The sequence below is a fragment of the Motacilla alba genome, chromosome 1, assembly GCF_015832195.1.
Source record: "Motacilla alba alba isolate MOTALB_02 chromosome 1, Motacilla_alba_V1.0_pri, whole genome shotgun sequence".
NCBI lineage: Eukaryota > Metazoa > Chordata > Aves > Passeriformes > Motacillidae > Motacilla > Motacilla alba.
In genome coordinates, this window is record NC_052016.1 from 6,056,612 (window position 1) to 6,200,790 (window position 144,179).

A 144,179-nucleotide genomic window follows, 5' to 3' on the forward strand; every position below is an offset into this window, starting at 1 on the left:
GGAATTTATAACTTATATTTCATTAGGATAAATGAATTAAGATTTATGGGTGGGCTTGATCATGTTAAAGTTATTTTCCAACCAAAATTATTCTGTGATTCTAAGATAAAGGAGGCTGTTATCAAGTGGTACAAAACTGAAAAGCAGAATTTAATGACATTCGCAAACAAGAAAAAATACTCATAATTAAATTTTGTTAAACCTCACAGCAAACATTTTACAAAGAAAAGTGACAGAGGAAGGTTGAAGACAAGCAATACAAGCAAGTCATCCAAAACCTCACATGGAGATGGCAGGAGACACAAGGATGTGTGTTTGTTAACATCATAATTACAGGGAGGATTATCTTAATTTTAACATCATAGAATCATGGAATATCCTGAGTTGGAACGGACCCACAAGGATCATCAGGGTCCAGCTCCTGGCCCATCCACAAGAATCCAACCATGTGCCTGAGAGCGTTGTTCAAACACTTCTTGAGCTCTGTCAGGCTTGGAGCTGTGACCACAGCCCTGGGGAGCCTATTCCAGTGCCCAACCACCCTCTGTGGGAAGAACCTTTTCCTGACATGCAAACTAAAGCTCCCCTGACACAACTTCATGGCATTCCCTTGGGCCCTGTCCCTGGTCACCTCAGAGAAGAGATCAGTGCCTGGCCCTGCACTGCTCTTTGTCAGGAAGTCATGGCACTTCTTACTGCATTAATGGCTCAGGTTATTGCTCCACAACAGCCCTTGCCCAGGATCCTGATGGACTTAAAACCCAAATTCCTTCCGAGACATTTCTCTGCCATTTTCCAGCCAACTGAGCTTTGAATAACAAAATGTCCACTCAGTTTTTTAAAAAGGAATCATCCATTCGCTCCAGTACCTTTATTGCCAGGTTATTCTGACTGCATTTACGAGGTTAAGCCTGTGGAGAACACAAGTTTCACTCACAAGTAAGGCCTAGTGGGCACGGCTGGCAGTGTGTGTTGCCTTTAGTTTTTATAATTAATCATGCAAGATGGTAAAAAATTAAAGGATGTGTGTCCCAGTTTGGAATTCTGGTCAGCAACACAAAGAAGCTGCTAGGATTAGAATCACGTAGGCATTTGAAGATTGGGGGGGTTCTCTGCTTTTTGGGGTTTTTGGGGTTTTTGGTTTCTTAGTGTGGAGTTTTTTATTATTTGTAAGGTATGTGTGTGCCATGTATGTTCGTTTGCAAGCTGTGACAGCAAACCTGCTTGTCACAGGTACAAGGATAGAGGGTGGCTGCATAGCCTGAACTTGCAGGCAGTGCTTATAGAGCAAAGAGAGCAATATTTCTGTGCCATCCTTCTGATGATACAGGAAAACATTTTGTTCCTGAAGAACCTTTAATGGTGAAGCAAAAATGTGGCGTGACTTTAAATTGTCTACCTTTCCTTGGAAAGGAAAGAATCTGCCATGAATAGCTTGAAGGAGGCATCAGTGTGCAAGAGATTTGAATGGGCTTGGGGAATTTTATACATCACAGCGGGGCTGGTAAAAGCTCTCCCAGTTATTCTTGGTCTCTGGAGCCACAAGGTTTGCTGTCTCTGCACAGGGTATGGATTTTGCTGGAAGCAAGAACAATCCTGATGGCATTTGCTGGGCAAGCACCAAGCCAATCCCCCAGGCAGTGCCTGCAGATCCTGGGCAGCCACTGTGCTCATTCACAGCACCAGGAGCAGGCTGGGCTGAGCACCAGGGCTGGGAGCACCGCTGCATCCGACACAACTGGAACCCACTGGGAAATGTCTTGTGTTGGGCAAGGGGTGCACCCTGATCCCAGAACAGAGATACCTCAAGCCCAAAACCTGCCAAAAGGGCTTTCCCTGGGTCTTTCCTAAACTCCTTCCTTGCCACTTGCCACATCACCCTGACTTGGCATGAGGGGTGCAAAAGGAGGCAAACAGAAGTCGCATGTAGAACACAATGAAGCTTCTAATGTTAATCTTCTAAAAAGTGCTAATTATATAAACCTCCCTGTTCTGAAAGGAAATTAATATAATTGTTTGTACAGACTTGGGGAAAGTCATCTGAGAAGTGCTGCTATTTTTAACTGATCGTAGTTAAAAATAGGGAAGCCAAATATTAAGAATTCGAGCTACAAAAGGTACAAAAATAGCCAGGCTCACAAAACCTGAGCAAAACTTTCTGGTCACCTCCCTTACCTTACTGGGATCTTACTCCCATCTGACTGGGAGAAGTCAATAAACACTTTGTTACTGATTGGGAAGTGAATACCAAACCCACCAATTTTATGCTTAAACAAGAAAACTCCCAAGATGCACAGTGTTTGTCAAAATAAATCATAGGAAACAAATCTGTGCTCCATATAGGAACATATCTGTTGAAAAATCTTAGAGAAAGCAATATATCACTAGTTCTGCCTGGCATGCTGTCACCTGCTTATCACAATGGCAAATGTTTGTAATAAAAATAATTTAATAAGCAAACAACCGCTTTATACACTAATTTCAAGTTTTATATGCTAATTTCAGTTTCAGAGCAGACTAAAGGACCTTCTTGTGGAAGATACATTTTCCCCTTTTTTAATATGTCTGTAAAGGCTGGTGTAATTAAGGGGTTTAATTAAAATCCTAAATGCTTACTCTATAAAAATGGCCTTATGACACAGGGAAAAGTGGATTTTTTCCATTATAATTGCCTGTCTTGTGTATTGGCAGTGTAAGAGTCCAAGTGAGAAGCTGTAAACACTTTTAAATAATTTGTTTTCAATTTTATTATTTATAAATTATGTTCACTGATGCTTTCTTCATTCACATTGTGATAACGCTCCGGAAGGTGCACTTAACTGTGTCAGCCACCTCTATTTTAGGGCTGCACACAATTGAAAAAAAAGTAAGAAAATACAATTATGTGGCTTTTAGCCCATTGAAACCCCACCAATGCATTGAAGGAGGGAGCACACCAGCGCTCAAATTCAGTTTTTTCCAATGTTTCACAGCTCACATTGGCTTTAACCTTTGTACTTTGAGGGGCCTTGTGTTTGTTTTTTTCTGGTTATTAATTTTTATGGGGCTCATGGCACACAGCTGCTGTCCAGCCATGACTGCATGCTCTGTTCCTCACACACAGCTGGAGATACTGGGAAGGTTTTGGGGTTCTTATCCCCATCACTGGGATCAATGAGCCCCTCATGGCACAGGATTGAATATTTTGTGCGGTTTTGGCCACCACAATACAAGAAACACATTGAACTTTGGGTTGGGGAGAACCCAAAAGAGGGCATCGAAGATGGTGAAGGGCCTTGAGGGGAAGCTGTGTGAGGAGCGGCTGAGGGCACTTGGTCTGTTCGGCCTGGAGGAGACCGAGGGGAGACCTCTCTGCAGTTACAGCTTCCTTGGGAGGGGAACAGGAGGGACGGGCTCTACCTCTGCTCTGTGGTGACAGTGACAGGACTCGGGGAAATGGCCTGAAGCTGTGTCAGGTTTAGGTTGGGTATAAGGAAAAGGGTTCTTCCCTCAGAGGGTGGCTGGGCACTGAACCGGCCCCCCAGGGCAGTGCTCACAGCACCAGCCTGGCAGAGCTCAGGAAGCGTTGGGATAACTCTCAGGCACATGGCTGGATCCTGCGCAGGGCACGCAGCTGGACTCGATGATCCCGGCGGGTCCCTTCCAGCTCGGGACACCGCACGTTCCCCAAACGCACCGACTCCGCTCAGCTCCCCCCTCACGGACACCCCGGGGGGGGAAGGGGGTCGGGAGGCGCATGCGTGCAGCGGCCGCGAGGGGGCGGCACCGCGGCGGGGCGGGGCGCGAGCGGCCGCTGGGGGCGCAGCGGGGAGGCCGCTCGCCGCCTCGGCACCGGCCAACATGGCGGCGCGGCGGCCCCGCTCCGCCTCAGGTCAGTGCTGGCCCCTTCCTGACGGGAGCGGGGAGGAGGCGGCGCGGCGAGCGCCCTTCCTCCTCTCGGGGGCGGCGGGCAGCCCCCTCCAGCTGCCCGCGCTGCGTCCCGGGGGCGGGGAGGGAGGGCTTGGGCTCCGCGCCTCCCCGGTCCCTTGCGTGTCCCCCTTCAACGGCGCGGCCCGGCGCATCGGCCCCGGCGCCCCCGGCATCACCCGGGCTGAATCTCCTTCCCGGCTTTAATCACTGAAACCCCTTCTAGGCAGGCCCGCAGACAGAATGAGTGCTGGCCGAGCTCTCTCGGGGCGCGGGGCCGCGCAGCCGGAGGTGCCGGGGGGATGCGGGACGGGAAGCGGGAGCCTCCAGCCCCCATGGCCGCCGCATCCTTCACCGTGCGCGGCTTTCCGGGCATCGCCGTGGCCTCGTCTTGCGGCGCCTTTCGGCACTGGCACAGTTCGATGTGCTTGGGGAATGTCCAGAACATCATTTGCCGCATGCAGGGAGTGTTTTTCATCAGTAGAAAACGCTCTGGCAGTGTTGTTTGCCACAGAACGTGTTAGACTTGTGTACACGAGTTTTGGTTTAAATAATAATAATTTAAGGGCAGAATTAATGTAACTGTTCGTGACAGTGTTTCAGTATTCTCCATCTAAAGAAGTTAAATGTGTTGTCCTCAATACCTCAAAGAAAGAACATTCAATAACAATTTAACATTATGGATCTCGCTGTTTATTATTTAGTACTCAAGAACATGTGGTAATAAAGGGAAATAATGCACACCTACATGTGTACTTCTTGCAGTCTTTGAAGTTTTTACCCATACTGGTAGTACAAGTTAAAAAGCTGTCAAAATTCTAATAAAATGTTTATATTTATAGTCTTACTTTAATTCTAGGTAATAATTCTAGGTCATAATTGAACTGCTCCTATTTTCTGGAATGTCCAACCAGTATCGCTGAATTTAGATTTAACCTTAAATAAACATAGTGGACTTCAGTTCACGTGTGTATGACACAGAATGTAAAACACTTTTAAAATATGTTTCTTTAAAAATCTAGACCCATCTCTTTCCTCTGATGTTTGAGTATACACAGTATTGAGGATCTCTTAATTTGAAGTTGTAGGATGCCTGTTTTGAAAACATTGGCAGAATTGTCCTGTGAACATGGAACTTAACTGATGTGCCAGCTTTCACTTGTTGTGAAAAAGGAACAGAAGTCACAAATGCTGATGCCCGGTCCTCTGAGGAAAGCACTGGGCCAGAAGTTCTTCATCTTTCCAAGTGTTGGTCTGTCCCTTTGGTTTTTGTTGTTTCGGTTTTTTTTGTTTGTGTTGAACGAGCTGACTGGTCATTTCATCTGATGCCTCTTGGTTCCTGCTTGAACAGGTGGGGGATTCTTGTTCACCTTTATAGTGCCAGTCATGGATTTTATCGATTTTACCACAGCTGTAGCTTTGTACATCTTACCTTGGTGATGGCACAGAACCCCCAAATCCCCCAAATTCTGTGAGCTGCTGGACCACAGGTGGCTTGTACGCTACAATTTACACCTTTGGATTACCCACTTAATGTCCAGACTGGGTCTGGGCTTTTCACATAAATTGTTCATTTACTCTACAACTGAGAAAATAACTTTTTTAAAATTGCTTTTTCTTTTCCAGAGCACGACAGTGACGATGATTCCTACGAAGTGCTGGATCTAACAGAATATGCTCGGCGTCACCATTGGTGGAATCGTTTGTTTGGCCGCAATTCAGGACCAATTGTAGAAAAATACTCTGTAGCCACACAGATTGTGATGGGAGGTGTGACTGGCTGGTGAGGGAGCTTCCCTTTCCGTAACTGACCTAGACCTTTTACTTTGTTAGAAGGTCCATTTCCGAGGGTATTTGAAGCAGATAAATATATGTTTAATGGGATTTCCTTTAGCATCGATCAGGATTATTCATGTGTGAACAATTTTAGCTTGTTACTCTGACTCATCATTGTGAAGTGCTTTTTAATAGTGGTGAAACATCAGTTATCCAAGGGAACTCACACTAGTTACTGTGGAAAGGATTTGGGAAAATGTCAGAGCTCTGAAATGACAAGAAATAAATGGAAAACTGCTGCATGTAGCTTTTATTTTGTATGGAAAAGCTTATTTCCTTACTAGTCTAGATTTAGAAACTTAGTTATATTATGGCTGAGAAATATTTTACAGGTAAAAGAAATGAAAGGAAGAGAAAAGGTTGACAAAATATACATTTAATTAAGAGCCCCATTTCCTGGAGACTGTTTTTCCTTCTAAATTGAGCTGCAGCCATGTTGAGCAAATTCACAGTTTGCTCTGATGTTAACTGATACACAGCCTAGTTATACTAGGATAATTCATGGTGAAAGCTAGACAGTAAAGATGAGAATTTAAACTGGAAAATGTGGTCACAGCCTGAGCAGCAAAAATATTTTTTATTTTTCAGAGGTATTTGGATGGTATTTGTCCATTCCAGTACACAGAAAAACTGTAAATTCATTGAAAAACACCATTATGGTAACACAGTGACTTTTAAAGAGGGATTATGCAAGAACTGGAAGATGAAATACACTAAAAATGAGATTGTTGTACCCAGGCTCAGTACAGCTTTGTGAAGTGGGTTTAGCTTTCAGTCAGAGTTTATAATTTGCTTCTGTAGCCTTAAAATGATTTTTAAAAATTACATGTGTACATGTAAACTCAAAAGTTTCTAGGGAATAGTTCATCTGGCATCCATAAAAACTGGCTTATTGGATGATCTGGAAAATGCACATTTCAGTATCTGTAGATGCACATCTCTCTGGGTGCCTACTGATGTATATAAATAAGAATTCACTATTTACATGCAGGGGGAAAAATTCCCCTCTGTGTGTGGGCCAGTGTTTAGACACACTGGAATTGCCCAGGGAAGTTGTGGAACCATCAGCCTTGGAAACTCATGTCTGAGTCAGGGCTCCTGGCAGCCTGATGGAGCTTCGAGATTGGATTGGGCTCTGCAGCAGTTTTGGGAAGGGGACTGATCCTGGTCACCTTCCTGCCTTATCTTTGTTCTGTAATATCGGTGTCTGTGCTGTTCTCCATTTGGTGAGGGAGGGTTTGGAGGCTGGGAACAAGGTGATTTTCTGCTTGCCTTGATCCATTAAAAACAGACTTAACACCATGTCCCAGCAGAGTGCCCTCACTGAGTTCAACTCCTGTGATAGGATGTGCTGCTTTTACTGAGATCTTTCAGTTATGAGTTGTGTAGTTAATATAAATTATGGTATAATGTATTTACATTCCACTTGGGAACAGTTATAGTAGCACTGTTATGTAATTATGCTGTGCTTTATTAACATGCTACATTTAATAGCAGTAAGATCTAGAGATCTCAAGCGTACTTTAAAGGGGCCATCAGACAGTCAGGAGCAAGCAGCCATTACTCACATTGTCTTGTTTTAGACATTGTTAATTTAATATTGCTTGCATTAAATAGCCTTGATTTTTAAATTTGTAAATATGAAATGATACATCTGCTTTTTAAATGAAATAATGGTAATAGATGCAGTCAGGAATTGTGTAGTGTGGCATTGTTCAGCAGAAAACTTCATTAGACTGGGTTTTTTTTTTTGTTTTGTTCCCCTAAGGTGTGCGGGATTTTTGTTCCAGAAAGTTGGAAAGCTTGCAGCAACTGCAGTAGGTGGTGGCTTTCTTCTGCTTCAAGTATGTAGCATTTTATGCTTTATAAGTTGGCAAATGTTATTTACTAAACAATAGGAAAAACACAGCTGTTGGGTAACATTTAATTAGGAAGGCTTCTTATCTACTTCATCTTTTTAGTCTTATCAGTCAAAACCTTACATTTGAGCTGGAATACTGTGTACTAATGTACAAAAGAGATATTCCTGAAAATCAGTGGTAAATCAGAATCTACTCTGTCCTGTAAAATAGTCTGCTGTAAGGCAAGAGAACTTCTGTGCAGAAGCTGAGTTACTGTGTGTGATTCCATGTTGTCAGATGAGAGGAACTGCCTGTAAAGCTATGGTTAGGGAGAATTTAAAATGTGTTTGTTTTACATTGGTTTGAGAATTTTATCACAGCTTTAGGCTGCTTTGGCAGTTGCCTGGAAAGCTTGTTCTGGTCCCAGTATGAGCTGTGTTTTTCTGTTTTCTCCCCTTGCCATGTTTTATCTGTTGAATCTCTAAAGCCTGGTTGAATTTTGACAGCTTCATTACATTCCTCTCTCTGCTGGCTTTTGGGTTCAGAAGTTTCTAATTATGTTATCTGGTGTGATCATTTGCATTTTTCATCAGACACTGTGATCAGGGGAGGATATATTTCCAAAAAACCTTTAAATTAGATGAAACTTTAGGTGAAGAAGAATTTCACGTGTTCTTCTGTAAGATGCCAGGAATTTACTGGCATTTTTCATGCCTTAATACCTGTGAGCTTCTCATTTTTCCTCAGATTGTTCTAGGGGATGTAGATTGGTACCTCCTTAGGCTCAATGATACACAGTTTCTTGAGAGGGGAGGTTAATGATATATTTGTTCCTTTCATCATCATCGTGGAGGGTTTCTGAAAGGCATATCCTGCTTTTATTTCTTCGATTGTAGTGGCTGATGCAGTCAAGCACTGATCAGGAAGGGTGGGGTGGTAACTGCTGCTGTGTAAAACACTGCAATGTTGCTGTTGTCTGAAGTACACATAGGTCCTTCATAATCATGGTCCCCACTGGTTTGGGGCTAGTTTGGTTTTTTTTTCCTCTTCCCATGTTTTGTATGCCACTGGTCTTAATTCTATTAATGATAATTTTTCTATCAATATGACTGAAGAGCTGCCAGACAGAGGCACCCAGGGTGGAGGCAGCAGATTGCTGCAGGTACCTTCCTCAGTGCTCCTGACTACAGGAAGCTGAAAAATTAAAGCTGAGTCCTGTAGACAAAGGAGAATGGAAATTGAATAAAAGACATCACTTGTGCAGGATTTTTACTTGCTGAGCTGTGGAGTGTGGGGAGCTTTCCTGTACGTGTAATAGATTTGCCATGTGGTTGTGTGTCTGATTTCTTGGTTGATGTCATTTACACTGAATCCAAAAAGAAGTATTATCCAAGAGGAAATATGAGTTAAGTATTTTGATTGGATTGTCTATATCTTAAGTAAGATCAGATTCTCTTGAAAGGAAATGAAGTAAATGCCTTGGTCTCTCTTTTAATTCAAAACATTTTGCATTTTAAGGCTGAGTCATAAATTCTGTGGTGTAATTACATTTCTGTAGTCTTTAATTTTTTCATTTAAAGATCACACATCCTGATTCTATGAATATGTGTTCAGTGCTTCCCCTGAGTGGGCAGAAGAGTATTTCAGCATGTTACTAGAAAGTTCCTTTTTATCTGTAAATTTCTCTGAAGTTGCAGATTTCATTTCAAATGCTGATTGCAATATTGACATTATAATTACATGCTAGAACAAGAGTAATAAATACAGAAGGCAAGATTCTTGGCTAAAGCTCATTCAGTGAAACATTTCAGTCTTAAAATTTAAAAAATACATTTTTTTCTTCAGTGGGTGATGACTTCATCTCAAGAAATGTAGTAGGAAACTGAAAGCAATGCATTCTTCAGTGTCAGTTTGTACAGGAACCAAAAAATATTTTTCATGTTTTTGTAAGTGATCTAGAGCTTCAGTCTTAATACAGGTTATATGAAAAGTAGTTGTAGAAAAAGAATAAAAATTATGTGAAATTTGCACAGTTTTTCAAAATTATGATCTGTTATCACATCTTTGCAGTGAATATTTCCACACCTTAATTTGATTCATTCTTATTTGATTATTAACTATGCTCTTTTTTTTGTGAAATAGATGTAGCTCTTCAAATATGCTGGTATAAGAGCAATATCCAGGCACTATATTGAGGAAAATATAGTGCATATCTCATAACAAGTAAGGGGTTTTCCTTGTGTAAATTCTCATTTATACAGCACAGTTTGGTAAAATCCTGGAGTACTACATGTACTCTGGGTTCTACTATAATGAATTGGTTAAAAACAATTGTTCTTAATGAGCACCTAATAGCTCTTTATTTTTAAAATCCTACATCCCCAAGAGCAGTTTCATTGTCTTTTGCTCTGCAGTGAGCATACAAATTACAGCTTTTTCTGTTCTGTGTTGTCTATTATTTAATAATGAAATTGGATTTTTATTCAGTTACTTGTGCTTTCACTAACACATTTTTCCTTGGCCCATTAATATGCCATTGATGAATTAAACTGAATCCTTCATTAAATTATGTTCTAATTTAGGAAAGGTAAATATGTGAAAACAACACAAGAAACAGAATAAACTCTGAGATGTCCTTGGCTTTGTCTTGTACAAGGGGTTGTTGCTAGTGCACCATGATGATCAAGGAATCATAGCATGGGTTGGGTTGAAGGGACCTTAAGGACCATGTAATTCCAACGCAGTGTGGCATCCTAGTGACATTCCCAGGGAGAGACCAGCCTGCTTCTGGGGCTAGGGGCATAGTGAGGAAGAGTTGGATTCAGTTTTATGTTGAATGTCCCACTTTTCATTTGATGTGTGCACACTCAGAGGGAACATTCAATGGAACAGCCAGAGCAAATGGGAGTTGGGAGTTGGCCTGATAAAGGAGTGCCGAGTTTCTGGCAGGTTCTGCCATGGAGGGACAGAGTGTCTGTGCCTCTGTAACCTGCAGTGCTGGCAGTGGGACAGTGGAGCTGTGCCTGCAGATGGTGGCTGAGGGTACAACCTCTGCAGTCAACGCTCACACATTGTGTCGCTTCTCAGTCTCTCCTTGTCAGTGTGTGTTGAGCTTAGAGGCTTGTCAGATCTGTTGTGGAAACTGGGGGTTGTTCTCTTCCTGAACAGCAGAAAATGCCTCAAAGTGCCTGTGGGTTCTGTGCCCTGCAGTTGAGCTCTCCTGTGCCTTCTGGCCTTGCTTGGGCTCTTTTAGTGTGAGGCATTTTGCCTTGATGAAATTAAAATTCTTTTGTCCCATCTTGGTGTACCAATTTTTTCGCTCCAAAACATTTTTTCTGCTCATTATTCATGTTAGTGTTTCACAATAACAAAGTACCTTTGTGCCTCTCCAGTATCACACCCAAAATGAGGTCTGCCCTTGAAGATTCTGTTTTCCTTAATTAATGTCAAGAAAAATAACACATTTTTAGTGTTCCTGCACTGATGTATTTCTTCAATTGCCTTTTTGAAAAAATTTTGTTATTTTTTCAACACTTTTGGGAGGTCTTGAACGAATAATGAGCTATGAGATATATAGGTAAGTATATAATATATCTATTATTCCATCATCATGTATAGAGAAATTCCTGTATAACCCAAAATACACCCCCCTCTTTAATAACATGTTCAATTAATATGTATAGACCTATATGACTCCTTGATAATATGTGCAATTAATGTGTATAGACCTATATGACTCCTTAATATATCCAAGTATGGATATGATGATATGGATATGATAATGGGATATTGCTATTTTACTTGGTTGTTGTAGGGCCTGAGATTAAAAAATAGTAAATTTTGAGAATTTGCATTTATGTAAATTTACTGTTATAAGCAAGTAGTGTTTTATGATACATTGGAGTCTAAAAATTGAAGTCTGTTTTTTCAGCATTTGAGTTCAGGGGTCAGTAAATCATTATTTCTGCACTTATATATGAAATTATGTAATTAGTGGGGCTGCAGCCAAAGTAGATATGACACAGGTTCTGTCACTGCCAAAGTACAGAGTTTTTTTCTTCGCAGTTAAAAAATTTATATTCAAAACATTACCCTCTGTTGCTTATTTTATAAACACTCAATAAGTAGAATTTGGAATCTCTTGTTTCAGGGCCACAGAGTTCAGGGAGAAAAGATGTCTGGTTTTGATACAAGTGTAAGCTCTGCAGTAGTTACAAACAGATCTTAATTAAAAACTTCTGCCTCATCTTTGTGCTCTCTGGATAACTGAGCTAATTAAAGTTGTCTTAATGAAATGTTTCTTCCAAGAGGCATTTGCATTTTACAAGCAAGCAGATACATTAGCATTTCTTATATTGTGTTGGACTGAGTGGATCAGTCACATTTAATTTTCAGTTGTGTGAGTGAGAAGGCACCAATTCAATGCTGGGGCCTTTTTGAAATTCTTGTGGTCATGTTAAATTCCTAGAATAACAATTGCCACAATGTGCAGCTGTTTTTCTTTTCCTGGTATGTTATCCTGTGACTGGGTGTGCAACCAGTACCAGGTCTCCTGCTTTCATACTGTACAGACAGCCCTTAATGAGCTGTCCCTGCCTGCCACTAGTGCCCATGTGAATAAATGGCTTTACAGTAGACAGGCAAAGTCAATTAATTTGTTATTAATTACATTCGGAGACATGAAGTAAAAGAGAGTTTAAAATAAAGTGCATTTTGCATTTGTCCAGTGAATTTTTTTTTAATTATGCAAAGGTAGAAACTGAAGTTGACTTTCTTGCAGAGGTGATCTTTGTTTTGACTTCAGACAAAATCTGCGTGACACTTGTTTAATTTTATTTTTTTTCCTGGATTATGAAATCCTCAGTTTGTGGTGAAATAGGTTGCTTAGTTACTGTGGCAGTTGTAGAACAAGCTACATGGTCTAATTTCAGTTATTTGGTAGAAAGATCTATGTGAAAGTCAAACTTCAGAGCCTGTGAGTGATGTGAAACTAAACATAATGAACTATGTATTTAGGCTAAACCTAATAAATTGTATAAATACCTGTTCCACAAAATTTCATTAAATACCTGTTCCACAAATACCCGTTCCACAAAATTTCATTATCTGTGACTTATGTTTACCAACTGGACAGTTGGCATAGAAGGCTGTTAGGTAGATTGGGTGGATTTCCCACCCACCTCTCATGTGACCTTGAGAAGTACCTGAGAAATCTCACACTTTACAAAGAGTTTTTGGATAGCAGTCATTTACATATAAGTTTAGTGGTTTACAGCTATTTGTCCTAACAGTTAAAATAAGCAGTCATCCTTAATTTTTATTTTCTTTTCTTTTTTTCCCCCCAAATAATGAGTTGTTTAACTGTTTTCTAGAACATGCATCAATCAAATATTAGTAACAGAAATAAGGCAAAGGTTTGGGATGATCATTAGACAGGGTATAAAATTTGGAAGTTTGTGTGTAAATTGATATGAATCAGCGTCCTCAAACATATTCATTTTTGTAATTTTACAGAACTTGTGCTGTTCTCAAGCTGTGTTATTTTTCTACTTAATGGTTTTGTTTTGTAAGTAGGGTGAGAATTCTCTTGTAATGAGTACTTTTTTTTTTTTGTTGGACAGTTTAAATTTTGTAGGATAAAATAAAGAGTTTTCAGTGTTTCTAATGATGATCTTGATTAGCCCCGGATACTCTGTCGCAAATCAGAAGTCTACAATTCTGAAAGAAGCGAAAACAAAAGAGTTTCTTCATTGTTGTCCTATGAATGTATTTTTTTTACAAGTAAAGTTACAGTAAATGCTGAAGGAAAAACATTGCAAAGCTTTTATAACTAAAAAACAGAGAACTGGTAAAATTAACAAGAGTCTACTGAGCTTTGCCATTGCTTGTTCTAATTTGAACTGCTATCACTGAGGAAGGCTTTGAAGCAGAGAACCTGCTGAAATTGGAAGAATGTCTTTTCCTGTATCTGTAATAAGTAAAAATAAAAACTATTTTATAGGCACCAAGACAATGTATTTTGACTCATGAAATGTGAATTGCAGCTGTACTAACTGCCTTTATTTCCCTAGATTGCTAGTCATAGTGGATACGTACAAGTTGACTGGAAGAGAGTTGAAAAAGATGTAAACAAAGCAAAAAAACAGTTAAAAAAGCGTGCAAATAAGGCAGCTCCTGAAATCAACACTCTCATTGAAGAGGTGAGTCTAATGTGATAAACTCCTTTTTGCCAGTCAGATTTTCTTACCTTGCACTGCAGGTGATAATGAGTTGAAAATGCAGATGCAAAGCTGGAACACATCAAAAATACTTTGGCTTTATAATTTATTTAAAGATATCAGATTGTGCTGTCTTTTATTCATTCAGCTTTCAGTTTGGTCACTGTTAAAAATTACACACGAATTTGTTCTTGGCAGTTGACAAAGCCAGTAAGGTCATGACATGGTAAAAAGTTCAGGATGGTGTGGGTGAAACATGGTAACTACAAAGACAAAACCCAAATCTTCTTAGACTGCTGATAATAAAATTACTTGTCCGGTCAAGAATGGCTTTTTTGCAGAAAAGCTGTAGTTACTTTCTAACAGGAGTTGTGATTTTATCTCACTTTTTTAGACAATATCTGTCTGCAGAATCTACCAGTTGCCTATTTTGTTGAGAAGAGGTAGCTGTGATACTGATCAGTGTTACTGGGGCTGTTTCACCCTGTCATTTGAAGACTTCCATTTAATCAATTTTGTGGTTATTTGGGGTTTTTTAAAGCCTGTTTTTACATATTTTTCACGTTCCATACATGCAATCTAAGTTTCATTCTGAATAACTGAGAATCTTGACTGTGAATGTGCTATAGACAGCAGCCACACTGATGTTCTGTAATTAATGAGTTTTGACATCTCAGGTTTAACCTGTATGGAGTTGCATATAGATTGATAAAAAATTACCTTAAATTTTAATGTGAATATGAACTGAAAGTTCAATATTGAGGGTTTTCTTGCTGCTTCTGTACCTCAAATAGCTTAACCTCTCCTTCACTACTGCCCCGTAGAAATGGGTGGAATAGGATGGAGTTTTTGGTTTTCCATTGTGTTTTTTCCTCTCAGATTATATGACTTTCTTGTAACTGTGTGTTAGTTGCCAGTCTGGGGTGTTTGAAGCAGAGCATTTATGAAATGGCACATTTGACAAAATTATACTCTGTGCTGCTACTTCATGAAATACTCTACACCCATGTCATCATACATAAGTGTTTTTTTCTAGGATTAAGTTGTTTGGAAGCTGGCTCATAGTGGAGTGTATTTCTTTTCCAGTGATCTTCCAAAAAGCAGTATTTTTTCTTAAAAATTATCATGTGATAGCAATTGAAGTCATGGTGGTGCTCATGCTTTTTTTTTTTTTTTGACAAGGTAGTTTGTAAAACATGTCTTATTTTAATCAAAACAAGAGTGGTATTGACATGAAATTACTGTAACAATTCCTCTGTATTTTTAATTTCTAAAGGTTCACTGTATTTTAAAAATATTGTTAAAAACAGCTGAGAGTCAGTTTGCACTATATTGGTGCCAGCTATTTTTATATGGTTTTAGACACATCACATCCCCCTGCACCCTTCTCCCCAAGTTCAGTGTTCTTGTTTCCAGAAGTTGTGATAAGTATTAAATAATAACATCAGACACAATTAACTTTATGAATATTATTTTTCTTCTCAGTCAACAGAATTTATCAAACAGAACATTGTGGTGTCCAGTGGCTTTGTTGGAGGCTTTTTGTTGGGGCTGGCGTCGTGAGGACCCCAACGTCCCTTCCAGATGGGATCCGTGTCGGCCAAGATTGCGAGCAGTGTGGGTCACTGGGCCTGCCAGAGCAAGACAAGAGGACTAGCTAGGCAACTTGGGAGCTTTTACATTTCAGGCTTTTGCCTCTTGAAGCTTGGTAAAACTAGGATTTGCTGAAAAACTGTGCAGTGTGCTCATTATAGCATTTCTGGGCAAAACTGGTTCATCCTCATCATGTCTCTTTTTATCTATGGCCTTTCAAGATCTAGCATTTTTTAAAATGTTATTCTTGGAATATAGCTGTGTAACCATACTGTAAGAATGAAAGCTCCATTTCTGTGTTTTCAGTTAAATACTGTTTATTTAAAAAGTATTTTTCTTCATGCTGTAGTAGGTAGTATCAATGACTACATACTGTATATGATACTGTGGTTTCAGCCTCCTGGCTGTCCATCTTCTTTAGAAGTCACTGCAATAATCTGTAATACCTTTTTACAGAGTATTAAATAACAAAGAATCATGAGCTTATTAAAGGTGAAAATTAACTTTGGCTTTGTATACATAAAAAATAAGAAAGTCTCTCAGTTTTGGCCTGCGAGGACCTGGTACTAGTGTTTACCCGGGCAGATTTTTAAGGTGATTTTAGTGATTTGTTACCAAGTTATTCTAAAACAGCTGTTAATCTAAACAAACACTCTGCATTTTGACACATTTCAAACTTGAACCTCTCAGAAATTCCTACCCAAGGAAGAGTTTGCTCTGCCCTGGTTTCTCTGTTTTTTACTGTAGCAGCAGATGAATGTGAACTGGAATATCTCCCACGAGGGTTCTGTTGGGTTGCTGTTCCCTTCTCTGAACAGCAGTAGTGGTTCAGTAGCATTGGATGGATGGGTGGGTGTGAGCTTGGATGCACAGGACATGGGAGATTGGACATACTAACCTTCTAAATATTTAGATTTGTGCATCCCTAGGCTCCAGAGGTTTGTATTACATGTTGACCTCATGTTTGTGGTGTGCTTGAGGCCGTGGTGAGTAAGGTATGAAGCATGTCCTGCATACCTCTGAGCTTTAAGGGTTTCATCAAGCCTGGTTAAGACTTTGGAAAATAAATCTTAGCACACACACCCCCAAACCAAACCCCCAAACCTAAGGTACATGAGTGGCCATGAACCCTAAATATTTTGTTTTAAAGTGACTATCTGAAGTTATATTAGCCAAGTTGCAGTTTATTGGAAATGAGAAGCCCAAGGAGGAATGTGTCTGCTGGGTTATCTGGGATTTAGAGTAAAAGAAAGAAAGATGAAAATGTTAAAAAAAGAAAGCCTTTGCTGTGATGTTCAGCCCAAAGAATAATGGGAAGCTAACCAACCAGTCAGCTTTTTTCTGCTGATGAAGCTCATGGGTTTTTGGCTCATCCAAAGGGTACTGAAGCCAACTGACATGAGTCATCCACCCTGACTGGAATGAGCTGGGTATCCTGAAGGGCTTCGGGGATGTAGTGACCACCTCAGTACCATGAACGTGTAAATGTGCATTTTTGGTGTGCTTTGTGAAAGGATTTCAAAGGAGCATGCTTTAGTGAGCTTGCTAAAAAGGCTGCTCATGTGACCAAGGAATTTACTTCATTGTTAGAAGTAGAATTAAAACCAAAAGTATTAGTAGGATGCAAGATTTCTGCAGAGGAAAGTTGTTCTGCTGTTCTGTTGGCATCATCTTAGATTTTCAGTCAATGGATCAAGAATTCATTGAAATACATTTGAGGCTTCTATAGTTTTATTTTTTGAGTTAGATTTCATTTTTTTAAGCCTTAAGAGACATAATGTTGTACATGTAAAACTGTCTGAGGGACTAAAAAGGCAAGGAGAAATGGTGTTACTGAAAAGGTGAACGCTGGTGATTTGTGCTGGGATTGGCTTCATATCCTGGACTCCTGACTGGAAAAGAAGAAGGACTGCTGGCACAGCAGGACTTGCTGATGCAGTTCCTTGGGCTGGTGAGACAGAGGGGATGCTGCCAGCAGCTCCAGCCACAGCTGGCAAGGTGAGGTGGCGATGTAGTGGCAGCTGTGGGAAAGGACCGAGGTAAGTGCAGCTTTTTTTGCAAATACCTGAGATTTTTTTATGTGCCAGCTCAGATCAGTCTCACCTATGTGAGGGAATGCTTTGTAAAGGTACAGTCAAAAAATGCATGTTGATGGGGTTGGGAACAGAATGGAGTGTAGCTCCAGTGGGAATATGGGGTTTCTGGGGGTAAAGCCTTCTCTGGGATGGTTTCAGAGTTACTGTTGCCCTCTCTGACAAAGAATAATCCAGGCTGAGAAGATTCAGAGGAGAAAGGCTGGTGAGGCCTGGCACAGGTTGCCCAGAGAAGCTGTGGCTGCCCCATGCCTGGAAGTGTCCAAGGCCAGGTTGGACAAGACTTGGAGCAACCTGGGATAGTGGAAGGTGTCCCTGCTTAAGGCAGGGGAGTTGGAACTGGATGATCTCTAAGGTCTCTTCCAGCCTAAACCATTCTATGGTTCCATGATTCTAAAGGAAAAACATGGAATAAAATTTTTGGAAGAGTTTTTTCTTTTTTTTTGGGAAGGGGGGGATCAGTTTTAGAAAGCTGGTTAGAAATACTTAAATTAATGAAAGGCTGACCCAGCATTTCTGTGGTTTTTATTGTATAGCCGAAGAACTTAAAGGTAGAAAACATGGACCTAGCAGTGGGTGAGAAACAGCTTTCCATAATGCCCAGTGGGTCTGTAGAATTAATTTCTGTTGTGTGCTACTGAGACCAGGGAAGAGCCCTTCATTCAGAGAAAGGTGGGGCAACATTGCAAGAGTCTCAGTAATATCTAAAGGTGGGAGAAAAATCACTTTTCGTTTCTCTGGCCATAGTTAATATTGTTTGGTGCAGTTCATGATAAAATTCCAGTTGATCCTACTTTTTTCCTCTACAGGCCTGTGTAAATTTTTCCCGTCAAGTAGTTGTTAGCAGCTACTTTTCAAAGTTGAATGCTAAGATAATGATTGAGGAAGGCATGGCATATATCTCTCTAGTGAACAGCTTTTGAAAGCTTATTAAATAGTGCATTTGGGGAGAGATTGTTAATAAATCATCTATTTGTTTTCTGTTATCTTAATGGGATAATCTATTTCCTGAAATTGTTTATTTTTAGTTAAAGAAGCATTGGGCAGTACATTTTAATTTAAGGTGAGATACAAGCGTGATCTTATTACTGAATTTTAAGAGGACAGAATTTGGCTTAAACTTTGAAGGCTGTTTCTGCTTCAGCAGCCAGACTGAAAATTAAAATGTTGTTAAGACAGAGCTGTCTCCCAGATTCAAGTGCATTTGTCATGAGGGCTTAAGGGGGGGGAGGCAAACAGTAAAATGCAGGAGTCAGGACTGTAATTCAGTAATTCTGCCCGTGCAGACTCCATAAATTACAGTGAATTCAGTAATGTGAAAAAGCAGCAGTAATACTTCCCCCTAACCTTTTGAAAATTGTTGGAAATCTCAAAAGAATTACTTTAAAAATCAAATTTTTGTGGTACGCATCTCCCTGGGGTTTGTCAATGATAGTGGAAAAAGATAACATTCACCCAAACTAGAACAACATGACATTTTGGAAGAGTATGGACACAACAAAAAAAAAAAAGAAAAAAGAAAAAGAAGTTATATTCACCCTAGGACTGTGCATGGGCTGGCTTGGGTGGTGGGGGAGAACAAGAGTCAAATCTAGCAGGGGAAGGAGGTGCCATCCTGCCTTGTTGGATTGGGAAGCAAGTCTGATGCAGTGTGGTGACATCCCAGTACTGGGACATGTGGGAGAGCTGGTGTTATCTTGGAGCAGTTTGGGAAGTGAGTCAGCTGACATTCATCAGGACCTGTAAGACCAGAAGCCAATTTTAATTAAGATAATCATGGGGTGAGTGTGCACAAAACATCTGGTGCTGAACCCTTGGGTGTGTTTGGTCCCACATTGAAGCTCGGAGGCATTTAAATCTTGGAGTGCTGCAGGACGTGGCACAGAGGTGTAATATGGGATTTTGTGCTCACAGCCTGGGCTGGACACAGCACAGCAAGCTCCAGCACAACTGGTGCCAGGCTTGGACTAGGAAATCTTGCTGGACCTAGGCTGACTCCAACTTGCAGCTTGGGTAAACCAGTGCAGTGGCACAAATTTGCATAGTTCATGGATTCTGCACTCAGAGGTTTTCTGCCTCCCTCACCGTCTCCCCTTTTCACAGTTCCTCGAGCAGTGTTCCTGCCTCCCTGGTATAGTTTTGCCTGCCTTCTGTTTTTTCCCCACCTCCCAGGAACAGAGCAGCACATCATACACTGAGCTGTGAAAAAGAGGAAATGCAGTCCTTCAAAATGAGGGGAATTTGGGAATCAATGCCACAAGTCAGCTCAGCTGTGGAACTTCCCAACAGCTCGTGCCTCTGGCTTAGCTCAGGGAAGCTTGAGGCCACATTCCGTTACCTTTTCCTGGGAAACCTCTCCTTCTTCCTAGACCAGTGCCCTACCTTCCAAACCATAAAGTGTTTTGGCATGAGATAACCTTGGTCTCTGCTGCTGACACATTCTGAGGTGTGGATGTACCTCAGTGTTCGTGGAGCATGGACAGGAACTTGGGTCTGGTCACCTCAAAGTTTCCTGAAGTCATTTGTGAACAGTTGAATGAGCTGCTTGAGGTGGGAATCCTCCAACAGGAGGAAAGGGAAAGCAGGTTACAACCAGGATATTTTGCTGCCCATTTGGTAGGATGCTTACCTGGGAACTGGAATATATTGTTATACATTCAGTCCTTGATAAGGCCTTTGTCATTTCACCATCAAACCCCACAAATTCAAGTCCTCCTAGCCCTATCTGTTAAAAAACCCATTTCTGCACATATGGACTGTATATTTAAAAAAAAATACTTGATAGAAAATGTTAATCCACAAAGAGAGTTTAGTATTGAACTACATGATTCCCATTTAATATAGATAATCTGAACTTTTGTCACAACAAGAGGCACTCAAGGCCATACACACTCATGGGACCTGGAGAACTAGGACCTAGCATGATCTGTAATTGGACATCTTATTTTCTTGAAGTATTAAAGATGAAGTAGAGGTTATTCTGTTTTCTTGTGTGCTTAACAGACACCAAACTCATACTGCAGCCAAATTTCAGATTTTTATTTACAGATTTCAAATCCTCTCCAGTGAGGCAATCAAATGCCTTGATAGCCTACAGGTTGCTGAGACACAAATCTAAGCCAAAATGCATCTGAATTTATCTGTAAGTGTAAGAAACCCTACAGATGTATGAAAGGAATGTTTGAAAATCAAGAGTTGCCAAATAGTATTTGAAAATCCATTTGGGCCAATAAAGAGAAAGAAGGAAAATTAACAGCAATCAGGGAGTCTGTATTCTTAATGCTCTTACAACAGTGTATAATTGTTTAAAAACATTGAGAAGATGCCTTTCTACAACATAATATTTTTTTCTATTTAGGTGGAATAGAAATATATCATATGACATATGAGATCTAGTTTTCAAACTTAAAAGCTGAATTGCGTGCTGGCTTCATTAGGAGATTTGTTTTGAGGCTGTGTGTACAAGTACAGCCAGGCATGTGCTTGACTCACCTGTTTGTATGTGAAAGCCAAGGCAGAACAAACCAGGGAAGGGATGCACAGGTCTTTCCTCTTTTTATGTTATTACAGGAATCTCTGGTTAGGCTTTGAGACCCTTGGGTAGTCTGCACAGAGTCAGGAAACCAGGGAGTGCTCACGGTGGGGGAGTTAAGGGCAAGGCACAAGAAGAGGAATTTGTCTGTCAGAACCTGGGTGTCAAGCTGAGTGCCCTGGATCCTGCTTATGTCCATGTTCTGTGGCAAATCTGCCTTACTGGGAATCACAGACTCACAGAATGGTTGGGGTCAAGGGGATCTTAAAGATCATCTCATTCCAACCTCCTGCCATGGGCAGGGACACCTTCCACCAGACCAGGTTGCTCAGAGCTCCATCCAGCCTGGCCTTGGACACTTCCAGGGATGAGACATCCACAACTTCTCTGGGCAACCTGTGCCAGGGCCTCAGCACACTCACTGGGAAGAATCCTCCTAACCTCTGATCTAAATCTGCTCTCTGTCAGTTTGAAGCCATTCCCCCTTGTCCTGCCACTCCCTGCCCCTGCAAGCAGCCTCAGCCTTTTCCATAGGCCTCCTTCAGGTACTGGGAGGCCGCAATTGGGTCACCCCAAAACCTTCTCTTTCCCAAGCTGAACAATCCCAATTTTTCCTCGGTCCTTTTGAACCCCATAGGCAGAGGTCACAGGAGTAGCAGCTCTGCGGGGGAAGGCCTGGGGGTTATGATGGACCTGGAATTTGAAGGAACCCTGGAGGCACTGCACATGGCAGAAAACTCAGGCTGAGGTGCCTCAGGAGGAGCATGGTCACTTACGGAAATTTGTTACCTGCCTGTCTGTACTTCACCCTGGGGGACCTCACCTGGAATACCATGACTGCTTTTGGGCCCTCCAGTTCAAGAGAGGGGCTGAGCAAGAAGAAAGGGTCCAGAGAAAAACATCTAAGCTGCTGAGGAGTCTAAAGCATCAGGGCTGCCAGGGGAGCTGAGGTTGTTCAGCCTGGGCAAGGGAAGGCTGAGGGTGAATCTGTGGTAGCTACAGCCACCTGAAGGGGAGGCACAAAGGTGATGGAGCCAAACCCTTCCCAACAAGGGCCAGCAGCCACAAGAGTTGTGGCTTGGCAAAGTCACACTGGACATTAGGGAAAGATCTTCCAGCAGGAGGGTGGTGGTGCTGCAGTGGACAGCTCACCCAGGGAGGCTGTGGGTGTTCCCTCCTCAGAAATTTACAGGTTTTGGCTGAACAAAGCTGACCTGACACAGCCCTGGTTGCTGCCCAAGCATCCTGCTGAGAGCAGAGAACTCCAGCGCTTCCCTTCTGGGAACATCAGGTGTTTTTATCCCACTCGGCCCCTCCATCCTTCTCCTGGGTTTAGCCTTGTGCTCCTTCACATCTGAACATGCAACAGAAATGTTTTCTGTGGCTGCTTTCTTCTTATTGTTCACACAGAGCAGGAAAAATAGATGCTGAGGGGGTGTGGCACTGCAATTAATTCCAGGTTTTCACTTTAAAAAAAAAAAAAGAAAAGAAAAAAGCAAATTTATTTATTTTCTCAACATTGGAAAGGTTAGAGACCTGCCAGGTTATTTTTTGGGTGGCATTAATTTTGCTTTTATAAAATTAAGATTCTCTGGTAGCTGACACACAGGAATTTGTGCACGTGTGTGGTTTGCTTGGAGCTGTTGCAGCAAATTCTTAAATATGGAACAGCAGGAAAAAAAAAGTATTTCTTTCTTTTTTTTTTCAATAGGCACTCCTACACTAATTTAAAAATAGTAAACTGGGGCAAGGTAAGTATCACAGAGCCTGATGTGAAAAAAATACATCGATAGAAAATAAGGAATAGAATATGTGATGAAGATTGACACTGTAAGTGGAAAAAAAAAAGGAGAAGGAAAAAATAACACAGAATAATGGAAGATGCAAAGTGATTAGGGAGCACCAAGAGAGATGGGAATGGGAAGTTGGTGACAGATGAGGCTGATAAGGCAAAGGGCCTAAAGGAATTCCTCGCCCCAGTAATCACAAAGGGAGCAGAAGGCAATATCCCAGGAGCTGGGATTTGTTTTCCTCAGGGAAGGAAGGAAAATGTCAAAAGGTTTTACTCTCGCACTGGCGTGGATAATAAGGCAATTAGTACTATTAAAAAGTTCTCAGAGCACCCAGACTGGAGTTATAAATCACATCCTAGGATTGTAAAGGGAGTGGGAGGTGCTGGAAAGCTTCTGTGGGACAGTTGTGATAACTCGCTGGAATGGGAATTACTGAGGACTGGTGAGTGTTTAATGAAGTTTGGGCATTTACAGATCTCTAAGCTTGACTGCACTTGACCTCAGGAGAAACTAGACACTGGTGAGTCATGGCTGTGTAGAGTTGTAAGTGACAACATGAATATATTATTAAAAATACACCATTTTAACATACATGCCACAGGAGAAGTATATAATACAAATTATTTGGAGTCTGCTGCACAAAAGATTTATGCAAATAATCTCTATTAATAGGATTTCTCAGCGCAAATCCTTTCTTAACAATAGGAGAAGAGCAATGGTATGCTTATGATTTACTTTTGCAAAGGGTTTCTGATGTTTCTACAATTTCAAATGGTGTTTTTCCCTACATAAGGGATATTAGAGAGGGAGTAACTGGTAGCCTTTTGCAATGCTCTGTAAATATGTGAACTATGCATTTTCTCATCCATAGGTTGAATAAGAAGGGAGAGGAATACAAATCCTTCATATGCTACACCTACTACCCACACCTTCTTTTGGTCTCCACACCTTTAGATTGCTTGATGCATTTTAGAAAGAAACACAATTCCTTTATAATATGGTTTCACTGCTGCCAATAAAAATAAAATAAAATAAAAATAACAGGTGACTCTGCTTGATATTGTGGGCTGTTTGAACTCTGTGTTGCCCAGAGGAGCAAGATCTTGTTATCCTCATCCATCCCAGTGACTGGAGCTGTGGGGGCTGCCTGTGGTGGGGGTGACAGGGCATGGACTGACAGCCCAGGCTCATCCTAGTCCCAGCCTGGAGCAGCCTGAGATGAAAAAGGGCTGAAGGAATGAGAGCAGGCAGGAGGAAGGGCACAAGCTGTAAGGGTGTTTCATTTACCTTCTCCTACAGCTGCATTCAGTTCCTTCCTTGGGGAGCACTACAGGGACCTCTGTTCAAGGGGAAAATAAGGAAATGGGATGGAAAAATCTGAACCTTTTGAGTGGAGCAGCCTCTGCAGAAAGCGTTTGGATGAACCAGTCCCTCTCCAGCTGGCAGGAGGAATCAGCTGCCAGAAGATGCCAACAAAAGGGGTGGAAAAGATGCTTCCCAGAGTGCTTCCACAGTGCCCAGCACCAGCAGCACACCCCTGACTGGGCTGGCAGAGGAAACCAGAGAGGCAGGAGCTGTGGGAGCAACAGCCTGTGCAGAATAATCACCACTGGGAAAAGGAGGGCAGCGTTCAGGGACACAAAGGTCACCCCATCTGCAGCAGCCACCCTGCCCAGTGCACCGACACAGCACCTGCCTGAGGGGCTTCTTCTGCAGGGCTTGTGCAGAAGCGACCCACGGGTGTCAGTGGGACACGACCATCCCTGGAGGGGGGCTGACAGAGCCTCACGGATCCTGCAATCCTCCTGTGGTTCCCCAGGCTGGGGGACCCGATGGGACCAAAGTGCAGCTGCCCTGCAGAGGCCACAGAGCTGCCAAGGCCAGCCTTGACAGGTCACCTGGAGCTGGGACCTTGGGCAAGCCCTGCCCTGCTGCCATCTGAGGAGGAGCTTCCCTCCTCCCCAGCTCCCCATGGACACCAGCTCACCCTCCAACAACCCCTCTGCTCTGCCCAGCACCTGCTGTGCCAGTTTGGATGTCCAAGCTCATCTTTGGTTGAGTTTCAGCACTCAGGAAAATTAAAGGCATAGCTGAATCCAGCTGGAATTAACCTGCTGAGGGCCAGAAAATCTGGTAGGGAGCCAGGGAGTGGCCCTGTGTGTGTCCAAGCAGGAACCATACCCTGGGGTTTGTGCTCTGTGACCCACCTGAGTCCTGGCTTCACCTCGAGGTGTCAAGGTTAATTCCTGCTTCTCCACACCCTGGAACAAGGGCAAGACACAGCCATACCCCTGGTGTTTTGCAGCAGCTTCTCTCCATGTGTAGGACAGAACCCCTGAGGCTGGCAGGGACATCAGGAGCTCAGAGCTGATTTACCTCAAGGGACAACAGACATCCCAAAGAAGCTGGTTATGCAGTGGGAGGTAACACAAAAAACATGACTTGATCATCCCTAATTTCTGACCAGTCCCTAAACTGCCTCACCTTTTTTTCTGTTGTTGCTGTTGTTATTTTAAAGGATTCAATATGTTTCCCTGCAGGTGTTTTCCCTCTTGAATTCTTGAGCTCGACCCCAAATTGTTCTCATCTTTCCCACCTCTGTCTGTAACTGTACCTCTCTAATCTGTGCAGAGACTTTCTGGGGGTTTTTCAGAGCTCGACTCGAGGTTACACAGCTGTGCTGTGCCAGAGCTGGGCTTTGGGTCCTTGCCTTGTACACAGGCAGCTGAGCTCCCTGGAGAGGCTACAGAGACTGGGAGAGCAGCACTGCACTGCCTGTGTTATGCTGTGGGGATTTTGGGAGAGGCAACCAAGCCCTTAAAACCACGGTTTGCTCCTCAGATGGGCACTGCCCCGATTCCTATTGACTTGGGGGTGACAAGGCAATGCCCACAGCTGTTATCCATCATTTTTGCTACTCCTCAGGAGCTATATGACATGCAAAACTGGTGTTTGCTGAGGGAAATTTGAGCCCAAGTATTTCTTCAAATTGCTAAAAGCGATACCATTCCTGTGCATGTACTATTCTCAGTTTTGGGGCTGGGTTTCCTCCAGTCTGCTCAGCATTGGGAGACACACACAGTCTTGTTTTCTCCTTGCTTCTTCCTTGGTCCCTTTCAAGACAAAGAGCAGTGATGGACTTGATCTCCCCAGAGCCATCACCTAAATTGGAATGGTGGTGCCGGGCACCCACAGGCAGTGCACGGCTCTTCAAAGCCTCTCAGCCCTTCTCATTAATGAGCAGCAGCACTGACTGATCCTGGAAGTCAGAGAGGGCTCCTGTTCCTTGAAAAGCAGGCTCCATTCTTCAGAGAAGGCAAAAGGTGCTTTGTGCAAGAAGTTTCTTTCTGAAGAGAGGAGAAGACACACCCAGAGCCACACACACAGCTGAAGAGGCAGCTTCAGTCCCACCCCGATGAGAAAATGCTCCTGAGTGACTTCCAAAATCATTTTGGTTTTGTTGTTTATCTGCACTGCTTTTCCTAATTTCCAGCTTTGTATGAAGTAGGAAGTCTGTGGTGTTATTACTCAGATTACCTAATGTAACTTTCCTTGGCTCAGCAATCAGTGACTTAGGCCACTGCAAGTTCAATAGGGGATCAGAGGAGTCAGTTAGTCAACCAGTCAGTTAAAGGCTCCCAATATTTTTGTTTGAACAAAATTGCAAGCCTTTATCTCACTAAAAGACTTTACAGATTGCACATGACACTGGTAAATGAGAGTATCAATTTAATTTCTGACAGGTCACCTCCCAAAGGAGTAAACCTGTGTTGTAGAGGGATACAGATGGTTTTCAAATGGTCATTCCTGTCTCTTTCTTTTATGAAAACTGCCTTTTTTTTTTTTTTTTTTTTTGTGGTCAAGTGGCACAAAAGCAAAATAATTTGGAAGAGTTATTTTGAAGCTGAAATCAGGTTCTCAGAACATCTGTCTCTCAGTCTTCCAGTAGGTACAAGGTTGTTATAAAGAGGATTATCATCACTTGCTCATCATGTCCATCAAAACAAGAACAAGAACAAATCAGCTTTGAAGTAAAGAAGATTTAAAACAGCAAATACAGAAAACTTCCTAATGATGGGAATCGTGCAGCCCTGGAAGACATAACCCAGGAATGCCCTTATATACCCTTGACTAAAATCTGTATTGTTGCACAGAAGGATTTAAATCACTAAATCACAATGACATAAGAACCTTTAATCCTGGCATCTGCTATATTTGTAACTGGAATGTTTTTTTCAGTCTTTTTTATTTTATTTTTTTTATATCCTGTATTAGTATGCCAATGAATTGTATAAAACAATGAGTGGCATTTGCAGTATCTCACTGTGACCTACAAAAGAGGCGGGGAAGCAACATTTGAAGGTGACACAAAGTTATCTAGGTTAGGCTGAGCCAATGGAGAGAAAACAATTCCCAGAAGTTTTGTCCAGTCTGAGCATGAAGGCAGTGGGACAATAAAGCTGTGTTGGTTCTAATCCATGCAAAATCATGTCCAGCAGATGGAGTGACCTGAAGCCCTCTGCGCAGTGCTTGGTCCTAAATCACAGACAGAAAAGTCAGGGAAAGGCTGGGAAATTCACCTGGAAGCTCAGTGGTCAAATCACAAACAGGATGTTGGGGGATATTTGGGTGGAATAGAGACCAGGTTCACTATTATGACATTTCAGTGTCATTAGGGTTTAGTGATTCCCCTGGAATAGTGGATCTGGTTCTGGCCAGCCTAATGCTCTGCAGAGACCTGCTCAGAAGAGCTGATTTAGCTTAAGGAGCTTACTCAGATCTCTGCAGACAGGAAAGAGCTCTGGCTCTCTCCTAGGAGATATTTCAAGGATCTTAGGGTAGGTGACTGTTCTCCAGCACCCTTCAGAACAACCAGGTTTTCTCCTTAAAACAGAGGCAGCCCTTTCTCTATCAAGACACAGAAATGTAAGGCTTGATTCATGAAAATTGTGAGAGAATTTGGGAAAAAAACCCCACCAAATGAAAACTGAGGAAGCTGATTTACACAGGGAGCAATCAGAACTGTACAAGATAAGAAAACCAAGAGCAGGCAGACCTGGCACTTCTGACTTTTTAATAGTTAGAAAGCAAAACCCCCCAGTGACACAGAGGCAGGGGATGAGAAGAGAGGAAGGCTGTTCCACACAATGAGGGGATGAAGCTTCACTGCCTTGACAGCCTTGCAGGATTAAAGAAAATATCATCCTCTCCTCAGCTGATGGGACAACCAGCAGCTGTGCTGGAAGGGCTGGAGCAGCCCCAGGGCTTGGGCTGCTGCATGTCAGATCACAACTTCACTAAACGTTGAAGCTGGACTCTCTCCTTTACCCTTCTTTCACCAAGAAGCACTTTAATCACTGGGTACCTCCTCACACAGCTTCTGTGTTTCTCCCCACCATGTCTGGGCCAGCTACCTCCAGAGACAAAATATCCCACCCTCTGGATCAGTCCCTGTGATCTCCTCAGCCAGTTCTGAGTGAGAACACAGTTGCCAGCTGTACAGAAGGAAAAGGGGACACAGGGACAAGCCTGAATGTGCCCCTTGGTGCAAATGATGAGCCAGATTGCCATGAGTGAAAGGCCATCCATCCCCTCACCTTTCCAGGCTCCTGCCAGGCCATAACTGCAGAGACACGCCAAGATATCCTGGGTGAGAAACAATGCACACACTCATTTACAACATCCCACTGACCCTATTGCTTCTCATTCCCTGGCTTCACGATTCCCTGCTTCTTTTAACAGAAGCACTGGATTTGTCCCCTTCTAGTCTTCTTTAAAAAAAGGCACCAAGCTTTCTGAGCTTCTCAGCATCATCTGCTGATTTTCCTACCCATGGAGTAATTCTTCCCTTGTTTTCAATTGTTGTTACTAAAAAAATACCCTGAAAGTGCCTTATTAGTATAAGCAAAGAATAGGAAAAGTATTTTATTTTGTGCTTTAGACTTTCTGATTTTGTCTCTGTATGCTCATGCTGAGCTTTTTTTTTTTTTTAACATTCATTTTTAGATATTTGACCTAGTTTCTATGTTCTGTACTCTCCCTTCTTGCACTTGAGATCATAGAAGAGCTTGTGATTTCACAGATATCTCCTACTGCATTTCCTATCCTTTTCACACACTGGGATATTTTGTGATTCTGCTGCTACAGTATTTGTTTGTTTATTTATTTATTTACTTTTAATGAACCATCAACTCATTCTGGAACTCCTTTCTTCCATGGATTTGCTTCCCACAGGAATTTATCCTCTGTATTAAGTCTGCTGCCTTCAAGCCCTTTGCCTTGAGGTTGGTGTTATCCTCCCCGCATTCCCCGAGGCTTACAAATCCTGTAACTCTCACTGACATTGTCCTTCACTTTCACATTCCCAAGTTATTCCTCTCCCCTCCAGGACTCCACCTGGCAAGCTGCTTTCTGTGCTGCTGCCTGGCAAAATGCTGGTGACGCCCACCAAGGGCTGTGCCCTACTTTATCACGTCCCTCGGAACCACAAGGGTGGTTAAAGACCCCCTCAAACCAATTAGTTCTGTCTCTTTGTTGGGTTTTATTTTTTTTTTCAAATGACTCTGCTACCTGCTCAAGAGTGAGTCTCCCCTCTCTGAATTCCTTAGTTAGGGGTGAGAGGCAGAATGGAATGGATGTGATTTTTACTGCATTGTTTCCTGCTACCATTTAGAGATCAGGTTTATCACGCTCCACACTCTCTGTCTGAGAAGGGATGTCTGTGTCTTCTTTTCCCTCGCCAGTTCCTATTTCTCCAGTTCAGTTCACTGCTTTCCACTTCTCCCTGCTGCCCACAGCCTCATGCAGACCCTGCAGAGCATCCTGGCGGGAGGGGAGGGCAGAGCCCTGGCAGTCCCTGACCCTTCCCTGCTTTAGAGCAGTGAGTGCCTCTTCACAAAGCAAGATCTCTAAGGGAGAATACTTCACCCTTCCAAAAAGTCACATAAATTAGGCAGTAAAATTTTGCCCAAACCAGCAGCCATGACTGGACTATCAGGACCACTTTATTTCCCATTTCTTTAATAGGCAGCGTTTCTTCTTGAACATAGACGGCTCAAAATTTGATGCTGAGATCACTCAGTTCAGTCTGATTCGATCTTGTCATCTTCACTACGAACTGTCCCTACAATTTGAAACAGAAACATCACAGCTACATTAAATACCAATAAAATTATGTGCAAATACAAAGATTAACTCATTCTAACTTGATTTTTCACAGCATGATCCTGTCCTCCTCATCCACATAAAAATTATTCAGCCGCAAAAGGCCCTTGAGCATAGCATGACATTTACAGCATCTCTGAGTGTTTCTTGTTTGTTTCTCATAAATTTCCTTTGGTAAAAACTTAGTCACTCAGCAACACTCTACAGCACACACATACATTACATGATAATCTCATATTTTATACAACACACGTTAAAGTAATTAATTTTCCCTGGCAAATGTCATACCAGTTAGTTCATCGTTAGGAGCCAAATATTTGTGCAACCATTTGTTACAAATATATGCACAACCACAGAACACTTCAGCTCCCTGGTATTTATTAAGTGTAATTTAAAGGGACGCTGTCGAGGCTCCTACAGTCTCAACTTTAACAGTGGTTTTTGTTCCAGTTGAAATTCTCTCAAATATTGGACCTCTACTCATTTATTTATTTGTGGACTAACCTTGCTACAGCATTTAGCACACAAAATTAAATATGGTACAAAATTAAATATGGTCTTGCTGTGGTGTGGAATGTGCTAGTGACCAGCAAATGTCTGGCCTGGCAGAAGGGTTTCTTCTCTCTTCTTTATCCTTTCATTGACAGGATTTGGAGTTTGGCCCATGTGTAAGGTAAGAAACATAGCAAAATAGGTACCTTGTTCATCAAAAGAACTGATATCAATCACAAGCTCAAAATGAACTCCAGGTGAAGACATTTCTTTCTGTGCTATCACAGGTTACCTCTAAACAAAGAGACAAAACCCCACCAGGACAGCAGCTCTGATTTCAGTGGATGGAAGCCAAGTTAGCCATGAAGCATCAGGATCAGTTGCCTTGAAAAATGTATTATAAGGGCATGAAACCACCTCTGATATATAGTGAAGTCTGCTTCTCCCATCCCTGAAATTAGGTCTTACCCATACTCCTCACACACTGATACAAAAGCAAAGCCCTTCAAAGTGCATTTAGAGAGGGGAAGAGCAGCAGTGGAGCTGTGCAGAGAGAAATTGTGCTCAGAGGCTCAGCAGGCTGAGCCAGACGTCTCCATTCAAGCTAACAGCCCAATAAATCCTATTCCCTGCAGATCACTTATTCTTCAGCACGTTCAATCAACAGGTTTGGAAAGGAGGACCCGACACTTTTCTCACTTATTTTGGCCTTCTATGAGAAAAGCAGCAGTGAAGAAAAGAGGCAGAAGGAGTGGGAATGAGAAGGGCCAGGAGGAAGCACAAACCTAAGAAAGCAGGAAGGCAAGGGGAAAGAAATATTGAAAAGAAATATTGAAAAGAAATATTGAGAAGACATAGCAGAGGAAAGCAGAGATGAGAGTAACTGGAACAGTGCAGCACATTGGTGAGAGAGAGTTCTTTTAGGTTATTGTGCATTGCTGCTTTTTATTCAAGGAAGACAAACTCGGACTGGAGCATGCAGAGAAAAAAGCAGAGCTGGGAGTTCAGGAGAAACATGAACTATCACACAGGCAGCGTGCCAAAACGTCTGCTTCACTAAACTTGGCCTAAAGCTGAAGGGAGATGTGATTGCTATCTACCATTATGTAAGGAGAAGGCATTGGATGGAAAAAAAAAAAGATACATTATTCAAAAGACAATGCCAAAACAAGGATCAAAAGGATCTGTTTCCCAAGAGCGCCCTTAGGCTGGGAGTTAGAATAAAGTCCTAATCACAAAGGAATTAGGTTTGGGGTAAACCTCAGTTCCTAACCCATTCATAATTGACCGATGTCAGGCACTCTTGGGAAGCTGGTATTGACCAAGGCTTTTGATCCATACAGATGACCCAGCTACCATTAACATGGAGCTTGATTAAGAAACGATTTTTGGTGTGTTGCCTGCAATTGCCAATATCTTGGTCTCTGTGACAAAAGGGATTACTGTCACTCCTGTTCTGCTATTATCCTGGCAGGCTTCACCAATTTTGAGACCACTTCTTGGAAACCCGAAATCCACTTGCTGCTTTGATAACTTACACTGCCTTAATTTTTTTTCCTATGGACAATGAGCTATCATATCTGAAGGAGAATGGATGAATTCTCAAAGCAGCTTTGATCTGTCCTAGATCCTCAAAGAAGCTTGCAAGAATAGCTTGAAAGCTTTTTATTTAAAATAAGTGTCATTTCCTCCCCTCTCATTTTGATTGAAATAGATGATGAATGCAGGGCAAATTGTACTGTAAGCTTGATCGTGAAAGCAAGTGTAATTCTAAACCAGCCTTGATCAATAGCAGTTTCTGGTAATTGACTGTAATCTATCTATCTATCTATTTATTGCCATGGGAATTTTAAATATGGCTGATGGGGTTTTTTTTGTTCTTTTATCAATCAGCTACAAAGATGAAGCTTGAAAATGGTGGATGGGAGAAGAGGGAGGAATTGATCAGTCATGCAGCTCAGCTGATGGCGTATCCTCAAGGCAACTGGCAAGATCTGGGGAAATGCTGACAGAATTTTCCTAGGCAGAAGGGAGCAGACTGGTAAGTCTGGCTGAACAGAGCCAGGACTGGGGTTCCTCAGGGCTTGAAGTGCCTCCTTGGCTGGATGAGAGAGTTTTCTTAATGGAGAGTCAGGCTACTGGCAAGTTACACCCCTGGTGGAAAGGAGGGAAGGTGTATTAACACTTCTGCTGAGCCAAACCCCTCGTTTTTGTCAGAAATGCAGTGTGAGAGGAAAGCCAGGAAATGTTTGACCTGCATAAGTTCAGTCCCATCGACATCCCAAACAGGTCAGGAGTGAAGGAAGGAAAATAAGTCCAGCGAGGAGGGTAATAGCTGCCTCTCTCCTTCATTGTCCCCATGAGAGCAGCTCCCCATTCATTCTGCAGGGTGTGACAGGGGTCTGGGCGCTGCACTTGAGTGACAGCAGCATTTCCCTGACTTCCATGGGGCTGTCTGGGCTGTGAGAGTCACTGTGCCTCCCTGCCTCGGGGACTTTGTGCTCCCAAGTGATTTGTCCTCACCCTAGAAGTGAGTTATCTGGAGGGAGGAAGGCTGCTTGGCTCTTGCAGAGGTGACACACAACTGGGAGGCCTCAGCTGCACTTTGTGGTTACATTGCTGCCAAGCCCCACGTTCATACCTCATTCCCATCACTGTTAGGTGTCTCACTTACAAGTTTTTCCAACTCTTCCCATTTAATACTGCATGCTGTGTTAAATGCATGTCTATAGCTTAATTGAGAGAGAGAAAAAAAAAATCTGCATTCTGCTCTGAATTAAATTAGAGGCTTTTCTGTCAGGTTCATTCTACCAGTGTGCCTGCATCTCAAATCAGCCCACATAAGGAGGGTGAAGAGGAACTGATCAGCTACTCCCTGATGCAGATCTCACTGAATATATGCAGCGGGGGCAACACAAAGGTATCGAGCAGGCCCAGAATATTCCTCTTTTCCTGTACTTTCAGAAGTGTGGGGAACTTAGGGAAGTGGCCCCTAACAGTCTCCCTGACTTCCATGACACGGAAGTCAGGCTGATTGCAAATATCCCCTGAGAAGCTCACACCTTATGTAAAGGAGCTGGGTATCAGATGAGTAGGAACTTCAAAAAACTTCAAACATGCATAGCAAAGTGGAACTTGCCCACCGAGCTTGTTCTGTGAGACAGAGCACTTCTGTCAAGTTTCCAGGGGCTGAGGAGTTTGTGGGATGGGATGATGGGATGGGGACACAAGGACAGGAAAACCAGCCTGTGCAGGGCCCCTCATACCCAGGCAGTGCCAGGCACTGTGGGGATCCTGTGCCTCCATCCCTCATCCCTGCCCAAAACCTCTGTCCCCACAGGGCACGACACATCTCATTGAGTGGCTCCTGTGCAAATGTGCCTCGGTAGACCAGGCTGAGCTGGAGTAACTGCCCATGGAAAGGTCATTCCCGCTAAGGAAACCTTCCACTGAGACCCAAATGGCTGTAATTGTTTTTCTGGTCTCCTCTCCCCCATGGCATTGCCAGGAGGGATCCAGGCCATGAGATGTGGAAATTCACCCTTTTCACTTTGCCTTCCTGAGGCAGGAGGCAGCTGCAGGAATGATGCACCAAGTATCCCTGTGGTACGTGGCCAGCACAGATCCATGGCCACAAAGGTGCTGGATTTTCCCTGCGTGAGTTGCCTGGAGCACTCCACAGCTGTGATCTCAGCATTGTATTCTGGCCATGAAGAATTATCTGCATGGGCTACATGTTCACTGACTGGTAAAAACAAAATGAATGAGGTAATAGAAGGCACAGGAAAACAAAGAATCAGTATTTCTAGGGCTGTTCACTGAAGGTAGCAGCTGACCCCCAGCGCACCACAATGAACAGCCACACTGGGGTTTGCCCTCCTTCCCCCAGCACGAGCTGGCCACAGGCAGGGCAGTGTTTGATTCCCCTAATCCAATCCCCTCCATGACTTCTGCAATGCCTCTTGCAGCATTCAATATTTTTCTAAGACAGGCCTAAGGAAAAGGGTATTAATACGTAGTAATTTTCCATTCTTAATTTCTGGTACTTAATTAAGTGTATGCCACAGTTCAATTTTGGTTCAGGTTTTAGTGTGCTGTATGATGAACCATGTAGGGTCATAATTCACTTTAAGCTGGGAAGCCTGGGAACAATCTGATTTTGGGCAGCCCAGCCTCAACGTGGCCTGTAAAACCAGTCCCAGGAAGAGGATAAGTCACACATATGACAGAAGCAGAGACATGTTGTCACAGACAAGCAAAACTAAATTATGCTGATTTTAGTCTAACCTTCCTGGTTTCCTCTTATTTCTAAATTTTCCTGTTCTAAACTGACAGAACTTGGACAGACCTGGCCTTCCACCCAGACAAATGGACTAAGCCTGGAGCCTGCAGCATTTGGTCAGAGTGAAAGCCAATATATATTTTTTTTTAAAATCAAGCCTCTTTGGAAAGTTTTGGGTGGCTCACTTTACAATTTGTACTCCCCTACTCATTTCAAGTTTGCCAGTAAAATTCAATCTCAACACAAAGAGACAATAATAGCTGTCTTGTTATCACAAAGACAGCCTTTTCCATGTTTTCCCCAGCTTTAGCTTCCCTCCTGCTTTCTCTCTCCTTTGAACTGTGCAACTAATGCAGTCCTATGTACATCCACTATCATCTGCACAGTAGTCAGAACACATGGTTAATTTACTACTGCCAACTGCTTACTGTTGTCATTAACAATCTTCATTTAATAAAAAGCTTTTATCAAAATTGGTTTTCCTGGAGTACTTTCATTTTTTTCCTAGAAAAGGCATTAAAATTAATTTGTTTTCACTCAGTTTGTACTACTGAGTGAATACAGCAAGGAACAGAAAAGATAAACATGTGAGAGAAACCCCAAAGAGAAGGTAATGCAGAAAGATTCAATTGTGTTCTAAAGTAGATTATACTTTTTTTTAATTTTATTTGAAAGAAAACAAAGTGATTGAAGACTGGTAGAAAACATCAAATCGCAGTGGTGGTTTAGTGCACAAGGAAGATGCTCCCCTTCTCCCCAGCCCCCTGTGGCTTCTTTACTGGGGGAGGCAGAGGTGGAGAAAGATTTGACTTGAGGTTTTAGGGACAATTCACAAGATTTTCTGCTGGAAATGCACTGGACTCTACTGATACTCTGCATTTCACTGACCTTCCTTTGCATGCTTTTCACACGCAGCCTCCGCCCCTACTGCCTGAAACCTTGGAGCAACAGTTTATTCTTGATATCAGAGGGCATATTAAGACATCTCAACCACCCTGTTATGCAATGAGCCACAAAAACTAAACAGGAGATACCAATTCCTTCCTTCCTTCCTTCCTTCCTTCCTTCCTTCCTTCCTTCCTTCCTTCCTTCCTTCCTTCCTTCCTTCCTTCCTTCCTTCCTTCCTTCCTTCCTTCCTTCCTTCCTTCCTTCCTTCCTTCCTTCCTTCCTTCCTTCCTTCCTTCCTTCCTTCCTTCCTTCCTTCCTTCCTTCCTTCCTTCCTTCCTTCCTTCCTTCCTTCCTTCCTTCCTTCCTTCCTTCCTTCCTTCCTTCCTTCCTTCCTTCCTTCCTTCCTTCCTTCCTTCTGACACTTCCTTCCGTCTCAAACATCTGGCAAAAAAATCCCAAAACAACCCCAAAATAATTTCCCCATAAATGACAGTTTTGGAAATCAGAACATTTTTTGGCGAAATTCCAATTCAGAGAGTGAATTCTGCACAAATGCTCCCTGGGCACTGGATGGGGAGTCTCTCCCAGGCTTGCTCAGACTGAGCACATCTCCCACGCTGTTCCACGAGCCTCTGTTTGGGGGAGGAGGGATGACACATTATGGGAATTTCATGGTCTGATGCATCATAGAGTATGAAATATGGCAGGGGAGACCCACTCCATCCATGAGAATAAGGACATCAGCAGCTGAAGTACAGCTCCTCTGAGACAGGTGATGGCAGATCAGAAACGGAATATTTTGGTTTAAGCTATTTTATCCATAAACTAATTTTTCTGTAAAAATCAGTCTAATTTAAAAAAAACCATATTAATGAACACCTTTATGTAAAATGGAGGAACACAACATAGCATGGTTGCTGTTCTCTGAAACTGGCTTTGGAAGCGATCTGGAATGCATCTTCCCTTATTAACAAGGAAAATGTTACTTCCATTAAAGAAAAACAACCCTTCCCCCCACCAGCCATCCGTGAGAAACTCTCACTGTATTTTCTGTTTGAAATTTAAATTTTTGCATAATACCGCCCACTGTATGAAATGAATGTGATTAAAATGATGGTTTCTCTAATTTTCAATTAAAATATATTTTAAGTGTTTACCTTTCCACACTAAATGCAAATGCAGATGCATGGTACAGTGCTGGGAAACCAGAAGGTGGAAACCCACTGACCCAGTTTCCCTATCCCAGTGGACTAAAATGCAAAAAACCAAACAAAAAGCTGTAAAAACATCCCACCTCCCCCTCCCCCTAGCCTGACAGGGCCCCAGAGTAAAATGTGCTGTGTAAAAGTCACAAAACAAAAAAACATTAAAAATTAATTGGGGCAGAAAATGGCAAATGTAGTGGGATTTGTCCCATCTGTGACCCCAGTTCCAGAGGTATTTGGGGGGCTCCATGTCCAGTGAAGACACTGCTCATCGCCAGGTGAGGTAAATTTTCACAGAATCCTTTAAGTTGGAAAAGATTCCTGAGACTGAGTCTGACTTGTGACCAAACACCACCGTGTCACTCAGCCCATGGCCCTGGGTGCCACATCCAGCCTTTCCTTAAGCACTTCCAGGAATGGTGACTGCACCACCTCCCTGGGCAGCCCATTCCAGTGTCTTACCACCCTTGCCATGAAAAAATTCCTTCTGATGTCCAAGCTAAAGCTCCCCTGGCACAGCTGTAGACCATGTCCTCTCCTCCTGTCACTTGCTCCCTGAGAGAGGAGCCTGGCCCTGACCCCTTTTTAATCCTGAAAAACTGAAGAAATTGATTTAGTGTGTGCTACTGTTGGATTTAATATGTATTTAGCACTCAGTAATTAATGATGTGCAATAAATATGATATAAATATATGTTATATACTTTTAATATATTATTATACATTTATATATGATGTGTTTTATACTATAATAAAACCAATATAAATTACATATGCATACAATATTTTGATCTATTTCTATAATTATACACGTTAATTAATTATGTATATGAAAATAAGAATGGATTTATTTCTACTTTGTTGCTGCTGACTCTGAGCCCACCCTGAGGCACCCCCTGCACTTGGTGGGGCTTTTGTGGAGGAAAGCCGGGACCTGCCTGCATCCCCCCGGACCATATCCCGGGATGAGGGTTCAGGATGAGCGGTAAGGGATGGAGGGTTCAGGATGAGCAGTTAGGGATGAGGGTTTGGGATGTGCCGTTCTGGATGAGGGTTCAGGATGAGGGTTTGGGATAGAGTGGTTCAGGATGGAGCTGTTCGGGATGAGGATTCAGGATGACGGTTCCGGATGGAGTGGTTCGAGATGTGCGGGTCTGGATGAGGGTTCAGGATGAGGGTTTGGGATAGAGCGGTTCAGGATGGAGCTGTTTGGGATGAAGGTTCGGGATGAAGGTTCAGGAGGAGGGTTTGGGATGAGGGTTCGGGATGAGGGTTCGGGATGACGGTTCCGGATGGAGTGGTTCGGGATGTGCGGGGCTGGATGAGGGTTCGGGATGAGCATTCGGGATGAGAGTTTGGGACAGAGCGGTTCAGGATGGAGCTGTTTGGAATGAAGGTTCGGGATGAGGGTCCGGGATGACGGTTCAGGATGAGGGGTTTGGGATGAGGGTTCGGGATGAGGGCTCGGTATGACCTGTTCAGGATGCGGGCTCAGGATGAGGGCTCGGGGTGCGGGCTCGGGATGTGGGCTCGGGATGTGGGCTCGGGCTGCGGGTTCGCGGTAAAGGCTCAGGATGCAGGTTCGGGATGCGGGTTCGGAATGCGGGCTCGGGATGGGGGCTCAGGATGAGGGCTCAGGATGCGGGCTCGGGATGCGGGCTCGGGATGCGGGTTCGGAATGAGGGTTCGGGATGCGGGCTCGGGATGCGGGCTCGGGGTGCGGGCTCGGGATGCGTGCTCGCGATGAGGGCTCGGGATGTGGGTTCGGGATGCGGGCTCGGGAAGCGGGTTCGGGATGCGGGTTCGGGATGCGGGCTCGGGATGTGGGCTCGGGGTAAAGGCTCGGGATGCGGGCTCGGGATGAGGGTTCGGGATGCGGGCTCGGGATGCGGGTTCGGGAGGCGGGCTCAGGATGCGGGCTCGGGGTGAAGGCTCGGGATGAGGGCTCGGGATGCGGGTTCGGGATGCGGGCTCGGGATGCGGGCTCGGGGCAAAGGCTCGGGATGAGGGCTCGGGATGCGGGTTCGGGATGCGGGCTCGGGGTAAAGGCTCGGGATGCGGGTTCGGGATGAGGGCTCGGGATGCGGGCTCGGGAGGAGCCCCCGCGGTCGCCCCGCGCCTGTCCCCGCCCCGTGACGTCACGGCCGCATGACGTCAGCGCCGCGCGGTCTCCGCGCAGCGGCAGCGGTTGAGGGGCGGCCATGGCGCTGCCGCTGCTGCCCGGCTTCTCCCGCCGCCGCAACGTGAGTGCCCTGCCCTGGGCCGCCTCCTGCCCGCCCTCCTGTCCGCCCTCCTGCCCTGCCCCGGGCCGCGGGGGCCGTGCCGGAGGCGGTCCCGGGCGCGGCGGGGCCGTTCCTGCCGGCCCCGCAGGTGGAGGCGAGGCGCCCCTGGGTGCGCTGAGCTCCCCCGGCCCCAGCGGCGGGTGAGGGTGCTGAGGCCAGAGCTGCGCCAGGGCAGGTTTAGGCTGGGCACCAGGAGGAGTTTGTACACAGAAAGGCCGATTGGACAGCGGGGTGGGCTGCCCGGGAACGTGGTGCAGTCACCGTCCCTGGAGGTGTCTAAGGAAAGGCTGGATGTGGCACTCAGGACCATGGTCTGGGTGACACAGTGGTGATCCTGGATGTGGCACTCAGGGCCATGGTCTGGGTGACACGGTGGTGATCCTGGGTGTGGCACTCAGGGCCGTGGTCTGGGTGACACAGTGGTGATCCTGGATGTGGCACTCAGGGCCATGGTTTGGGTGACACGGTGGTGATCCTGGATGTGGCACTCAGGGCCATGGTTTGGGTGACACGGTGGTGATCGGTCACAGGTTGGACTCGATGATCTCAGATCTTTTCCAGCCTCGCTGGTTCTGTGATCTGGCCACTGCTTTTGGGGCAGTTTGAGCTTTTGGCGCAGCTCTAACAGAGCAAAACAGGGAGAAGACAGATGCCCTCTACATAAGTAACCACAAAGGCATTGCTAGAGAGGGGAGCGACAGAAATGCTGATGTGCTGTTTCAGGGTTGCCAATACTATTAATGCAGGCTAAATAGACGAGATGGTTATTTTATCACAGCAAACAAAAGAGAAGGCTGCTATCACTACCTCAAAATTTTTCATCAAGAATAGCTAGGAATTCGCTGAACACACTCTGATGTGAAGCAGTGCAGGGGTGGGGCAGAATTCGTGCACAGCAGTCTAGCTGGTGCCTTCAGGAGGCAAATGAAACAGTGTATTTTAATGTTCCTAATAGTGTTAAAATACCTGGAAGGGAATCTGTCGTTTTCACTCTATAAACGTGGCCAAGGTTGCCCATACAACGTGTCAATACCCTGTTGCTGGAAGTGTTCAAGGCCAGGTTGTGTGCAGCTCTGAGCAACCTGCTCCAGAGGAAGCTGTCCCTACCCATGAGCAGGGGGTTGGAGCTGAATGATCTCTAAGGTCTCTTACAACACAGGCCTTTCTATGATTCTGTGATAGACACAAGACAGGTAGACACGAAGCTGCCCAGCTACAGGGAGCGTGAAGTTGTGTAGACATTTGTGGACTCCCAGCCTCACTCTGTGTGTCAGCACTGCACGGGTGTGTGCAAACACAGGACCTCTTGCAAGCCCAGCCTAGAGACTGAGGATCTTTCAGGCATCTTCTTCCCTGGAAACAGCTGGATGCTGTTGTTTTGGAGGGGGTATAAAAAAAAAAAGGGTCTGGTGGTGAATACTCAGTCTCTTGCTGAATTGAGATTTGTTTTGTTAAGGGTTGGTTGTGTGTGTAACTCTTGAGGCGGCTGCTGAGTGGGAGTGTCAGCAGCACTGGAATAGGTGTGTGCCATTGGTACCTGCTGGCTGGAAGCAGAATAGCTCAGCTCAGGGATATCCGTGGCTTTATTGTTCTCCAGACTTCAATTTAACTTAATTGATTTAATTTAACTTCACGTGCTTGGGAAGAGTTACTAACAGAGAGTGTTGAACACTCCATGCTGAAGTGCATACAACGAGTACGTTATGAGAACTAATGGTGTGAAAGCTGTCACAAAGTGCCACAAGACAACATTATAAAACCATGTTAGACCCTTGTTAGGGCTCCAGATTGCTCTTTTTGTCAGTCCTTGAGACAGTGGAGTTAATAATGACAACTCCACAAATGAGAAGCTGAAAATAACATATTTAAAGGAGAAAAAAGGGTGTCACTGCTATAGATAAATTGGAAAGGAGGAGAGTGTTTCCACCTGTCAGGACTGTGAGCATCACCATCAATATTGCACAGAAACAACAGTGGCAAAGCGTTCCCTGAAGAAGGATGCACAGGGGACAGGGGATGGTTGTTCCTATCAGCCCTTGGTTTATAATTATGGGTATTAATTCCACTCATTACTGTTCAAGCTCCTAGTGAAATTCTCTGCTCTCTGCTCCTAATGCTTCCACCTGCCTTATCTAGACCCACAGAAGGCATGGGAGTACATGTGTGTTCTGTCTGCCTTGGATGTGCTTAATAAGGTGGCTGGGCTGCTTCCAGAAAATCAGAGCTTTAAGGTAGTGTTCAACATCAAAATTACAGTAGTTTGCATACACATAAGTCCATTCATCAAAACAAACCCCTCCACCTCTTTACAACAGAAGTCCAAAGATCAGCTGCTCATCAGCAGTGCCTGTGTTTTTTGTTTGTGGGCGATGAGGAGATCTAACAATACAGGTATTTTGAGCACATGGTGGAAACACAGCATATAAAAGGTTTGCTTTATTACTGCAAGAAAAAGTTTGTGCATTTGGAGCCTGGACGGTGTCAGGGATGGCACTGCTTACAACACAAGTACTCCCTTTATTAGTGTTCCTTGTCTGCCTCCTGTTCTCAAAATCAGCTGCTCCTTCTGATACTGGATTGATGTCCTTGCCTGTGTCAGCAGCGAAGGAGGAGGGTGACAAACAGGTATTCATATGGGGCAGATTTGCCAAGTGCTAGCTGACCAGTGTATTCTCTTGCCTGATGTTTGAAATCCCTCTCAGAGAGAGAATTCTATGCAACAGTTCTCCATGGCATTTCTTAGAGAATCGGACAATAAGCTTATGGATCTCAGGGGGAAACTACATCCTGTAAAAACTGCAAAAAATTCTGCTGCAAACTTTAGTGGCACAGCAGAAATTCCACATTTTCCTTGTTTATTGCAGCAGCCTGGAATTGCCCTCAACTGTGCTACTGTGGCTGTCTCTGTGTTTCCTGCCTGAAATATTTTCTGCTGCTCTGTAACCCACAAAACAGGACGTTAGTTTTTCTTGACCAAGAACATTTCCCAACCTCTTTATAAGTAAGCGTGTCTGCTGTCCTTTCTTCTTTTCCTGGCCATCTTTCCCTGAACCCCTTCCACTACCTCCTGCCCCTCAGCCCTGCTCCCCCAGATCTGTCTGTTCATGACCCCCAAACCTGAATCTTCCTGTAGCTTCCCCTTGTGGCTGCATTTTGGGCCCATACCTTTATCCACCTGTTTTCTTCTCCCAGGCAGTAAGAGCAGGCCAGAATCACAGAATGGTTTGGGTTGGAAGAGACCTTTGAAGGTCATCCAGGCCATGAGCAGAACACCTTCTGCTAGATCAGGTTACTCAGGGCAGCCTGGCCTTGAATATTTCCAGGAATGGGGCATCCACCACCTCTCTGGGCAGCCTGTCCCAGTGTATCACCACCCTCATTGTTAAAAATTTCTTCCTTATACCTAGCCTGCATCAGCTCTCTTTTCACTTAAAGCTATAACCCCCCTGTCCTGTTGCAAAGGCTCTGCTAAAAAGTCTGTCCCTTTTATTATCATAGTCCTCCTTAAAGAAAGGCCACAGTAAGGTCTCCCTGGATGCTTCTCTTCTCTGGGCTAAATAACCCCAACTCTCTCAGCTGTCCTTATGGGAGAGGTGCTCCAGCCTCTGCTAATTTTTGTGGAGCTCCTCTGGACCTGCTGCAACAGATCCATGCCTTTCCTGTACTGATCCACACTATTGGTGTTGATGCAGCTTGTTTTGTGATGCTTTTAGAGTGGCACCAGAGTTGCTGGCAACAGTGCCTTAGGGTGTTCCTCCTTTTCCATTAACCCCTGAACATCCTGAGACCTCTGCAGCAAGCAGGGGGTGATAAAAGAGTTGGAAATCAGTCACATTAATTAGGCTGGCACAGTGTGTAGCATTTGCATTTATTTCTGTCACTTAGCTGAAGCAGCCAGGAGACTTTATCAGCAGGCTAGAACAGTTCAGAAGTGCCACGGTTCCTCCTGATGCAGGGTTTGAGCAGGACATCCAGGGTGCAGCTGCTGTTCTCAAGGTGGGAATTACAGATGGATACTGGGTACAGAACTGTGCTGCCACTCCTGCCATAGCTCCCTGTGGGACCGAGTTGAAAAGGTGGCTTCTCAGATCTCACTGAGGGCTCTCCCATCACTCCAGCTGCTGTGCTGGAAGATTTCCAGCTGTGCTTGGTTCAGCTGGAATGTGCAGCTCCCTGGGGAGTTTGCAGTGACTATTCCAGAGCAAGATGCAGCGAGCACGAGGCAGCGTTCCCCGAGGACTGCAGGGGCTGAGCTTGCAGAGCCAAGAGCTGCAGTCAGAGAGCCCTGACCTTTGTATTAGTCACTATTGAGTGGATCCTCAATATTTTTCACGGGCTCACCACACAGAAAATGTCCAGCTTTGTTCAGCAGATCCACGGCCTGTTCAGTTGAGCTGCATTAGCACAGCAGACACATTCAAGCTCTTTCCCTGCTCTCTGAAAGCTTTCTGTTAGAAGTCGTTCAATGTGGAGGTAGCATGGTGTTCTGTCACTATTTTAGGCCAGGTGTGGTCTGAGTTCATTAGCTGAAGTTTCCCAAATGTGAGTTTTTCCCTTTTGTGGTCCTCAATTATAACTAATCTTTTTCTTAAACTTTCTATTTTTGTTGTTGTTGTTCTGGTTTTTTGTTTTTGTTGTTTTTAAGAAATAACTGTACAGATTTTGAGAAGAGGTTATTTTATCTGTGGACCTAGGTGCTTTTTGGAAGAAGGGGATAAGTAATTATGTGATTAGGAATCTAAAATAGTCTTTTTGTCAAACCCTAAAAAGTTACAGGAATGACACAAAAGATTCTTAACAGAATTGAAGCTGTTTCATCATGTATTTTTCATATAAAATTTTAAGGATGTTGTGATTTTAGCCCTAAATTCTGAAAATTCCAGCAGGATCATTCTTGGGTTATTTTGATGAGCACTTTGCCATACTTTTGCTGCTAAACCACAAAAACATATGAACAGCAAATGCTTCCAGAAGGAGTTTTGAGGACATGAAAAGCTTTCCTTTGCTCAGGAAAACTGCCACCCTCACTGTGCTTTGCTAACTGTGCCTTTTTCCCTAACACATGCTTTGGTAATAGAGGGAAAATAATTAAATACTTGCTGTGCCAGGAGGTGCATCTATTCTGCAACACCTTCAGTATAAATCAGATGTTTCTGCCTAGAAAATCCCCTTTTAAAATTCAACTTGACTTTAGTTATTGTGCATTTGGACTGATAAATGCAGAAAGCTCCCTTCCTTTCTGACTTCTCCCCAGCTCTTTCTCAGCTTACAGAGGAACAAAATTATTTTAAAAAGAAACACAAGAACAAAGGGAAGTTCAGTAGCATCCAAAGGTGAGAGAAGAAACCATCCCAAGTGCAGATGTGTTACAAAGCAGGTGCCAGCCCCTGTCAGTGCCTGGCTGTTCCAGATTCCAGGAGAGCACCTGTCCTCACTTCTTGTGGGAGAGGTGGGATGACCACATGAAGCTCTGCTCCTGATGCCTAAATGTCAGTGCTCACACTGAAGCATGGCATTGTATGTCACAGCTTACAAATCTGTGCTGATATAAAATATTTACTTTTGGGCATCATTCCTGCAAATGTAACTGGTTAAATTCCTGGCTTGAGCAATGCTCTGTGGTAGGGAGACCCATGAACTCCTAGTCTGCATACAAACCATTTCCTTTTATTGATTTTCTCTTTTATTCAGTAACTCTTGTTCTTGACTTATATCTTGAGGAGAAATTTTCTGTTTCCTTTGTACTACTCTTTAAATTATGATACTTTCTGCAGTCTCTTTTATTCACCTTTGTTCAAAACACTGCTTACCTTTAAAGAATCTTCTTTGGGGATGTGCTTCCATAGCTCTGATTGTTTCTGACCCCAGCTTGTGGACCTTATTCCTTTGCAATAACTGTTTCAAAGGGTACTGGCTAGCTCAGCTTTTTTTAACCTAAGCAAGGGTATAGCCATTGATTATCATGGTATTAAAAATAATGATTTGTAAAAATAGTAAGTATTCTTTTTCATACTGCTTTCTTTGCCAAAGTGGTGTGCAAAAGGATTTTAAGCAAGGCTAAGCTAAAGCAGTGATTGGGCTGTTCATGTCCGCATCTCTCTGGTTTGTGCCGTTGGATTTGGAGCACCTGGAGGCAGGTGAACAGTTCAGACTGTGACCCCAATGTGCAGGAGTTCCTGCGGACTGCTGTTGATAATTCTGTGCCATGAGGCTGGTTCCCTGCCTTTCAGATTCCTGACTCTTTCATACTGGCAGAATGAAATAACTGCTTGAGTACTTTCAGGTTTTGCAGCTTCACTGCTTTCACTTGTTCCCAGGACTGCTCTGCTGGGTGTGTGTTATGTTATCTTGGAGCACTTGAATGTTGCCATCATGAAAAAGGATTATTCGTACCATTTTTTGATCTATGATATTAACTTAGAACTGTCTACACCTTTTGAGGGAGTAGTGGTTTACACATATGCATGTGATAATCAGTGATGGCCAGTCTTCCAAAAGGAGTGGGGAGGCAATTTTGTCACCCTGGTACTTCACTGACATGCTGCTCTGGTGCTGCTGGGAAAAATTTTGCTGTCCAGCCTTTTCCTCTGCCTTTGCTTTTCTCAGCCATAGCATCAGTTCCCACTTCAGCCTCATCTTTCCTCGTGTTCCCCCAGCCCCAGGCCGAGGGAGGGCACAGTTCTGATGGCCTCTCCCTCCTCTTAATGGGCATGCCAGGGGGCAGTGGCCCCCCTCTGCCAGATAAGTGTTTTGAGGATTTGAGAGGTCAAGAAAGGGAAGAACAGCAGACTGAGAGGAGCTAACAAGTCAGGATTGCTGCTCATGGAAGGAAGTGGAGTTTTCTATTGGCATTTTCTATTTCCCTGTCCTCTTCTGCAAGACTGCTGTGTGGGGTCATTAGGGGATTGCTGCCCAAGCCCAGCTCACACCAGCTGCCTCTTGCCAGCAAAGCAGGCAGCTTATTAGGAGGGACATTCTCAGAGACAGGAGTGATATTTATGTGAGCCCAGAAGCTTTTCTGTGCCACTTGAAGACTGGCTCCAGCCCCAGCCAAGAAATTCAAGTGGCCAAGATGGTTTTCTTTGCTGTTGATTGTTCCTATATTTTTAAGCACTCCATCTTTTATTGCCTGAAAAATTAGTAATAATATAGAGGAATCACTACAGAGACCTTCTTTTGAAATACTCCCAGATGGAATGAATGTCTGCCTTTTGATTCAGGTCCAGCCTCCCAAAATTCAAGTGTATTCAGTAGTGCAGAGGAATTTATTTGCACTCAGGGATGCAAGTGTAAATAAGAGCTTTGACATGAATAAGGAGAGCAGGCTGTTCTCTGAGTGCTGCTGAACTGTTTCCATTTGTCCTCTGGAGAGCTGTAGGAAAGGCCTTTTCCCTTTACCTTTTACAGCAGTTCTCGAGGGTGATTTGATTCTTTCTCAACCACCTCAATCCTTATTGCAGGGAAGGAGTGTGGGGTTAAACATCTGGTTCCATCCAGTCTCTCAGCCTAGGTAAATTACTGGAATATTGTTCCATTTTTATCTGTATGACTGGCACATTGGCCAGTCTGGAGAATGTCACTTCACTTGCAGCATTCCAGCTGTTACAGGTTTTTAGAGTCTGTATTAAAAGTAAATATAAAAAAACTTTTGCATTATTAATCTTCCTTGCCTGGATGGTCAGCTACCATGGATTAAAAAACAAAAAACCACTAATTTTTTTTCTCTTTTTCCTCTGCACATTTGACAGATTGGGGGAGAAAAGTTCCACAGATCACAGATCTGCGCCTACAGCAATAATGTTCGGAGGCTATTTGAAGATAAACCTGGAATAGGAGGTGAACTGTTACCTGGTCAGACCCTGAAAATTACCAACAGTGTGTTTCCTGAAGCAGTAGGAAGTAGTCCTCCTTCTTGGATAGCATTTGACAAGCAGGTATGTAGAAATCTCTTTTTTTTTTGATTAATAGCTACAGTATGACAGAGTACAACAATGACATTCCATTAGATATTTCAGAAGATTATTTTGTGCATGCAAAAAAAAAGCTCCTCAATAGACAAAAAAGAGTGGTAGTGGATATTTTTTTCATTATATTAATGTATTGGACAATTCATATAACAACAATATATAAAATGTTTCTGTATTGCAATACATCTCTTACAGGATTTAACAAAAACAAGGGGATGGGAAGCACATTTCTTTTTAGTGAAAATGATGATAAGTGAGGGAATTATTTGGCAGCCTGGTGAGAACGAATGTAAGGTAAACCCCAGTCCAGGAGAAAGCGTGTCTGGGCACTTGGGTATCATTAAACTCAGTGGAGTGCTACATATTTGGGATTCACTCATGCCATCATACTTGTATGCTCAAAGTCTTGTTGACTTCTGGACTTTTGTATGATTTGTTATTGTATATTGTGTATGTGAAAATTTAAAATTTGGGTTTGTTTGTTTGTTTGTTTTTGTTTGGTTGGTTTTCAGTATTGTTTTTTTTGGTTTGGGGTTTTTTGCATAATTTAATGACACCTTTTAAGTTAGAGAGTTATCAAATAACTGTAACCTGTGATGACAGGAATTTTGTAGCACGTTGTTGCTTGCTATATTTAAATTCACATTAAAATCTACTCAGAGATGTTTTATTTCTAAAGGAAAAAGCCTACAATAAGGGAAGGAAAATGATCGAGAAAAAGGAATCGTTCAACAGATCACAGAAATGTTGTGTGACTAAATGATTATGGTATTTAAATATTGGGAAGAAAGGCAAATCTCATAATTTTTGCTTTAAAAGAGAAGCCATGTAATTGGAGTACAATTACACATTCATTTTTGGCAGAGCAGAACTATAACAAGAAAATGTTAGGTTTGAACAGCTCACGTGCCTTTGGTTGGCTTTCTCTCTGAGATCCCTGGAATTGCTCACAGAGCAGCGTGCTTGGGTATGACCTGGTCCAGTGTGCCCAGGTGTTAAAGCTTCAGCTAGACCTGGACTTGCTTTTCCTACTCCCTTCTTGGAACAAGGAGGGTGTATTGCCTCCTCAGGCCTTGGATCCAAGTCTATGGAATCAAAGGGGTTCAGTAGGAGGCAGAGGGACCTTCCAGGGAGCATCAGTTCCTGGCCTTGGCTGGTGAGAGGAGCTTGCTGGGCTTTGGCCATTCCTGGTCTAATCCATGTGTGCATCCACAGGAGTCTGCAGGTTCAGAATTGGCCTCTGGAGGGCTCATGTGTTTGTATTAATGGCAGTTTGTTACAGGGCACTCACTATCCAAGTAATTTAGCTTCCCCAGTTAAGAGCCTGGAATGCAGCTCTGTCCTCCTGTGCTGCAGTTTGGGACTCAGCAGAATGCACTTAATGAAAAAAGGTTTGAGTAGGTGTTTATCTTTTGAAATGTAAGCTGCTTTCTTACCACTTTGGCTGTTAACTTTCAGTAGTACCATAGCAACTGGAAGAAGGACAAGCATAAAACTTCATTATTAAGTAAGCAGAGAAGTAGTCTTTGTAGTTTCACTTGCATAATAGGAAGCAGGTGTAAATTTAATTTCTTCTATGATTAAGTACACACATAAGGCATCCTGGGCTTGGAATGATGTTTATAATTTGACTACCACAGGTGCCAGAGAAATTTTGTGGCACTTTGCAAAGTGCTACAGAGTTTATTCAATATTTGTTATTTTTGGTTTTCATAGGTAACATTTAATTTTTTAAGGGCTGGGATGGGAACTTTGTAGTGCTGTACTGCAGATGAGAGTCCAGTTAGGAAGTGTTAAATTTTGAGTATTTTTAAGACTAACTTTGCTCCAAAATGAAAAGTAAGTCATCTTCATTTCTGTTCCTTCCCCTTCTCACACTTCCCGAATCATCTGCTTTGATCTGCAAAATTTCAGTTGGTTGCTGCATATATTTCAGTCATACACTAGCTTGTTGAGAAGGGTGTAAAGAGAATAAAGTGTGAGTGCAAAAGAACCTTCACAAGCTCCTCAGATGGGATAAACCAGGGCATAGGTGTGTGCTCAGAGAAAGAAATAAATCCAGTGTATTAAGGATGTGATGGGGCTTGGAGCTCTGTGCAAACAGACTGCTTTGCCTCGCTCGTGTCTCTTGAGACAACTGTTCTCAGAAGAGATCACTGACAAAATTAAGAACAATTAGTGATGAAGCAGAGCTCTTGAAGAATATGTTCATCAAATGTCCCTATTCTAGTGGGACTGGCAGAATAGGGACAAGGGGGTGCAGAAGTTTCCATGTTTTAAGTGATTTCATGGGTTATCAGCAGCTGGGCGAGAAATAAAATTCTCATCCTTGTCAGCTGCAGCCCAGGATGTTCAGACTGGGATACAGTGGTTCTATCATAGCACCTTTTATGTCCCCTGGAGTGTACAAGATATTTATACAGGGCTCCTGGTCATTCCAGAACAGTAGCTGGAGGCCAGGAAGGATCATTTGGTCACCAAAAATGGCACTCTGCACCAGTGTTTAGACAAATGGAAAGAGGAAGAGATGTTACAGGTTGATAGTTTGTGTTGCCTCTGTTGTATGTCAGATGTTTTGTCCAGTGTTTTTGTGTTTGATGCATGAAACAGTGAAACCCACAGTTAAAAAATGTGGACAAGTACTAATTTTTAAATTTATTTTTAAATCTGTATGTTCAGAAACTTGCATGTTGTACTAATTAAACAAACTATAACCGAGTTTTCTAGATTCCTTTGTGTGAAGATCTAATGCCATCAGGTTTAACAGGTTATGTAATTTGAGTATAATTTAAATTTTATTTCTCTAGTGGTTGGAGGGTCACGGTGCAGGAGAGTTGATGCCAAAAATGTGTCTGTCATACTGTTCAATGGTTGCTGAAAATCAGTAGGATCTGAGCCTTAGAAATAATTTCTGGAAACAGAGTTACTCTCATCTTGCACTTAACCTGCCTCAGAGAAGGGAATGTGACTGAGAAGTCTGATCAGGACACAGGATGGCTGCTGTTGTGTGCCCCTGGGCAGGCTGCTACTTCTCTCTTCCCAGATGTAAAAAACAAGGTTTTTCTTGTCTATGAGGTGTTATAAAATCTCATGAGTATTCCATGAGTACTCATGGAGGTACTTTGAGATTCCTAAATGCACGTGCAAAAGGAGTGCAGACTATTAACCAGTGTGTTCTGTCATGCAGGGAGCTCAGCCAGCTTATAAGATTTCAAACATTTCCAACTCATGATCTGCTAGATGCTTGTTGAAACATAGGGAATGGCTAAACTGTCTTTTTTGCAATGCTTCAGGTTGTCTGATTAATCAAGAGTAAAGGTAATTGCATTCATTAAATATAACCAGTGTGGAAAATTAAGTATAAATTAACAATCATTTGACCCAAATATATTGGGGGGACAGCATGGAAGCCTGTTTTGATTAATGCCTTCCTGCATATACTTACCAAAGTGAGCATCCTGCTAGATAATGCCCCAGGAAGTAGATACATCTCTCATGTTCCCTTTACATTGGTGTTGGTGGTTAAAAACTGATACCAAGAAATGCAAGATTTGTGTAATGGTGTCTGAGTTGGAGCTGGGATCTCCAGGTATGAGGGCCAGTAAGCACCTACCCTGTGAAGGTGGGGTTGTTTTTGCATTACTGCTGTTACAAGAGACCATGAAGAGAAGTTGCTGCACTCTGTGTGATTTCCCCACTCACTGCAGAACCAGGGAAGTTTTGAAATGCCAACATTGCACAGCTGTAAATGCCTCTTGAAAAATGTCATTTTTCTCTGATAGTCTTCAGTACCATTCATTTGAACGCTTGCAGGATCTGCTTAAAAAGAACTCTTTCCACTTAGCTTGATGGTAAAGTCGTTGCTGTCATCATGCACTGTATTTTCTAGTAATTCATAGAATAACAGTCTAAAATTTGCTTCAGTACCTAGGCAGCTCATTGTGTTATCAGAAATGCTTTGTTTGGAAGATTTGCCCAGCAACCTGCTGATACTTTTGTATTTGATTTATTTCTTTACTTTAGAGTTCCATCTCTGCTTACATGTTGTGATAATAAAAGCGCCAAGCAAAGAATTTTATATTGATGTGCTTTAATGTGGATTCCTGTTCTTACCTTTCTGAGAAATAAATCTACCTCCTGAAATCCATACATTTAGTTACTTATGACCTTTACAAGTTTTTTTGACATATTTTGCAAAAGCATTGGAGATTTTGCTGCTTTATATTTATTCATTTTTTTTAATAGGTGTTGTGTTTTGATGCCTATTTTGAAGAAGAAGTGCCTGAAAAAAATCAAGAGCTGTATAGAATCAGACACTGTAAAATATATTTCTACCCTGAAGATGATACAATTCAAGTGACTGAGCCTGTAGTGAAAGATAGTGGCATAAATCAAGGTATCTGTTTTTATTGGCACCTTTTTTCATCCCCTTTATATCTCTCTTCTCTACAATCTTGGTCCATTCCAAAGGATATATAATGTGAGTTCTTTTAGCTAAAATGGGGTGCAAATGCACAGGTATAATTGTCTTTTCTTGTTACAGATCATGATGTGAATTTTTTTTATTGTCTTAGTTTCTCAAGATGTGGGTTTTCTAAGGCTGAATCCCCTCCCCTACTCAGACATACAATTTTTTCTCTAATATAGTAGTTTGAAATCATGGTGGTAAGGTCTTTGTCAGTGTTGTGTCAGTCCTGCAAAAACAATTTGTGTTCTAGATCTCCATTCCTGAGCCTGGCTCCTCCCATCTTGGCCCTGACGGGGAGTTCTGTGGCAGCAGCTCTGTAATTGCTCATGAGCTACTGCAGTGTCTCTGCCATTACTGAAGACAAGAGTCTTCTGTGCCTCTGGCTCTTGGTTCTTTTATGATTAAAGTGCCCTTGGCACAGTAATTCTTCCTTGATGCCTTTTAAGTTGAGGAGCTGCCTTGCCTCAGTGCCACAGCCCTGCTCTGGGACCAGCCTGAGGACTTCAGGAGGAGGGTTTGCTGTGCTGATTTACTGGGGTATTACTGGACTTGGTTTATATTAAGAAAATGTGATCTAGCAGTCAACATCCTGTTGCAGAGGGGGAACACAGCTGCTGCTTCTTGGTGTTTATGGGTCGCTGCCAGAATGAAAAGTTTTCAAGGGATATAATCCAGAGAAGCAGGATGTCTTGAGATGACTGCACCTCCCAGTCCCCAAAGATGTTTTGTACATTTTATGCATTCTTAGCACAGCAATTTTCAAAAATAAGTTAACCATTTAAATAGCCTCTTCTTTTCCCAGATCAGCAGATGGTATCAATTTCTCTGTCTACAGAATAAGATAATATTTAAAGGTGTTATGTGCATCATTACTGTCAGGACTGGGATAAAATTGCCTGTGAATCTCTTAAAATGGTATTTCAGGTGATGCTGTTCCTGTGCTGAGTAGTTCCTGCCAGAAGTTTTTTAGACTCGTCAGCAGGGACTGATTTGGAATGCAATGAAACCTTGTCCTACTCCTACCTGGGCAAGTGCTTTTTCTTGTGAAGAAAATCCTGCTGGGGCTCTTTCCCTTACCCCCAGCCTGCACCCAAATGTAAGATGTGGGAGACATCATCATTTCCTTGACTTGTGTGCCCCAAGAGTGGGAGCAGCTGCTTCTGGGGTTTGTGGCTTAGAGGAAATGTCCACTGACAAAGGAAGTACAGAGAGTCAGAGGTGATGCCTTTGAGAGAGAAGGTGGAAGCCAGATTCTTTAGAGCAGGATAAAGCAGATGCAAAGCTGATTCCTTTGAAGGAGTTATTTCCATTGTTTTTGTACTATGGGTTGTGCAGGCTGCCTCTTCAGCCCTAATGTTCCTGGCAGTCTAGTCTTGTTCTTTTGGTGACAGGAAGGCTACAATTTCCTCCTGTTTCCTTGGTTGTATCTTGTGTTAATGATTGTTGGAGTCACCTTTGATACTGGACCTAAAATTAACTGAATTGTATTAGAGAAAAACAAGAATTTTCTCAGTCTTCCATGCAAGGATGCTTTGAAAGTCTCTATGAGGTTGTCTGAGTACTTTATGTGGGACATATATATATATATATATATATATATATATATATATATATATATATATATATATATATATATATGCAACATATTTACCTGATGGATTAAAAATAAATGTTCCAGGATCTCCAAAGTGCACTTAATTTATTTGTCACTGGTACCTGGTCTGGTAAGGAAGCTCTGTGTATTGGTTGTGTTTAGGAAGAAAAAAACCTGTAGATTGAAAGGCCCAAGGACTATTTGGAATGTGTTTGGGATTCACAGTTGATGTATAGATACAGGGCCTATACTTTATCGTAAACATCCACATAAATATTCTTGTTGTTCTAGAAATTAATATGATGTGGAGTGAAAGAGGTGATGGAGACACCCATCAGAGATTCTCTACACACATGCACTTGGAGTTTGACCTCATGCTCCATAACTGAAGACCAATGACAAAGTTAATAAATTAAAGGCTCTAAATATTTGATGTTGAATACATGAAAAAGCAATATTTCTTAAAAATATATATTAAATCATTAACTTCTAATCTTACAATTTTCAATAAAAATTGTCCCATTTCCTCTTTTAATATAATTCTATCTATCTTACATTATTTAATTTTTTTATCCTAACTGGGAATTTTAAGCCCAACAACAACAGGAGTGGAACTGTCTGCACTGTGAAGCTGGTAAACTGAAGCACAGAGGAATTAAAATCTTATCCAGGATCATACAGAAAAGGTCATAACAGGGTGAGGAGCTGAACTGAAGTTCAGGATCTTGACCATTATGCTGCTCTCTGCACATCTGCTGAAATACAACTTTTCGGTTAATTAAAATTCCAGGGATTTGTAGAGGAGAGTTCAGCTGTAGGAGAGCTTGGGCTGCTAAAAGGCAAACTATGCTGAACAAAAGAGCACAGGTGCATGAAGAAAAATGTGTGAGGACATCAAGAGCAGGATGGGCTCAGTCTGTGTGAAGAATTGGAGAGTTGCAGTGCCAGGAAAGGGGTTGAGTAAAGGAAGAACAGCAAAAACCAGTTATGGGTAAAGTAGAATTGTACTGTTGAAGGCAGAAGGTGCTGGTTACACTAACTTGGATGTTTGCCCTGTCAAAAAAGATGTAAACCAGACAGCTGGGATGGCTGTTTTTGGGAGGCTTCTTGGAGAGAAGGTAGAGCTGTGACAGGGGAGATCAAGGGTATCTTGGCTGGTTGATGCCTTGAAGCCATGGGATTACCAATGCTTGTGCCATAACCCACAAATGAGACTTTGATGGTCTCAATGGGTGTCTGGGAATGGTAGAATTGGAGAAATGCAGTAGTTTCCCATTGTACTCATATAGTGCTTGTGGTTTTGTGGAAAGAAATTTGGACAGGCTTACAGACTGCAGGAAGATCTGGTGAAGGAACAGTGGTCAAAGAAGTTAGAAGAATTTCTAGATTGAATTATGCTTTTACAAAACTAAAACAAATTGGCTTCAGAGAAAAAAAAGCAAGAAAATGTGTTTTTACCATTGATCAAAATCTCAAACTAATTAAATAAATGATCTGTGGGAAATATTTCAGTGACTTTAAAAACTGCTTTATGAAACTGGCTGCTGTACTTGGACATGAATTTGGACTTACAAGGTTGCTACTAAATAGCTGAAATTTAAACTTCATTTAATTTTGGATGCTGCCTTGCTATTTGGCAAATATTAGAAACATTAGAAGAAGTCTGTACTGAGGAGGGAATGCAGAGACCTTGAACTTGAGAAACCAGACTCAAAGCAAGAAACAGCAGGACAATCACAGTACACAAGGCCCAAGTCAAGATAAGGAGAGAAGGACAGTAAACTTGACCACATAACAAACTCCAAATGCTTCTTCCACAGCCAGAATGATAATTACTCTTTCAGTATAAAAAAAACTTCTCCCACAGAGAGCCAGGCTACGTATGGCAGTTGCAAGTGTTTTGTACATATAATTCCCAGTTAACAGGACTGTGGCTGGCTGATACTGTCTTATCAAAAGGTCATTTCTGTTCCTGTGGGGATGACTGTAGCTTCCAGTGCAATCCAGACCCTGCAAGCCAGAGCAGAGTGGAGCAGCTGGCTGGTTTCCCCAAGGTCAGCCAGCTGAAAAAGAGAGTGGAGCCGCCTCCTGGCTGGGTTCCCAAGGCTGGCTGGCTGAAGAGGAAAGTACAAGTGGAAAAGTGAAGTTGCATCAGCTCCTCCAATATAACAGATTATCTAAGAGTTTAAGCCTCCCCCAAGGACTTGAAATAATTGTGATTTTGCCATATTTGATGGTGGCCAAATCATGACCTTGCTATGTTCTGGAAGGGTGAATAAGTGAATGTAAGAAGCCTCCTTGTTTATTGGGATTAATTCTTTGTGTTGCAAGAATAATAGTGGTGGCTTCTCCTCCTTTCTGTACAAGCAAAGTGTGTACAAACTCCAGGTATTACCCATTCCTCTCCTCTCTCTAATGCACTCTTGAGCTGTGCAGAGTCAGAGAGCTGTGCTGAGGCAACTCTGGATACCATTTAATATCTTCTGCAGAGAAGAGAAGCAGCAGACACCAAATCATTTTTTGCCCAGCTTCGTTGTCAAAATCTCTCTACTAGTGAGATCTCCTTAAGCAGCTTCTGGAGTTGCCAAATAACCCAAAGCCCCAAGAGCAAAGAAGATATGCCACAAATTATGGTGTGGGAGCTCAGTGCCACCACCACTGTCAGAGCAGAGCAGTACCTCAACTCCCTTTCCAACAGCACAGTAGAGTAGAGCCTTAGTCTGACCAGATGCAATTGTTTAAATCAATGCTTGGTGGTGAAGTAGCATGTCCTGCTCAATAAACTGACAACCAAAGAACCATCAGGAATAGCAATCCATCCTGAGCAACCTGAAAACTGCACAGTCAGATGCTCCTTTAACAGCTTGCAACAAACTTCTGGACAAAATGTATTATTTTCCAGAAGGAAGAACAATTTTAAAATGATGAGACCTAACCCCAGCTGATCAGGTTTTATTAAACTTCAAATTCAACATTATGAAATGTGCCCTCTACATGTGTACATCAGGCACAGTGATACCTAATAAAAGCAAAGGATTGCTGCAGATAATATCTTTACAAGACATTCTCCATTAGGAAAGAAATTCTCCCTCAGAACAAAATGGGTATGTGTGTTTCACCCTTAAAAATGATATGAAAAACAAGCAGAGGCTGATTCACCAAACCTGAAGTGAGTATAATCTCTGAAAACACCTTATATTAGAAAATCATCAACCATTACATTTTAGTTAGAGTGATGATTCAAGAGGATTTGCATGCTCTGACTTATCCCATTATCTGTTGATTGACCTAAGAATTAGCCAAAATCAGGTAAAATATTTTAAAGTATATGTTTTTTTTTCAACCTAATGCAATGCAGTTTTTCATCCCATTAAAATGTGCTGCATCCCACATTTTCTAACATCTTTCATGGGGATACATCCTAAATAGGTGTATAATGTGCTTAAGCAGATAGAGGTTCAAGTATATTTTACAGTCAAAGGTCAGCAACCAGAATGTTGGATTCAGTACATGCGAAACGTCAGGATGATGAATGGGTGTTAAACAATTATTTTAATGGGAACATAAAGTAAATCTGCTTTGCTGCTTTATTCCCCTGAAAAATTAAGGATATGTTTTCATTGTAGGAATTAGAACTTAACAAACAACTCTGATAATGTAGTAAAGAGAGGTATTTCGTACAAATTAGTCTGTAGGGAAATAAAGTGAACAATAAAGAATTTCCATGGACTAACCTAGGAACAAGGCCCTTCAAACACCAAAGCACACACTGGTAACTTTCTCTCTTCTGCTCTGTCTCCCTTTATCCCCTCTTTCCCCAGGACCCCTTAAGTTGGTTCTAAAATTCCTGTAAGTTATTTCTAAAATATTTGTGGTATCCCTAAATCACTGAGGTTGGAAGGGATACCTTAAGATTTTCTAGTCCATCCTCCTGCTCCAAGCAGAATCAGCTCGAGACAGATGCCCAGGGCCATGTCCTTTTGGGTTTCTCTGAGAATGGAGACTTTGCAACCCTTTTGGAGAGCCTGTTCCAGTATGTGATCACCCTCACGGTAAAAAAAAAGTGGGTTTGTGTGCTCAGCTGGAATTTTGTATCTTTTAATTTGCTGTCATCCTGCCAAATGGGCACCATGGAGAAGAGCCTGGCTCCATCTTCTTCATTCCCTCCCATCAGGTATCTGTAAACTTTGATATGTTTCCCCCACCTTGAGTCATCTCTGTTCCAGACTGAACAGACCCAGCTCTCTCAGCCTTTCCTCATTTGAAAGATGCTCCAGTCTCTTGCTCACAAGCAGTGAGTACTGTGGAAGCATCACCCAATTCACCAATGTATTTGAGAGTTTTCAGCTGATAGGCCAATAGCAGTTTCTTTGTATTTAATGTCTTTTAATCCTCAAAAGGTAATAAAATTCAGTGCTGTCAGGATAACAGTCCTTTCATTTAAAGACTATGAATAAGAAAATTTAGATATTTGATTACTTTGTCAAAGTTAAAATATCTCTCTTTTTTCTCTTCTCTCCTCTCCCTTTTTTCTCTTTTGGATAACGTTCCTGTGAGACTGTGGGTTGTGAGGTTGTGGCTCTGTATTTCCGAGATGGATTCTTTGCTTCAGACCAGCAATCAGCCCAACTCACCTCTCTTGTCTCTGCTTTCCATGTGCTTCTTAATGAAGCTCAGTTCAATGGCAGTTCAATGTCCCTTGATAAGTCATGCTTTTTTCCCTGCTAAGGCAGGTTTTTCTTCTCTAAACCTAGTTCTGTTGAGATCCTTAGAGCAAATATTGTTTACCTCATGAATTTACTCTGTTTTCTAGGAACTATTTTACGACGGGGCGCGATTCCACTTCCACCTCCTCATGAGGATCAGTTCTATACTATGTATCATTTCAATATCAACACAGAAATAACCCTTTATGGCCGAAAATACAAGATTATAGATTGTGACCTGTACACAAAAAATTTCCTGAGGAAGATAGGAATCAGACTAAATCCTCCTGCAAGCCGTCCAGACGACCCATACACCACAGAGCGGCAAAAGGTCAGGAGGGGCAGCAGTGGTGAAAACTTGATTTGAATAAAACTTGATTTCAATGCATATTACTTATATGCATTACATACATTATTTCTTTAATATCAAATAGAAAGTAGCTATTTCAACATAGTAAATCCCAAGAGAAAACTTGGATTTAAAAATTTTGGTATGTGGCTCATTGTAATATATAAATAGTTTTCTCTTGATGTGTATGCACACCTTTTAAAACAGAACAAAATTAATTAGGAAAAATAATATAAACCTTTCAGTATTAAACCGAAAAGAAAAAGTGTACGTATTACATGTTCTACTGTAATTTACATGTTCTACTTATGATTTTGCTTGAGCTAATCTAATGATAACAAACACTTTAAAAATGTTTAAAGGAAGATCTAATTGGAGTTGTGGTTCCAGCCTACCCATGGCTTCCTGCAGACTCCTTTCTTCTATTCATATGTTATCTTTCATCTCTACTCTAACATGTTTTTAACAGCTCTGTGTAAAGCAAATTCTTCTGCCATACAGAACCCAGTGTTCTGCAGTTTTAAGACTTGCAAGGTTTTATTTGCCTCCCTCTTTTCTAAGTGTATGGGATCACATATACACAAACACACACCTCCAGAAGTCTCACTCACAGCTCCTAGATTCTATGTGGATTCCCCTTTGCAGGGTTTGTTGCTTGTTTTCTTTTATTTTTTTCCCCTCTGGTAATAGTAATGGGCGTGATGTTTTCTGTTGGAAATAAAGACAAGTTCCTTTCAGTTCTGTTTTTCTTGATTAATATGAGTGCAAATGGCACTTGACCTGACTCTTAGGACTGTTGGCCCACCACAAGCAGCCTGTTGGACAGATCCAGCCTGGTCCTCTGGAAGCAGCAAATACGCCCTGTGTCTGTGGCATCCTCAGTGCTCCCAGTGAGAAAACTGCTGTGGGCCTCAGCAGCAGTAATGGAAAGTGACTGTGACTGAGATGTGTAGGACATTTTCCATGTCTCTGAGGCACTCTCAGGCCAACAAGTTGGTTTCTCTTCATTCATGCTGCTAGGCTTATGCAATCCCCCAGTGAAAATCAGCATTTGTAACACATCTGGTTCTGTGTTGTGGTGACTCAGCCTGGCCATGGGTTTCTTTTCCTTTACTCAGCCCCTGTAGGTAACAGCTGTGTATATAAACTCATGCTGAGTTGTCTTGATACTGTCACACTGTGTCAACATTATGTATGATACTGCATAACCCACTTAGGTTTTAATTTTTTTTTAACAACAAGCAAAACATTCAAGAATTGGGCATATCAGTCCCTAAAGAGAATGGAGAGGTGAAAAAGATTTGGGAAATATGAGCTTCAGAAGATAAAAATTACAAAAATCTATGTCTTCATGTTCTCAGTTGTTGAGAAATTCCAGAAAAGTTATTTAGCAGATTCTGGCTGCCTTATGCTTTCACTTTTCTTTGAAAAAATTGCCACCTAATGTGAGGAAGGTAATTTTTTTTTGATTGCTCTGGGCGACTTTGAGCAAAATTAAATTGGTTTTCACTGGACTTCTAGTACATGGCCAGAAAATGAAGATATGAAGGAAGGTAAGGAATGGGATGGGATAGAAAATGAGTCCAGTGGAAAGTGCAGTAAACCATTTAGACTAATATTTCACAGAATTACAGAACCATTTATGTTAGAAAAGACCTCTGAGATCAAGTCCAACCTGTGACTAGTCCCCACCTTGTCACCCAAACCAGAGCACTGAGTGTCACATCCATGTGTTCCTTGAACACCTCCAGGGATGGGGCCTCCACCACTTCCCTGGGCATCCCCTTCAGTGCTTAAGAACCCTTTCCATGAAGAAATTCCTCCTGTATTGTTGGAGATGGTATTCCATGGATGACGATGGTGTTACCTGGTTCTGGGGCTGTGTTTTGTTGCCTATTGCATCTTCAAGGGTCAGGAAGGAGAAAAGAGAGCACTGGGAAGGTAAATAACTTGGTTCTGCTCTCCTTATTTTAAGATTTGATTCTCTAAAAGAATGGGCCTTTTCCCTCACAGATTTTTAAGGCCAGAAGGTGTGTTAGTGGATAAAAAGGAATTTAGACAGCAATGTAAATTGTCCACAGTCAACATTGTTTTCTGTTCAGACAGTTCAGCTCACATTGTCTCATCAGTGTCTGTCACCATTCTTCTTTGGAAGCAATTTTGTAGATGAGAAGGATTATCTTGTCCCTTTTAATGCACTTTGGTCATGTGGATTTGGACTTAGGAAAAACTCTCTGTTCAGGTCACCATTTATAGATGTGAACTGACAGTATTCAAATGCAGTCCTTGGACTGGATCATCATCCTGGGACCCAGTGCCACTGGTTTTGCAGCAACCATGACTGCAGGAAGTGCCTTGTCACATGAGCTGGAAAGTATCTTTAGTTGAACATTTGCTGTTCCTTATCAGACCCATGGGTGTCTTTTGAGAGAAGAACAAACATACCCGGTACTTGCCAACTGTGTAGCATGAATCAAAAGTTAAAAATCTATGTTTTAAAGTTGAACGACAGAAAATACCAAAGGGAAAAGAATAAATTGATTCTTTACACCACATTATCTGTAAGAAATCATTTTTAAGGAAGTAAATCAGGAAGAGTGATGCTATTTGGCATTCTAGTCATCTGATGACCACAGGCAGTTTCTTGAAAATATGAGCTGTACTGTAAATAATTTAACAGTTCTCTGATCTAGAGGATGTTGTTGCAAAAAAAACAAGGGTTAAAACCAATCCAAAATTGTTTTCATGTTTTTTCTGAGGGTGCAGCAACCCTGTAAATACTTCTCTGATAATGGCATAAATCATATTTCATGTATTGTAATAGTGTGGATTTGAAAATCCTAAACCTGTGTTCTAAGGTTGGACAGCACCATGCAGTTGTGATCCTGTTTTTAGGAGTAAATAATTAAAAATACATTTCTTTTAATTTCTCCTTTACCAGAGACATCTGGAGAGCACGAATCCTTTTCACCCTTACGAGCGCTTTGACACTTTGAAGCAATTTCTGGAGTTTGATGGACAAGTTTTGGGGTTTTCTTGTGTGTGGAATGACCCGGAATTGCAGCTTTCTGACCCACGGGAACTTATTCTTCGTTATTATTTGTCTGATGATACTATTGATATAAGGGAAATTTTACCATCAAACTCAGGCCGGGATGTGGTTCCATTTTTCCTCAAAAGAGATAAGCTTCCAAAGGTGAGCAATGAAAAATTTCAAATTCTTCCACTAATTAAGAAATGTTGAATGCCTAGTTTTGAACATCCTGTATGGGGTTTGTAATGATATTTAGAAAGTGTTTTCAGAGTATTAATAATAATTGCGTGATTTAAGTTTTGCACACATACTTGTGTAGTAAATTAATAAGTGATGGAAGGATATCTTTAGGCTTGTCATGCTTAAACTAAAAGGAGTATTTAGTCACAGATGTCTTATGATTTTCTTTCTCCTATATTAATGTATTAAGGTAACTGTATTAATAAAACTCTGCAATAATGGAAGACATGAAAATTAATATTGATAAGCTTATGTAAAACCGAGGTGCGTTCAGATTTGATCTATGACTTACATTTGCAGCCTTTGGAAAAGTCAGTTTTAGTATTCTATAACATTACCTCTTCATAGCAAATCTGGTGTGATTTCTTAAAATTGAGTTTCTGGGTTCGGGACATTAAGCAAAGCAAATTAAAATCAATATGAATCCATCAATAAGCTTTCTTGGGCATTAATCATGAGAAAGGCTCCACTCAGAGAAATCTTCAAAGGGTTTGTATCCTCTGTAACCTGTTATGATTATAAAATTACTGATCTGGATACACTTCCGTATCACTCCTGACAGATCCTGATGATAAAATAACATCAGCCAACAGATGGAATAAAATCCTTTCCTTCTAACACTGATAATATATTTGTGATACCATAGATGTACATGAGATTTTGTAATAAAAACCTACCAGCAAAATGTTACACCTTTCTCACCTTGTAAGTCTTGTTCTGAGATGCTGATTTAGCAGTGGCTCTATGATATCAGACCCGTTCGACCACTGAGGTGCATGTTGCAATTTTAAGGACTGGATTTTTGCTCTAGAAATTTTGTGAAAGGCAGCAGAGGAATCAAAAGTTGAGGGGTCAGGAGAGGTGGTAAGACAAAGTAACTAATTTTGATTACCCTGCATCAGCAGTTTATTCATAATTTAAAAAAAAAGTGACATAAATATATATTAAGTTTGATATTACTAGGATAAATTACTTCTGTAATTTTAAAACTAACAATAGAAACAAAAACACATCTTTGCCAACAAAATCATGCTGACTTGAATCTCCTGTGTTTGTGTAGTGGATAGGACCAATCCTGGATGGTTCTTTGCATGTTTTTATAATTATTACCAATCAAAATAATATCCTTTAGTGCAGATGTTGACAATTATGTGGTACTTTGGGTATGCTGACCTTTGCTTTCTGTTTGCTTCCAAGAGAAAGGAGACTTTACCCTTGGAGAGAGAGTAAGATTCTGAATGCTGCTTCTGGCATATATACATTCTGGCTTTTTGAAGATACACTTTTGGCTTTTAGGTTTGGTAGTAGAATCTTAGAATTTACTAAAAAAATCTCCCAGAAAATACTACAATAACCTCCAGTGTAAAACAAACCTGCTGGTTCTAAGGTAACAGAGTTCTCTTTCTTCACTGTCACCCATATTTCTGAAGAGTTGGTCTCTTCCCTTGCAGAATGCTCCTGCTGCTCCATATCATCCAGGCACCATCACCAATTACACTCTGCTCAATGTGTTGGGAAAGCCAGAAAGAAACAAAGGCTATTACATTCGGGACGTTCTGCAGGTCAGAAATTATTGAGTGCCTCCTGCTGTTGAATATCTTTATCGTAGTTTTTGTAATTTCTATGGTTGTTATCCTCTGCAACAAAGAGAGTTATTTATGAAATTGTGTTGCCACTGGAGAGTAGCTGAAATGAGAGCTACTGAGATTTACTGTATGTAGATCCCACATTTGTAAAAGTGAAGGAGCTTAACATGGGGTGAAATACGCTTACCAATGGACTTCGAAGGTTGTTAAATCACACACACTAAATGACCTGGGTTTTAACAAAGGTTGTGCGATTCTGAGACTTATGGAACTGCTGTATAAATGTTCCTTTTTTTATTAGACAGGAGCAGTGCATCGGGAATTTTACAAAGACAGTGACTTGAAAATAGGGGCAGTAATTAATGTTTGGGGAAGGCAGATATTACTCTGTGATTGTGATGAATTCACTAAAGAACATTACAGGAAAAAGTATGGAATTGGTAAGTAGTGATCATTATCCTTTCCTTATGAGCATTTTTATACTTCCAAATTTAGCAGAGCTGTCTTCAAATTTTATTACTGACAAAACATGTTCATTAAAACCTTTAGCAATAACAATCTGTTGTAGGCTGTTAGCAGCAAAGCAGTAATTTTGCAGGTAATCCAGAAGGGCTTTCTTATACATTGCTCCCTTGAAAACTAGCATATAATGTATGTGTTCTGCTCCTAATGCCTCTATTTGAAAACTATAGTGACAAAATAGTCAAATGGATAGACTGGCATTTCTTCTTCTCTCCTTTCCCCTCCCCTTCCAATAGCTGTGTTTGCAGTCAGAAAATAATAAAGAGCATGTAGTAAGTGGGTGAGTAGAATGAGCTCAATTATTCCCCCTTATATTTCATTTTATATGGATGTCAGAATCCTCACATAATAAGATTTTCTGACATGACAGTTTTAATCTATCACATCATTGGTTTTTACAATGCAGTTTTGTGTATACTGGACCATTAGAGTGTGTATCTTGTGAAGTTTCAGTACTAAATTCTAGAAACATTTAGCAACTATGTCCATTATGGAAAAGCATTTTGGAAATGAATAACAGTAGGGGCTTTCATTTATCTGTCTTTGAATGTCTCCAGTCAGACTTGCTAATGGTTCCATCATGGACATCTTCCTGCAAAAATGACTTAGTTATTTTCTGGCAGTTTATTCATTCAATAAATACAGCTGAGCATCTGACTATTCAGAGATGGTTGGAAGAATCCTACTATGGCCTTTCCCCGCCACTGTGAAATAAAACACCTGAGCAGACTATTTCTGGTACCTTGTGATCAGATAGATGTGTGTGTATCAGAGCTTGTCTGCTGCACTGGGGGAATTAAATGGTGTAGCATTGCCATTCAAACACTAGATTTATTATTTGGAAAAATATTTCTCATTAGGACTTTTTCAATAATACCTTGGCATGTCTGTACCAAAGTAATCCTGATCTTGCCAGTGTGTGAGGAAGCCATATTCAATAACCATGGTATTACCTGCAATAATAGCAAATTTAACTCTAGAGGTCCAAAAGAGGGGGTTCTGCTCTGGGAATTTCTTCAGCCAAGACCACTGCTGCTTTTTGGCAGCAATATCCTCTGTCTGAGCAAATGATCCCAAACAGAGAATGGGGATTTCTTACTCAGGGCAAGCAATAAATGAAATACAGCTGACCATCCTGGATCAAACAAGCAGTGCAACCAAGTTATACACAAATGCAAAGGCCCTTCCCCTCCTCTAATGCTGGCTCAGTAATTACTACTTATGTCTCTGGATGATAAAAGTTAGGTGGTTTGCAAGTTAGGGGAATTCAGAAGTTGCTGATGTGCAGAATTCTACAAAACTGTAGGTGGTCTAGTCTGTTCCTGTTCTGCAGTAAAGGAGATTTCTTTGCCTCCTGAGGTATCTTGTCCTAACCTCATAGTTAAAAATGCTGCTTAAAAGCTACTCTGAAGCTGGTTTGTGTAAACTGAGAGAGTAAATTTTTTCTCTTATCTCTGTTGGACTTGGGGAACAGCTGCTCAGTATTCTCTTTTAATAACCTCGTACGTATCTGAACATGATTCCAGTACAAAACCCTACTGCCCTGCCCCCATCCCAGGCCATTTGCTGCTAAGGGAAAACCCTTCAGTCTTTCTCCATAGTCCATTTTTTTCTATCTGTGATAATTTTTCTCAGTGCTCTCTCCAGTTTCTCTGCCTCGTTGACACCAAACACACAAAGATGTGCTCCAGCTGAGACCTTTGGGAAACTGGGAAGTGTTTTACACATACCTTTAAGGATATATGATGGCAGAGACTCTGGCTGACATGGAATACCATCCATCTTGATGCAACCTGTCTTGTTCACAGACAACACTTTCTTAGAGCTAAGGGATTCACACGCTTGGCTGTAAAATTCTTTCCTGCTTTTCTCACAAGGATTAAAAAAATGTAGGTATGACTTTTTAACTGAAAGGGACCAGGAGTAGAATCAGGAGACCAGGGTAGGTTTTGGCTTAAAAGCAGGTTTTTAGAGAGAACTAGTGAGTGTTCACCTTTTACTCTTAGTGATTTACACATTTTGTGTGTGTCTGTGGATGTACAAGGTACTCTCAGTGGGCTCAGTCCCACAAAGTGCTCAGAATTCCACTCCCATCCAATTAAAACTGGAACGGACTTAATTGCAGCTCCAGTCCAGGGAGACCATTTACTTGAGCAAGAGTAAGCAAGTGGATAAATTAGTTCTTACATCAAGGCACAGTACTCAGCACCTCATGGCACCAATCCAGCTGTTTTTTAATTTTGTTTTTATATTACTCCCCTTCAATTTATACTCTTCTGCCAAAGCCATTAAAGAAGCTGACATTTATTTTTGAGTCTGCAGTTTCAGCACAAGTTGCTTGCCCACAGAATTTGCCTTTTAGGAGAATGAGGAGTAGTTTAGATTTCTCTTGAAGAACGTGATATATTTCTAATGTGGGGTTTCCCTAGTTTAATATGTTTGTGAGAAGCAGAGTTTCTCCATTGATGAATGCAGCTAATGCTCTCCAGTAGGAAGCTGATGGCATTACTGTCACCTAGAAGTACTATGAATGCAAGAGAAAATGCATTAATGTGTGAAGTAACCCGTCCAGACTTGCTAGTGCAGCCTCAGAGGAGGAGAAAAAGACTCTGTAGCCATGTATGTGTTGTGGTCACCCTGCTGAAAAGGGAAACGGGCTGATGTGCAGTGGGGGAAGCTGGTAATTGTCCTTCTCACTTAATATCTTAGCACAGAGTATAAAGTATTCTTTCTTAAATAACAGATTACTCAAGATGGAACAAAACCAGGAAAATCTGGTTTCCTACTGCTTTTTCTTCCCTGTCCCAGCACCTCCCAAGCCTGGCTGTTGAGGCTTTTCAGAGCACCCTGCAATCCCTCTCCTGTGCCTGCTCTCCACCCCTCCCACCCCCTCATTTCTCAGGCTCCGGCCCTGACCTGCTGCCGGGGCAGGGCTGTGTGCTGCTGGCCAGGCAGCTGCTCCTGGATAACGGGGATAACAGCTGACTCCTTGCTTTCCCCTCAGCGGGGCACTAAAGCCTGCTGCCAATTTTCACGAGGCTCGTCAGAGGTCAGTGTCTCTGGTGTTTAACCTCTCCACTACACGTGGTGGAGACTGAGCAGCAGCTTCTAAATGTACTTGTGCATATATAGATTCCTTTTTTGCCCAGGTAACTGTAATAATCATAAGGAAGTAAGACTGTAAATTAAGATTTTCTTTGAATCAGAATAAACACTGTCAGGTTTCAGCTGCATGGACAGTTCTGTAAGCACTAGGTTTTCTTTATTCCTGCATGTAAAAGATGGACATGGTATTTTTTGCCTTCTTACTTTACTTCTTACCTCAGTTGTGAATCAGACTATCACTAGAAGGTCTCGGCTGTTTGTCAAACATCTCCCCTGATGTATAGAGAGCACTATGCTTACTGCCATCTCCCCAGGTTATCACCACCTCCTTACATTATCCAAGTCTAGTGGGATTTCTCTTTCCTGTTTCTGGCTTTAATGCTCAGAGGTGCCTGTCCTCTTCCTCTGAAGGTAGAATTTCTTTCCTGCTTCTAAACCCTGATATTCAGTATAGTTATCATTTTAATCCAAAGTATGTAGCACTTGGCTTTTCCTTGAAATATGGTCTTATCTAACACATGAGGTTTTCCTGCAGTTCTTCAATGAGGGCAGAAGGTAATCTCACACTCTATACCAAAATCTCAGAATATATATTGAAATTGAAAGCTGACGAGCTCATTCAAGCTGGTTTAATGCTCCCTCTCTGGCAACAAATTCTTCATGAGGAATTTAGTTTTTCTTATTAAGAAGGCTTTGCTGTCTTCACATTGTTTATATGCTAAAGATGTGGCTGGAGCTCTTTTGTTTCTTGCTGTTCCCAGTGCTTGTTCCAATCTCACTCAGGTTTTGAAGTCGTGAGAAATCTACAAGTATTCAGAGGTCCATGTTTGATAAACGAGGTGAAATAAGCCCCCAAGTTACTGCAGTAACAAGGGATGAAAATATACGTGGCAAATATACGTGTGCTATTCTTTCTGGAAGTAGAAATTTGTAGTCCCAGATTTTCACTTTACTCTTTACCCACTGTAAATTTACACTGAAAATGTTACAGCCTGGAAGAAGTGAGAATTGATTCCTTTTCCAGACTGGACAGAAGTAATTTTCTTAAACACCAGTGATCACCTTGAGAAGAGTGCATTTTGTATATAAGTGCCAGCTGTCTGTCTGATTCTGCCCTAATGCTGTGTGGCAGAGAAAAGATGAAATGAGTTTTGAGCTCAGGTAACTGGCTCTTCACAAGTTCCAGAAATTAGTTTTTGACTAGTTTTGTAACCTGTATTTCTCCATGGCAATTTCTTTATGAATTTCATCTTTCACAGGAGAGAATATGAATATATAATCCTTTAAAATCCTGGAAAATATAGGTGACACAAGACTGGATGTTTGTATTTTTCTCTTTAGTGAACCTAGACAGGTGAGGGTCAGTCTCTTAGGTAACAAGTGACAGGACAATATGAAACAGCCTCAGAGGAGGTTTATATTGGATATTAGGAATCATTTATTGACTGAAAGGGTTGTCAAGCTAGAGCAGACTGTCCAGGAAAGTAGTGGAGTAGAGTCACCACCTCTGGAAGTCTTCAAAAAATGTGTAGATGTGACACTTAGGGACATGGTTTAGAGGTAGACCTGGCAGTGCTGGGTGATCTCAGAGGCCTTTTCTAAAATTAGTAATTCTATGATTCTGTGAATGACACAAGTTCATTTTACTTCAGGGATGAGATGGGAACCAAAGGGCTGAACTTCCCTTTGGATTTCGCTTACTCCAAGCTTCACTTGTGAGGGATTCAACACATCCCCCAGGGATAAAACATTATTCCTCTTAATTTACAATTTCCTTCCAGTTTTTAAATCTAATTTTAATCCACATGTGCTGAAGTTTACGAAAGGGGAAATGCTTTAGCATCTCTTAATGAATGCCTTATGTGTGGGTGTGAACGTGCAGACTGTGACCAGCCTGTGAACAGAGGAGCTTCTTGTCCTCTGCGGCCAGGGTCCCGCGCAGGTGCCCTGGCACCCCGAGCGCTTCTGGCAGGACCTGTGACACCTGAGCAAGCAGGCGGGGCTCGTGTCTCTGCCAAAATCCGCTGTTCCGTGACATCTAATTAAAAACGAGCGCTCGGCTCGGGCTGAGGAGCAGCGTCAGCCCCGCGCCGCCTCCGCCGCGCCGCCACCGGGTGGCGCTGTGGGAGCGCGGAATCGGGAATCCGGCGGGAAAGCCAGCGCGAATTCAGTGGGAATCCAGCCAGGAATCCAGCCGGGAATCCAGCGGGAAAGCCAGCGCGAATTCAGTGGGAATCCAGCCAGGAATCCAGCCGGGAATCCAGCGGGAAAGCCAGCGCGAATCCAGCCGGGAATCCAGCCGGGAATCCAGCGGGAAAGCCAGCGCGAATCCAGCCGGGAATCCAGCGGGAAAGCCCGCGCGAATCCAGCCGGGAATCCAGCCGGGAATCCAGCGGGAGAGCCAGCGTGAATTCAGTGGGAATCCAGTCGGGAATCCAGCCGAGAATCCAGCGGGAATCTTGCCGGGAATTGAATGGGAATTCAGCCGGGAATCCAGCGGGAAAGCCAGTGCGAATTCAGTGGGAATCCAGCCGGGAATCCAGCGGGAATCTTGCCGGGAATTGAATGGGAATTCAGCCGGGAATCCAGCGGGAAAGCCAGTGAGAATTCAGTGAGAATCCAGCCGGGAATCCAGCAGGAATCTCGCCAGGGATTCAATGGGAATCCAGCCGGGAATCCAGCGGGAATCTCGCCGGGGATTCAATGGGAATCCAGCTGGGAATCCAGTGGGAATCTCGCCAGGGATTCAATGGGAATCCAGCCGGGAATCCAGCGGGAATCTCGCCAGGAATTCAGTGGGAATCCAGTCAGGAATCCAGCGGGAAAGCCAGCGCGGATTCAGTGGGAATCCAGCCAGGAATCCAGCTGGGAATCCAGCGGGAATCTCGCTGGCGGATCCTGTGTGTTACCTGCGATGCTGAGCACCTGTAGGCATCGGGGTTTACTCTCCTGCTCCGTCTATGCCGATGTACAGGCTCCCTGTTTATGCTATCAGGAATTGCCTGTATCATCCACACGCCATGGAGCTGTAAAAATGTGGTGTTTTGGTCACAAACAGTGCTTAGAAAAGAGGAGATCTCATACAGTTTAATGGGAATCTCATGAGGTTCAGTAAGAACAATCCCCAGTATCAATCCAGGCTGTGGGATGGGCAGATCCAGAGTATCCAGGACTTGGGGGTGCTGGTGGATGAGGGGCTGGACATGCCCTGTCCCTGTGCCCTCTCAGCCCAGAGGTCAGGAGTGTCCTGGGCTGTATCCAAAGCACTGTGGGCAGCAGGGGAGGGGAGGATTCTGCCTCTCTGCTCCACTGTTCTGAGACCCCACCTGCAGTGCTGCATCCAGCCCTGGGGTTCCAGGACATGGACCTGTTGGAGAGTCTAGAGATGGCACCAAGCTGATTGGAGGAAAGGAGCACCTCTCCTATGGGCAATGACTTGGAGAATTGGGCAGTTCAGAAGGCTTTGGGGTAACCTAAATATGGCCTTCCAGTACCTGAAGAGAACAGACAAGAAAAATGGAGAGAGACTATACAAGGGCCTGGAGTGACAGGACAAGGGGGAGTGGCTTCACACTGAAAGAGAGTATGCTGAGATTAGATTTTAAGTGGCAGTTCTATGCTGTGAGGGTGGTGAGGCACTGGAACAGATTGTCCTGAGAAAATCTCAGATGCCCCATGCAGAGCAGGTCCAGAGAAGGGCAACAGAGCTGGGGAAGGGTCTGGAGCACAAGTCCTGTGAGGAGTGACTGGGGGAGTTGAGGGTGTTCATCCTGGAGAAAAGGTGGCTCTGGGGTGACCTTATCACTCCCTACAACTCCCTGAAAGGAGGTTGGAGCCAGGTGGGGCTCGGGCTCTTCTCCCAGGCAACCTGTGACAGGTTGACAGGACACAGTCTAAAGCTGCTCCAGGGGAGGTTTGGGTTGGACATTAGGAAGACATTCTTCACAGAAAGGGTGATTACAGATGGGAATAGGCAGCCCAAGGAGGCAGTGGAGTCCCCACCAGGATTTTAAGGAAAGACAGAACATGGCATTCAGTGCCATGGTCTGATTGACAAGGTGGTGTTTGGTCATAGGTTGGACTTGATGATCTCAGATGATCTCATTGATTCTGTGATTCCTAGAGTTGTTCAAGGCCAGGCTGGATGGAGCTCTGAGCAACCTGGTCTAGTGGAAGGTGTCCCTGCCCATGACAGGGGGGTTGGAACGAGGTGATCTTTAAGGTCCCTTCCAGCCCAAACCATTCTATGATTCTACGAGTCTGTGATTTTGGTGCATGTTTACACACACATACTCTTTCATGGTGAAAATTGCTTTGAAGATTTCTGAATGGTCTTTCTTTGGGCTTGGCCTTTTTGCTTCTGAGTCCCAGAAAGGGCACATGTAGTTTTTATGGAGAAGAATGTTGGTGTGGTTTTGCAAAACCCTTTTTGACTGATTCAGGTGAAAGTATCAGCTTTTTGAGTCAGACCATATTCTTCTGAGAGGTAAAGGCTAAAGGAGAACTCATTGTTTTCAAGCTAAAGAAAAACTCTGACATCTGAATGCTTACTTTATTTTTCAACTCACACTGCTGTTAGGCAAGTCAGATTTTAGGAGTGTTGTGCTTTCATCTTCTGATATAGCCATGTTTAAAACATTTTAATCACAAACCAGCCCAGTGTTCAAAGTGCCAGCAGTTTTGTCACCCTCCTCTATTTGCACTGAAACCCGTGCTACAAGTTTAGGTTATCCATCTCTCTTCAGTTCTGGGTAGAAAAGTTAAGTTTTAAAGGAAAAAAACCCTTTATTTCATGGGATCCACTTTTATGCACTGTTCTCATATCTCTGAAATTCCTCTGACCTGAGGCAGACCCTGTGCTGAGCAGACCTCCCGAGGTCCTGTCCAGCCTGAGTTATCCTGTGTTCCTGTGGCTCTTTTCTTCTTTTGCCTCAGATTTTCCCATTTCCTTTCTCCCATATGCAAGTTCCTTATTTTCCTCTCACCTTTCCATTTGCCATGAACCTCATTTAAGCAGCAGACTGAGCTCCTCTGTGAAGTTTTATGTGAACACACTGGAAGATGTCCTGCAGCAGAAGGGCAGTGCAGGGGTGCAGCAAGGGGCCAAATGGGACAAGATTTTCACCAAGAGAGGAGTAATGAGAATCAGGGAAGCAGCACTTTTGGGAGGTAACTCAGTGGGAATTGACTGCAGGTCCCTGGCCAGATGTGCCTCTGCTGAGTCAGGACAGCTCCTGCTGTGTACCTGGGATAGCCAGGACCACTGATCACTACAAGACAAGACTTGAGTCTGGGGAAAATGAGGAAAAAACAAAGCTTCCCAACTCTGGATATAGTGGGTTGTGGGCTGAAGTTATTTGCTTTAGTGTACCAAAGACTTTTAATATATGTATGCTTTAAGTAATGAATAACATTTTATTTATTTATGTATTTTTTTTTCCTGTAGCCAAAAGCACAGGGCAGGAAACTCATAGGACAGTTATTTACTTAATCATGTCTCAAAGGATGAAACTGAAAAATTAATTTAGAATTTTTAATTTACTATTTTATCCCATTTTGAAACTATATTTGTCTTTCCTTTTGCCTGTGTATCTTAATGATATTTTTCAAATATTTTAAGATTATAGATGAAATCCTGAAATCCTTGAAGAAATAATTTTGGTCTATGTTGTCTCTGTGGAGTCTTTTTCTACCCTGTAACAGTAGGAGGGATCCTGGTTTGACTTTGATCTGTTGGTCTGTTACAGAAGTAGGCTAATAACTATTCATATTGGAAGTTTAAATCCTTGGTAAAATGCCTTCATCACACCAGTAACAAATAAGTCTTGCTCTCTTTGCTGCAGTGGATTTCACCCCAATTCAGTATAAGACTCCACCGCCTCCAAAACCAGAAAAAATTATTCCTCCTTATAATGGATTTGGTTCTGAAGAAGATTCTTTAAGCTCCTGTAAGGGTGTGGTTATCAAGACTGCCCATAAGGATTACAGGCAATTCCTGGTGAAAGACAGGTATTTTGTGTGAAAAACTGTTTCAGTTTTTTAAATTATGTATTTTTGTGAAGGAGATAAATGTTGTGTGGGGATGTAATTTTTTTTTTTTTCAGCAAAATATACAGCATATCAGACTTTAAGGGACAGGTGCATGAGGCCTGGGTCAGTGACATGGTACTCCAATTTTCTGCAAACTCTGCAAAATTTCTCTTTGGAGAAGGCAAATATTATGACCCTTCCATCCTCTACCTCCTCCCCTCTGCTGTCTTCAGTGGGAGTTTGACAGAAATCTTAGTTCAGGCATTAGTCAGGAATTTTGGATGATCCAGCAGATGAACACAGATTTGTTTTTGTTTGACTTTCTGATACTTACTTATTTTTTTATCTGCTGAATATCATGCAGTTTATTGTAGCACTACTAAAGCTTTAACACTTTACTTTCCCTTATGAAATGGTTTATTAGGCAGCAGTTGTTGAAGCCAAAGCAAAAAAGCAAAGTCTCCTGTTAAAGATTCACCTGGAGAACCTCTGTAAAAGAGGAAAGCAGTTAGAAAAGGCTTGGGAATGTATTGATAGTGTGTATACAAACACTACAAATTATTTAAAACACAATCACTTAATAAATATCTAGCTAGTAAGGTCATCTGGTGGACCTGAATTTGTGGGAGATAACCCTTGTGTGAATTGCTATTCAGAATTTGCTTTGAAAATATACATACCTAAATGTGTTCTTCTTTTATAAATTTTCTGGAAAGTAACTTCGGGCTTGATTTGCAACTCAACTTGAATAAAAATTAATTCCAGACCTGTGGCAGAGAAGTAATTTTCCCCTGAAAATTATTTCTTTCTGTCTGACTGACTCTATCTGGTTCTGTTAATTTAAGCTGAAAACGGTTTTTGACAAAATAGTGAATCCTATGCCATTTTCCTTCTTGGTGCAGTAATAACACAATTAATGTATGTTACAAAACTCAGGAGAAGGCATCTCTTAGAGGTGAAAACTTATCTCACACTCTGTTTTTGATTTCTTACCTGTTCCTTTGCTTTTTTAGGTATGGCATGGACAGCAGGGTCCTGCGCTATGCGGCCAAACTCATCACAGACATCGCCGTGGACAAGGATCGTAAATTCATTATTTCCTTCTTCCTGAGTGATGACACCATTTCCATTTTTGAATATGCAGAGAGAAACTCAGGTAAGAGGTGGCAATGTCTCTAACCAGCCCCAGTTCCCCTGCTCATTTGGTTGGACTTTGCAGTAAGCATCGTGGCCAGACTCAGTAGTAGCAGAAGCTGGGATATGGATTTTTAAATGCAGTGGGAATTACATCAGCAGGCCTGCTGCATTATCTTGCAGAGCTGACTGTCATAGTAATTCATGATCTTCCTCACTCAGGATTACATTGTTCATTGCATGACAGTACTTCACAATATCCTTTGGGAACTGCAAGTATAATGCCTTAGAACTTTTATTGTATTTTAATTTGAAAATCTGACCTTTAAACATTCACTTTTGTTGTGGATAACATACAGAAATAGTATCGTAACTGATGATAAATAGGGACAGAAAATACAAGACATCAAGAATGAAAGACTAAATCCTTTGTTTTGCAAAACTGTGTTATGAAACCTATACAGCATCCATTGCATAGAAGCAGCTCATGAAAGCCAAACAGCTGTGACACTTTCTAACATACTTTACCAATTATCATGGAGTGCTGAGCATTTAAAGAGGGAAGATTGCCCTGTGCTAGAGTCTGGATGTGTGTTTGTGTACAATACTGAACTGTATTCCAAGAGCCAAACTGACTATTGAAGTGACAAATAAATGCTTTGTTACTTCTCAGTTCCTTGACCACACTTATTGCTGGAGGATGGTCACCAAATGTTGTCATGTTTAAATTCTTTTGGCCTCTGTTGTCTGTTTTAGGCTGCCTCCAGCTGAGGATACAAAAAGTTTTGTGATTTTCAAGCATTTTTATTTTCCTGAAGTGTTCTGTGGCTGGATGGAAGGACACAGCTGTGGGAAGGATGTCAGAATAGTTCAGAGAGATGGGGGAGCTTTGGCTAAGCATGACCCTGTTGGAGAGATTAGTGTCTTTCTGTGAAGCCCACTAAACATCTTCAGCAACAGTTTCAGAGCAGTTAACATCCAGAAGTGCCTTTTCAATCCAGAGAACCTCTGATAGTATCTCTGCTTCCATCCAGCTATATTATGAGTGCATAAATAGGGACCTCAACCCCAGCTAAATATGAGCGATTCTCTGAGAAGTGTTTGGATTAGGTGTAGAGTACCTGCTTAAGACTGCCTAGGATGAGTATTCCTAGTTAATCCTGCTCCACTACAGCATCAAGATTAACCACTTTTATGGCAGCAGTGTCTTCTTATCAATACTTTACTCACTTCCTGGGATCCAGTGGCCTGAAACTTATGCAACTTCTTTTGTTGCAGCTAAATGCACACACACACACACACACACACACACACACACACACACACTTGTGCATATATTTAATATGTAAAGCTACTGTGAGGCTCAAGAGCAGCTCAGTTCTCCACCACTGAATGGCATGTTTGATTGGCATTTTTTATGTGCAGAGACATAAAGGGTGCTAAAGGTACAGCTGCACTGTTAAATTGAAGAAGTCCAGGGAACAGTTTGAATCTTGGACCCCAAGCCTGTTCAGTCACTTCTAGTTCTCCTTTGCACCATTGCAACTAGACAGGGCCCCAGAGAGCCTTGAGCACACTGTAATAATAGCTGTGAGCTGTGACTCCAGATTCATCCGGCAGCACCTAGAGAAGAGTCAAACCACGCGCTGCAGAGCAGATGTGGTCAGCTGGTCAAGCCATCAGCAGCATGAGTGCCAGGCCAGAGATTGCTGCCTGCCTTCCTTTTATTTTGGAATGAGAATATGTGCTGGGATTTCATCTGGGAGTCCATTGAACACTGCTGGTCAAATAAAATGTGAATCAATAAATGGGCAAATTTGCCCACAAATAGTAACAAATGCTTCAAGGCACATATGAAAGGCATGTGTCTGTAAGTGGACTTTCCAGTTCCCTGTTAAAATGGGTTGTTGAAATGGATGGAGTAGCTGACTTTTAGAGGTGGTGGAAAGGTGGAATGAAAGGATATGGCTGAGAACTGGCCACTGGAGAGTTTAGTGACAACAGCATTGAAAAGGCAAGGAATGTGGTGGAGGAGGTAGAGCAGCAGTTGGTAAGAGGCCTGGGTCTGCTCAAGTTTGTTTGTTCCCACCTTCCTTTTCTTTCTACTTCTTTTCTCTGACCATCCCTCCCTCATTTTAGTAATGTCTGAAGGAAAAGAGAATGAGTTTCTTCATATTAAGAATGAGAAGACTTTGTAGAGGTCAGTAATAGTGGCTGAGGAAAGGGAGTAAGAAATCTAAAATAACAACCTAGCCATCCCTTTTGTGCACATTTTCAGAGGGCTGAAATTTTACCTTTTTATTTACATGAACTGGTACAAATTGGCAAATAATGCTTCAAATCCCAATGCTTCAAATCCCAATCCTAAAAGGGAAGTAGTAAGTTGCTCTCAGTTTTCTTGTTTCAGCAACCTGAAGGTTTCAGAAAAGCACTTTAATATTAGTAACACTGAAACTCTATGAAATTCACAGGGCTGGACATCTTGAAGCACTTCTTGAGATGGGGATCAAAGCCTGAGAACTTTGGCTCCCCATGAAGAAGATCACAACCCCTTTTTTACTCAGTGTAAGACCCAGCCAACAGCTGTACAAACACCTGCAAACTCTGATCTGATCTTAATGGAAGAGAGTCTTTCGTGGTGGTGTTTATTTTGTGCTTTGAGCCTGGCTTTTGTAGATTTCCATCAAAACTCCTTATCAGGTTTCAGTGTAAAATCTCTAACTTAATGAGATATTTTCAGTCATTTTTCTTTATACCACTTGTAATGAATTAACCTGTAACATTTAAAAAACCATTATGGGGCAGAAGTGGGTTTCCAATACAAGTGCACAATTGCAGGGAAATAGAGAGGCAAGAGTGAATTTCTAATCTTACAGAGACCTATTAAATATTAAAAACAGTTGCCAGGATTATATAAGCTAAAAATTTCTTATTTGTTTTTATAGCTGGGTGAAAAGGAATGTGTTAACATTAGAGTCACATTAATGATTTGAGTTGTTTTTTGATTCAAGCAAGATCTGATTATTACCATAGTGGAGGGTTTTTTTTTTTTATCTTTTATGGTGCTAATAAAGCAATTAAGACAGACATCTGCTCCAAACTCCAGTTAAATAAGTAGTTTGGGTTTCACACTCGTTTATAATTTTTACTATAAAAGGCATTTGATTACACTGATCATCAGCCTTTTACTGGACTTGCATAAGTACCTGGTATTAAGGCGTCATTAAATGTTACTGAAGGAAGATGTTGGCTTTTGGTTTGGAAGCTGAAATATCAACAGGAAGCAAACCCCAGAGTTGTTGTAGGGCACATATCCCAGTGAAACTAAACATGTGACATAAGGTTTTCCAGAAAGCTTAGTACATACAGTGCAGTTCCTGTGGTACACCAGAAGTTAATACAGGAAAGAGAAATGTTCCTTTTAGCATCTTACCCACCCTTGAGTACCTCGTGCAGTTTCTGGTGACACAAATAAAATCATTATACTGTGAAAAGGAACCATGTGGCATCCCACCTCACAAAGCAAAAAGCAGACACAGTTAAATTGCAGTGGCAGAACAATGTGTGGAAGACAGTATCATGTCACTCCTACGCTTTAAAAAAATTTCAAAAGCCCTTTAAAGGAAGTTAGAATTAAAGTACATCAGAATTCACAATCTTTGTAGGACAGCGCTCTCTTATGTTGTGATTTTTATTTTCCTTTTTCTGCTTTTAACAGTTTAAGGATAATTGCCTGCATCTTAGTGTTTGGATCTTGGGTTTCTCAAGGGCTAGTTCCAAGGCTGGCGACAGGGTTATGGGAACGATTTGAAGAGGCACATTTCTGTCCTCTTTTAAAGAAAAGCAAAGAAGGGAAGGTGTTTGGCAGGCATTCAAATGAGACATGTCACAGAATGTGCACAATGTCACTGTTGCTGTGGACACTGGCAGAGACAGTCCTTTTAGCAGTGAGAGGGAGGGGAAGAGAGTGTTCTGAGACAGGAAACTGGAGCACAAAATGTGGTATTTGAATACAAATAATCTGGTTTTGGGTGTCTCTTTGCTGATGGCTTGGAGGTTTTTTGTCTGTGTGTGGGTTTTTTTCCAAGTAAAGCCATAATTAATTATTTTAAATTCTATTTCCATAGGGATAGCTGGTGGGAAGTTCCTGGAAAGAGGTCGCATTAAGAAGCCTGGGCAGGAACTCTTTAAGAGTGAGCCATCTGAATACTACAAGGCTCAGGATCTGTTTGTTGGAGCCAGAGTTTGTTTCCATGGTCACAACTTTCTTTTGGTGGATGCTGATGAATACACGTTCAACTACATGGAGAAGAATGCAAATGAGGTGAAGCAGGATCTTGTTAATTTCTGTCATCTCTCAGGACTGTGGTTTATCCATTTATATTTCAGAATTATTTATACTGCTTCCTCACCCAAGGCTGGCAGCTCAGTGCTCTCTGTCTAGCAGTGGATTTAGGGGATGGCAGCTGGGAGTGCATGCAAATCTGGCCACTCTTTACTGTCCATTTCCTTTTCTTTTCTCAGAATCCACTCAGTCTGCATTAGGGGTTGTGACAAGGGATATCCCTGCCTATTCCCTCTTGAGGCTGTTCATGAACCTCTTGTCACTGAGCTGATCTAAGCCTTGCTGAACCTTCAGATACTGTCAGCTTCCACAACTTTCTGTGGCAGTAGGTTGAAAAAGTTCACTGCCTGCTATGAAAAACAAACATCTGATAAAAGAAGTATCTTTTATCTGTTTTAAACCAGCCTCCTACTAGTTTAAAGGCTGGTTCTACTGTTCTGAGGTTTGGGGAAGACCCTATTCACCTTATGAACCACCTTTATAATTTTGTAAATCTAAGACACTCTTCCCCCTCAGCCTAATGCTGTGCAGGTAAGAGTCTCACCCTTTTTAATCTGTCCTTGCAAAGTAACTGTGAGATGTGGAGACTGGAAGTGTTCAGTACTCAAGATGTGGACACATCCAATTTAGTCTTACTGATGAGGCTATTTTATGTCCTAATTTGATTTCTCGGGTTCATACACATTTTTCTACCAAAACGTTTATTTTGTAATACCAGAAATTCATATCCCAGTCAGGAATTCATTCAGTGTTTATTGAGTTTTACTGTCTTTTCTTGTTGCCTTCAGAGGGAAGAGCAATAAATTTGGAGCTGGGGTGCCTCTGCTGCTTTATACTTTAGAAGAATGGTGAAAATTTTTGTAAATTAATGTGGATTAGCACCATCTGCCTTCCCAGAACAACAAGAAAGATCTGCAAAATGTTTGTGGATGTAAAATGCTAAGACTTCTAAAAGCTTAAAGCAGTAACATACAAAGCTGAAACCTCAAAAATGCAATCCAGTGTGTTTCCTTCCTGCTGAATGGTTTCTCCTCCTGGTAGAATTAAAACCAAACCTTTTCTCCAAAATTCAGAGCTTGTCTTTAGATTGTTAATGTTCTTTGGAATGTTGTTTGCCTTGGTTGTCCTGGATCAAATGGATGAGACTTTAGTTCTCGAGACTGAATGATTGTATAGTATCAAAATAAGATCTGCAAAATGCGAAGAGGCAACATTGAAAATATACCCTTAAAGTGAATTTTGAAAGACAGTGAACCTTTGAAAGGTTCTTTGCACAATTAGGTTTTAATGCAGCTGGTAGGAAAAAAATGTTGATTCTCGCAGAGGTAGGTGCTTCACTCACATTCTTTGACTAGAGCTCCAGAAGTTTGTCTCAGTTCATCAGAGGATCACATACTCAAATCACAACAACTTCAGCAATTACTAGAGAAGATCGGAGCTGGAAGATTGATTAGAAAAATGGGAAACAATATTAATGGCTATTTGTTAGTTGTTTCTAAAATTACAAAACAAATAATTCTCCTCCTGAAGAGACAAGAGATTTCCTTCCAGCATAACACTTCAGTATGTTTTCTGAAAACTGGTAAAAGAAATCTGTATGGAATGTTTCGTCATGGAAATTGCCATTTTGACCACAGTTCTATAGTAATGTGGTGATTTAGAGGAAATCTTGATTGGTAATCATAGTGCAGGTGAATATTGAAAATTTATTTGAAACCATCTAAGATAGTTGGAAAGCTTTACTTTTCTATTTCAAAATTATGTTAAAGGGAGAGAAAAACCACAGAGTCTTGTCATTTTGATTGCCACCATTACTGAAAATAACTTCAAGGACATAGTTTGAAACTTTTCAGCACTTCTGGTTTATTTTTCAATTTGAGGGAAAAAAATTTATTTAGGAAGTGTAGATTTGCTTGCAGAACAGAACAGATGTGGTGTGCACAGTCCTACCGGTATTATTCAGGTTTGGGGAGGACTGTTTCAATCAAGGCATCACTGCAAGGGAATTCAGTATATCTGAGCTGGATCAATTGTTCTAACTTTGCTGTGTGCTGCAGCACAAACATAGAAAAGGATTTCACTTCCATTGAATTCAGCATAATCATCTCTGAGTTAAGCAAGGCAATCAAACCAAGCTAGACTGTGACTAGAAACATATCAGGAGTTAGATGAGAAGGGGGAAAGCTGGTGAAATTACTGAAATAATGCTGCTCGGACACTCAATGCCTGTGTAGGTGTTTGGAATATGTAGTTTAGGAAAAAAGATGTAAAAGTAGCTGTTTTGATAATGTAGAGAAGACAGACTCTTAAATATTCAGAACACTTTGTCCATCCTGAAATACTCTGCTCTCTGAACCTTTCTGCTCAGTCTTTTCTCCCTGTTCCTTGCTTGAGCAGCACAAGGCTCTGTGCTTATGCCCCAAACAGTAACATCTTGGAGAGGGGCCTGGAAAAGCTGCTGCCTCTAAAACTCTTTGATTTCTGGTCCAGCTGCTTCAAGCCACTGCCTTGCAGGGCATTGCCTGCCAGGGCTGCACCTGGGGCTTTGGCAGAGGCAGAAACTGTCTTCTCCAATTCTGAGAAAAACCTGCAAGAGGTGATGTATTGATTAAACTTGGATCAATTTGTACTGCTCTGGCAGTGCCATAGGGACTTTAAATACCCTTTTGTTAGATCATTTTGAACTGATACAAAGTGTAGGCACATTTCAGCGCAGTTGGGGCTGAGGCCTGATTTTTATGTCCTGGTCCTTAATTGTAGTCATACCAAATTTCAAATAATTGCTATTGGAAGGAATGGGAGAAAAGGATTTTCAGGCAGTTCATTGTGCTTTTTAAGCTAGATAGAGCATGACAGATATAAGGACATAGCAGATAATCATACTTGAAGTCACCCCAAATTTAATGACTAAATACTTGTATGTTTTATATTAAAAATGGATATAGCCAATAAATCTTTGGTAGAGCACTAACACAACAATCTGAATATAGATTGAAAGCCTTAGTGCTTGAGTTCTGTTTAATCTGAGTTCAAATTTATTTCAATGGTCTATTTAGGAAGAAATAAACATTTAAGTATTTTTATACACAACAGGTAAATTGGTTCCTAAAAAATTTCCAATTTCTGATTATGCAAGGCAGTGTAATCCAAAATGAATGAGACTATTTGTTGGAACCTTTCTGGAGCCAATGGTGAAAAATTAGCTTTAACATTGTGAAATTTATGACTTGAGAATTCAGTGAGGTGCACCAACATAAAATGAGGACCAAGTTATTAGAACTGTACTTTAAATGTTTCTACTTCTGCTTTAAAAATGCAATATTTCAAGCAGAAGTGAAGTGGGTGTTCTTTTATGTAGCTGCACTAAACTTTCTGAGAATGCACGATCCGATGATTTTTGTTTAATTGTTTATATTCTTAATAGTTTTACTGAGATTCCAATGGGCCCATTTCTCCAGCCTGGACAGGTCCCTCTGGATGGCATCCTATTCTTCAGGTCTTTATAATCCATGTCTTACTTTCCTCTTTTAAGTTCCCCATGGCTGATATTTGTGTTGTCCTCAACAAACTGAAGAGCATGACTGAATCTCGTGCCAAAGAAATCAGAAAGACATTTGCTACTACTGACCCTGAGCAAACCAATGTGATTGGGTATGACACTTTCAGGTAAGACAGTGGGTTTGGGGTTTTAATATTTAATAAAGGCACATTCCCCCAAAATGTATAAAGCATGACTGGGTTTTGATGCTTTCTGCCCAGTAGCTGACAAGTGGCATAGATTTGTTTTGCATTTATTTGAAGATTATGTGTAAAAAAGAAAGTAAATCCATGTTCCAGAAAAAAAAAACAACACAAAAACCTGATATTTTCAAGTAAGCTGAAAAGCACAACAGAAATCTGTCTACTTTTTATGGAGCTGACACAGAGTCTTGTGAAGAAGGGCACAAGTCAGCAGTAATAGATATGCTGAAAGGTAAAGAAAAGTCCATCCTGAGAGTCAAACAGTAGTTTTGAAATTCAAGTAGGAATGTTCAAGTTGCCTCCTGAAAATGGTGTTTGGCTTTTGAACCATTGGTAAAGAAGACTCTTTACAGAACTAACGTGTATTGAAATCATAGAAGGTTGTGCTAAGCATGTTTAAAAATGATTGGAAAGCAGTAGGGAGAAACATAATTAATACTTGGGTATTAATTTAAGCATAGATAAAGGGAGCAGAAATCTGGATTCTGGCAATGATCCAGATATGGCAATGGGCAGATGTAGAGATACTTGAAAGAGGAAATAATGTTCAAATACAGACTGATTTCAGTTTATCCCACAGCCAGAATACTTGAGTGTATGAACTGTGTTGGGCACAGTACTGGTAAGGTTAATGACGTGAAACAGAGGAGAAAACTTTGCTTAGAAGCATTTGGTTTTCACAGAAGTAGTACACTGTCTATTTAGGACCTGTCATAATAACTAAGGCATGTAAGTAGATGAATATTGCATGGAATGTCATCTCCATAGGAATGCTAACCAAGGCAGGAATTGCTTCTGAAATATCTCAGAAGAGAAATAGATCAGCAGAAGGTTCTTTCAGCAATTCAAAGTGAAAATAGTGAGATATTAAAACAAGCTGGTATTCAGAAAGGAAAAATAAGTGATTTAAAGGTAGAATTTAAACTAAAAGAGGCCACAGTTTTTGGCAGCTTTTGGTCAAAATATTTCTGAACTCAGGTATTTTACTCAGCAGAAGCGAGATTTTGAATTGCTAATTACATTAAGAGGGAAGATGTTATTACTTGAATAAGAAGAGAGAAAATTGAAAGTTCATGTTTAATGGGAGAAAGTTCCTGGCACCTGGAAAAGGTTTTTAATTTATGTACAAGGTAACTATTTAAAATTAAAAAAATACTGGTTTAGTTCAAATTATGAAATAATCACCTGCAAAACTTTGTGCATGCACTGAGAGCAACTCAAAGGTTTGGAACATTTGTATGATAGAATCAGGGAAGCAAACTTTTAGAAGGGATGATTGTGCTTTTAAATGGCAGACAAAGGTTTTTATTTTATCCAGAAGAGGCTCAGTTGGGTGTAAATTTAATCATGGACATAATCTGTGCAGCTGTGAACAGCTCAACAGTTTAATTTAGGGTGGTGCTATTCTGTGACATGCAGAGAGATATATCTGATCACATGGACTGGACGGACTTTGTTTCAGCCACAAAAAATGCAGGAGCCCTCTCCATGGGCAGGAAATCTGGGCAACCCAAATAATCAGGGTTTTCTGAGCCTCAGTGCTTATCTGGGCCAGTCTCAACACCCTTTAATGGTCCTCATCCCTCCTGTGGGGGAAGGCCTGGGGTCTAACAGGGGATGTTCACACTGCCAGAGGAAGAATTTGCCTCTAAGGAACCTTGAACATTTGTGCTCTATAGTGATAGTAGATTTTGTTTCTGTTAGTTTGGATTACATCCAGTAATCTAAAGGCTCCCATCATTATTATCTATGTATCTTATTTTAGAATTAAAGAAGCATTTTTAATGACAAAAACAAGAGCAGTTCTTTACATCTATGAAAATTCCAAGATACTTTCATGTGAATAGAATATTTTTTCTTTCAGTTTCTTATTGTGTACATCTCTGTTTATTTTTAATCTGCCATGACATTTGATTACTATAACTAAGTACAAATGATTATTTTTAGTGCAGGCAATTATCTGTATGACAGCTTCAATGATAATCTTCTTTCTTTATCTTAAATACAGCTGAGGTTTTACTCAGCTCTGAATTTGGCTGTTCAGATTTCTTCCTTTCTACCTATGTAATTTTATATAATCTGCACGTAAAACTACATCTATAAGTATGATGTAGAGAAGAGAATTGTGATTATACAATTTAACTGCTTTCAGAACCCAAATATTCAGTACTTCATCCACGAAATAAAACTGTGATGTACACTGAAGCTATCCCCTAAGCTATCATTAGAACTATTGAAATCTTTGTTAAAAAGAGAATTAAAAAATACTTAAAACTTAGATGCCTGTGCATCACACAGCCCTATCCAGGCTGTTTTTCTCATGAGCTAGTGGCAAGAATGTTTGCTGTTAGAGACAAAGAACCATGTGGGTCTAACAAAGATGCCTATCTTCAATTCAGCTTGAGAAGCAGCTCTCTTGAGCAATTAATTATGACTTATTCTTTCTGTAATAAACTCAGATTGCAATCTGTCTTATTCTTCTAGAACAAAAAAAGAAGGAAAACAAGAGCTAGCTAAGCTGTAGGAACAATTATTGGAGCTTGGTTTTTTTGGTCAGGGAGAGTTTGGATGTCGTTCTATTTGTGAGTCTTGGGTCTTACTCATTAGTCCCTCACAATCACTAAAATATTCCTTAATTCCCAAGTGAAATAATTTTATCCGTGGGTTTTAGTGATTTGATTGTCACTGACTGGATTGAGAAAATAAAAGACTTTTAAAATCCTGACAGTGGAAAAATCTGTGCCATGTATGGAAATCCAGTGTGTGGAAATGGCTGATGTTATCTACAGCCCCCAGCTCTGCCAGCCCAAGCACTGGAGAGCCAGGCTTTTCAGGCAGCATTGTCCCCTCTGTGTGTGCAGTGGTGTTTATTGCAGGCTGCTGGAAGGAGGCTCCAGCTTTGACTGCAGCTCTGAATCCTGCTGCAATATAAATAATAATATGCAGTAAGTGGAAAAGTAATACTGACAAGATAATGATAATATTAGTAGATGGACCAGGTCTTGGTCGTTAAGTTTGTGTAATCTCAAATAAGGTTTGCTACTGTCAACAACTTGTCACTTCCTTGTATTTATTTCCTGCCACTGCAAATAAAATATCATTCTGATTTATTTAATATGAAAAAAAGAAGCAGTTGAATCTAAGTAGACACTCTACAGTATTTAACCTTTCTTTAATTGTTGTGTAAGTGCAATCATATTACATGAAGCGATGCTTTCCTTTGAACAGGACCACACAAGCCTCTGGGAGGAAGCAAGGGAAGAACTATGTTTCTTGTTAAAAGTTTGCAAATTTGGAAGGGTCCTAAATTTCTGTGCTTTCAGTTCACATGTGGATGGTAAAGAGATCCCTCATCAGATTAATTCAACAGTTCAAGTATTCTCCAGGCAGCCATTTAGCTCTTGTGTCAGAACTTTGTGCATCACTACTAATTTCTTCCATTTGTTTTCAAGGATTGGAGTTTAATCACAGTGATTCAGTGTCCTCATGGGTATCACAAGGTACAGCACTAATTGCACCAGCAATTATAGTGAAGTTTATTCTTAGTGCAGTTTATCCAGAAGTATTATATATAATTAATCTAATTTTGACTAAACACATAGGCTTGTGCTGATGCTTGCTTGTTAAAAAGCCTGGTTGAATGTGAGTGCACCAGAGGCAGATGTTTGGGATCATAGAGCCAATGTAGTTACAGTAATCCAGATTTGACAAGAGCCCTTGTAACAGCTGAGGGAGCTGACACTGTCCCATCAGATGGATCTCAGGAAAATGTCTTCTTCCATGGGCTGGGCTGGTTTGTCTGAGCAGCACACACAGGCTTGAGAGAGCACATCCCAGGCTTATCCCTGCATTGGATATGATTTTCCACTTACAGCATCCAGGTGTAAGCTACTCTTGCTGCTGCCTCCTGTCTTGCATTTTTGCCAGGGGAACTTGGGATTTGGTGTAATTCTCTGTATGGCATCTCTGGTAAAACATTTCAGTCATGGTTAGGATGTATTTTTGTATGTATAGACAGCTACTGAGGAAATTTGGACATCCTCCCTCAAAATTAGTGATTATTAACTGGTTTTAACTTATTTACCTAAAACTAATGTAGGCTGTTGGTTTTGTGCACAGAAATTGGATAGTCAGTGTCGCTGGTGGAGGATTTTCAGAACATGAAATTATGACTCTTGGGCGTCATTATGGCATCAGAGATGACAGTCAAACAGACCTGCTCCTCCTCCTTTCAGTGGCTCAGGACAAACTGAAGAAAAATGCCTTTGAATATTTTGAACAACTGATTACAGTGTTTTTGTACAACGACCGAGAAAAGTAAGTTTCCTCTGTTTATCCCAAAATGTTGTTTGAGAAGCTCTTCTTGTAAATCCACCTACTTTCTGGTTGCTGCTGAGCAAATGGTATATTGTGGCCAAAGAATATTATGCACAACGTTAAGCCTCTCTCAGCACTTGACAATAGCCAAGAAGAGGACAGCCTCTTTGTCTATTTTATATTTTGCACATGGGCTTTTTATTGTAGATGCTGCACTGAACATTCTGTGACATCAGATACCAGTTCATGGGCAAAACACAGGATTTTAAATCAAAGAGGAAAAATAGTGATTTAAGGGGAGAAAAAAGGAAAGAATGAATCTTTATGTGACTCATTTGCCCTTTTTGTTCTCTGATGTCACAGATAAAGAATCACAGAGAATCACTGAGGATCTCAGTATGAGAAAGGCTACAATGTGGCCTTCAAGTTTCTCAGCTTTGTAAAAGCAAAATTTCATAAAACTTTGTTGTCTTTTTCTCTATGCTGATATTCCTCACACATTTTCCTATGCACAGAAACATTCACTTGAAGTAAACCTGGAAAATACCTAATGTGTATTTCTACCCCTCTCTTTCTTATGTCCAGGTGTGGATTGTTGCCCTATGAGACCTGCAGGACTATTTTCAAATCCTTTAAATTGCCACTTCCTGATGATCTTCTAGAAACTTTACTGGCCAGGTAACTTAAGGGCAGATAGGGTGACCTGCATGCACGGGTGCAAATCAGTGCTAAATATCTACTGCAGACACAAATCTTCAGAATTTGTCATTTATCTAATATGAATCATTTAATGATGCAGATTTTGTCCCTACACACACAGACTTTCCTATTTATAGAATATTTATAATCAACTGAGATGCATCCATCTTAGCAACTTCTCTTCATTTTGCCTGGCATAGTAAATCATCTGGGGTCTGGCAGAATTCTATGGAATTAATCTTTCCAGAGTCAGTTACTGATACTTATCATTTTCAATAAGATTCACTTTTTTTGCTTTAGTTGTTCCTGTGTATAGATGTGAGGTAAAACAATAATCTTATGAAAACACATCGTGTGAGTTCCAAGGAACACACTAACATGGATACAAGAAGTGTCTTTATCAAGTTGACAGCATCAGTAGTAAACAAAATAGGTTTGCTACTCCTGTTAATCTCACCTGAAACATATTTTATTGTCATTTTTAAAAAGGAAAAGGAATGCTGGCATGGCTTTGGTACTTTTCCATGGCACATTTAGCTTTTTTGAGACAAATTGCTTTGCTAGCTGTATTAATGTGAATAGAAGTGAAAAGAACTACTATTTAGTGCACTTGTATTAAAGATTAGAGTTCAGAGTAAGCTGTGGTGCTCTGAACACTCATATCTTGTTGAGTTTGGTTTTCCTGGCCAGATTTTCTGGTAGTAGGTTTAAATGCATACTTGCTGGTTTCTTCTTTCCCTTGAGGGAAATCCTTAAATCACATATTTTGTCTATGCTTTCATAGTGTGTGAAAAACAGGAACAGGTCTTGTCTTCTGTCATGTTTAGATGCTTTCAGGTAAATAGACTTCTTGATTTCAGGAAGAGTTGCAAATTAAGCATGTGGGTTTAGTAAATAATGAAAACACCCTTGTCAGGCAGAAATGTGGAATCCATTTTGATAAAGCTGCTTTGTACTGCTTCATCACTTCTGACACTGAGTTACAAGCATTAGTCTTCAGAAATGTCTGAATTTTAGCAGTAATCTATAAGTGACATTTTAGAACGCCCACCAAGCTGCCCAACACAATTGTTGAAGGACAATTGACATCCCATGTTAGACAAGGGGTTCTTACAGATTCCATTTCTTCAGGGCTGAGCTTGAATAGATGCACAGCAAGCCACTGGGAGTTTTCCTTTATGTACTAACTCAGTTCTGATAAGAAGCAGACAAGCCTGACACATCCTGGGCTCTAAGGACATGTTTATTGTTTGTGAATTTATACCAGGGAAAGCTTCTGTGCCCTGAACCTCAACTTTCCTAAGGAGTGAATATAGGCAGTTAAAAAGAAAAAGCCCAGTACACTATAATAAAAATTAAAGATAAGCTTAGAACACAGGGAGGAGATCAAGGGCTGGATTTCACCCAACTTTAGCAAGGTACCCATGACAGCTGAATGAGGTTTCAGCTGCTGTAGCTTCTTTCTGTAGGTGGTGGAGGAGACAGTTATCTCCTGAGCCTGCATCAGAGCTGCATTTCCAAATTCCCATCCATTTTCCTTATACTCTAAAGGGGCTGAGGCCAGCCTGTGTTACAGATTTCTGTATGAGAGAGGTAAATGAGAATGGTGTGAAGCTGGGCTTCAGAGATCAGTGTGGGAAGTGCTTCACTTAACAGAGAGCTCTGTGTAAGGCACTTCTAAGTTACAGCATCAGCTGCTTCAAAGGTGGCAGTTTAGGTGGTGTCACAGCACTGCAAGTAATGAGGAATTGGCACATTCTCCATCATGTGTGCACTTGGCACTGCTTGGGAAGTTTGTTGTTTTATGAGGGTGCAGAGCCAGGGAAATATTTTTTGAACTCTATTTAATAGGACTTAATTTCCAGTGGTCTGTAACTTGAAGAGGTAAGTCGTCTTAATGAGATTTAAATTTTTTCTTTCTTTCTGCTTTCTTTAGTTCTCTTCAACACTGAGGAATCATGAAACAGGCAGGTTTATTGTTAATGAAGAACAGTCTCATTCCTGGGGCGTTTGCAATTCAGTGTGGGCCAAGTTTGTCAACAGTATTCCAGTATTCTTTTCTTGTTTCTTTTTATTTTTTTAAAATTTTTATGAGGAACCATGTAGTTTTGTATCCACTGATATTTCTAAAACAAGTGGTGCTGGTGGTCCTACTCTGTGAATCTTTATTTATGAAGGAAGAAAGTGGTACAATAAAAGTTGCTGGACTGATTCCCACAGAATCAGTATATATAGCTAATGCACTAGCTGGACCCCATTCAGCTATAAAATGATGCTGGACAATGTGATCAGATAATAGTTGAAGGCTGAAGCTCTGTGTTTATTCAGCTTTGCTATCTGAGATTAGGTGGCAAAGACTTTCTCCAGGACTTAATGACTCTATTTTTCCATTTTGAAAGGTAGTACTCCTAAAGTATTTATTATTTACATTTGTAAATTATACTGCAATGATCTGTCACTTATTACAAGCATGGGATGGGACTAGAAATTACTGTCTAATTTTGTGGTCACCTCCAAATGACCCAGGACGTTGTTTATTGTACCCAAAGACCACTCAGTTGCCATGGAGTGAAGGGAGACTTAGCACAAAAATTGGGGTTTCATAAGACCTTTTAATATTTTCCATCTTGTGTAAATTTATATTTTTAATTATGGGATGTTGAAATACTAGGATTTAGGTACCCAATGATGTGTTTTTCCAGTTTACCTGAGCTGGCATGTTAAAAAGTATTTGCTTTGTCCATCAGCATTTTCTCACTTTTTAAATCGCAGAACAATACAGAATTTAATCACATTGTATTAAAAATGCAGACAGTACACATTTGTTTCTGCCAGAAAACTACAGTAGTCATTATAAACAAGTCTTTAAATTTATGCAGGCATAATGAACAATTACAGTTTGTTTAATAAATAAATTTTGCAAAGTGCTTAAGTAATGAGTTTAGGGGGTTTTTCTGTTATTTTTATTTTCTGCAATGCTAAATTGATGCTAACAAGGACTTAAAAAGAAGCAGTCTTTCCCTGGAGGATTTATAAACAACTGGTAGCTAAAGAAGGGAAAAAATGAGAGGAGAAAGAATGGATGACAAGTTTAAAGCATTACATGTTGATTATTCTGCATTAATTCAGTTGTTAATTGTAGGTCCCTAGTTTTTTAAATTATGTTTTTTAATTTCTGTTGAAAGTAGCTGATTAGTTTTTCAGCTCTCTACGCTGCTGGGGGGAGTCTGTTTGAAAGGTGCATGTTGTTTTGAAAAGGAGAATCTCCAGTTCCTCAGGTAGCAGTGCCTGATGACAGAGGGCCTCCTACATGGTGATCCCAGTTCTCAATTCACTTACAGGCCAGGCCACTCCTTCCTGCTCAGTTTTTCCTAGGATTGTGGCTGGGTAATAGTTTTGGACCTGGTTTCCTAGCTGTAATGTTTTTTTTAGGGCTGACCTATTTCTTTTAGGAAGAAACCCTCTTTTCCTGCTACAGCAAGTGTCCAGTAGCAGGAGCAGCAGTGGGAATGATCACAAGAGCTTTCTCCTGCTGCCTTCTTATTACCTTTGGTGCCTGTGCCTATGTGTCCCTATGCCATTTGTGATTAAAAGGCTCTCTAGAATTCATATTTTAATCTCTTAAGACAAATTGTTCCTGTTACTCAGTTTGCTGAGGAGCTGATGGTTCAATTCATGGTTGTTCAAGATGTGAGTAAATGCAGTATAAATATAAATTGAAAAAAGGAGATGGTAGTCATTATTATTTAACAGTGACTTGTGTTTGTTGGTTTAAGTCCTTTAATATGAGCAGTTTATGACAATGTACACCTGTGGCAATTTAGTCCCTGTAGAACTGTGTTGCTCTGAGAGTAACAAACTGGCTGAACAATCCCAACATTTTCTCTAAGGTTAAAGCAGCAGATGCTTCTGCTCTGTTATTATCAGATTAACTTGTTAATAAATGTTGTTTGAAATAAAGAAATTTAAAAAACCTCTGAATGCACATTAAAATTTCACATAAATCTTTGGGGTATAGATTTCTTGATGGGAAAGAAAAACTTATTAGTAAGTAACTTTGACTCACCAAGGCATTCTGAGGAATGATCATAATGTGGTTTGACCAGATTTTTCACCTACCTGAAGTATTTAGTTATTAATGTATTTTTATAAGCAGAAATGTGTGATTATTTCTGCAATGATAAAGAAAATAAAAAGCTCTGCACACTGTGATGGGGACGGAGGAGTGACTTTCATAGTCTAAAATGCCAGGCATTGGTGAAGTAACAGGGAAACACTGAAGAAAAGAGTGGTTTAAAGCTATCTTTGGCACATCTTCTTGATAAGACAAATCTAATTTCCTTTTCTGAAGAGCACTGTCTCAGCATTATTAACTCCAGCCACTGAAATGTATGACATCTCTGTCCTAATAATGCTCAAATTGATAACATCTCCTAAGTCCATCTGGATGCTCTGTGCCAAATCTCTAATGTCTGTTTTTAGTAGATTGATACAATAAGTCACAGCAGTAAAAAGATCTAAAGAGTAGATTTTTTTTTTCTTCCTGGGTTATTCTAGAGTAGTATTTTAAGATGATTTCTGTAGCTATTTAACTATGAGGTTTAGGAATCCCATTTCCTCTGCCCATGTTAAAATTCTTGGTTATAGATAATTTCAACCCATATTGTCATCTTAGCTCACTAGTGCTGTCACATCAAAGGACTTTTCTCCTTGTAAATGTGTGTCAAAAGCCCAAGCAATGCTTTCCTCAACGTTGGTGCCTCAACAGAAAGTTTAAGTAGTTACACACCTTCACTAGTTCTTTGTTTAAAAATCCTGCTTATCCTGCTTATACAGCTCAGCATCTTGGTGGTAGAATTAATCTTTTGACTTCTCACAATGAGCAAAAGGTAACTACATAATAGTAGAAGGAAAAATAATTTGTCCTGATTGTTCAGAAATTCCAATCTGTCTGCCATTATTTTTCCAAGAAGTATAAGATTTTTGATTGTCTTATTACATCTCATGCAAAACTTGTTTGTCTTCCCTATTGCCACCTGCAAAAAAACCCAAAAACCTGAAACCAAGAACCCACTGGAAGTGAGAATGGTAATTTTCTTGTGTATTGGATATATTCCCCAGAAGTAAGGCTTTGTGGAAATGTTAACTTGCGTGTGAGCTATGGTGAAGAAGCAGGCTGTCATAGGGGGGTTTTTCACTGCAGTGTTTCAGGCTCCATTTAATTCTGGTAGCAGTAGCATTCTTTTCTGACTTTGCTTTCATCTTCAGCATAACTCACTGTACTTAACATTCCAGTTTATCGCTGCCATCTCTGTTTATGGCTCTCAGTATATTTTATTATTATCTTTCCTGCTGACTATTAAATGAAAGGTGTGGGGTGGGGGGAGGAGAAGGGAAGGATGAGCTGCAGTTTATTGCAGTTTATTTTTGTCACCAGATCTGTTTCTCCTCTGGTATTGTTTTCCAAGTTTGTGCTGTAAATTCTCCCTTAAAGTGCCTTCATGCCTAATTTTTGTTAGAACCCTCTGTAATGATTGAAGGGTTTTGAGGCCTGTGTTTTGTGCACTGCTATTTCATTAAGGACAAGGCAAAATGATTTTCTGAAATACTTGTTTCCTGTGCAGTAGTTTTTGTCTCACCAGATGACAGGGCAGAGTTGTTTAACCTGGTGTCTCCCACCAGGTAAGAGCTACTCAGTCTTGCTGGGTGTCCGTTTTCCTACGTGGACCCCAGGGAAGCACAGACACTTCCAGGCTATGTTTTTGTGCCCAAACTGGGTCCCTTCTGCAGGTGGGTGGTGTTGGGTGAGACAGGTATCCTTCAGAAGCTGCCAGTGCTGTATTTATTGCAGAGCATTGCAGCTGTTCTTTTCAAGCTGCAGCCCAAAGGCATCTTTCAGCATTCTGCTGGTGACACTGACAGAACAGTGGTTCCCAAGAATCACCTCAGTGTTCTGCTGAACTCAGGACTTTTATTCCTGAAGCTGCTTCATCCAAATCAATGGCAGAATGATGGAGTGACTTATAGATCTATTCCCATGTGGCTTATTAGTGCAGGGTAAAGATTTTAGAAATCTGAGGGAGGGAAATAGCATTTTCCACATGTACCTATATACCTGTACACCTTAGCTGGCAGCATATATCTCTTCTGGCATATATATCTGCTGGCAGCATCTATACGCATTTAAAAGCCACAACTGAGATAAACATATCCATAGAAATAAAGAACAATGCCATAAACCTGGTACCCAGTGATTTTAAATCTGGCTAGTACTTGATACATTAGCGAGTTGTCTGTTTGTCAATTGCAAATTGATCCCAAGGTGTGTGCAAACAGCATTTTTGAAGGATTACTTATTTTCAGGAGAGGATTGTAGAAGTCATAATAGAGCAGGTCAGTTGTGTTGCAGCACAGGTGTAATTCTGTTTCTTTTCTATACAAAGGAACCACGCACTGATCAACCCAACTCTATATTTATTAAAAGCTATGAAATCAGTGTTGGAAAAGGTTGGGCAGTGCTTCAAAACTAAAATGAAAATAGCTGAAATGAAGTAAAACTTGAAGAAGTTGAATTCTACTATAAGAGACAATAACAAGGTGTAAGAATGTGGAAAAGACTGTATAATATAGATGTTCCTGACATTTTGTACTTTTTTTTTTCACTCCTGCCAGTGTTTGGGTATAAAGTAATATAAAAGTTATTATCCCAAAGGCAATGATTAGTATGTTGCAGATAACATGACATAACTTTGTTAAAAATTCCCTTTAACCTTGAGTCATCTTATGGATATTCTGCTCAGGTTTGAAGATAACCAAAAGCAGGTAGACTATAAAAAGTTTGTTCATGCACTGAACTGGAGAGAGAATCAAGTTCATGCTTTCGTGGAGGAAAAGGAGCAACCCAAGGTAAAACCAGTGTCTCAATATAATTTCTCCAACTTTAACATGACTGTCTTAGCCAACACACACTACAATATTTTTTCCTATTTGTGTATTGGTACCTGTTTTCTTTAAGTAATTATTTTTAATAGATTTAATAGGGAGGTTTAGGGTGAAGCAGAGAAGTCAAACAGGGATGAGGAGGTGCCTAGTAGGTATCACATCTCTGGAAATTTTATAGAAGAAAAAAAGAGAAGGGGAAGCAGATGTATTTATCCATGGATAATGGGCATGAATATTCCTTCCCCCACAAGTATCATTGTCACATGTCAAATGATCTGTTCATTTGCTGAGGTAGACAGAAAGCTCCACTGACACATATGCAGAAAACCCCTCTGCATTTTGTAGAACTCCTCAGAAGCCTGTACATAGCACACCACATCTCTGGTAGGCGTGCACAGAGAGAAGAACTGATGGATCAACTTTGTATGTCTTTAGCCTGCTACTCAGGGTAAAAAAAAAATGCAGTATCAACAAACTGCAGAGACTAATCTGATCTTACCATCTTGTGCTGAGTGGAACATTTTAAAATAGAAGGTCCATAAGGCAATTATGCTGAATTTTAAATACTTTATAACAAATCCAAAGGCTTCTGCCAACACATCATTTTGCTGTTCTAGCCTGGCCCATGTGTTGTACAGAATATGTTTGATTGTGTTCAGACCATTTAGAAACACAGCATTCCTTTAAATTCAAGTTCACTCATGGCATAGTTCAAACCAGTATTCCTCACGCACTGTGCTCCTGACTCCTCACTCCTTACCAAGGAGTAGCATCTCAGATTCTTGGGTCTTAGGAGGGCCCAGGGCTGTTGCTCTGCTCTGCTTGCCATGGTTGATTATTTTTGCTTTGTCTTTGTGAAGAATTTTTCTGTCTTGTACAGGTAAAATCAAAACCCTTCCACATGTTTTATACAGCAGTCCTGAGGATGATGGTGTTGATTAGGCTTTGTTGAGGGGATATTCTTAGTTTTTACAGATGAATTCTGTGCTTAAGCAATAATTAAATATTTAATATTTTAAGAGAGGTAACTACAAAATGGAAAAAAAAATCAGAGACAGAAAAAGTTTTAAATCTTGTTCAGCTTTAGAATTCAATTGTGATTCTGAGCATGACTTACCATGGTTGAATAGCAGTATTTTGAGGCTACAGTACCTGTATTTGACAGATAGATTTCAGCAGCAGAGCTGTGCTTGTTTCGCTGGATTTCTGTTTTATTCCTTCTCTTTATCTCATTATTTTGTATGATTTTTGGTGTTGAGACATAGATGGCTTTCAGGAATTTGAAGCATAAGCATTTTAATGAAGAAAATGTAGCATTATTTAATTAAAGAATATCTGCAAAAGGGCTAGTGATAGAAAATATTTTTAATAAAATATTTTTAACATTCATAAGAATGTGTATGTTGTAATCTTTTAAGAAGATGTCCTATATAAAGACCCAATTTTTCACAAATCTGTGTGTGGAATTGAAGCAGCTCATTCAATCAGATGTTGACCAGTTTGTAATGATTCTTGTTTTCATTATTGTCTACTAAGATATTCTCTGGGTTACTAATTTCAGAGGGAAGATATCTGGAACCAACTACCACGATCCCCTCCCGTGACTGGGATCAGATACCCTCCTCTTCTGGATGATCTCTTTGGAAAGGAAGAATAATCTCATCTGTGCGAGGCACTGATTTAAGATTGGTGCTTCACCTCTGAAGATTACTTAGAAAGATACCAAAAACATTTCTTGTATAATAAGAAAAAAGCAGATACAGGTTTTATTGCATTTAATTTCTTGTTCCAACAGAGATGTCTACTTGTGTGTTTTTGGAACTCTTTCTAAATCAACAGCACTGTCACACTTATACAAGCATAAGTAAAACTAGATCCTCTAATCTCTGCCTGGTTGCATGGAGAATTTGTGAGTATTGAGAAATCTTTGAGTCAAACACTGCAAAATCTGACTGACCCTGCTTTGTTCTGAGAACAAACCTTGTTGGATGACCTCTTAGAATTTGGTTTGACTGCGTTAGCACAATAATGCCATTCCATTCACGTTTCCTCCCTTGCTCTGCAGCTCTTATCTGTGGTTTTGCTCTATTCCCGTGGTGATGCTCAAGTGCTGTTCATGTCAAAGCTGGTTATTTTGTGGAGGAAATGCCAGCAAGGTTTTTGCACACTATAAAGCTGTTCTGGTATCAGAGATAATTATAGCCTTCCAAAGTGGAAGCAAATGTTTTGCAGGCCCAGCACTGAACCTGTCAGTTCTTGCTTTTTGTTTTAGATGTGACTCAGGTTAGTTCCACCCAGCTTTGTACTTTGTACTTGCCCTTTGAAAATTCACTGATGCCCTTCTCTTTCTCCATGGCTTAATGGAGTTCCTGTTAGCATTTTTGTATCTTTTTAAGCTTACCCCATGATTAGATCTGGATTTACTTTGTGCTTTTGTGAGAGGAGTAATTACCCCACTCTGAAGGATGGAAGAGCTGAGGTGAAGGTGGAGCTGATTCATCCACAAGGTTCCACTGGGGAAGGGGAAGAGTTGTGAGCCAGTGCGCCTCTTCTGGTGCTTGGGAAGACTTAGAACCCTGTTTTTTCTTTAATCTGAAATTACAGTTTTGGGGAGGAATTGTTTGCTTTAGAAAGATGAGAGTTCAATGTTTCTAAATCCCCAAACTGAGGGAGAGACAATGGTAGTTTTTTGGAAACTGGGAGATCCCCCTTACAATTATGATTCCGTATAGAAATACCTTCCTACACCTTTGCATGATAATATAAATGAAATTTTTATTATTTTTGTACCATATGACAAAATATAAAGCTTTTGAAAGCTCTTTGCCTTTTTTGCAGTGGGAAAGGTCTTGAGACAAGGCATTATTATGTTCTTGCTGCTGAGGAGGGGTAGCAATAAGATGGGCAAGGAATGTCTCTATCCAGAGGCTCAAAATGAAAAAGACAAAACACCTAAAGTGCTCCAAGTTGTAGAAAAGACTATGAATTGCTTTTTAATCCAGAAGAGGAAAATGGTTCCTTATAGGACAAGAAATACCTGACCACAGGGACAGTGTCAGGATCCAAAACAACAATTTGTGTTTGAAGCCAATTTGGTGAAAGCTGGATATTTTTATAGCATACCACCAAGACTGAGATTGATACTAAATGAATACAGTTTTCCTTGTAAATTTTTAACGTTCCCAAGACTTCAGAAGGATTTGTTTCAGTTGTGGAAATCTTGTACAGCTGAGGGTTTCCAAGAAAAGGGGACTCTGAACACTGAGAACCTCTCAAGCAGCTTCTAGAGAAGATAAATTCACTTTAGGTTGTTTCTCTTTATGTGTATGAGACAAAAGGAACATTTTTTAAAGAAAAAAATAGTTAAAGAAATATAATTTTATAATTTAATATGGAACCATGTTCATAGATCTATTCAGTCATGATTTGGTCTTGTCTGGTCATGGTCAAGAAACGGGACCCTAAACTGGAATCAGTGCAGAGAAGAGCTGGAGAGGTGACCAAGAGAATGGAGATAAGAAAGGTGACTGAAGGAGCATAGTTCATTTAATGTAACAAAATGAAGGCTCAGATTGAATGAATATCCTTTCTCTCTGTAAATACATTGTTGCCAGGTGAAGAAAATTATCTGGTTCGGGTAGTCTTAAGGAAAAAATGGGTGTAATTTGCCATAAATAAATTAAACCTGGACAACAGAAGCTGGTTTCTCACTTCTAAAACATTAAGAGTCTCAAATTGCCTTCCAAGACTGATGTACTCAGTTTTAAGGTTGAGATGGGTTCATCTGATGATGGTAATTTTAGGAGGTTTATGATACCATTCTGAATTATTAGTCTCATTTCTCATTTTCTCTTTTTCCCATGCATCTTGCATAACCCTGACAAACACAAAACAATCTCCTAGGAGAGGGCAGACAGGGCCTGAAAAATATTTTCATTGCTTGTCACTGTGCTCAGTGTGTCATACACTGTGGTCCAACATGCTATAAACACTTTTCACCAGGTTTTCTCTCTGACAGGCAGCAGTGCTTCCAGCATGGAAAGCCTTGGCCAATGAGCAGCCCAATAATCCTCTTTGTATAATGTGACTTACAGCATATGCTGCCCAGAATATTTCAACCTCTCCTCTAATCCTGCCACCAGCTTCTTCTCTCTTTTCACATTGCTGATGAGGGGCCTGAATGAAGACAATACCACAGGGTTATGTTTCGAGATGGCAGGAGGCCACGGCTTTAAAGCACGCCTGGCACCGAGGGGAAGGCAGCCCCCACAGTTGCCATTAATCTCAGCCCTGGATCTCTGCGGGGCAGCCAAGGGTATCTCCTTTCCTCAAATATCTGCCCTGGCCCGGCAGGAGCCCAGGGATTCACGTTACAGCCCCGCTCACTCCCCTGTGTGCTCAGTGTTAATGTTTGCTTCCTCAGCCTGGCATTTGGGAAGAAGAGGCTCCAGGTTCTCTGGGATAGCTGCTGCTGCTGCTGGCAAGGAAATGGCTGCAAACAGGTTGGCTCAGAGTGCCTGGGCTGTCACCTGCAGTTGGGTCCCCTCGGACATGGGGCATCATCTGCTGTGGGCAAAACACAGATGTTCCTCACCAGGCAAATATTTTCTTCATCCTTGCACCAACATCAGGCAGATGTTCATCTGCATAAATGAAAGGATGAAAATCATCCTGCATTTGTTCCTCATGTGCTGGTGGGAGTTCATCTTACTTCATGGAAAAAGTTTGGGCTCAGTTGGCTCCTGTGTTTGCTCTCTCTGTTTTGTCCTTTTAGCCCAGGAGACATCGCTGCCTCCCAAAGGAAAACTTGCTGTGGGAAAGCTGCAGGGATCCTAATTCCACAGTAACCAAAATACTGGATGTTTTCAGTCACTTGACTGCACTCAGAGAACAGCAGTCCAGGTATCATTAGCAGTAATTCACCAGGTGTGTGCTTGCTGGGCCCTTCTACATGTTTCTGTGGTTTGAGACATGGAACTAATAGAAGAATTTTCCAGTGTTTAACATTTTGTAGTTCAGTGTCATGAAGGGAAACATCAGTTCTTTAAGCAATAATGTCCTGTACCCTCAGTAACTGAACTACTGTATGATTACTTGCAGAATTTCTTCCTCTTCAAGGCTGTTTAACCATCAAGCTGCAGTACAATGACAAAGACAGAATAGTGACTTGTTTGTGAAGAATTTACAATATCAGGAGGAAAAAAGTATTACAATCTGAGCTCAGTCAGATTTTTAAAATTATTTTTAGGTTTTAGAGGGCAGTATAGATAACATTTAAGAGAAAATTATCTGGAAAAAAGACTTTTTAAAAGTTACTCTTTGCTCTAAATCAATTTATTCTTGTAGTTTGTTTGGGGGAGTGACTCAGATCCAGTCAAAAGCAGCCCTCCTGATTTGGGCAATGGTCAAAGAAGCCAGAGAGAGTGTGGGGGAAGGTCCACATCCCTGACAGATTCCAATGTAAAGTTTAAAACTAGGAAGCATAACCTAGGTTAGGTTTATTCCCAAGGTTAGGAAGTTAATATAGCTATAATATATTAAAGTTATGGATTGATTATATGAACTCTTCCTCTTCACATTTCTCTGGTCATTTCTGGATCATCTGGAAGTTTCTTCTGGTATGTATTACACACAAATGAACAAGCTATCCTCATCTGCCCTTCACCCCAGCCATCTGTCCTCTCTGCTCTCCTCTTTCATCAGGATAGTTTCATATTTAGAACTATGAACAAAGAGAAGTAAGAGCTGATTCACAAACCTGCCTGAAATCTGATGCAGATCCCTGGCAAGCAGCATGGTGGGATGATCTGTAGCAGCACAGAATTCACTGTGTCACCTGACAGCACTTGAGAAACTCCCACTTCCAAAGCAAATCTGTCAGGGTGGCATTGCCTTGGAGGACAAGAGGAAGACCCTTTGCAGAGCTGCCATGCTGCAGGAGTGACAAGGCCACCTCCAAATTAGAATGTCTCTGGGTGACACTCATGTCCCCTGCTCTCAGGTGCTGGCAGTGCAGTGTCTGCACCTGCCCTTGCTCTCTGGATCCCTCACTGCTGATGGAAGGGAAAGCAGCACCTCTGGGCAGTGGCCAGCCCACAGGAATATTCAGAGGATGCCTGATATCCCTGCCCATCCCTCTGCACCAACTGAAGGGATTGGAACAACCAGCTAAATGTAGATGTTTGCATTGCTGCTGGGCGAGATGAGTGCCACCCTTGGGGTCCACTGGCATTGTGAGAGGAGCTCTGAGGCCAAGCAGGGTGACCTTGGCTGCTCCCTGCCTGTGGGCAGGCTGTGGCTGATGTGTAGGATGGGCCAGCTGTGGATAGTCTGGGCTGAGCATGGTGGAATGGGCAGAGTCCATGAGACTGTGAGACCATGGCACCACAAGTCCATGAGACCAGGAGTCCACACTCAACGTGCACAGGATGCCTCTCCTGGGATATTCTGGAGCTCAGGATGAGCAGATTCAGTGCTGTGTTTATCAGGTAGATCTGACTGTGCTTGGGCTTGACTCTGCCTGGTGGGTCTTACTCAACCTTCACCCCAGCTGGGTAAACAGGAGTATCTGGGTTGACTTAAATGGAACTACAATTTCTTTTGTTAGAGCTCTCTGAGAATCTAATTTAGCCAAGTATTTAAGTGTGTGCATAAGGCTGTCCTGTTTGTTCAAAGCCACCCGAGTGTGTGCAGGCAGCTCGCTAAAATCTGTCACACAAAGCACTGCTGGAAATGCTTTCCTAACAAAGAGAAATCCCTAATTTGAGGCATTTAGGAATTAAATCATTGTAATAACCCCCCTCCCCCCTCAAACCATATAAGAAGGTAGCAGTGAAAAGAGGTGATATAGAACTGTCTGGACATGTTTATAGGCTATATATTGTGTGTTGTTATTGCAGTTCTTCTACAATATAAGCCAGCAATTAGCAATTAAATTCCCATTATGGGATCATGTTGGTAATTGAGATAAACTGTAAGCGTGTAACTGTTTTAAGCCTTTCTTTTAACTATCCCAAATACTGTAGTACTTTTATAATTTGGAGATAATATTCCCATTAGTAGAGTTTATGACTCAATAAACAGCTCCCACAAGTTCATAAAAGCCAAAACTGTAAACACCAGGACTATTAATGCAATAGAAATTCTGTGCCTCCCTCTTCTCTTGGTGGTCTGGATAGAGCAAAGGGAAATGCTATCTCAGAAAAAAAACCCCCAACATTTATTTTGGCTATATAAATATAAATGAATTGTCTCAAAACCCATCTGGAAATTTCCTCTCCTCCCCATGTCCCAGGTGGTCTGGCAACAGCGATGCATTCTGCTTTTGTCTGCAGGCAAGGGCAGGAGCTCCCGTTGGAAATAATTTACATGAGGGGATTGCATTTGAAAGCCTGGTGATGTCCTCACCCTGCCTCTCCCTCGGGAGAAATAGGAACAAAATCTTCTCTAGAGTTGGGTTTCAGTGTACTTTTCTATTATTATTTTTATTACATTTATTATTGTTTTGAAGGAAAATCCTCACTGAAGTGCCTAGAGTCCATAGTTTTTGAACTTCTCTGGTCCTGGCATTTTTTTTTTGACAGCTAAATGAATTTTAGGAAATTCGTCTGGACATTTATACAAGCAGAGCTTTTGTAGCTTAAGCCTCTTTCCATTTGGGAGTGGGAGTAGTGACTAATTTAACTATTTTTGATAAAAAATGAGCACTTTTCTTTGTCCAAAAGAACTTCATTTCGCAGTGTGTAAGGCACTATTCTCCTTAGCAAATGTTTGTGCAAGGAACCACCACCACTATCTGCTGCCTTGCTTTGCTGCTGAAGGACATTTCTTCCTGTGTTGTTAAATTCATATTGCTCAAGCTCATGAAAATGCAGGAAGTTTTTATTTTTCTCACTCACCATCTGGGTTGAAGTGGTTGTGAAAAGCTGAAGGAACACACAGAGCCAGTGCTCCTGCACTCCCTCTCCCAGCAGGTAACTCACCCTGGGATGGAACACACGGTTTTCATCTGTTTTGCCATTGCATCAGGTCTCCTGTTCCAGCCGCTTTTGTTGTGAGAGTTTGTTTCCAGAATAAGCATCTCAAGTGACTGCTGGGATTCGTGTCCATCACCTCGCTGCTGCTGGATTCCTGACCTTTACACTTATGAGGGAATTTGGCTTTCAGGACCCCGGGAAAGCTCAAAAAGGCAGAAACTCAGACATTTTGTTCTGCAAGGCCTGGTAAGGAGTGAGCAAATGGTCTCTCTTTGGCTTCGTGGCATTTCCATTTCACTAGCCTTCCTGAAGTTTCAAGTTTCCATAACAATGGTATCAAACAGAGGGGGCACTCCATCGGGAATGTGCCTGCCTCCTCTCACCCCACACAGAACACTTGTATAATATCCCATGAACCCTCTCCCCCCAGCCAATTCTCAAGAATCCATTTAAACACTCCCCAGTGAAGTTTCACAGCATCGCAGCAGGTTCAGAGATGCCCCTTTGACTCCCCGTTGGCCCCTTTGACTCCCTGTTGTCAGGCACGCAATGAAGACAACACAAGACCCGAAGCAAATCAAGTATGTGAATTAGAAAGACTCAGCGTCCTAATGAAGCAAAATTCCTTTTTGAAGGCAAACAATCGTGAAGGACCTGAGCTGTCACTCCAGAGACCCCAACAGTTTTTCACCATTGATTTCTGTGAAACAGAGGAGCAGGATTTCCTGTGGGAACAGGGTTTGGCTTTACTTTCCGGGAAAGGGCGATTGCTTTTCTGCATTCCTACCCTTGCACACAAAATCCCTGACTTATTTCAGGATATCCCACTCGCTTCAGCTGCAACAGCCAGGTCCTAGGACTGGGTCAGATCCTGGCAGATCACACCTCAAAGTTCAGAATTGCAGATATTTAGGTGTGAGGGTTTGTGACAGATGCACTCATCGGCTCCAAAAGAGGCCTATGCCATAGCTGGGCCCAGAGGAGTGGAGGACTCTCCAGTTCCAACCTGTCCTCTGAAAAACCCACCAAGGAGCAGGGTTAGAAGCTTGTCCTTTGAAGTCTGCAGGTGACTGTGGTTCTTGTTGGCTCTCAGGTCCCTCTGTGCAGCTCAGCAGCCGATTTGGGACTGTTTTCCCAAAGCAAGCCCAGCAATTGTAGGATTGCCTCCACACCAAGGAGAGGCCTCAGCTTTTGGATCCTTCTTTTCCCTCCCGGGCTGCTCCTCTCTGTGGCACAAACCTCCTCCTTTCCCTGGGTGAGAGGCAGCACTGCCTTTCTTGGGGGTGAGGGTGAGTGCACAGTCTTCCTCCTGCCCCATCCGCTGAGGCTCTCGGGTACTCTGGGCCTGTTGAGCCCTGCCCTGCAAAGCCCCAGGCCGAGCTTTTCCTGGCACATGGCACTGGTGGCACATGGAGAGCTATGGAAAGGCACGAGTGGCACGAGCATTAACACCCAGCAAGCAGGGCAAGAGCTGCACCGCTGATGTGTGGATGCTGATGAACACTTCCCTCCCCGCACAATCTTTTTATAAAATTCTACCACTGGTGGCATTTGAGGCATCTCTGGCTCAGTGTGCCAAAGGCCTCTCCTGTTGCAGGAGGTAAGCTATAAATCATAGAGCAAGAGACATTTTTTTGGATTTAATATTGCCAATTTAATACACGTTAGTGATGTTGACCATGTATCAACTAAAGAAAGCAATCTGTGGGCCACCTCTGGGGAACATTTTCAGAATGTTTAAGGTCCAAAAGCTGGACCTTAAACATTTGTGGAACGGGAGGTTTTCAGCACAGGTGAGCAAAAATAATTTTCAGGATGATACAGTATAAAGTTGCATTTATCTCAGGAGCATAGCTAATAAATAATGTACCATTGCCAATAGATTTAAAGTATGATGTCATCTGTGTGCCTAAATATTCAACCCATCCTTGAGTGAAATGGTCACTGTCTTTCTGAAGGGTAATAATGCAGGAGTCAGCATAAAAGGTTTGCCTTGTGCAGGACTACATCAGTTAAAATGATGATGGTAAACAGAAGAGAGGTGAGTTTATTAGGATAGCAATGGGATTGTTGCCTCTTCCCTCCTCCTGCTTGCATCACTCACTGTATCTGCTATGGGTGATGCAGGAAAAATGGGGACCCCTGAGTCTGCCAGGAAAGCAAGGGTGGGTTGCAGCAGGATGTGTTGTTTCCAAAAGTTGGTTTTAGGAATGATGAGCAAGAAAAACTGGGAAGGACTGGCTGCACAAAGATGATTACAGTTGGGTGAGTAAGCCTTGGCTCACCCTCTGGGAACTCACAGCCACTGCTTCAAGAAAATCAGATGGCCAAAGGTGACTCATTAGACAGCGTGTGCTGGAATTGCACTGAGGTAGTGGTGAGAAGGATCAGGAATGGAAAGTGAAAGGGACAATCAACAGTTATTTTAACAATACTGAAATTAAGGTGGTTTTTCTTTAATTTTTTTTTTTTCATGAGGTTGCTGTGCTGTCTGAACCTCTGCTCACAGCTGTTGCTGTTCCTTACCCAGAGCAGTTTTCTACATAAGGTGAAAGCCACATTATGAGTTGGGCACTGGCTGGTGTGACCAAGGAAGGCTCGGTCTCTGCCAGGCTGCACTTGCCATTCAAGTGGTAAAGATTTCAGTCTGGGCTTTTTTTCACTTTGTGAGTGTGATGCTGTAATGTTGGCCTGGTGGAAACACGGCTGCACACAGTTGCTAGGGAAACATCTTCAAGTTCATTTTTCTTTGAGTTTTGTCATTCAACTCACAGCATTGCTGTAATTATTCTTTTAAAAGTGGGACGTGGGAGCCATGAAGGGGTGCCAGTCACTGATGTAAGAGCTGGCATTGACCAAACACTCTGGCTTGATTCTCACCAAGGGTCTCAGGGTCAGCAGAAAGGTTTCTGCAGGTGCTGGAGGGGTGTGGGAAGCAAAACAGCTTCAACACGAATTTGAATAATGTGTGGAGAAACCCCTCCAATTATGCCTGCAGCAATGAGTCAAGTTCAAGCTTATATGAGTGAGGTGTCTGGCTAGACTTTGTATTTACATTTCAGTAGCCTTTTCTTCTGACAGTGATGCCCCTTGTCTTGTTAATGAGTCTGCTAACAGTGTATTGGTGGGCTCTGTAATGAAAGGAAATGTGACAGGGTTTATTGACACAATGTCCAAAACTGATCAGAAAATTCTCCTTTAAAGAGGAAAGGAAACGACCAGACTTTTTCAATTATTCTGCTTTGAGTGTTGTTAAAATCACCCCTCATCAGATGCCACAGAGGTAGTGATAGACGTCCTAAACACAAACTTTTGCAGAAGAAGAGGCCTCTCAAAATAGTTGCATCTCCCAAATGTTTGTATGTCTGAACTCTACCTTGAAGTGATAATCAGGCACAAAATCACTCACCCCTCTCTGGGGACTGAGCTGGGGTCTAGTTTTCTGATGGACAGTTCTAGGAATTGCTTTGTGAGCAGAGGCAAAGCAGAGATTTTGGAAAAGCAGCTACACTTTTGGTATGACCCCTCTGCAATGCCTGTTTGTCAGCAAAGCTGCTCCTGAGCCTCCTTGTCTCTGCACAGACACAGCAGAGCTTGGTTGGGATCCACAGACACTGCCCTGGAGGTACATCCAGCAAAAGTCAGGAAGGGGACCTGAGCTGTGAGCTGAAGTGGCACATCTGAGATCAGCACAGCAACCCAAGGCAAAATCCTGACCCTCAGAAGCCCTGAATAGCTCCTTCTCCAGTGTCTTCATCTTTACCTCTTCCCTTTTGGGTCTACAGCTCAGGTAATGTCTTCAGAGGCCCCAGGACTTCCCAGCTGGGCTCTTCTGTGCATTTTGTCTTCCCTGGGGGCCCAGTGTCCTGTACTGGGTGAGGATGTGCAGAGAGGGGACACAAGGAAGCCCCCACAGCTCCCAGGGCCATGCAGGAGGGTGACAAACTCTGGGCCATGAGCTGCTCCTGGCAGGCTTGATCATCTCTCCTGCTCCCGTCCTTGGTATCCTGCACAGCTACAGGCTGCCAAGCCCAGGGAGGTATTTTGGGAATGAGGTGGGATCCTGGGCTTCAGGAGAGAAAGAAGAATGATGCCATACCAGCTCTCTCATCCCCCACCCCCGCTTTGATGGAAAGTTGGGTCAGTGTTGTTTTTGTTTCTGCTTCTTTCTCCCTTGCCAAAGAAATCATTGTGACTAACTCCTCATCATACGTGTTCAACAGTGTTTCTGGGATCAGGTCCTCCTCACGAAAACAAAAATAATCCCTCTTGTTTCTCCTCCCAGCTATCCTGTAACATACGTAAGTGTTCAAGGAAGCCAGGAATGTATTTTAATTCAGATCATTATTAATAAGTTCAGGAGCTATGAGTTTTCCTCTCTTCATTCAAAATGAATTATGGCCTGGAAAAAAATATATCCATCTTACAAAGTTTTAATCCGAAGGGACACCTCTTAATTAAATTAACCAGCAAAAAGGAAATACTTGTAATAAGGGTGCAAGATAAATATTTGTATCATGCACCTTCTAATTTATCACAGCCTTGAAAGAGTCCATAAGGTTTGTATTTCTTCACTGCAATGTGATGCATTCAGATATCATTCTCATTTATGAATTAGTGTGTGTCACATGGGACACCCCCCCATGGGCTGGGGTATTGGCCTGCCAGTGATAGATTGCAGCTGGGAGAGCTGAGCAGTGAAGACGAGTAGTCCTCAAACCCAGGCCCTAAATTTAACATTACCCAGAGACAAGCAGAGCCCCGGACTGACTCAGGGCTAGAGGCAAAGCTGCACAGCCCTGATGTGTTATCGTGTGAGATTGCACAGTGCAGTGGTGCTGCCAGTTTTGAGGGAGAGAGGGGAAAGCACCTACACTTCCTCCATTAATCTGCTTTTATTTGCCTGGGTGGTACCATGGTGATACTCACTGAAGCCCTGGGTGGGCAAAATATTTAAGTGGGAGCCTATTTTTAAGGCAGCTGATAGGTTGCATTAATTTCACAGGTAGTGCTCTCATATTTGTAGTTGTGTTCATGATTAAATACTTGGTGCCTTTGCTGCTATAGGTAACTTCTACATTTTGGGTTTTATTCAGTAGTTTTCAGGAAAAAAATACCCAGATCACAACTCCTGTACATGTGTGTTTGTTTGTACATTTATCCTCTCCAATGTCTGCATGAATGCTTGTGGACTATTCTGCATTCTTGCACATGTGCTGGGGTGTACAGGACACACAGACACATCAAATATAGACTTTCATATTTTTACCCAATGTTATACATCTGACTGCATTTTAAGAGTATGCAAATTTCTGGTTTGCAAAACTGGGAATAATCAGGCTGAAGGAAAATATGCTAAAATATCAATAAATATGCACAATTATTCCAGGAATTGCCTGTGAACAGAGAAAGGTTTGATTTAGACTAGATTAGACTAGACTAGACAGGAATCATTTCAGTTGGAAGGGACCTACAAGGATCCTTTAGTCCAACTGCCTGACCACCTCAGGGCTGACCAGAAGCTAAATCATGTTGTTAAGGACATTGTCCAAATGTCCCTTGGACACTGACAGGCTTGGGGCATCAACCACTGCACCAATATATCTGAAATTTTAGAGGCAAGACAGCACTAGTGCATTTCCCAGTGTAGGAGGGCTCTAATTATGATCTCAGATCATAGCATTAATTGCAGATGCCAAACAATGTGACAATGTCTGGATGTTCAGTTGGTGTCTTATGTTGTGTTTGACCCATGAGAGATTATAGGAGTGAAAACTGTCAATACCAAGTTGGAGTTTACAGGGGAAAATTTCCCATGCATTTTGCAGGAATCAATGCTTTATTCAAGGAAGAAGGAAAACTTTCTAAGTATTTTAGTTGTGAATATACTTTGGCCCAGTTGGTGGAAGAAGCTGCAATTTTAACAGGAAAATTAGCACAGATAACTGAACTTGTCTACAGGGAATATTTGTTGTCCTTTTAATTACTAATAAAACCTCACATTTGAACATTTTATTCCATATATAGAAATAATTCAAGAATGAACCTAAGAACTACAAACTAATGTGCTGACCTTCTATACCAGTCAGGGAATTGAAAAATCTGTCACACATTAGAACTGGCAGACATGGATGGATCCTGTGTGCACAAGAGAGATGGTGGTAAGAAAGAAATGTTGCTTTTATTGGGGAGATCCAGGCTTTTCAAATCTGTTGGTAGGCTTTGCAGAGGTCAGTGAGGATGTGCCTCAGCAAGGCATCACTGATAAAGCGCATCCAGCTTTCCAAAATTGGCACAGTTTGCCCCAGGCACATTGGGGAGCCAAACTGTGGATGAAAAAGGGCTGAAGTTCCCTCGTGGAGCTGCTCCAGTCTAGAAAACAGTGTAGATGTGTGTGGTATACTCCAATGGGTTAATTAAATGCCTGTAAGATGGGATAAGCAGCAAATTAATGACATTTGTGGAAGGTGCAGGGCTCTTCTGAACTGCCAGCAGCAAAGAATTGCAGGAGGATCTCACTGACTCCCAGCTGAATGACTGGGAGATCAAATACCAGTAGAAAACCAGTGCTGGGAAGAGCAAAGTAATGAAATGGAGGAGAAGTGACAAAATGACCACAGCTCAGCCAGCAGCTGGCAGTCAGCATGCTGCTGCCTTTTAGGAAAGAATTTGGAATATTGATGGAAAATTCTCTGAAAGCAGAGTTCTGATACTCAGCAATGGAAGGAAAAAATAGTCCAATTAAGTACTGGATACTACCAGGGGAGGAAGCTGTCATATGAATCATAAGCCCAAGCCATGCCACGTTTCAACCACCCTAAAATGGATGTGGGGGAGCCAGAGGTAGAGAGAGAATTAAAACAAGAACCAGGAGGCTGTGACCAAGCTTGCATGAGAGGGGTGATGGAGCAGCTTATGAAAAAGGGGAAAAAAACCTGTTTGGTGTTTCTCAATGTAAGAACAAGGAGTCTCCCAAGGACATGACCAGGTTTAAAAAGAGGATGAGGATTTGCTGATTTCACAGTGTAGCTGCCTTGTGTCAGTGCCCTCACCACAAGATTCTGCAAAGGCCAAGAGGGCAGAGGGGCTCCAAATTAGCCAGGTTCAGAGAGAACCAGGCTGTTGGTGACTGTCAAACACAGCATTGCAGCTCCAGCTCAGGAATCCCAGTGATCGTGGAGTGGTGGGAGCACAGCAGGGACACCAGGAAAAGCCCCATGGCACTGGTCCTGTTTCCTCTTTGCTGTGCTCTGAGCATCTGCTACCAGCCATGGTCAGAAACAGGACCCAGGGTTGGACCAACCCTTGTTCTGACCTCACAGAGCAGCTCTTGTGTCCCTCTGTCTCACCAAGAAGTACAGATGTGCTGTACTGATTTCTGAATATAATAAAATAAAATAAAACAGTCTAACTCTAAATAAACGGAATGTTCTCCTTGAACTTAAAAAACAAAACAACAAAAAGCCCCAAAATAAAACCAAGACAATGTTTATACTGGGAAATGTGCATTTTTGTCATCCTGGATAACTCAAAAACAGCTGTAGGGGTTTTATTCAGACTCCCCCTCTCCAAAGTTCACTTTTAGGTTGAGACAAATGTTTTCAGTGCCAAAGAAGACATTTGAAGGAGACCGTAAATGAGAGAAAACAGAGTTAAGATGCAAATGGAGTTTTGCTGCAACCTTAACCAGAAATCTCATGATTTACAGTCATTTCTCTAACATTTGCTTATCTTCACGGAGACGAGGGCTCTGGTTTAGTGGAAGCTGTGTTTTACCAGGAGGATAAACAATGGTCTTACTGACTAACCAGCATTTCCCAATGTTGTCTCGTGAAGATTTCAGGAAAAATCTCAGAGTAATGCTCTTGATGCTAGGGAGGAGAGATTTGAAAGAAAGCATTAGACCTGATAGCACTTAAGCAGGGCTGGGACAGGCCCTGTGCATGTCACAAGAACCTAAGGAAATCTGGAACTAATCTTGGTGGCAGTCCCAGCGGGGGATTTTGCCTTAAGTAAAGACAGGATTGCCCAACATTTCCCATTATAATCTCTTGCTTATGCTTTCTCATAACATTGGCAAGCTTTAGCTTTTCAGACTAGTATTATGTACACTGGATATCTTTGCCTAGCTTAGAAGTTTGGGAAAATGTCTGTCCAAATGGAAACTACTGATGAGCAGGAGAGAAAGGAAGCAGAAATGGGGGTTTGCAACCCACCTGCCAGCTTGTTCCTGTAAAAGTTATGAAGTTCCTATGGAGGTATGGCAGTGACTTGAAACCTGGGAAGAGTTTTCTTGCTGTCACCACAAAAACTAGTTGTCATTTAGAAATATGATCCTCTAAAATCCCATATTTATATGCTTGGAGATGAGCAGAGAGGCTGCCAATGCATCAGCAGAACTGGCAATGCTTCGATCCCATTATACCATTCCTGCGTGGTGGACACTGTGCTAGACAAGAGGAATTATCCTGGACAATGTTTTGGGGGGTAGGATGAACCTCAGTTCTTGGTTCGGCTCTTCCAGGTAACTGGAAGGTGATTTTATAAGAGCAGCAGTGGTGTGATTTCAGGCCCTGCTGCATGAGGGAGTGCTGGAACAGAATGTACAACCTTGGCAAGGCTGGATTTCAAGGACAAACTCCCAGAACTTCAAGAATTTCCAGCACTCTTCCATCTTCCAGGCGGAGTCAGCCTGGTTCTCCAGTGTCAGAGGCAAGATTGTGTGTTAGCAGGCAGGGTCCTCCCCCTCTGAAGGGGAGATGAGAAATGACCAAAGGTGATAAGTACCAAAAAGCTGTTGACATGCGTTCAGGACTCTGGGAGAGAATGTAGGAAATTTGTGTTTCCTGTTCTGCCAGAGACACATTTGATGAAACAGCCATAATACATATGTGCAGAAGGTTTGAATGAAGGGTCATTATATGTTAAATTAACTGTATTGCAAGAACATTAAAGAAAACAAGAGCAGGAGAAACTCTTCAATCCATGAGAGGATTTGTGTGATGCCTCAGAAAACCAGATCTTCATGTTAGCAGGAGGCCTATCATTCTTGCGGGGTCATTGGAAGAGACCCAGGGCCTTTTGCACTCTGCATGTGCAGCATAAAATAGCTTTGCATTTGCTTGATCTTTTCCATTATATTATACAACCTTGAAGAAAGAAAAGCAAGCATCGAATTTGTGATTTATGGCTTGATATTTACTTGCTGTATCCGGGTGCGAGACCCAGTCCAAGAAACAAAAAGAGACCGTGAGCCCAGAACGAAAAATACACGCTTAAGGACTAAATGTATTTTTCTTGGAGCGCAGTCCCAGCGAGCTCTGCTTGGAAAGCCGACCGCCTGCTCACCCTGCCAGGGTTTCCAAGTTCAGCTTCCACGCTGAAGTCTCTCTCTCTCTCTCAACACTCTTTGCACTTGGCTCAGCAGACCTTAACCCCCGTCCTCGCTGCTCCTCGTGGAGGAGATCCCTGCGCCCCTCGGCTGGGCTGAGAAAACCCCTTTTTAATAAATTAACACAGTGTGATGGGATGAGGGAGCATCTGGTGCTCCCAGTCCTGATTTATTTCTGCAGGAGCACACAAAGCATCGAGTGATAAATTATTGAGAGTCAATGGGCCCTTGGAGAACTGGGCTGTGATGAATAACAGGCAGTTGGCATCCCACATAACTGTGGGTCCCAGAGGGCTACCTAGGGAGAGGGTAAGGGGAAAGAAAAGGCCAAAGCCTTTGAAGGATACAGCTGTTGGGAAAGTCTTCCTTTCAGTGAGACATTACTTGTATTTTTAACGCCTTTTTCAGCACTGGGAAATGGGGTTAGGAATTCTCTGGGGATAAACAGTAACCACTAAACCCATACCTGCAGCCTGGACTGATATAGGACAACAATGAAGCTGAGTATTGATCTACCTAATTAATTTTTCATTAAGGACATCAGGGGCTCATTTAAAAGATGTTGCAGTTACCAGACCTGTCTTTTGCCACTTCCAAGGCAGAGGAATCCACAGTCTGTGTCTCGCCAGCAAAGAGGCCACAATGTGCTTGTTTGGTATGGAAAACAGAATTATTTTGGAGTCAGTGTTTAAAGATGCAAGAACAAAGGCTAGATAAAGGCTAAATAAAACTACCTGATTGCCCTGCTTGTGTGACATTTTCACAAGAAGCAGTGGAAAAACCACTGAGAAATGCCTTTCCTTAATGACCCTGGAAATTGTGGTCATAGGGAAAAATTCCCCAGGTGTGGGGAGGTGGTGACTGGAATCACTGCAGGAGACTGCTGGGTGGCACTGGGGCAGGAAATCACTCCCTGTGCCTCCATCCCATCATTTGGGAGCTGGGTGCAGAAAAAGCATCACTGATCATGCAAGACCAGCTGGCAGAAGGTTTGTTGTACATCAGGTTGTGAGAGCAGCCTTTTCCAAGCCTGTACACATCACGAGCTTCACTACGCCCTCTGAAGCAAAATACACCCATATCTGGCATGCAGGGGTGTGAGAGCTGAAGAGAGCCTTGTGCCCAGAAGTGAGAGGATTGATCCAGAACGAGAGCTAAAAAGGGCAGTGCACTGGACACTGACCTCCCCTGCCTGACTCCAACTTTTCACACTGGATTTCCCTTCAGGAGGGCATGGAGGATCCTGTTCATGAACATCTGGAGCATCCTTGTGCAAGCACTTTGAAAATCTTAAGCTGCCTCAGCCTGTCATACTTTCTGAGTGATCTGTGTTATAGCTGGCCGACAGGCTATATCCCACACTCACCTGGCCATTAGTGATAACTTCACTTTGGCTTGAAAATTTTCATTTTAGTTGTCACAGAAGCCATCAAATGGCACATCTTCCTGGCTGCTTCTGCTTCAGACAGCTCTGCTTTCACATACTTGAATTTGGGGGAGTTTTTCACATGCACAGCTACCAAAGTGAGGAAAAAAAACAAAACCAGTACAACATTTTGGTGTTTGTTTTCTCTTGTTTGCATCTGCAGCTGGTCACATGTGTCACATTCCATGTTGGCTGATGAAATTTAGCTTTGAGTGTCTTAACCTAAGAGTCACTGGGTCTGCTGTGGAGTCTGGAGTAGACAAACCTGTACAACTCCTCTGGAGGGCTTCACAGCCCAGGCTGGGCTCTGGGCTGGCAGGGGTCAGTTCAGGCTGCCTCTGATGTTTCAGTCTTTATCCATTTCTGTTAACACCCTTATTTTACTGCAGCTATCACAAGGGAGTGGCTTCTGAGCTGCCCCTAGAAAGGTGTCTATAACACACCAGTGTCAGGACATTTTGGTGCCCATTTAAAACCTTCCCTGTTGCCTCTCACTCTCCCTAACTTTCACAATTCCCAGGGTCTGAAGTGACATTATAGTCTGAATAACTTCTGGCAGTCTGTTCCCTTTGCCAGCCCTCTGAATGCACTGACTCTGCCTCCTAGGCTGGGAGACATCATCAGGGTGTCCACCAGGAGATACCTACTCTCTCATTCAGGACTTCATTTTTATCAGAGTTAAACCAGTGGTTTTCATTAGTGCGCAGCATGAAAGAAAAACACAGCACAGATATGTCATTTAATGTATTAATTAAATAAATTCACCACTAATGTTACCAATAGTGTGCTTCTTAGAGCATGAAAACAAAACATTTGCTCTTTTTAATGGAGCATTTTTTCCCCTTTGCTTCCCAAGTGAACAGGGGTTTATTATCATCATTCCCACTCCTGTATTCCATATGTGACTCCACATCAGACCCTGAGGTATTTCATCTCTTACCTGGCAGGGTCAGTTTAACGTATCAAAATCAGCCTGGCTTACATCTGCTTTGCAGATCATCACTGGCATACTTTAAAAATTGTTATAAGTCTATAATGATGCTCTTCTCCCCTCCCCCAGTGCTCCAGTAATGTCAAGATTTATTGAATCTGAAGGTCCAGTTGTGACCTTGGCTCCCACTCACAAAATCTGAACCTCTGGGGTCCATAAATCTTTGTGTGCTGTTCAATTTATAGAAGAGAACATCTGCTTATCATACAATATTTAAGTTGCAGGTGTATTCCACCAGTAAAACAAACACATGGGCTCAGTTGCCTGGGCTATAGGACATTAGACAGATTTTGATGGGATGGTGATGGTTTTGCCTGTTGGGAGAGCCCTCACCATTGGCAGAGCTGCTGTGTGGTGAGGTGGCTCTCAGGACTCTGCATCCCTGGGAAGTGAGGATGGCACAGCTTTAACCCCCAAACTCAGCCTAATCCTGCTGGTGAGCAATGCCTGAGATGCACACAAATCACACAAGGGAAAAACTCCTGTCTTCCTGCCTCTCCTACATCTGGTGGGAAAGGCATCAGCCCACGTCAGGATGGTTGTGCACAACCTGGGGAATGAGAGGCAGAGCCGTGGCTCTGTTTCTTCATTCACGTGATGAAAAATACAGTGCACAAGAGAACCCTGTCTCAGAGCGTGCACGGAGAGGGAGAGGCCTACAAACACCTGAATATGATCAGAAAGGCTGAAAACTCCTCCTCCACAGTAAAAGCAAAGCATTGCTGGCCCCAAATCATCAGAAAGACAATGATTTGAACAAAAGGAGCCGAAAATATCCACTGTGAGTGAAAAGGACAAAAGAGTAGGTCACCAAGCAAATATAATTAGAGGGTCAGTGGTGGCTGAGCTGGGAAATAGAAAGGCAGCAGAAAACCAAGGTGCCTTTGTATGACCCATAAGAGATGACAGGACACAGGATTTTTGACAACAGCTGAAGAAGCCAGAGGAGACAGCAGTTGCACAACAATCAACAGTGATATCACCCAACTCCTCTGCTCTCCCCATGAGCTGTACACTCACGCTGCACACAGAAGTGCCACTCCAAGCAGTCCCTGGTAAGGAACTGAGCTCAGAGTGTTGTGGGCATACAAAGAGGCTGGAGAAACATTTCTCGTTGCCTTCCATCCCAAAAGCTGGCAGGGAGAGAGCTTTTCTCCTGTTTTGCCCAAGAGACTCCTTCTAAAGGGCTTTGGCCCAGTGCAGGGTAAAGTGTCAATTGCAAGCAAGTAGTAAAAATGCCTTTGGGCATGAAGATTTTTAAAAAGCAGGTTTGCATTTTAAAAAGTGCTCGTGCTCCCTTTGTGAGAGGAAGAGCCCCTCTGCCAGAAGCCCAGCTCCCACGCTGGGGAGTGGGGCTCTCTGCTCCCTGTGAGCAGCTGCCTGGGGAGGGAGCTGGCTGGAATGGAAGCAGCCACACAGTGTGGCATGTGCTGGGTGAGCAACTGGGTCCCACAGGCAGTGGGGCTGTGCCAGCAGTGAGCTGGCACCCAGCTCAGTGGCCCTGTTTTGCAGGAGGACAAAGGAGCAGCAGCACTGCAAAATTTCCAAGGCAGACCCTCTTCTGTCCAGGCACATGGTTGGATCTGTCCTCCCTGCTGCCTCCTCCCTTGATGCTCCAGGGTGGCCCTGGAGCAGCCTGTGACACTTCTGAAGAGTCTTTGCACAGCCTTGCACTTAAAATGAGAATTCACTAATTGGGCATGAGTTGCAGTGGTGAAAAATGTATTTTCCATGGGTTTTGTCCCTGTCCCTGCTGCCAGAGCTGTCCTCATGAGCACACTGTACACATGTTGGAGGGTGACCAGCTCAGAGCATTGTTGCCCACAAAGAAGGGCAAGAGGGCATCTAGTTAACAATAACAAAGCACCTGAAGAAAAAATATTATGAAATATTGTCTCTCTAGTTCAATAAAAACATCTATTAATACATTTCAAGGTCTTCCACAGTTGTTTTCTCCTCCCTCCAGGGTAGTCTAACCCCAGCCATAATTTAGCGTGAGGCATGAATATCTTCACTTATTGTACCCATAAAAGAAGAAAATTGGGAATTTGCTCAGACTGCCAGGAATCTGGAATTTGTTGATGAATGGACATTTGGCTGAACATAGTGAATTCCCAGCTAATTGAAAGCAGATAATGAAATAATGCATTTACCTTGAAAAATATAATTTCTTAATAAATAATTGAAATAGCATTCTTCTGACAGATGAAATAAGAAAAAATAATAAATAAATTCAGGATTAATTCCTGTCCTATATATTATAGCATATTTCAGTCATACCTTATGAGGAGATTAAAAACCATAAATCTTTTTTTCAGCACAGTGCCAGAGAGTGCTTTGGTCTAGAAAATGCAAGGGCCATCCTGTTCAGGGGAGTGTAGTTTCAGTCATCATCAGCCTATGCTTCTGTCTCCAAATATCATACCTAAGGAGAAGAATGCAGAGGCCAGGGGAAAAAACATTGGAAAAATGTATGGGTTATCCAACACGATCACAAATACTTAAATTAGCATACCTGTTGGTGTTCACCCTTCTCATCTCCTTCTCATCCTTGGGGTGGGCCAGCAAACCTGTTTCACATTGCACTGGTGGGGTTCTGTGGCTCAGAATTACCCTTCAGTCAAGGAACAATGATTTTCAGCTGAAGGGAGGCTAATGGCTGAAAACATGTCAGCTTGAAACACTCACAGATGATCTGATCACACCCTCCATTTTAAGGAAAAGATTAGCAAAGGATCCAAATAAGAGCATATGGGTCCAAATACCCCAATCTGGGTAGGGCTATGACTTGGAAACCCTTCTGGATCTAGAAGTAGGATCCTCCCATATTTATGCAACAGGACAAAATTAAACTGCAGAACTGAACTCCAAAGCGGGGAGCTTACAAAATGCAAAGGTGGATTTTTCTTTTTTAATAGCTTTAGTTTGACAGTAATAATTTCTTGTCAGATTGTGGTTTGAGTGGAACACAATGTTCCCAAAGAGACGTGAAACCTGACAAATTTTAATCTGCTAAACTGCAAAACTTGGCTATCCTAATTGGAAGCGTTATTAATCTGGGTTAAGTTTGGAATTATTTTTCAATGAATTTGCAGCAGGTTGTGGTTTTGGGCAAAAGCCATGGAAAACTTGGTAGTTACACAGATTTTTAATGGGAATAAGGGGAAAACCACAGTGATTTTGCTTGAGTTGTGCTTTAGAACTTTAGACTTGGTCAAATTGATGGGCTGCGAGGCCATGAGAAATAAAAGAACCAGTCTTGTAAATGGAAACTTCCCAAGTGCAGCAGATCTACTCACAGAGGTGCTTCCTCTCAGATCAGTTCATGAGTTTTAAGCACAATAACATGTCCAGCTTCTTCCTAAAATCAGTGGGCAAGAAGTCCTACAAGGCCACAAAAGGAGCTGAGGAGTATGAAGAAATGGGATGAATGGTTTTGAACTTCTACCTTCCTTGCTGCTAAATGTTCACTGATTTGCAAGACCTGTTAAATCCCCTGCCTTGAGGAAATTTCTGTGTGGTCAAGACAAAATTAAAAGAAAACTGCTGAAAAGCTTAACATTGAATAAACATGGTGGCTGCACTAGCTAAGACATTTTGTTAGTCTGTAAGAGGATCTCTCTGGTAAAAGCAAAGAGTAGCTTTGGGAATGTTTGAGCACTCCTAGGTGTAGAACAGAGTCTTCTCTGTACTCTCAGCGGTGAGACAGTCTGATGGTTGAAAGACCCACTGAAAGAATGTGCCACTATTGCCACTCTATTTTCTCAGATTTTTGGGGGATTAGAATAGACTTTAGGGCCTTCTTGAATGATCTTCATTGTCATACAGCCCATGGAACCTACATCAGTTTCTCCAAAGTCAACTTTAAATTCTTTATATCAATGTCTTAGAGTACTTTTTTTTTTCCTCTTTTTTTTTTTTTTCCTTTTAATTTAGGAAATACTCCAGGCTTTATTAGAAACTGATTAATAACAAGTTAAAAAGTACTGGTAAGTACTTCTAGCAGTTAATTATTTTCCCCTCTGAAGAACAATGTCTTATTTGCATCAGAATGAATCTATCCATCATCAGACCATGAGATTTGTTAAACCTTTGTCCAAGAAGTGAAGGACTTTGTCTTTGGGCAAGTTCTGCTGTCTGTGCAGCCGTAACTCATTAGCATCATGTCATCCCTGAGCCTTCCTTTAGACATGTCACATAAATTTAGCTCTTGAATCTCTCAGAATAAGGCATGTTTTCCTATCCTTAACCAAGTTAGCATGTTTTTTTTATCTTCTTTTTTTTTTTTTTTTTTTTTTTATCTGAACACCAAAACAACTGTAGGAGCCATCACACCATTGTGAAACACAGCAGATACCTGCTCCATGGTGGACCCTGCTTTGCAGAGCCAAAAGCTGTCTTGGCCCCTTCAGACCCTGAGCTGAAGTTTGTCTGACTTTCTACCAGGATCTGGAGGTCTCTGCAGAATCACCAATCTACTCACTTGGCAAGTCTGGCCTGCTTTGCTTTCCCTGATTCTGCTCTGCCACTGTCAAGGGGCAAACAGGCTCTGCCATTCACCAGTCCCTCAGTCTCTCACTTACTTGCCATCAGCAGGGAGCAGTTAAACAGTGATGAGCCAAGAACCCTGCTCATGAAACTGGACAATTCCCCAAAGACAGTTTTATCTGAGGTAAAATAGTCCAGTTGGTAAAATAGTCCACAGTATATATCTCAGATCTATCACCTTTGCTGATTAAACATGTTCACGTTCCAGCATTATAAAGTTATTTTGATAGGGTCTGTTTTTGATAAGCTCATGATAATTTCAATGTAATTCTATTTTCCCCCTGTAATTCTTAAGAGAGTTCCCAAATAACCATTCTATTATTTTGTTCAGATTGGTGTCAGGCTGACAAGGCTATATTTATTCACATCATCCTAGTTACTGTGTTTAAATGCTGGCACAACTTTATCTTTGCTTCACATCTGTAACTTCTCTAGTGTTCCAAGACTTATTCAAAATCAGCAGCAGGGGTTTAGTGAATATCTTTCCCTTTTGGATGCAAATTATTCAGGAACTGCCAATTAAAAATTTCCAAGTTTAGAAAGCATTGTTATAAAAGAAAGGCTTGTTTTTCTTACATAAGATGCCGTGCATTATCTGGCCTTTTCCCAAACAGAAGTGGGAAATATTTACTCATAATTTTTACTGCTTTGGGTTTATTACTGACAGTTTTAGCCAATAGACTTTGTCCATTTAGAAGCAATCTGATACCTTTCTAGTGATCCCATTTGTAGCTAACATACTTTTAAAACTCCTGCTGACCATAGATGTCTACATTTGTCCTTCTCTTACAATATATACCGTATTACCATATTACTATAGCATCTCTTATGATGCTATAATTAACAGCCTGTAATTCATAGTCATTACCACCAATTTACTCAGTATTTTTGATTAGTGACTTGTCTGGACTTAGGTCTTTAGTACAGGTTCTCAACTGACTATACATCAGAGAACACACTCCAGAATGTTTGTTCCCAAGCTGCTAGAAATCTGGAAACGGGCCAAAACCCTTCTCACCAACAGCGCAAGTCCTCCTCAGATGGTGCTCAGCTGATCCTCCTGACATACCCAATAAAGACTGATTGAAAAATTCCAGCCATGGGAATCTTCTTGCCAGATTTCAGTCATGGTGACCAGGTCAAACTTGTGTTTCTAAAGGAGTAAAAATCACTCCCAATTCACTCTATGAGCAATTACAGATTTTTTTTTTTTCTGGATTTTCTGATTTGGTGCTAAATTAATGGTTGGATCTCCTCTTGCTTGTCACCCCTCTGCTCCAGTGAGTCAGTGAGGTCAGTCCCTTCCTGAGACAGGCTCCCCATCCCACCACAGCCCCTGCACCAGAGAACAGAACCAGCCAAACCACAATGTCATGACAGCTGCTCTTGGTATTTTAAAATGGCCAGTGGTGGTTTTGCTTATGAAATAAAGCTTCTAGCTGTTTCTCACGTAACACAGGAGACAGCCTGTCTCAGTGCAGATTGAATTATTATAATGAAGCAATCATCCTTTTACTGCAAGTCTACCCCAGTGATAAACAGAAACAATAGCAAACGCAGCTAAAATATTGGCTGACTTCCTCCAAAAAGTCCCCTCAAGTCTTTACAAAGATGTGGAAAAATAGTCTAGGTTAGGCCAATGTTCTGCAATAATTAGGATAAAGAAGGGAAACATGAAGTCATCCTTCTTTGGGTGTCTCATTCATCCTATTTATTAGGATTATCTGGCTGGTTTTCATGTTGACTCAATGGGAATGTATAATTTCTTAAAATCCCAACTTTAATTTCTTGTTGATATTCAGTGTTGGGTGAAAAACACAGAAAAAATAATACAGCTTGAAACAAACTGGTCATCTATTAGCAAATGCTTAGTCTGCATTTTGTACGTACAAAAGTTGGATGGTAGTGGTGAGGCTGAGCCTGGTCATCTTAAGAATCATTTTCTAGAATAAATCCAGTTGGGGTTCATGGCTTGCAAGTAGGCACTCAAGGCTCAAATAAACCCAGGGAGGATTTATCTCACCTGGTTTTAGGAAGCTGGAAGGAAACTTTTATGTCATCAGTGGAGAATGGCAGGTTTGTCAGGGGTCTCAGTTTTCCTTTCCTGTAACAGGTGCCCACGCAGGTGTCCACAGAGCCTTCTGTTTTAATTAACCATTATTGTTTATTCTCAACAACCCCAAACTCTGTGGGGCACTGCTGTCCCCTCAACAGGACTGTCCCAGGAGCCTGCCCAAGCTGGGTGAGGGAGGCAGAGAGCAGGTCTGAGCCAGCTCATCATTGTGTGCTGAAAATGTGATTTGATCCTCTTACATTTTGGAGTTTGAGAGACAACAATGCAATTCCCACAGCTCTTCCCTTCCAAATGTCCTGCCAGACTTGGAATGTTCTTCAGCAATTTGGGGAGGTATTAGACTTGCAAATCAATTTATTACTTTGACTTTGGCGTTCTCATTAGGGCCCTGGCTCTACATCTGTTACCCCAGCTCAGTTTACCTTCTCGTAAACTTCACTGACGTGTAAAGTGTTGGATGGGTCTTTTCTGAAACATATTGTCCTATTAAAACACATTTAAAGAGTCTTGTAAACCCTGGAGATTAACCCCAATGTTTACAGAGAGTTGTATATGCTAATTCTTGCATATTTGTCATTCCAAAGCATGGCCTGGTGGCAAACATTCTTCCTACACCACAGCATTTGCATCAGTGGGATTTGTCCATGCTCTAATTCCTTAGGACAGAGAAAAGAAATGGTGGAAAAGTGAGGAATACGGGCATTTGCCGTCCTAGACTACATTAGCTGGTCATAAAATCTTAGCTAGCTCATAGCAGGAGACTGGGAAATAGAAGGATCATTCCCAGAGGGTAGTTTTAATTAAAATCTAGTGATATGATATAGTCTCACCCTGAAGAAGAAGAATCAGAATTTTCTCTTTCAGCTTTTGTTAATGTTCCTGTTTTGGAGCACCTTTGTGTATGATCTCTTCCCCTTGCCTTGCCAAACACACTGAGTTGGCAGCAACTCCACAAACCTTCAGCTTCCTCACCAGCTGTGGGTGTCTTAATCTGCCCAGAACTCATCAGTTTCCTCTCTTCTAGGAATGGAAGATGTTTAACATCTGCAAGCTTCTGTCTGGTGGCAAAATAGTAGATAAAACAGTGACAGACTCAACTGTTTGGGGTATATGGGTGTTACTGTAGGGAAATATGTCCTGTGTGATCATAAAAATATGTATGTGTGTTGGTTTTGTGTATATATATACATATATACATATATATATATAAATACACGTGTGCACACACACATGAAGAGTTTGGCACATATTTTTATGGCCAACACAAACTGGAGCAAATTCATTTTGTCTGAGTTAAACCTTTACAATATCTCCATAAAGCTAATCCTGGCAACATTTTTTGAGGAACAGAAAGCACATTTTGGGTGATATGACTTTTTAGGAGACAACAAATGTATCAATTATGACACTCAGAGGAGTCACAACTAGCTCAAGAATTTAAACCTTATGGATAGATGGGCTTTTTGGGGAGAACTGATGTTGGAAAGAGAGACCACTATGGAAGGAGACGATGATGATGATGATGATGATGATGATGATGATGATGATGATGATGATGATGATGATGGAAAGGTAACACAGCTCTGACCAAGCACTTTGTGAATAGCTGCTGTCCAGAAATGTTGTGAGGGATACCAGCAAAGCGTTCCATTCCTGATGTTGATTATCCCTACCTTGAGGAGAGCAGATCTTTATAGTTTTGGTGATTTTTTAGTTCATGCCTAATTTGTTAGATAATCAGACTTCAATAAGTCAGACTTCAATAATTCTATTTAATTTGACAGTCTTCTGGATCCCAAATTTTGGCTTACCACTGTGACTATGATGAGTGAAGTAGATGGAAATTAATCATCCTCAGGCTAGCCAACTCAAATCCAATTTTTTTTTCTTTTTGATGGAAGATTCTTTTAAGCTGAAATGAAGAGAAAAAGTTCTCTATACAACTGGGAATCCAAGAGGCAATTACAGGACAATTAAAGGAAAGGAGCTCATATAGTCCTTTGTTGCTACTTGAAAAAGCTGTCTTAATAATTTGTCAGCAAAAATTATTCTGATAAATCTGATATCTCTTTTTCTCTTTTTAATGCACGTCCATGAGAGCTCATTATTTTGAAAACATTAATTAATCAACAATATTTTGTGGATAACTTTTCAAAACTATTTCTTGCTGTCTTGGCATAGAGCAGGCCTATTCAATCTACTGTTGAATAGTAGATGCCTTGGTTGTGTGTTTCATTATGTTTCACACATTTGCTCTCTTCCTAAGGAAGTACAGCTCAAAAAATCAGGTTTTTAGTAACCATATCTGTCGGAATCCAGAACATCCCTCTGGGTGTCCTGGATGGCCAGAGCCGCTGGCAGGGGGCTCTGAGACCCTGGCATGCAGCCAAAGACACACGTGGGGTTTTGATCTTAGCCCATGGAGCAAATTACCAACTCTGTATGAAGAACTACAAGCCACACACACAAGTTAGGTATGGTATAGAAGTAGTCACGAAGTAAAGGGTAGGATTTCTGAGTGCTGTACAGGGGGGTTTTAAGCCTTGTACACAGGGGTACAAGTTTTGTACATGGGGGTCAGGAGTTCTAAGATGGAGGGATTTGGGTGTGCCCTGTCCTCTTTCTTTCTCCTTCCTAGCCTCCATGTCTTTGGTGATGTTGGCACTCACAGATTGGTTTAGAGTAGAAAGTCACCATTCAATATAGATAGTAGGCATTGGGGGAAAGGTATAAACATGTAGTACATAATATATGGTATAAAAGATGGCACCAGCCCCCTGGGAGGGCAGTGTGCCTTTGTCTGAGCTGCTGAACGGCCACAGCAGTTCAGGGAGAAGAATCTTTTAGATAACCAACAATAAACTACCTTGAGAACAGACAACAGAAGACTACTGAGTCTTTCTTCGAAGGCACGGGTTGGAGGAGGGACTTTTCCATCTTTTGGGGTCACCCCAATCCGGGGGTGAAACCCACACATATCTCTTACCCAGCTATATCTGTGACGTAACACAGTGAAAGGTGCACTCACTTGTCTGAAAAAATTTTATGTGCAACATAGATGGGGAAAAAGACATGCTCCTTTTGGATTTTGGAGCATGCTGGGCCTCTGGGTTTCTAGTAACACCTAAATCTTTGGAAGCTCCTTCCCTTAATCCCTTTGCTATGTCCAACCTCAGTAAATAGACATGACAAAGAGAGGCCAGCCTGTGAGCAACAATGCAAATCCCAGCACACTTTTCTATCTGTTTGTTTAGTTGTACTTTACAGTAATTAAGTTCTCCTGTTAACAGTTGTGTGGGCACCTCATGGAAATTTTACTGATAATGTTTGAACTTCACCTCTTGCCCTCCCTCACCATCACATTCAGGAAACTTGCCTCGTGTGGGAGCAGCTTCTGTGTCCTGCTAATCCAAGAGCACAGATCAGAGTGAAAATGAAGCCATAACATAAAGACAGTTTGGCCTTAGGATGACTGAGGAATTTGAGTTTGTTATCTCAAATAGCTAAAACTTGGAAAGTCAAAATTACTTCATCTTGGAGCAGTGCAGAGCTGGATGAAGACAGCTCCTCCACGGGCAGAGAAAAGGGAAGGCTCTCCTTATAAAATTTATTAATTTCATGCCTGACACGGGATGGGTGATAGCTTCAAATAACAAACCCAGTCGCTGCATTTCCTTATGGGAGCAGACTGCAGAGGCTGATCCTGCAGCAGGGTGTGGACCAGGGAGCTGCCTGCCTTTTCCAGGGCTGTGCAGGATCCTTCCAGGCACCACAGCTTGGGCCCTGGGGCTGCCAAAACAGAGCCAAGGGTGCACTGAGTGTGTGACCCTGACTAGGCACAGTCTCTCCACCCAAAGAGAGGAAAGCTATTTAACTGGCAAAAGGGTCAGTAGCAAAAGCCTGGCAAGTTTTGCTCATATTTCGGGAGTCATAGTGACCCCCTCAGCATTTGTATCTCCACTGTTACTCTCAGTAGAGTCAATTTAGACCTTTATTTTGCAACACATATTATGTGCAGGCTCCTTATGCTCTGCCTGAGCTGGAATTCCTTCCAGGGTCACAGCAGGTCTTTGTGTGGGCAAAGGTGGTCATGGAAGCTATTTCAGTCTCACTCCTTGACCGTGTCCAGAGGGAGGGGAAAAGTTTCCAGGTTGCTTTGTGGCCTCCATCTGCAAAGGCCTTGGGACAAGATGTTGGGCAGCAGGAATCAGGCTTTCAGCATTACAGGCAGAAATCAAAACTTCAGGATTTCCCAGTCACTAACAAATACACCCTGACTCTATCTGGTTTCTTTCTTCCTTAGTGGAGAAAGGAGAAGATGTTGTTGGTTGGGCCTACAATGAAGATTAATAGGAAAGACACCTGAATACTGAGTGTCTAACAAGCTAAAGCAACTTGCAGTTATGGAGTTTGGTCTGGGTGAATGAGCCCTGGATTGTGCAGCTGCCTCAAAGCATGGTGTGAGTGCCAGTGCAAACAGTTTCTCATGAAGCTTTGGGAGACACTTGGGAGACACATTCCCAATAACCAGAGGCTCCCTCTCCTCTGCTGTTAGGGAGGAAGCCTCTGGAAAGGCATTCAGTCCCATGGCAGAGGGTGGAAAGCCATGGCAGACTCTGAGAATTCTGCCTGTCCTTGAGACCACCAGGAGCCAGAAAAGCCAGATGAGATTCCTGTTGGGATCGCAGGCTCTTTGTGGAATCCAAGACTGCAGCACCCCCAAGGGAATAAAAAGTAGCAGCCTCAAGTGAAAACAGGCCTCTCTGCCTTTCTGCTTGCGAGGACATTGAGGCAACCACACCACCACAGAGACAACCACCAGCTCATTGTTTGCAAGGAAGGGCTGTGCTAATTACTTGCTGTCCCAAGCAATTGCTTTTTACAATTGAACTGTGGCTCTTTCTCCCTTACTGGAGCTTGTGGTGCAGGGCTTAACTGGTTGGGCTGCCAAAGGATGACTTGACTTTAACATTTGTACCACCTTCAGCCTCCCAGGGCTTGGGTTAGCCCTGAATGGCTTAGCCTGGGCTGCCCACAGCTGCTCCTCTGCTTCAGCTCTGCACAGGAACTCCTCTGGATGGGCAGGGCTGGAGGGATGAGTAAGCCAGCTTGTCTGGGGTGACTCCTGGATGGTATTTCCCTGCTTGGATGAGCACAGAGAAAGAAAGAAGGTGAAGATCATGGGAAAGTGGTGAGCACCACCCTCGATGAGCCAATTACTCAAACTTTCCCCCTTGGATTGTGTCAGGTGCCTCTTTCAAAAACCTTAACTCACACTGTTAGGAGTTTAATTTTAGGTCCTTGCCTCCCACATATGGCTTTTATACTGTGGGAAGCCTTCAGACATATCACACTTAATCACTGTTTATCCTTACTCATTTTCTTGCCATGCTGGATATTTGTTTTTAATCAAGAACAACTTTTCTGTGTCATGCATTCATCCAGCTAAATGATAATGTGCAGCTCTGCTCCAAGAAGCCACTATGTCTTGCTGCATCATTTCAAAGCAGGGCTTGCTGAGTTGGGTAACAATATGCCTTTTTCTTCTGCCACCCCAGGGCAGCTGGCACAATTCAGAGGCAGTAAAATAAATTACTTCTTATTTTTCGCCTTGTCCAAAGAAATAGAACATAAATTTCCTATCATCTATGTGGCATTTTGGGGATGTAGGACTTTTCCTAGGAGAGGATTAAGGACTGAAAGAAACCTGCTTGAGTGGCACTGTCTGTCCATTAATCAGAAAAACCACAGTGAGTGAAAGCTTGGCTCTCCAGAAGACAGCAAGAGCTTTGCTGCATACTTTCATAAAACCAGGATTAAACTCACCCACTTTTAACACTAATATAGTAAATTTTGCATCCAACACATCTGACAGGTTTCTCATTGAATTTACCAGTAGCCCAAGTGGGATATTTGGTCTGAGAGATAGTAAACTCAGAGCCACAACCATATTCCACTGGGGAGCCAGTGGTCTCACACCACAGCTGACGTTGCCAAGGCAGAAGTATGTGCCTTGACAAATGCAGTTTTAGCTCTGTAAACCTTGGATTCAAATTGGAGGAAGAACTGGATTAAAGGAAAGTACACGCTTGTGTCCCATACAGTCATTGAAACAGTGATGGAGAAAAAGGAAAATGCTTGCCCACAATATGTGTGAATACACACATGAGGTTGCAGGATGTTATGGGAAATAACTTCTATAAAACAGCTTTGTAAAAAGATAAGGAAAACTTTTTTTTCCTTTTTTTTTTTTTTTTTTGTGTTCAGCCATCACATTTTAATCTGCTTCTCTACTTCCACTGGCTGTTTCCAGGAATGTGAGTTGTTTGGGAATACCTGACACACACATCACGTATTTTTCATGTCAGAATCACCAGTAGGAGATATCATTATGTTGTTGAGCATTCATTTTTTATCTGTTAGTGAAAGAGATGAGTGGATGAATCTATGTTCCCAGCCTGGGTGGGATGGACATCCTGTACACACACCAGCACTTTATAAAACTGCTTATCTTTCACCTTCTTTTTTTTTTTTTGCCTACAAAATACCCTGCAAAAAGTGCATATTCTGGAGAGATCAAGAGTTGGGTGAGACACAACCATATCTAATTACTCTTGAACCCTTCCCCTCTCACAGACACCACTCCCCAAGCCTCAGCTTTTAACATCAGCCTTGCTCTGGTTTATAAAGAGTTTATTTTTTCTGCATGGCCAAGTTTTACAGCACCTGCGCTGATGTTGGGCAATTCCTTCTCTGCTCCTGGGAGCATCAGTTTGTACAAGAGTGTCCAAGAGGGCAAAGCTGGGCTGACACTGATGTGGACTGAGGAGGACAGGGCACACAGGGGCTGCTGCTTCACTCAGCCATAGCTACAAGGATAAGTTTTAGCTGATCTGTGTGTAATCCCTGGGAGAGCAAAGCCCTGGCCTGAGCCTTTTTATCTTCTTGGGGCCCAAAGCCTTGGCACTGCCTCAGTTCTCATGTGGTTTCTGGAACTGACAAATCAAAAAATCGCCTTCATCTTGCATTCCTGGAAGGTGCTGCCTTCGTGGGACAGCTGGAAAAGTGGTGGCAATACAAAAACCAGAGTGACCACAGGGCACTCTAAGGGAGGAGATGCTCAGTCGGATGGTTTGCTTCTTCACTGGGCCAGAAATGCTTCCCTGCTGAAGAGATATCCCAGTGTCACTTCAATCTGTCTCCTGTTCTGGTGACAGACTGTTTTGATTTTGATTTCTGTCAGCTCTCACATAAGTCAGTGACTACTTCTTTATAGAAATAGCCATTAAGGACTCAAACCATCTGACACTTCACAGACATGTGTAAGTGACAAATAAAAGCATCCATAATATCATCAGAACTTCTAGAACAAAGATGAGGTCTGATTTTTTTTTTTTCAGACAGAGACAGAAAGCACATCTTTAGACATTGATCTTCTTGTGCATCATTAACTAAAGCAACTATAATCCTAGGTTAAAATAAAATATCCTTCTCAAGTCCCCTTTAAGTTAGTCTTACTTTTCAGTCAGGTACTGAAGAAGCAAAACAAAGCCAAGCAGCTCATAAATCCAAAAGGTATTCCCATCTTACTAAAGTTTTGCGCCAGAATTTATTTTACATATAAATGTACATACATGCTCTGTCTGAAACACCCATAATTGCTAGAAAACCGAGAGGCTTTGAAGGATTAAAACAGAGCATGGGACCTGCAAATAAAGATTGGATAATTAGGGATTTTTTCAATTCATTGACAGCATTGAAAGAATTAAACCACCGTTTCTTTCAGGTTGCCCCAAAATGAGAATATTCAGAGTGTTTTAGATGAATCAAAGAGTGGGGAAAAAAATTGACTGGAAAAAATTACTTTTTGTGCCTGAAATTAAACATTGCAAGTACTTAACTGAAACTGGAACTGTGTTTTCAGACATGAAAGCATAGCATTTCATCCTTAAAGTATGAACATTTAATTATTTTTTTCACTTTGTCAGTCTTTTTTAGAGTCTTATTTATCTGTCCAGTCCAAGGCAACATTGGGCATAAATTCGAACTTATTCTTGTCAATCTGTGCCAGCATTTTCCAGGAAATAAACTATAGCTGCAAACAACATTCCTCTGTCCAGCCAGAAACCATGATGTTACCTGCTTCTAATTTGTATGACAAGTGTGATTCACCAATGACATGCAACTGTTTGGAAATGATCATAAATTCTCAGCCTTACAGCGGACCCCTAGTTTTTCATCCTCTTACAGTAATGTTGTACCGAGGAGAAGATGGATGACACTGGTCTCTGCCACCTCCTTGGGAGATGGTTTTTCCCTGAACTCCATCCCCCATGCAGTTATGTGAATCATGGAATTTGCTAGGGCTGCCTGGCATGATTTAGTTTAGAGACCTCAAGTGAACAAGTTCTTGGATGTTGTAATCAGCCAGCATTTTTTAATGCTGGGAAATCTTCCCCGCACAATGGGTTCTCATCTAAAATTCTATATATGACAGATTTTACCATCCAGTCCTGAGGATACACAGGAAGCTCTTGAAAATGCATGTTATTTTACATGTTAATGTTTTATATGCAGCACATATTCCAAGTCATTTTCTGTGCAGACTTGTGGTAACACTGCATTGACTTCAGCAGCACTTCCTTAGACCAACGTCAAAGGAAGGACGCTGAAGAGCCAGAGCCTCCCTATCTGTGACAGCTGCCTTGCATTTGAGAGCCCATATGGGAACAGAAGGCTTATATAATGGAGAGGAAAGATATCTACCAACTTCATAACTCTTTATGACATATTAATGCACATCAGAAGAGGCAGAGCCTCAGTTTCTGAATATTAGGCCCTAATATTGAGCAATTTTTTGGTTTGTGTTTCTTCTGTAGAGCATACTGTGAAGTCCAAAATGTAATACAACAAAGCAAACCCACTGAGCCTGGAGCAACTGCAGAGTTTCATAACCCAGAACATGAACACAGTGGGATGTTGCCAGGCCTGTCAAAGCAGCTGTCCAGACTCCCAATTCCTGGTGAGTTAAAGGCTGTACCTCCATCCACAGAAATGAGGACTTTGTGAGAGTCAGCATTTGCATTAATCAGAATAACTGAGACACTTCTCTGGTTGTTTCGTTTGATCTCTACCTTCCGTGGACACATCTGCTCAAGCTGAAGAGTATTCCTCAGACTTGGAAGCCCACAATGCTTTTTGTTTCTTGGTCTTGTCTCCCAGGACCATCTCCTTGGACAAAGTGGAGGAGGATTTTCAAAGAGTTGCTCAAAAATCTTTTCTTTGCTGGAGACTGTGTACAATCCCAGGGAAAGAGCAGACATCAAAAGCACTGTCACATGCTTCTGTTTTCAGAAAGCATGGTTGTGTACCCTGCTTGAGGAGGAAGTCATGGGGGTGAGGGCAGGGCGAGTATCTTTCAGTTCCCTGAGGAAACGACTTTCCCCCTGCCCTTCTCCTTGTTGGAATGGGACTCCTCCGAGAGAACCCAAAGGGATATGCAGTCCCAGAAGGTGTGCTAGCAGTAAAATACAAGGCTTTGCACAACATAGCAGACGTGCATTAAATCATGTCCTTTGATGGGAAAGACTTTTTTACCCTGGGTAAGATCACAGTGCTGCAGATTTACTGCTCGGATGGGGCGGGTTCATGGAACGCCCTGAGTATTCTGGTATGAGCTGGGCTATGGAGGTGGGGAAGGTTTACACCTGCCTAGGGCTGGACTGCTGTCAGAGGGTAGTGGAACTCTCTAATGTGATCCAATCCTGGACCACAGAGGACAACTACTCAAAAAATTAGTCTGAAAACAAAACGTTGATGGAAAATCCAGAAATCAATAAAAAAAAATTCTCTTCAGTTCCAGAACTGGTCTTGAATCATTTATCACAAATCTTCTTTCAGCAGGAAAGGTGTATGGGTGAGGGAAGACTGAAGGGCAGTGTAAAAGCAGCCAAGGTGCAGCTCATGAGAAAGAAAATCCCTGGACACATTGGTCTGTATAGTGCAGTGCCAGCCAAATGGTGACAGCATGATCTTGTTGTCATGGTCTGCAAAGCAACAAAGCTCATGGTCACCTTGTGATTTTTCAAAAAAGACCAGGCAGAGAGGGCTGTCATGTGAAGCACAGGAAAGGTGAGTGAGATTTTGGTTTTCCAAAGGCGAGCAAGCCTAATTTTGGCAACTGCCAGAGACACATGTGATCTGCTCCTCACCCTCCCACCCCAAATGAGTGGCACTTGGCAGAGATAACCCCAGACTGTATTGCTGGGAGGGAGGTACCTTGCCCTCACCCTCCAGACTGATGGTGAGGAAAGGGAGTCCTGGACAAGAGCAGCAACCTCCAGCTGAACGCCTCCCAGCTGGCTGCTTCACTCTTTTCATGGGGTTAACCTGCCTGTATAGGCCCTTTGCTTCACATTCAGAAATTATTTGGTGTTGTCTTTGTTGATTTTTTGGTGGAGGTTGTTTGGCTCAATTCAGCTTTTTGGGGGTTTGGGGAGTTTTGGGGATTTTGGGTTTTTTTTGTTTGTTTGTTTGTTTGTTTTTTGTTGTTGTTGGTTTTGGTTTGGTTTTGGTTTTGGTTTTGATTTTGTTTTTTTGGTTTGTTTGTTGATTTGCTGGTTGGTTTTGGTGTTTTTTTTGTTTGTTTTTATTTTGGTTTTTTGCAGGAGAATGCTCTGGCTGCACTCTCACCCAGCCACCCCAGGGTGCCGTGTGGCAGAAGCCAGACTGGCAGCAGGGTCCTGTCCTTCCCACCCTGCGTGCCCAAAGCCCATCACAGCATCCTCAGGGGCTCAGCATTTCATGGAAGCCATGCATTGAAATGTACACCATGGGACTTGCTCCTCTTTGCTCCTTTCACCAGAGGTACCAGCTCAGACCAGGCTTCCACAGAAGGTGGTAGCTCTGGTGGGTTTGGATCTTGGGCAGGAAGAGGGTGGGACTATGAAGCAGTGGCCTGGGAGGTCAGCAAGCCCCCGTGTATCTGCCTTGTCCCTGGCAGTCTGTTTATTCCCAAGAATTTTGGACCAGTTCCCCACTTCAGTGCCTGATGTCTCTCACAGATCACCAGCATAGCTGCCCCATGCCAGCAACCCCATGAATTTCCTCATTTAATATTGTTCTGTGTATTATTTACGGCAGAATTCTTTTCCCAGCCTAAACAAATTACTCCTTCATCCTTTCCCCATAAATAATGCATTTCAGTCCCTCTCAGCTCCTCTTGCTCCTCTTCCCTATATGTTCCCATCTGCCTAAACTCTCTGCAGAGCCTGGTGCCAAGGTCTGGGCCCAGGGCTGCTCCTCAGGGTCCTTCAAAGCAGAGCAGAGTGGAGTAATTGTTTACAGCACTTGCTGGCATGTCCCAGAATGACATTTGCCTTTTTCCCAACAATATCACATTGTCAATTCATGCTCGATCCCTGCTTTTCTCTGGTGCCCAGACTGGTTTGTGCAGCAGCCCAGTCCATCTGCCCAGCTTGGGGTTCTTCTGGGCACCTGAGTTTTCCTTCCTGAATGCTGCTCTCCCACTGAGTTTCACCCTGCTGGTTTTATATCCATTTTATTTTATCAGGGCTGCTTTGAATTCCAGTTTTATCTGTGAAAGTGCTGCTCAGACCTTTCGAGCCTCATGCTTCTGGAAATCTTTCTGAAGCCAAGATATACCACCTCCACAGCATACTCTTACCCACCAGCCCTGTGACCCTGCCAGAGAAGGAAATTCAGTTGGTTTGACACAATTTACTCGTCACAAACAGCCAGCTGTTTTCCTTGCCTTTATGCTCTCAGAGTCACTGACTGATTGTCAATAATTCAGAGTATTTTTCATGGTGTTGAGCTTCCACTGACTGTTTTACCATTGTCCATGTGAACTTTCTGTTCTTTTCTAAAGCCAGTGCTTTTCCCTTTGGACAGTGAATCCCACTTCTCAAAACTCATTCATACCTGACTTTTTGGAAGCACTCTTCCTGGGATTGCCAGGAGTGCTGGCGAGGGGTACGTGGCCAATCCTGTAGGTAGATCAACAAACCCTCACTAACCGGCTTTGAATGAGCTGTGTGTTCCTAAAAAGCAGTTTGCTGCTTTCCAAAACACTGCAGAAAATTATGTCATAGGAAGAAACACTACTGCAAATTAGTCAAGTCAAAAACTTCTGTGTAATTCCATAAACTGAATTTGGCCCACAAGAGGTGGGCTCTGTGTACAGATCTGGGAGTGATCCCTGAGCTGACCAACAGAATCACTGTCTGCCTTGCTGTATTTTTTGAAAGTCTCATAGAAAGACAGCTCAAAAAGCCCCCACCAAACCCATAAAACCCCCCACAAAACAACAACAAAAAAACCCACTAACCAAAAAAGTGCAACATCCTCTCATTCACCTCTGTATTAAAGAATTTTCTATTGGAGTTCTCCCCATTCCTTTGAGATTCACTCCTGAGTTTTCTGAATTTGGGAATGATGTAACTTCCTTAATCTTAGCCTGGTCTCCCAGCCACCTAATCCTGTGCTACTTGCACCTACCCACATGACTTAAATCCCTGTGCAATACCTTTCACAGGCACCTTCTTTAAAGATAAACATATGTTACAATAACAGTAAAATAACACATTACTCTCGCAGCCCTTCACACTTGTTAACACTCATCTGGATCTATGCAACCTCAGTTTTACGTTTACAATTTTATTTCCATAAACTTTAAATCCATACCTGGGCCGTGGGATTTAATCACAGGTAACTAATGGCTTTCTTTATGAATCTTATTGTTGGTGCACTTCAGTGTAGTGCACAGTACAAAGGGTAAGAGAAAATTTCTTTCCTGGGGACCATATGGTAAAAGAATAAAGCTCTGACTTAATGCCCTTGCTTTGCAGAGTAGCACAGTCAACAAACCCCTATTAGATCATGGGATAAATATCGACAAGTTCCAGAGTATTGTTTCAGCCTGTTGCTATAGTAATTTGAAATTTTGTTCTGTGAGCCATATAAAAAAAGGGGATGAAACAACACATTAGTATTTAATTATTCCCAAATTTGCTGCACTGGTACCACTCAAACCAGAATCACCCGCATCTAAAAGAAAAGTGGGATGTGGGCATTTCTAGGCCAAATTGCTCTGTGCAGGCTTTCATCCTGGAAATTATTTGTTCATATTAATGGAGAAGAGCAGGCTTTTCCCTGGTCTTTAAGCCAATGATTTAAGGTTCACAACTCCAAACCAGATGACTCTGCCTATTTTTGGAGCCACATGAGTTTACAATTTCATGTGAAGGATAAGTGCTTTATTGGGAAGTCTCAGAAGGGCAAGGGGTCATGTTGTGAGCTTCCCTGAGCAGCGAGCGCGGAGGCACTCAGGCACAGTGCAGGAAGGCATGTATCATCCATAATGCATGGACTGCCCCTCAGCAGGCTTTCTGTGCTGTGAAAAGATGCTGTGAGGGCATCAGGGAACAGCTGAGACAAAGGTCAGGAACTAGGGCAAGCCTGAAGGGACCAGATCAATTGTAGGATGTGACATGGGATCAAGCATCTCTTATCCAAGTTACTTCTTCATAGCTGTAGCAACTGTGTGATGCTCGTGTCCCTTAGCAGGACCTCACAAACTGACCAGTAATATTTTTAACTTATGCATTTCCTTCCAAACCCATAGTAAATCACAGTGGAATCTTCTGACACTGCTTCAGTCCCATCCTGCTCATACAAGTTACTACAAAGTGTGTGCAGTTTGAGGAGAACCTTCCTTTGCATTTTCTCTGAAGTAGGCAATATTCTTTAGCTCTTCTGTATTTTAACTGCTACCTTTACAACAGGTTAGAGGTGTCCTGCTAGATTGTTTCTAAGGATTTTATAGTTGCTCTTTCTTAACATAAAGCTGTAGTTCCGCTCAGCATTTTGTAATGCCAAGGCTCTGGAAGGGAAAGGAAAGTGCTTTTCAGTCTGTGGAACACAACGCATTGTGCTGGTCTGTGAGGCCACAGATGGGTGGTCTGTGGATGGATAAAAAAAGTAAGAAAATCAAAGCATGCCCTTACACATCTGACAAACAAATAAACTGGGGGTGAGGGTGCAGGGGAAGCAGCACTGAAGATCAGCTGCATTTGGCTGCAGAGGAAAAGCAAGCTGGCAGCACTACACGAGCTGTCCTTGACTTCTTTTTTGCAAGAGGATGCATATTTTTTGGAATGAGGAATGCTGAGCAGCCCTGTTGAGCAGTATGGGGCACACAGCTGCACGGAGTTATGGAGACTGCACACCACCATGTGAAATATGGTGTCTAAATGTCTGGGGATAGTACAATTGCTGTCGTGCTTTTGAATTGGCACCATGCTGCAAATTATTAAATAGATAGATGTCTGTCTGGAGGTGCTGCTAAGTGCTTTTGATGCCTAAAAAGTGATCTTTATCAGACTGTGCTAGACAGGATTTGTCACTGGTGAGTTTTTGTACCCTGGGCACAACAGCTGCCCCTGTGACATTCTGCAAAACCAATCAACCCTGGAAGAGTTAAATCTTTCCAAAGGCTTGGGTCCAGCCTTTCTCCAAGGAGCAGCCTTTCCCCCTTCAGAAACAGGCAGCTGGCACCCTGCCCACAGCTTGCTTGTCAGAAAAGGGGTTCCTTTCTTTGCTGAGGGCATGGCCCAGGAGTGGTGAGTGAGCCCAGCCTGGCCTGGCACTGCTCTGCTGGGCAGCGAGGTTCTCACGGCTCTGGGGACTCACTGCTGCTGTGGTGACAGCTCCGGAGATCCACCGGATGACATTTTTCTTTTTTCCTTTTTATTTTTTTTCCCCCTCTCCTTGCAGTCCTCCTGGCAGGTACAAATCTTCTATTCATGTATTGTTAAGCCAAATTTTTCACAAAGAAGGGTTTTGTCCCTTCCTGTGCACTGGTCTTAGAGGGATCACCCAGAAATGAGGGAGTGGAAGGAAAGGGGAGCAAACACTCGGCTCTCACCCTGAGGCCTCGTCACAAAGACCCCTGAGGTCTTCCCCACAAAGCTGAATTTCATGCAAAAGGGGTAAAGAGAATTCAAATGGTCTTATTTGCATCTGTAACTCATTTGTGAAGTGCCACGTTTCAGGTGCAAGTGGAAGGTTCAGGATCAGTTTTTTAAACGATCTGCCCTGAAGCACTGCTTGGGCTGCTGGCAAAATCCCTGGCTCAGGGATGGGGCCAACAAATGCTCTTGTACACTCATTAGCTTTCACAAATGCAGGGCTCTACACACAGCACTCATCTGGATCCTGGCACAAAGTTTATAAATGCTCAAAATTTCAAAATTCTAGCGGGTTTTTTTTGCATCAGTAAGTTGTCTGGCAGTAGCAGGTGCTACTCCAGCCTGGAACTGAGGTAATTTGTGTCTCTGTCTCCTTTTTCCACAGGAAGCAATAGCCAACAATTCCATTCAGCATCACCTACAACGTTCAGCCCCATGTGCTCTTGACTGCCTTATCTGCAAAAGCCATCTGGGGAGTTTTCCTGTAGCTGCATGTGGTGATGCGCAAATTTATCCACTTGCCTACACCATCGAGCCACCCTGAGGCTCTGCATGGTTGCAGGGGAGCTGTCTCTGAACCCTCCACAGAAATGCCCGAGGTACATCAACTGTCCATGACCTTTTTTAAGAGCTTGCTGTGATTTTTGTGATAATGTGAACTTTATGGGCCAAACCCTGTTGGCATAAAACAAGAGAGTGTTGAGGTCCTGGTTAACCAAAACTAGTTGCGCACATCAAAGGGCTCAGATCACTGAGGACAGTTATTTTTTCTGTCACTCGGCATAAATTGGACAGAATTCAGTTCTGCTTTTCTCTACTGGATGCTGTTGTCCCCTTGAAGCTTCAAGCATTGTCACTCTTGGCTGTAAGGAGGAACCGGTTGGGGGTGACACCACCTGCTCAGTGTTTTTTGCTGACAAAACTAAAGTGTAAGGCCCCTCATTTTGGAGCCACAATCCCTGTGCTTCCCTTGTAGCTTGCTAAAGTGGGCTGGCAAAGAGAGACATTGCAGGTCCTCATCTCTCCAAGTGTGAGAGCTGGTCTTTTCCCTAACCCCAGCAAGAGTTTTCTCATCTCCAGGAAACCAGGAGTTGTCATAGCTGCAAATTTTGGGTGCAGGAAGAGGAAGAACATTGTCCACTAAAAATCAGCACTGTTGGGCAGGTAGTGCCACTCTGGGGCAGCACTTTTGCAGATGCCACTGGCGGCATCAGTGAGAATGAATGGAAAATCTGGATCACTTTGTGAAACAGTAGCTTGAATATGGAGCAAGAAAAGTGATATTTCATGGAGCTGTGCCTTATGAATGAGAGGAAAATATGCTCCAAAAAAAAGTGCTCCAAAAAGTATGAATTAACAAACTAAGAGGACAATTCACCTAAGTCCCTCAGGAAAAAAGTATTTGGACACCCTTAGCTCACTAGCACACTCAAAGAAGTCTTGCAAGTGTTAGTATTCTTCAGATATGACCTATTTTTTGTTGTTTTTAGCACAAATTCTTTGTAATGCAGGGATAGTCTCTGCAGTGCCTCTGTAGGGAACTGTAATTCAATATATGATATCTGTGGGTTTAGGGAGGGAGCAGGGGCAGGTAAGTGTCCTCTAGAGAAAAGGCTCCTGTGAAAAGTGACCCTGTAAAACTGAGATGCTCTCCAATAGCTAGGAGCTGTTGGAAGGCCTAAGCATTGGACAGGGCTGGAGGCAGGTATGCATAAGCAAACATGAAAACAGATATGGAGCCAGATAATATTTATTTTGCTTAATGCTTGGTAGGGGCACATTCCTGAGAGCAACTGGAGCACCAGGTCTCACGTGCCTTGCAGGAAAGCTGTTTCTGCAGCACAGACTGTGCCGAGGAGGCACACAGCCTCAGGATTGCAGCTGGCCTGTCACTGCATGGGAAACATGGGCATGGGAATGGGCACGGTGGGAAGAACTACCACTGCCATGGGTGCCACAGGACACAGCCAGTGCAGCCAAGCTCCTGGAGGAGGGATGAGGTTCCTTATGGTACAAGGGGTGGGACCGGGGAGTTTGTCCCAGCTCTCAGAGTCGCAATTTTCTTTCCATCCTGAATTTTTTTTTGTTAAGATGTCTATAAACTTCTACCCAATTTGAGTGTATCTTTCATTTCTCACTCAGCACAGGCTGGTAGGCACAAGAAGCACCTGAACTCTGCTCCTTGTGCCTGCACTCATGTGACACATTTTTCCTCAGCAGCATTCCCTGGACACCTCATCATGGGGTGAAGGGCTCAAGAGCATTGTGAAATCTTTCATTAGACCAGCTGAAATACAAAAAAAAAAAACAAACCAAAAGACCAAAAACAAACTAACAAAAACTGACAGTTACATTGGTGGACACACAGCTCTCACCTCATGACTCAGAAACCAGTAGCAGCATCTTCCAAACAGGAAGCCAAAACGCAGGTGAGAGACAATAACTCTTTGTTCAACATAGTTGTGCCAGATGACCAGCCAACATTAGAGAAAAAGGGTGGTTACACTCAGTGACCAGATGAGGGTTTAGCAAGAGGAAGTTGATTACAGCTTAATTTCTTGGGAGAAAAGCAGGGGGAAACGTGTTGGCAGGCAGCCCATGTGGAACGAGCTTCATTCAGCCAGACAGAAGGAAGATCAAAGTAAGCCTTAAGTGCATGGACTTTGTTGAGTCCATAATTTCTTTCTTTTTTTCTACTCAAGTAGATTTGAGCATTTTGCTTTCCAGTGTTGCCTTTTGGAGTTGTCTCAGAAGCCACTTTTCAGGATGGTCCTTTGAGACATCAGTGAGAACAGTTGGTGAAAAATATCCTCTTAAGTGGTGCACCTCTGACTGGCTGCTCTGGTCCTTTATTGATTGCCCAGCAGAGTTCACTCCAGCACATACCTGTTGTCCAGCTGCTTGGTTTCCATCAGTCCTGTGGTGTACAGGTGCGGTGTGTGTCAGGTTTCATGGGGAGCATGTGAAGCTCCCTGGGTTGCAGTGGGGCTGCTTGGGGGGCAGTGTGGCAGTGGCTGCAGAAATGGGTTTACAGACTATTTATTTGCTGCTTGTTGCTGATCGTTTTTTCGAGGGCAGGTTCGGTTTGTTTTACTTCTGGTTATGAGTTTGTTGAGGGTGGCAGTTATTTAAAAGTTAGAAAGCTAGATGCTGGGGGAAATTTCTTTCAAAACACATGGCATTCTATTGCTGGTTTTAGTTACTTGATGATTTTCCATTTGGATCCCATTAGGGTTTAGTATGTGAAACCTGAGGGAGGGAGGCAGTCGGTTGGCTTGGATTTCTGCACTGAACCAAGCTCCTGGTTCCACACAGAATAAGCTGAGTTGGAAGAGACCCATCAGAATCATTGAGTCCAGCTCCTGGCCCAGCACAGAACACCCAGGAGTCACACCATGTACCTGAGAGCATTGCCCAAACACTTCTTGAGCTCTGCCAGGCTGGTGCTGTGACCACTGCCCTGGGGAGCCTGTTCCAGTGCTCAACCCCCCTCAGGGTGAAAAACTTTTTCTTGATATCCAACCTTAATCTCCCCTGACTCAGATCCATGTCATTTCCTCGAGTCCTGTCACCCGGGAGAAGAGATCAGTGCCTGCCCCTCTGCTTCCTCTCATGAGGATGCTGGAGACACAATGAATCATTGTCAGGTAAGGGCAGTTCTTCTGATAAGGCAAAGCCCAGTCTTACACCAGCAAAGCAAATGCCATCCTTGCTCTCCTCTAAGTGGCCAGTGGCCCCTGAGAGGCTCCTTTAAGGCACAGCACTGTGATATCTTTTTAATATATTTGGTTGCAAGTTCAGGGGCAATACCTGTGTTGATCTGCAGGCATGCTTGAGCATGCTTGAGCTCAAGATTTAGGGTCTCACTTCACCAATGATAGTGTCCCTGAAGTTAATAGAGGTGTAAGAATATTTCAGAGACAGCTTGATGGCATTGTTGACTGAATTTGTGATGGGAACTGAAAATAAAATACAGGTTTCCAATCCAGCTGCTGAGCATGTGATTTCTGATTGTTGGTTAAAACATAGGTTTGGTGACATAGTTATTTAAAAAGAAAAATCTTCTGTGAAGTTGGTTTATAGAGAAGTTGGAATCTTTTGGGGTAAACTGGGTTTCTGCAGCCTAAATTTATTGAAAGAAAAAATTGGTGGAGTCAGAGATGCAGTGAGTGAGTTTGGTGGTGTGTTTGAGTTGGGAATCTGTGGGTACATTTTATTTTGTAGGTTCTTAAGAGAGGCTGCAAGACTCTTACTGGGGATATAGTTGCACAGGCAGTTCTTGGCTGTGGCAGCATGAATGGTGCTAATTTGGGGTGCTTCATTTTACGCAGACCATGGGAAAAATCCAAAAATCCTCAGCTTTCTGAGTGAGGAAGGGCTGAGGATGATTTCTCTTCCTTGTGATAATTCATCAGGAAATCTGGAAGCAGTTGATCTGCCAAAGTGAGGGGGGAGGGGGGGGTGGATTTTTTCTTTGGCTCAGGAGAGCAAAAGCACTGAATTTAGGGTTGTTGTCTCAGTGCAACCTTTGTGTGCTGCAGGGCTTCCCAAACTCTGCAGCTAGGCAGCCTCTGCTGGCAGCCAGGCTCCAGAGCTACGTGTGCATACATTCAAAAAGCTCCCGCTCTGCCCACTGCCTGAGCCCCCACGTCTCCCCCTCTTTTCCATTCAAATCCTCCCACCCAGGAAGAAGCTGCTGCACGGCTGAGGAGTTGCACTGGCAGGGAGCTCGGGGGATGTACTGGGATTTTCGGTCATGTTATTCTGACTTGTTTGTCCTCCTTCAGTATTCCAGGCAGGCAGCCTGAAAAGAAGTCCTGATCCTGTGCTGCAGGCCAGTGGTGTTCACAAAGACCTCTTTGTTACACCCGTGTCTGTGGCATTGTTCCTCTCCAACAAAACTCCCCTGCCAAAGCCCTGATGCACTTGGCTCTGAAAGTGCCAGACTGGTAAAGCAAGGGGTGAATTCCTGCTCATTCACCCCATCCTGCCTCCTGCATCCTTCTGCCCTGCAGCTTTCTACTTTCTCAGGCTACGAAGGGTGGGAGAATGCAGGCAAGACACGGTGGCTTATCCTCCTTGCGGCCCGGGTGTTACACAGACCCCACATTATCAAGTGTGCAAAGTCCTGCTCTCCAGTCAGGTTTGCATAGAACCATGGAGTCACTAAGGTTGGAAAAAGACGTCTAGGATCATAAGCTGTCAACCTAGAACCACCACCATGTTCACCACTATACCATGTCATCAAGTGCCACATCCCACATGTTTGGGATACTTCCAGTGATTCTACCTCTTTCCAGAACAAGCCTGTTCCAATGCTTGACAAGGCTTTCTGTGGAGAAGTTTTATATAATATCTAACAAAAACCTCCCCCAGTGCAACTTGATGCCTCCTTTCAGGTAGTTGTAGAGCTCATTAAAGTCTCCCCTCAGCCTCTAGGTTTGCCCTCTGTCAGACCCAGCACTTGGTTTCTGAGCAGACGATGGTGAACAGGTTTTCAGAACCAGGGCTGGTCCCTCAGCCTACGGGGAACAGGAGCACTGAGCTCTGCATCATATGGGGGTTTTTAATGCCCATGTGGATGGATCCTTGGTGTATGTATAAACCACAGCACCAGATATCTGGGAGCACTTGACAGATTTTTAATCTAATGCACCCATTTCTGTCCCCTGGGGCAGGACACACTCAGGACAATGGATTCTGCAATCCCAGCACAGCCAAGGCACAGCACAGCTGCAATCCCAGCACAGCTGTACCCTGAGTTCCTGTTGCTGGAAGCTTTACCTGGATTGCCAAGCAATATTATTTTTTCTTGTCAACTTGCCCTGGACTCCTTCATGTGTTCACTACTACACTTTTCACTACTTTAGAGGAAAATCTGGAACTTTTTCCAATCAGTATTTCTATGCAAACTGACTTGTATTTCATAACAGGAGGCGTAATAGGGAGAGAAACCAGGCAGGGAACAGTAAAGACCCTCACCCTTCCCTCCTCTCTGTCTCTGCACTGAAAGGTCCCTCTAAGGCATCCATCTGCCCTGGCAAACACCAGTCACACACCTGTGAGCCAGATGTAAACAGCTGCATGGTAGGTGCCATTTGTGATCCAGACTTAATACAAACCATGCTGAGGATTGGTTACGAATGGCTCCATAAAAAAAAAAACACAAAATAAAAAGACAAAATGCATAGCACAGGTAAGTAGCACCTCTTTCTTATTTCACCTTTCCTTTTATCTTATTTGCTTTCATATCTATGCTATGGAGGACACTCTTATAGCAGCTGAATTTCATTAGTGTGGCCTGGGTGTATTAAATTCCTTAAATAAACACTTGAGCAATATGCACAGTCTAAACATTTGTTTAAGTTCTTACCTGAGCAGGGATACTTCACTGCTATTACTAAACTGCACCAACCCCAGTGATTAACCTGGCAGGCTGGCTAGTTCTCTCTTTGATATTTCACTTGGTGCATGTAAAATTTCCTAATCCAAGAGTTTCTAACAGCAAATCCCTTTAAATATTGCAAGGGCATTGCCTTACAGCAAAGCACCTTCTGAAAACCCCTCCAGGTAAGGGTAACGTACCTGTTGTTTTTGAGATATCAGTGCTGCAGTTGCCCTTGTTCAGCCCTCCTCTCTGGATTTTCACTACTTGCTTCCCATTACATTTTCTATTTTTGAATACTTTGGACTGATATAACAACCCTTTAATTTGTTTTTACTTGAAACTTGCAACTTCTCGCCTTATCCAAAGAATTCTGGTAATAACTGTAGGGAATGCTCTGACTGTTTTCCAATAATCCGTGTTCATTTGCTGGCAACTTTAACAAATATATTGATTTTCAATCTGGATCATGATATTTTATCATCTCACGTTTTACAATCTCACATTCCAGACAGCAACAGCTTGATTCTCCTGTCACTATGAGCTATTCATATTTTTATTAGGCAGCTGAATAGTTCATGCTGTGTCAGATCATGCTGCTTTCTCTGTAGCAGTTGCATTACAAACCCCTAAGGAAACATATTCTGTATAACAGGTCTGGCTAAGACTGGGTGTTAAATCCAAGTTATAAAACAGTTTGCACTTTCTTTTCTGCATTTCTCTTCTTTGCATTCCTCCCTTTTCTCTTTCTTTCTTTCTTTCTTTCTTTCTTTCTTTCTTTCTTTCTTTCTTTCTTTCTTTCTTTCTTTCTTTCTTTCTTTCTTTCTTTCTTTCTTTCTTTCTTTCTTTCTTTCTTTCTTTCTTTCTTTCTTTCTTTCTTTCTTTCTTTCTTTCTTTCTTTCTTTTCACTTCCTTCCTTCCTTCCTTCCTTCCTTCCTTCCTTCCTTCCTTCCTTCCTTCCTTCCTTCCTTCCTTCCTTCCTTCCTTCCTTCCTTCCTTCCTTCCTTCCATGCCTCTCTTCATCCACGTCTGACTCAGCTGTTTTCATTCTCCATACAGAATGGGAATCCTCAGGAAAAAGAACTCGAGTCTGTTCTCACCATCAGCAAAAGTTGCTGAAATGAACTTGTAGCCACGTGAGGCAGGATCAGCAGTAAATGGCAATAAAAGGCAAGCTCAATACTCTGCTTCTGCAAGGCAGTCTCAGCTACCTTTGAGAAACCTTTAGAAAGTGGAGTGCCTTTAAGGAGATTTTAGTGGTTTTCTAATCAGACCTCAGTAAAGCACTGCAGACTCAATACTTACAGTCATCTCCTTCATGTTTACTTTATAAAACAAACAGCAGCCAAGAACTGGTATCCTTAATTGTACCCTCTCTGAAAACTGAAGAAGTAAGTAAACACAAATCTAGAGAGAGCATGCACATGCCTATCAGGTATTTTTGCACAAGAACATAGACCTACAGCAACTGCTCAGCACAGAAGGGAAGAGCTGGAGATCTTGTCAATGGTCATTTAATCAGGAGATTAATGAGTTGTGGTGGTCTCCTGCATGGGTGTGTGTTCCTGGCCATCTCCACCTGATGCTGTTTCCATAGCATCCCTTTGGAGACAGGTCCTGCAGAGGTGGGGAGAGACTGGAGTCAAGTGTGTGCTGGTACTATCACACATAAACATGATTTACGTAATCTTCAAATGTCAAAAGAAAATGTAGAAACATCAGGCTTGGCTGGCAGTAGCAGTTGTAGGTTGGACACTCAAAAATTAGAGATTCATTAAGTACAAGACTATTATTTAGCCTTGTTTGCTCTTAGTGTTTTCCTGCTCTTTTCCCAAGCACTTCTCTTTCCAACCAAGCCACAATTTGAACCATTTTTGTTCTGGTTCCAGGAAGTTTTTAGAACAAACTTCAAACTTTAGTAGAAAGCAAAAAATGGGACTTGGAATTTTTTTCCTGTAAACAAATTTGCAGAACAGTAGCAGGATAATCTTATTTATAAGGACGTAACAGAAAACGGAAGATGACATTTAAATGTGTTTAGTGTCTGAGCAAATTCATAACATGAAAAAATCACTTTGGCTTTCTTTGAAGTTCTTGCATTAAGACAGATGTTTACTACTGAGGGAATTAAAAAATGTGGAAGGGGAGATAGATGTATTGGTTTTCCCCATCAAAAACATGACTGAAAAATATTTTTCATTTGGAAAGCAAACAAGCAAAAAACTCAACTTTGCAGGGTTGAGTAACCATTGCTACCAGATTCTGGCACTGTACTTGAATCTAAATGAGGAGTGAACATTGCATTAATTACAGTAGTACCTCTTTGGTCTGCCTGAAAGAGAGTGCCCCACAAACATGCCATGTCTGTAGAGGAAGGGAAGTGCAGGATCCTGATGCCTCACATGTTGTGAGGGGATGTGTTTGGACTCTCCCCAGTGCAGTGACTGCGAAGTGCTGCTGGGACTGCCCCATGCTGACACCACAGCCCCCAGGCC

At 42.3% G+C, this 144,179-nt stretch overlaps 2 protein-coding genes across 4 annotated transcripts; both read left to right on the forward strand.

The window, feature by feature from the left end:
• The first annotated feature begins 3,743 nt into the window (after positions 1-3,743).
• On the forward strand, positions 3,744-15,903 carry FUNDC1 (FUN14 domain containing 1). Of its 2 annotated transcripts, none has more exons than XM_038145992.1 (5): positions 3,744-3,871; positions 5,533-5,689; positions 7,511-7,586; positions 13,655-13,783; positions 15,287-15,903. In XM_038145992.1, the coding sequence occupies exons 1-5, from the start codon at positions 3,841-3,843 to the stop codon at positions 15,362-15,364; spliced, it is 471 nt and encodes a 156-aa protein (XP_038001920.1). In that variant the 5' UTR covers positions 3,744-3,840; the 3' UTR covers positions 15,365-15,903. The 2 variants fall into 2 exon arrangements, with proteins under 2 accessions (XP_038001920.1, XP_038001910.1); XM_038145982.1 differs by lacking the exon at positions 3,744-3,871 and adding an exon at positions 3,966-5,158.
• Positions 15,904-38,994: 23,091 nt separating this feature from the next.
• On the forward strand, positions 38,995-95,787 carry EFHC2 (EF-hand domain containing 2). Of its 2 annotated transcripts, XM_038157489.1 has the most exons (15): positions 38,995-39,085; positions 46,873-47,058; positions 51,337-51,487; positions 57,967-58,190; positions 61,150-61,404; positions 62,934-63,044; positions 63,370-63,508; positions 72,539-72,704; positions 73,739-73,881; positions 77,987-78,183; positions 81,737-81,870; positions 86,065-86,262; positions 86,848-86,940; positions 93,762-93,867; positions 95,465-95,787. In XM_038157489.1, the coding sequence occupies exons 1-15, from the start codon at positions 39,044-39,046 to the stop codon at positions 95,558-95,560; spliced, it is 2,241 nt and encodes a 746-aa protein (XP_038013417.1). In that variant the 5' UTR covers positions 38,995-39,043; the 3' UTR covers positions 95,561-95,787. The 2 variants fall into 2 exon arrangements, with proteins under 2 accessions (XP_038013417.1, XP_038013425.1); XM_038157497.1 differs by lacking the exons at positions 51,337-51,487; positions 57,967-58,190.
• The last annotated feature ends 48,392 nt before the right edge of the window (positions 95,788-144,179 follow it).

Excerpts from the sequence above, each read along its gene's own strand:
- FUNDC1 (XM_038145982.1), top strand. The coding sequence starts at position 5,050 with ATGTGCCAGCTTTCACTTGTTGTGAAAAAGGAACAGAAGTCACAAATG. Across the intron at positions 5,159-5,532 it reads CTTCATCTTTCCAAGTGTTG|AGCACGACAGTGACGATGAT; the intron begins GTCTGTCCCTTT and ends TTTCTTTTCCAG. Across the intron at positions 5,690-7,510 it reads ATGGGAGGTGTGACTGGCTG|GTGTGCGGGATTTTTGTTCC; the intron begins GTGAGGGAGCTT and ends TGTTCCCCTAAG.
- EFHC2 (XM_038157489.1), top strand. The coding sequence starts at position 39,044 with ATGGCGCTGCCGCTGCTGCCCGGCTTCTCCCGCCGCCGCAAC. Across the intron at positions 81,871-86,064 it reads ATTGGGTATGACACTTTCAG|AAATTGGATAGTCAGTGTCG; the intron begins GTAAGACAGTGG and ends TTTTGTGCACAG. Across the intron at positions 93,868-95,464 it reads AGGAAAAGGAGCAACCCAAG|AGGGAAGATATCTGGAACCA; the intron begins GTAAAACCAGTG and ends TACTAATTTCAG.